This window comes from Gopherus evgoodei, chromosome 2 (genome assembly GCF_007399415.2).
Source record: "Gopherus evgoodei ecotype Sinaloan lineage chromosome 2, rGopEvg1_v1.p, whole genome shotgun sequence".
Classification (NCBI taxonomy): Eukaryota; Metazoa; Chordata; order Testudines; family Testudinidae; genus Gopherus; species Gopherus evgoodei.
The window spans coordinates 273,099,988-273,244,166 of NC_044323.1; the positions used below are offsets into that span (position 1 = coordinate 273,099,988).

Genomic DNA, 144,179 nt, shown 5'->3' on the forward strand with positions numbered 1-144,179 from the left:
TTTCTCTGTACCTGTTGGAATTTAGCACCCTTTTTTGACTGGGGATGGAAAGAACTGGGAGTGGGGAGCTGTTTCTGATAAATACCCTACTTAGAGTTTGCCTAACAGGTGACCAGGAATACAAAGTTCTAGAGATTTTAGACCGGAGTACTCAGAATTTGGACTCCGATGCCTCTTTGCAAATACCCAAGGACAGCTGCCAAGGTACATTCTGTGCAACCTGAGCAGCGCTGTACTTTCTGCCAGGCACCGGGTACTGCAGCACAGACTAGCACAATTCTGCACTCTTGGCTGGGTTTCTTCTTTCTCCATTTCCTTCTGACACTAAAGACCCCTGCACTGAACAAGGGAAAGAAAGACCAGCTGCGGGAGCCTCAGAAGGAAAAGTGTAGGGTGACTTCGGAGGAGGATCACACTGGGAGCTCTGCACTCACTACAAGGGGTCAAGGCAAAATTAGAGTAGGGCGGGGGAATTTGGTTCTAAAGGATCAGTCTATTTTTTCTGCCCACCCATCCCCCTTATTTTTAATTGCTTTAGAGAAAGAAATACAGGAAGGAAAAACTTGTGTGGAGAGCGAGGACAGGAACAGCTGGAGTTTTCCTTGCAAGAGGGTGGGGAGCAGGGGAGGCTGTTGTGTTAGCTGTATCCTGAGTCCTTAGAACACCTCTCCTCTTGCTCGGCAGCTTGGGCTGCACGCTGCCGTCTCAAAGGTCGCTTGTGATAAACATAGGACCTCCCCTCTCCGCCCCACAACCTTGGCTGCTACGGCTTTGGCTGTGACGTTCAGTCTTTTCCATGCTGGAGAAGTAGTGGCGAGCAATGTGATAGACAGAGGGGGACGCTGCTGCCTTGGCTGGACCTGCTGCTACTGCAACCATGTGTCTCTCTCTCTGGCTGTGAAACAGTAACAAGGAAATTGGTGGGATCTTTCTTTATCTCCACAAGGGAAAGGTGACCTGCACAAAGGTAAGCGAAAGTGAGACGTGGATCTTCTGTTAAGAACTGGCAGTGGCGCAGTGTGCCTTGAAATAAGCAGGCGGGGAAGTCAGGCTCCTCAGAAAGGCTTTTTGCAAAGGGAAGCTGAGCGAAAAGCGTGTTGCCTTTGAGCTGTCAGAAATAAATTGCATGCAGGAATTTAAAAGCTCAGCTCTCTAGTTTGAGAAGCCAGACAAGCAGGCATGCAGCGGTGTGCTGCAAAATAAAAATCAGCCACCCATGCAGCTGGGAAACGCAATCAAACTAAGTCCCATCGATCAGTTAATTAAAACGGGGCATATCCTGCAGGAGACTGGAACTGGACTGAAATGTTCCCTTTAAGATTTGTGCGGTGCAGATTACGGATATGTTTAGTTACTGAATTTGCAGAGAAGGAAGGGGATTTTAATAAGGGTGGGGGAGGGGTTGGGATGTATTCATGTTGTCATTTAATCTAACGTAGTTGTCATTTAACGAACATATTAACCCAGCCCAGTCATCCAGTGCTGAGAGCTGCAGCCTCCCTTAGCCCTGTTGTGTTGTCTGTCCCCGGCAGGCTGGCAGCGATGGAGGAGGACATGGGCAGCATGCAGCAGAAGGCTGCTGAGCTGGAGCACATGGCTGAGGTCTTGCTCACTGGGGAGCAGTTACGGTAGGAGATGGCTCCTTCCTCCCGCACAAACATTACTACAAACTCTAAAAGGGGAAACTCCTTTGCTCTTGTATTTAAGGAAATTGCTGTTAAATGGACAGTTTTTGGTTTTCTTTTACTTCACACCTGTGTACGTCTGGATTAACTCCATTTAAATCAATGGCTCAAATTTTGCTCTCGGTTGCACAGGTGCAATCCTGTAGGGTCTGATTCTGGTCTCCCACTGGTGTAAAGCAGAAGTAACTCCACTGATGTCAATGGTGTAAACCTGACGTAAGTGATAGAGGAATCAGAACTGCAACCTCTGTGAACTTGTGTGCCTCATCCTCTCTAAACCCACATTATCAGTGCACACACATACCTCTGTCAGACCTGCTAAACCACACACATTTGGGAAATGCACAGGTTTTGTGTGTGCTTCAATTAGATTCTTAAAAACTCCTGCTTTCAGCCTGTCACAGCTGCTCAGCTCTGCTGTTTCAGCTAGAAATTGGGCTATATGTAAATAGTATTGCAGGCCTGGAATAATGAGTTATCTAGCATTCCTTGCAATATTTACTGAGACTGCTACAGTCCAGGGGCAGCTTTCTATTCCATTCTGTTTGGGGTCTTCTAATTTGGTCATGGCTGTACTATCTGAGGACTCGGGGAAGGTGACAGCAAGTCAGCAAAGAGCTTTTAAAAGGCAAAACCAGAAGAGGAATAATAATTAAAATCAGAATTTATTGGATTTCTGGTCCAGTGTGTCAAATATGATTGGCACTATAAAAATGATTAAGTTAGAAGGATAGAATAAACCTCCATTAAGATCCAGGTTTTTTTTAGTCTTTTGTAATAATGCAGAAAGACTTGGGTTTTACACAGTCCTTTTTTTATAGTTTTTTTTTTTAAATTTTGGATCCATTGACCAAATTCCTGTGCATCACACACAGCAATAAAGAAGAAAATTTGAAAGCTTCCCAATTCTCACTGTTAACATAACTTGCGATTCAGGAAATGCAGACGATTGTATGATAGTGGTATAATCAGAAAGACGTAATAGCAGCAGGCCAGAAGTTTTCTTCAGATTTTCAGCAAATAATTTAAAATGCCGATTTAACATTTTTCATTCAAAATTTTGAAAACGTTGCTTGATCCAGGAGCCGTTAAGATGAGAACCAACATTCCTTGATTTCATCTCAATTGAAGTCAAGTATTCAGACGAACAGTTATTATTAAGATCAGTTTGTATTTTAAAGTTGTATATCGATGACAGTTAAACTAAGAAAATAATTAGTACTAAAGCAGAATGTTTAGGAATCATCTTCAGTTTTAAGATGCTAGTTCAGAGGACATTTTCATAGCTAGTACTGTAGTTGGTGTTTTAGGTTACTTATGCCGGCCAGACCCTCAGCTGGTTTAAATTGGTGCAGTTCCAGAGTAAGTGAAGCATTGCTGATTTGCATCAGATGAAGATCTGGCCCATGGGTTTTGGTTCTTATTTTAAACTGGTATGTATACATTTCCTTAGCAATTAGCTTAGGAATCTTAGCTTCAGCTTTTGGGGCCAAGTCTTTAAAGGTACTTAAGTGCTTAAAGAGGCAGATAGGCAATAGGAGTTAGGCCAGGGGTTCTCAAACTGGAGGTCGGGACCCCTCAGGGTCATGAGCTTATTATATGGGGGGTCGCAAGCTGTCAGCCTCCACCCCTGACCCCGCTTTGCCTCCAGCATTTATAATGGTGTTAACTATATAAAAAAGTGTTTTTAATTTATTGGGGGGGGTCACACTCAGAGGCTTACTATATGAAAGGGGTCACTGGTACAAAAGTTTGAGAACCACTGAGTTAGGATCTCTTGGAAATGCCATTAGGGACCCCTGTGTACCTTTATGCACCTAAAGATGTTTAAAAATCTGGCCCCTGGAGACTCGCCTCACCACTGCTGTAGAAGTTATAGTGGAGTCAGCCACCTCCCATGAACCCATTATGGCCAGGGATGCTGCTGTGGTGCCCTGCCAATAGGGTTGCCAACTTCCTACTCGCACAAAACCGACCATCCTTCCCCTGCCCCCTGCTCACTCCATTGCCAGCTCCCTCTGTCACTCACTGTCCCCACCCTCACTCACTTGCTCATTTTCACTGGGCTGACTCAGGGCTGGGGTGTGGGAGGGGGCTCCAGGCCGAGACAGTGACTTAGGATGCAAGAGGGGTGAGAGGTCCAGCTGGGGGTGTGAGCTCTGGGGTGGGGCCAGGGATGGGGGGGGGCTTAGGGTGCGGGAGTGGCTCTGGTCTGGGGGAGTGGAGTTGAAGGTACAGGGTGTGGTAAGGGGCTCTGGACTGGAGCAGGGGTTGGGTGCAGGTGGAGGGAGGGCTCCAGCTGGGGGTGCAGGCTCTGGGGTGGGACTGGGGATGAGGGGTTTGGGATGCAGGAGGGTGTTCCGGGCTGAGATTGATGGGTTTGAAGGGAGGGAGGGGGATCAGGTCTGGGGTGTAGGGGTGTGTCTGCAAAGTGGTCCTTCCAGGAGCTTACCCCAGGCAACTCCCAGAAGCAGCGGCAAGTTTCCCATCTGGCTGCTGCGCGGAGGCACAGCCAGGTGGTTCTGCAAGCTGCCCTGTCTGCAGGCGCTGCCTCCACCACAGCTCCCATTGGCCACAGTTCCTGGCCAATGGGAGCTGCAGGGATGGCTCTTGGGGCAGGGGCAGTGTGCAGAGTACCCTGGCTGCCCCTATGTGTATAAGCTGGAGGGGGGACATGCTGCTTTTCCCCGGGAGCTGTGCGGCACGGAGGCTAGCGGGGAGCCTGCCAGCCCCACTTTGCAGCGCCACCAACCAGACAGTCAATAGCCTGGTCAGCAGAGCCGCCACAATCCCTTTTTGACCAGGTGTTCCAGTCAGAAACCAGACATCTGGTCACCCTACCTGTCAATGATTTTCCCCTCAAAGGGCTTCTTAAATAAACACTGCACAGGCTTTTCTTGTCCATTCACCACCATTTCTCAGGAGTCCAAGTTTATTTACATAAATAATGCTCCAAAGTAAAACTCAGTCCCAAGACACAGTCCACCAGTTTTACGTTCTTGTCGTGTCATTCCTGGGCTTTTTCTGCCTTTTGAGTCTTTAGCGAAACCCCACAATACAGGTCTTTCTACAAAAGCCTGCTCATTCCCAGCATGCTCCAGTTCACGCCGCTACTCCCAGGACTTCCTGCCTGGGGCCTTTCCTGCTTTGGTAGGCCACTCTCAGGCCAAAGCCTTAGTTTTCTGGCTCTGGATTTCAAACCCCCAGATATCAGTGTCTTCCCTCCAGGAGCCTTTCTGACTTCCTGCAGATTCCTGAATTTCCCTCCTGCTGACTTGGGGTCCTGCAGGAGCCCTGTAGCATCTATATAGCTGGGGCTCATTCTGTAATCAGGGCTAGCTTACCCGCAGGTTCTCCACCCTAGGAGGTAAGCCATCCTGCTATAGTAGTAATATGTTACTTATTTTTACATGATGCTACCAGAGAAAATAAAGACTGTCCGTACCCCTGTAAATCAATGGGGATCCACATGGATGGAAGGATCCACTTTTGTGAATCTGATTGCAGGATTGGGGCCTAGGTTTATCTCTGAATTTGTACCACCCCCCCCCCCCGTCACAAATATTTGTGTCTTATTTTTTCACTATCTAGATCTTCTGGGCAACAGAATAAGTTTGTTAGCTGCACATTTTGTTTCAGAAAATAAGGGCCGCCAGTATATGGTAGCAAACAGGGTGGTAGACAAGTTTTGGCCAATGGTATATTTGTGGTTTCCTTTTCTTTTCCCTCTAAGAGAAGTATATAAATATTAATGCTAAATAAATAACTTGCCTGATTGCCTCAAAGAGGAAGATATTACAATAAAGGTATTATAGATGTGTATAGAACAGAAAAACTGGTGCTAGAAAATTACAATACACACATATTCTGAAGAAATATACTGTAGTCAGTTTTTAGCGATGCTTACAAACATTACATAAGACCTTAGAAGTGATGATTTAGTATCTGGTGATTATGTGGATAAAATGTGTATGAGTAAGTGCTACATACTTCAGGATCAGGAGGTAACGGTGTTAGTCTGTATCCACAAAAACAACAAGGAGTCCGGTGGCACCTTAAAGACTAACAGATTTATTTGGGTATAAGCTTTAGTGGGTAAAAAACCTCACTTCTTCAGATGCATGGGATACTTCAGGATGACTGCCAATGTTCCCTCTAATTTTTCCCATCCATGTGCACAATGAATTTTGCTATGTGCACCAATATGGAGATGATGTGTGGCGGGGTGGGGCTGAGAGGCTTGGAGTGTGGAAGGGGCCTCAGGGCTGGGGCAGAGGGTTGGACGGGTGAGGGCTCTGGATGGAGGTGCAGGCTTTGGGGTGGGGCTGGGGAAAGAGGACTCCTCCCAGCCCTCTTTCCTCACAGCAGCACCTGGGCTGGGGCTGCGGGAAGGGCACCTCTTCCTGCCACAGCAGCTCCAGGGCTGGAGGAGTTAAGTGCGTGGCTTTTCATGTCGTACTGTGTGGCAGCACAGGCATGCACTGTAGCAGGAACTTAGATGGCTGCATACCTCAGGCGTGACAGAATAAAAGGAAAACACAAGAAGTGTATAGGTTTATCCAAAAAAAACCCTATGAAAATTAGGTGTTTATAATTATACTCTCCATTTATTTGTAAACCAGAGCAGTGTTTGTGACTTAATTCACGTATTTGAAATAACTTATTAAAAATTCTTTGTGGATGTGTAAGGTGATGGTGAGTCATGCCAAGTACCTTTATTAGCTATAATAATAAATGTTTAGGACCCAATAGTCCCTTCTACTTTTAGAAGTAGCGGATATCTAAGCAAATATCTGACTAAATTACTGCTGCAAGAATGCATGACCAATGGGAGCATAGCTCCTGAAGAAACCATGATCTCAGTTGGAAGGAGGCGCAGAGGAGCAGTGCAGAGGGTCCAGCCTTCTACAGGACTGGGATTTGGAAGCTGCAAACCTGCCTCCTCACTAGGGTCCCAAAGCATCTCCGGGTAGGCACCTATGTGACGTGTATGTCACCAGATTTCCTAGCAAAATGGGTTTCTCTGGGGGAAGGTTTGATAGCCTTTACTAGTTATAGTTTGGACAGTATTGGATAGATTTAAAGAAATTTAATAATCAGAATACATAGTTGTATTAATATATAATACAATTGAAGTCAGTGGGGGTTTTGCCTGAATAAGAACTTCAGGATCTGGCCCTAAATCATTTATGTCACAGTAGATGGCAATGAATCATGTTAACTTCAACATTGTTTTGAGAAGGGATTAGGGTGTCACAGTTGCTGTGAGTTTTTTGTTTACAACAATATAGCTATCCTCATGGACTGTAGACTATTTTGTACCATAACTTAGTTTACAAATTACCTTTCCTCTGGCAACAAAAAGCTGCTTCAATAGGTGGGTCCTTTATGTTAGTAAACATGTTCTGGGGTCTTATACTTTTCCCTGGCTGCATACATGCTCTCTCTGACACGTCATACCGGTCTGCTGCCTTGCCCTTCTGCACCGGATGAGTTCGATAATGGTTTACCATGCCCAAATCCCTGATAGCTAGTCTTTTTCCAGTCCACAGGCCCCTTGTTTTCTCACGTTTTGTATCCTTAGTGTCCATGGGCCATAGCTGGCCCACGGAGTATTGAGAAACATTAGAATATCTGAACCCACACCTATCTGATTGCTTACTAAAATTTGCCTATAATCTAGAAAAGTAAACTTACTTTGACAACTTTCCTTCTATGATATTGTGGTGACCTAAGCTTTATATTCCTCTTATTTTATAAGCTCTTGAGCTGTCTTGAAGCCACTATCTCCAGAGCCAGGACAGTATTTCAGCTATTGAGCAAGCATGTATGCACCGCAGTAGAGAAAAGGGCAACATTTAGTTTGTGGCATAAATATTCATCACGAAGGAAGTATGTGTATGTCCACCCTTTTCAAGTTCTAAAATAGGGGGCCAGGAAAGCTGCTTTTCCCAACAGCACTGCAAAGCCTAGTAGCTGCATTAAAAGGTTTTTCCCCTTCCTTTAACACATTGAGATTTGGCCATTACTAGAGGCAGACTATGTTAGATTCATCTGTTGGTTCACCTGAGGTGTCTCTCCCCTGCAGACTTCCTAAGACAGTTGGGAGATGGGGGGAGATTTCCATCTTTTGAACCTTCTACAGTGTGTGGGACAGGGTGCTCCAGTGTTAGTTACCCAAATAAATAATATTATGGATTTTATGTTTTTTCTTTCCAAAAACCGAATGAAATTTCATCAAAGTGTTGCCTTGAAAGCATCAAAGTGGAGCACTCCAAGATCAGGGAATCTATTCCATTACACAGTCTTATTACATAATCAGCATACTATTTTGCAAGTATTACTATACTATTTTTTTTCATACAGCCTCTGAGGCATCTCACCCTGTTATGTTCTTCATTGCTGTACACTTAGTATTTTTAGTAACGTTATGGTTCCATATATCTTTATTGATGTATGGTTTGATTTTGAAAGGTGCTGAGGATCTGCAGCTCTCATTGACTGAAATGGAATTTATGAATATTCGGCACTTCTGTAGCTCAAGCTATTAGACCTTTAAGATGCTACACCATGTGTTTTAATAATTACAGCCACCATGTAGAAAACAATTTCCTTCAATCAGCATGGCTACAGGAAGCTACATGTGTGTAGCAAGACTGTTAAAATGCATGTATATTTATTTATGTTTTGTTTGAGAAATACCCTATGGTCAAGGAATTGAAGATCAAGTAATAATCATGCCCATGCACTGAGGACAAAATTAACACTGCTCAGGCAGCCTGACTTTGTCATTTCTTGTATGTTGGGCTCTTTACCCATTCTCCCACTGCAGTGTTCTTGGTGTGGGCAGTTTGAAGAGGTAGGCATATGACATGTTATCATTACCTTATTGTGGTGGTGCCCAGCAGCCCCAATCACAGACCAGGATCCCATTGTGCTCGGTGCTGCACAAACGCAGAACAAAAAATGGTCCATACACAGCTTGTCCGCAACACAGATCTCATCCCATATGTCAGCTAGCTGTCCTGCTGGACAATTGATGGCAGCTGCATGTGTCAGTATTAGGATCTCATTGAAAAGAGAGAGACTTTGAGTCTGCTGTTCCTAGGAAACTGAGGTCAGATTCTGCCTGGACTCCAACACCGATTTGTTCACTGATTGTAGACCCATCGTTACCCTGTAGAAACAGGCACACAAGGCCTAATTAGGTGGGAGTCTGAAACAGCAGAGAGTGGGTCTGCCAGGTGTAGCACTTCAGAGGTTGTCTCATAGGTATCAGGATGGGTGGGGAAACTCTGTGCACAAAGCTCTGACTGGAACTCCCTCTGTTGGGTCCCCCGTTCACATCACCGGAGCTGGAGACCAATGTAGAATTTTTTTTGAAAGGATGAGGTGAGGAGAACACCATGAAACTAGGAAGGAGGTAGATTGGCCTCCTCTCCCGGATTGGCTGGAAGTTGCTAGGGACTAGTCTGGGTATTTCCTTCTCTTGGGACAAATATCCTGGTCTCTATAGACCCCAGTCTGTTCTGGAGTACAGAGCCCAAGCATAAATGTATAATTATGCATTTGAATAAATACTATTGTGGGGGAGACTGAGTTGTTGGAGGGCTGGTACAGGGAGTGGGAAGGCCAAAGTTAAGAGGCATCAGCAAGGCAGGATTAGTTCATGTGGTGGTTTCAAGAAGTGTACCTGAGCTTCCAGGAATTGTATACTCTATAATAGCACCCTAGAAGATTGATTGCCAAAAAAGCCTACATAAACATAACATTAGCTTGCAAAGTTAATAATGTCAGGAAATGCAACAGTTAAGATCTCTACAGAAATACTAACTTCCATATGTGCACTACCTTTTATTCATATTTTTCTTTGTAAACAAGAATATACAATATTCAAACTATCCATTTAGGTTTTTACATAGTGTATGTACTACAAATTAAACATGATCTAAATTGCATTCCTAGTTATCGCTGTGTAACCACATTTACTTCAATATGTACTGGATAACGTAGCCAAGATTATTTTGCTGTAGGGAATTTAATTTTTGCATTATTTTAAAGCTCTCCCAAAATGGTAACTGTGTAATCCTACCATCGTTTTTATGTAATTTATTTCTTTTTGTATACATTACTCTTTAAATATTTAGCTTCTCTCTCAAGGTCTCTGCAATTTTCTTTAAATGTAAATATTAATCAAATTCATGAATATTTAAAATAAAGTCAAGTTTTGCTACTAAGTTGGGGGAGGAGGGGTTTGAACTGTGTATTGAAATCCCATATTTTCCCAAGCCCTTGAGGATAAATATCTGCAGCATGACTATGCTTATGTTCCTGCACAGTAGCAGTGGCCACAGCCAAGTGAAACTCAATTTAGATCTAAAGAAAAATAAAATATTTTAATCTAGACAGTCCTGCGCTGCCAAAAAAGTGCTATTGTGCGATATTATGGGTATAATAATATGCAGTCATGCTCCTTCTTTTCTGGAAATTCTGAAACAAGGAAGAGGAATTAAATGCATGGAACCAAAGGGGAAGGGGAAAGATGACACACAGACACTAAGGGTGTCAGCAGGGAGAAACACAGGAAATCCAAGGAGGTTTGAGAATTAAGAAAGATATGACTATCTAACTGTGGAAAGAGAGAGATTTATGTAAAATTAGAGAGATTTGGGATAGGAAAAGAGATGGCAACCCAGAGAGGAAGGAAGTGCTGCTTCTGTTTGGATTGGTAACTGACATAACACAGATACCTCTTACCCTCCAGTAGCTGGGAGCTCAGCACTGAGAGAGTGAGTGAAGGAAGGAGAGCAAGGATGGTTCCAACAGAGAGAAATGAAATTAGCCCTGTTCACTAAAGAGAGAAATCTCATCAGTTTAGAGCAGGGAGCAGGGTACAGTTAAAATTTGCCTCAGCAGAGACTCTACACCAGGAGAAGGCAACCTATGGCACGTGTGCTGAAGGCAGCACGCGAGCTGATTTTACTGCCCTGGTCCTGGCCACCAGTCCGGGGGGCTCTGCATTTTAATTTAATTTTAAATGAAGCTTCTTAAATATTTTTAAAATGTTATTTACTTTACATGAAACAATAGTTTAGTTATATATTAGAGACATAGAAAGAGACCTTCTAAAAACGTTAAAATGTATCGCTGGCACGCGAAACCTTAAATTAGAGTGAATAAATGAAGACTCGGCACACCACTTCTGAAAGGTTGCCAACCCCTGATCTACACAAATAACCAGTCGGAGAGTTGTGATCCAAAGTTTGGCTTTCTGTAACATGCAGCAAAGTTGTAATAGTTGAATGATTATATGAAAATAGCTGCACTAAAGGTGCAAGAGTCTTATTTACAAGACAAATCCTCTCTCCCCCACATCATACTGGACTGGCTGAGCTTGGTGAATCCACCATTTGGGGCTCAGAAAGGAAGGCAGGGTTAGAGTAATGACTGCAAAGCAGCTCTGAGGCTTCAGTCACCACTGCTGCTTTCACACCCTACTTCTCAGAGGGCAGTATCCTGTGGCTGTTTTGCCATTTGGACCCACTAGCCCTTGCCCCTCTGCCTTACTAAGGTTCTTCATTTCCACCACAACCTGGCAGGGACAAAGAAGGAGACCTCATAGAGCTGGGTTTAGGGACGTGCAAGCCATTTGCACCACTGGATGGGCTCCCCAAATCTTATTCCTGCTGCCTCAGATGGGTCCCTCCTTGTTTGGGAATAGGTAGGATTTGGTTCTGAGAATATGGCTACACTGCAAAAAAGACCTATAGAACCATGAGGATGTCCAGTCTTAAACATAAAGCATTTTCAGACTCCAGTCCAACAGTTTTTAAAAATAAGGTTGATCTTGAAACCTAACATGTGTTACAGCAAGATAAGTTGGCCCTAAGGTCACAATGAGCAAAGCTATTTACATACAACCAAGTCTGACATCTCTCTTAGTCAAAGTTTCTACTGTATCTTTCTACTCTACGCTTTACAGAATATAATACAAAAGGAGGGGCAAATATTGACTTTTCCATTTCATAGGTGCTGAAAACTATGTTGTACAAACTACGCAACTGATTCATCATAGGCTCCACCTATATAAAAACACAGTTCCAAAATGTAAAATTCTTTTCAGAACTTCAAACAATATGATTTTGCAGTGACTTCTGGCCTATTTTTAACAATGCCTCACCCAGCAGGTGCATTCAGATCCTTGGCCATCCCAGTGACATCAAATGTACTTTCAAGTAACTGAAAAAGTACCTGACTAGGCCTGAAAATTAAGTACAAATAGGAAGGCTGAGTTTTAAATATCAGAGGTCTGATTCTTTTTTGATTCTTCAATGCTGTGTACCAAATCAAAGTGATAACATTTCACGCTCACTTTGCACATGTGTAAATGGCTGTACAAAGTGCAAGGCAGGGGAGAATCAGGTCTTTAATATGAGACCCTTTCCTGGAATTTAAACTTCAAAAATTATGAAATTGATCACAGACTCAGGCTTTCAGGAGGTTTATGTCACATTGGTATACTTTGTACTTATATAGTGTCTTTCCCCTGAATACCTCAGTAGTGTTTTAGAAGCTTCAGTTAATCATCCCAATAACTCTGGTAGGTAAGTACCATTGTCCTTATTTCACAGTTGGGAAGACCGAGGCACAGATGCTAAACCCAAAATTAAACTGTAAATTTTGGCACTTTTTATTAATGCACAAATGTAAGGAATTTTAGCCTCCTCGGGACAACATGAGGTGCTAGAATCATTCACAGTGTGGTATCCAGTGTCTGTTATTGGTAGCACTGGTAGTGAAACTTTAGCCATTAAAACTCTTTCTTGTGCCTAACACAGCAATGCTGGGAATGAGGAGGTAGAAAGTCAGGGAGAAGAAATGGTATGAGAGAAGGAAACATGGATTATTTAGCAAAATATGTTTCCGCAAATTAGCTACTCTTAAAATTGTTTCTGTCTCTACTTGAAATTGGACTATTAATTTATTATTATTAATTTGTATTGTGGTAGCGTGTGGCTAGGTGCTACACAAACACACAACGAAAAGATTGTCTACGCCTCAGAGAGACTACAAGTAGAGAAGACAAGAGACAACTGTTGATACAGACAAACAAGAGAGCACAAGGAAACTCAGACAGGGCTGGTCAGCATGTTAGAGAGTGGTCTCAGCACACCTTTTGCCTGTTATCAAGTTTTTTGTAGGTATCACAGCAATGGAGAATTTTAAGAAGGGTTATGAAGGAGGCCAATGAGATATGTTTGCAAAGGTTTACCAGGAGATCCTCCTGTATGTGAGGGGCAGCATGAGAAAAAGCACAAAGATGCTTTGGCACCATTGAGCTCAGGTATGTATGTGAGTCACTATCTCCAGTGGTCAATGAGAGAGATAATAGACATGGTGGGGATAAGCTGTGAAGGGCCTTGAAAGTGAAGATGAATAGTTTATGTTTGATGGGAGGGAGAAGGGAGAGCCAGTGGAGGGATGCAAACAGAGGGGTGACATGGTCAAAATGACTAGCCAGGAAAATTATCTTTGTTTTTGAATGGTTGTGAGCTGGACAAATTTGCATTTCTCAAGAGTAGAGAAGAGGAGAAGCCTTGAGGCATCAAATGATGAGCCTCTGGATCAGAATTTTAGGGGGTGGATGGAGAGGAAAGGCTCTTTCTCAGAGATGTTTTGCAGGAAGAATCCATATGGCCCCTGGAATCCTTCACTTTATAAACAGTTTCAACATGATCAGCTTTGACATATTTACCCTTTCTGGCTATTATGTGGCTTTTACATGGTTTGTGTAAACCATTCTCTAGTTCCACATTTGTCTTGAGATCCAAGACAGTTGTTTGTTTATTTCATTTCACTGTCTCCTCTTGTTAAGGCCACTGGAGCTGATGAATACTGTCACGACATTTCTATTAGTGTTCATCTCAATTTTTAACCACATTTGCTTTGTATATGTTTACATCCGTTTTGCCTTTTTCCTCCTGCGTATAGTCTACAAAGGGAATGTATTGACAGGATTTTTTTAAAATAGCGTTTGCATATTATATTCCTTTCTTTCTCCCTGTGTAAGTATATTTTGTCTTTAAAGGATGCAAGCACATTGGAGCAGGGACTGTGTATTCCTGGTTTTACACAGAGCCTTACACATTGCCAGTGCGGCTGTACTAGAAAAACCTAACACATAATTATAATACACATCATGGAAACAGTTAATTTTAATTTAATTAATTTAATTTAAATGACTATTACAGAATATTCAGAGGAAGCAAATTTTTAATTTGAAATGGTGTTTGCCTCAGAAACCTGATTCTAGAATTTATGCTAACCCAGTCAGGGAAGAGAAACCAATAAAATTTGTTCAAATTTAGAATATCAAATAATGTCAGTTGCTTTTGAAGAGCTGTACGCCACTGATTATTCACAGCAAGTGATTCGGCAAGTATGTAGAACAATTTCAAGCAAGATCATAATAATTGTGTAAATTATCCATCCAACTGATTATTACCCAAATTTGTTACAGACTGTAGAATATAATTTTATGGCATAGGAAGCAGTTTGTTGCTTCTTGACTTCTAAGGATTCAACTGAATGAACTCAGCAGCTGGCTGTGAGTAATTTAGTTTAAAGGGAGAACCTGAGCTGATATATTTGCTGCATGGTCAGTGCAAAAAGAGAAACTTAGGTATAAAGAAACGAAAAGTAGCATTAAATCGTACACACACCAAATGCATTGTGTGGAAACATTATGAGTACAGAAGCCTGAAGAAGGAACTGACATGGAAATTAAAGGACTTTAAAAATTATCACCATTTGGGTAACATAAAAAGAGCATTATAAAGTCATTCAGGAAAAACAGATGAGGCTAAATTATTTAGTGGATGTTTGTGACCAGAAAAATCTTTTATTTTCTCCATAATGTGAGGTAACTGCCATTCTTCTTCATCACTGTTGCCTGTTGTAAGTTGTCAAGGTGCTGAAAATGTCAAGTTAAAATTCACAGTGAAGAAAAGAAAGGGCCCAATTTTGCCCATCTTTAAATTTGAGCAGTAAATGGGAGCCTTGGTATGAGATATGACTCTATCATATAGTTGCCAACTCTCTAGGATTGGCCTGGAGTTTCTCAGGATCACTATCAATCCTCCAGTGACTGTTGAAAGCAATCCAAGAGATTTTAATAGGATATTTTAAGAAAATGACAATGTTATGTTGGAGAAAAAAAAAACTTCTGGAATAGCTTCAGTAAGAGTTGGCAACCCTACTCTATCTGTGTAGAATGCAACTCTAGTATTGGCAACCCGTCATTTAAAAATAATGAGTCAGGCCCTAAAATCATGATCTTGGATTAAAAATCATGAGAATTTTAAAACTAAATTTTGGGGTTATTTTTATTTGCCTTCTGATTTCTCCGCCTTTAGGATTGAGAGGAAGGAAGGTTCTATGGTTAGGACACTAGCCACGGATTCGGGAGACAATTTTCTACTCTGCTGCAGACTTCTTGTGTGATCTAGGGCAAGTCATTTCATTTTAGTGCCTCAGTTCTCTAGCTGTAAAATGGGATAATAGTATTTCGGTATCTCACAGAAGGGTTATAATGATAATGATTAGTGTTCAGATATTATGGTGATAGGAGCCATGTAACTATTGTAGGAAGATAGGGTGCACTTGTTTCACATTTTCAGGCTTTTCTCTGTGACCATGAGAGTTAGAAACTTATTTATTTTAAATGAAAGCTGAGATGCTCATGCAATCACTTGATTCAAGAAGCTGGAGCTTTAAGAAAAACACCAAGGGTGAAATCCTGGTCCCATGGAAGTCAGTGGCAAAATTCTCATTAACATCCATGGGGCCAGGATTTCACCTCAGATAGTGTGAGATTCATGAAAAAAATCACGATTAAGAAATGGAGAGTCATGAGAGCTCAGAGAAAGGCCAGAGGCGGGCTGAGAGCTTTAAGGAGGAAGGAGTGGTGAAAATTCCCTTGTTGAGCCATGGAGCCAGATCAAAATGGTGAGAGAGGAAGGGAGTCACCTGCAGACTTTCCCAGGCCAAAGAGGCCTGAAGGCTGAAAGTAGCAGATGGAGATGCCTGGCTCTCTGCACTGGAGGGCTGAAGCCAGAGAGGCCTGAAGACTGAGGAATGGTGCAGGGATGAGCCCAGTGAGGTCTCCGCAAAAATTGTAACCATGCGTGGGGAGGCAACAGTGTAGAGAAACACCTCAGCTAAAGAGGAGCTGAGTTGAGGTGCGATGAGAGACACTGAAACTGTACTGGGAACTGGAGTGAGGTCTGATAAGAGAAGCTGGAGCCTACCTGGGAACTGGAGTGAGGTCTGCTGAGAGACACTGGGAACTGGGGTGAGTTGTGTTGAGAGAGGTTGGAGCCGAACTTGGTGTTGAGATACATGTAGTATTTGGACTGGGTTGGGGACAGCAGCTCTGGTTTATGGTAGTGCGACTTTTGGTAATTAATTCCCCTGCAAATAGGGCTATTTTTGTAATTTGAAGGCTGTACTGAGTTTATTTGAGGAATCAAGAGGGAAACTGAGGTGAGGCACCACCTGCAGGGTTGCCCTGAGGAGGTGCCCAGGAGGAGGCCACATGGTTGTAGCACGGAATAAAATCATAGGATTTTTCTGTTGATTTTAGGTTTTATAGAAAATCTTTGTAAATTGATCAAAGGGGCATTTGAAAGACAAACTGCTTGAATATACTTGATGTTTGGAAAATAAGTGACTTAAGGGGATGGAGTTCCATTAAATTAAAAAATTAACAGTTTTAGAGGATTTCTTTTCATTCTCGAAAAACAACTGAAGCAGCTTAAATTGTGTAGAATAAAATACATCCATGCTAATAATAGCCTTCTTGTTGATTCCGTTTCTGTTACTTTTTGGAACATCTGAGTTATATGTAAAAGGCCAGTAACTATTGTGCTCCTGGGAATTGAAGTACTAGGCAAAGAGGCAGGAAGAGGAGATTGCACAACACATTCAAGAGGAAGTAGAATAAGCACTAAGAGAGAAATTCACTCAAGCATGTAGGGGCCCTGGAAACGTCCCAAAGCTGAGGAATTCTAACAGTTCTGTGTGGGCAGTTGCTGAGTGGGTGCAAAGGAGACTGAGCATTCTTGTATTCAGAGGCTCTAGACCATCATTGCTTATGATGTGGTAGAAGTAGGGGTCATGCCTTCACCGACCACAAACGTTTGGCAGTGAATATGTAAAGTGAATTTTTTGCCCCTTCCTAGTGCAGGGACTGGAGTAGCAGCTGCAGAGGTGCCCCTTGACATGCCTACATGCTGGTGAGTAAATTCAGACCTCTCCATTGTTCCAGGCAGAAAATCCATTGTAATGATGTTCCCTTTAAGGTGATCTAAGGACCCCAACACTGTTGGATGGGACTCAGGTGCTGAGACTCAGAGTAAGGAGCAGGATGCTTGAGTTCTGCTAATAAAACAGCATTAAATCTGTGTAACTGATTATGCATTTACTTCCCAAAGATAGCACACCTACTCTCTTAGCTCTCCTGTGTGTGTCCATTTCACCCAGAATGATAAGTGGCAAGGACATAGGCTTAGGGCAGATCTAGACTTAAAATGCTGCATCAGCACAGCTACACTGATGCAGCAGTGCTACCATAGTGCTTAAGTGAACATACTTCTATGCTGATAGAAGAGCTTCTCCTATTGGTACAGTTAATCCACCTTCCCGAGAGGCAGTAGCTATATTGGGAAGCTATATATATAGCTATGTTGGGAAGCTCTCCCGTCTACACGGGGTGAGGGGTTAGGTCGGTATAACTATGTTCCTCAGGGGTGTGGATTATCCACATCCCTGAGCGATGTAGTTATACCGATGTAGGTCTGTAGTTTAGATCTGGCCTTACACAAAATCTCCATTGACATTCCTGGAGAAGGAGGGCAAGTTGTTCAATAGAACGGGCAAATTTTTCTGTGTGTGCTTTTGTAAAGGAACATTTCCATTTAATTACAAGGAGTGGTGGGGAAATGCTTCCTATCTTTTGAAAGTTAGTCCACTTGTGAACATTTAACAAGATCTAATCAAGCCACACAAAATCCTTGGTAGCTGGTTGGCAAAGGGAAGCATTCATGATTCATAAGTGGTTACTTGACAGTTGTATACACATTCATATCACTAATCTGGTGGAGGGAAAGTGCTGAGCTTGCACAAAACCCTGCCTCTTTGGGTATTTTTGTGTGTGATTTAAAATGAAAACCTTTAAGTAGGTTTGAAAACCTCAGAGTCTTACCTGGAATTTTTTATTAACACAATTTTTCTCAAAGATGAAGTTTTGTGTTAGTTCCTAAGACCCTGATTCTGTGAATCCCAAGCATGTGAGTAACTTTGTGTGCTTGAGTAGTCCCTCTCAAGTTCACATGCTTATGTGCTTGCAGGATCAAGGCTTGATGAAGGAAACCCATGTAAAGCAGATAGGATTGGTTTTGTCATTTGGAAGTATTTGTGGAGAGATAAAAAGTGACTCTACCAAAAAAGAAAAGAAAAGATTTGATGCTGCAGAATCTCCTGAGTCAAATCATTGTTGCCATTTAGCATAAATGCATTTGGAAGCAATGTAGTGTAGTCTGGTACAATCAATAGCTCTCCAAGGTATTTCTCAGTTTCTTTACAGAAAGTGATTAATTTTCTTCCTTGTTATTTGGCACTTATAATGAAACATTAAGGGACATTGGCTGATCTCTTCTCTTCAGTAGGTGCATAAGGCTTTCACAGAAAACCATTCTGACTTGTAACGTATCAAAACACTTCTTTCATAAGCAAACATAATAGCTAAGTGAAATTTAAAAGGGCCATAACATGACTACCTAGTTTGCTGTCCCATGTTGAAAAAGAATTATATAGAATTATAGAATCTTAGGACTGAAAGGGACCTCAAGAGGTCATCTGGTCCAGTCCCCTGCACTCATGGCAGGACTAAGTATTATCTCTAGATTATCCCTGACAGGTGTGTGTCTAACCTGCTCTTAAAAATCTCCAATGATGGAGATTCCACAACCTCCCTAGGCAATTTATTCCAGTTTATTAACTCTAACACCCTGACAGTTAGGAAGTTTTTCCTAATGTCCAACCTAAACCTCCCTTGCTGCAATTTAAGCCCATTGCTTCTTGTCCTGTCCTCAGAGGATAAGAACAATTTTTCTCCCTCCTCCTTGTAACAACCTGTTATGTACTTGAAAACTGTTATGTCCCCTCTCAGTCTTCTCTCTTCCAGACTAAACAAACCCAGTATTTTTAATCTTCTCTCATAGGTCATGTTTTCTAGACCTTTAATCATTTTTGTTGCTCTTCTCTGGACTTTCTCCAATTTGTCCACATTTTTCCTGAAATGTGGCGACCAGAACTAGACACAGTACTCCAGTTGAGGCCTAATCAGCATGGAGTAGAGCAGAAGAATTACTTCTCATGTCTTGCTTACAACATTCCTGCTAATACATCCCAGAATGATGTTCTCTTTTTTTGCAACAGTGTTACACTGTTGACTCATATTTAGCTTGTGGTCCACTATGACTTTCAGATCCCTTTCCACAGTAGTCCTTTCTAGGCAGTCATTTCCCATTTTATATGTGTGCAGCTGATTGTTCCTTCCTAAGTGGAGTACTTTGCATTTGTCCATATTGACGATTTCATCCTATTTACTTCAGGCCATTTTTCTAGTTTGTCCAGATCATTTTGAATTATAATGCTATCCAAAGCACTTGCAATACCTCCCAGTTTAGTATCATCCACAAACTTTATAGGTGTACTCTCTATGCCATTATCTAAATCATTGATGAAGATATTGAACAGGACCACACCTAGAGCTGATCTCTGTGGGTCCCCACTCGTTATGCCTTTCCAGCATGACTGTGAATCACTGATGACTACTCTCTGGGAATGATTTTCCAACCAGTTATGCACCCACCTTATAGTAGCTCAATCTGGGTTGCATTTCCCTAGATTGTTTATGAGAAGGTCATGAAACATGAAATAGAGTTCTGCCTGGGTATAGAGGTAAATCTGACATAAAATAATTTAGTCTTAACTACTGTTATAATATGAATATCTTTTGACTGTTGTTACAGTCCGTGAAACTGGGTGGGAGAAATACCATTTCACCAAATTAGAGAACATGCTTCTGAAGATCTGGCTACTTCTTCCATCATTCATTTTCTGCCCAGGAGCAAGTAGCAGCAGTGGTCTTTTACCTCTTGCTCAGACAGAAGTGTATTTAAAGAGGAAGGATGGTCTTGCAATTAAGACCTGATAGGGATTCTAATCCCAGTTCTACCCCAGTTTTCCTAGGGAATTTTGGGAAAATCACTTAGGGCTAGATTATGCCTGTTCAACACAGCCCTGCTTTATGGGTAGTGTGGAGCTGCACCTCTCCACGGAGAGGCAGTGGGAGGAGACACCTTCCGTCCACTCCCCTCTCCCGCTGCCTGAGGGAGTACATAGCCTGCTACACACCCTTCAGGAATGTAGCATATACACACTCACCCTCTTCCTAACTGGCTGATGTGGGAATGGACCCTGTGACAAAGAGGCCCATTAGCTGCTGACACAGAGTAGTGAACTGCTATCAGGCCTGACAAACTCACTACACCTATCACATTGCTGTCATAGTATTTACCTATGAAGAATGTTGTGTGAGGTATCAAAAGAAAGCTTATATTAAACTGGTTATTATAAGCTTTGCACATTGTATGTGTGGGCAACAGTTAAATTGTTGTATGAATATACTAAGAATGTTTAAACCGTGTAACCAGGCACAGCTGATTAACAAGTTCGTTCAAGACAAAGGAATGTTGATTTGCCAGTCTGCCTAGCTCTCTGATATATGCAGTATTGTTGCAGCCATGTCAGTCCCAAGATATTAGAGAGAGAAGATGAGTGAGGTAATATCTTTGATTGGACCAACTTCTGTTGGAGAGAGAGACAAGCTTTTGAGCTTACACAGAGTGTCACAGCTAAATGCGAGGTGGAACAGAATGTTTATCATAAGTAGTTACATATTTCAAGGGACCATTCAAGGTCCACTTGAAATATGTGTTAACTACTTATGCTAAACAATCTGTTTCACCTCTTGTATTTCTCTGTAGCACTCTGAGGCTACGTCTTCACTGCCCGCCGTATCGGCGGGTAGCAGTCGATTGCTCGGGGATCGATATATCGCGTCTCATCTAGACGCGATATATCGATCCCCGAACGTGCTTATATTGATTCTGGAACTCCACCAACCCCAACGGAGTTGCGGAGTTGACATGGGGAGCCGCGGACATCAATCCCGCGCCGTGAGGACGGTGAGTAATTCGATCTTAGATACTTCGACTTCAGCTACGTTATTCATGTAGCTGAAGTTGCTTATCTGAGATCGATTTTCCCCCGTAGTGTAGACCAGCCCACAGTATGTTTCCAGGTTCCAAAGAAGAGCTCTGTGTAAGCTCGAAAGCTTGTATCTTTCACCAACAGAAGTTGGTCCAATAGAAGATATTACCTCCCTCACCTATCTCTTTGATGTAAATCAAGTATTGGGAAAGCCAGAACAAAATGGGAGCTGCATTTGTATATGAGGCAACAGGAAAAGCCATATTGATAGGGGTGTGTGAAAGCAGGGGAAGGCACCGAAGACAAAACCACTCTCTTTGGTGCAGGGAATTCAATTGTACCTTTCCCTTTCATGGGCTTCCTAAGTCCGGGGGAGAGGTCTAGCCCCTAAATCCATCTCTGCCTCAGTTTCCCTATATCACAGCAGTGGTGTTACACTAAATCCATCTGTGTGTGTGACGTGCCCTGATACTGTGGTGAAGAATGTCACAGAAAAGTCTGTGAATAAGATTGCTCCCTATTTTTTTTAGGTGTGCATTTAAAAATTACAAGACTTTTCCTTTTATTGAACCAACTTTTATTGGTGAAAGAGACAGGGTAGTCCCATTGACTTCAACTGACCTACTTCTGTGCTTGAAGTTCAGCATGTGTGTAAATGCTTTGCTGGATCAGGGCCTAAATATCTTGTCTGTGTTTTTGTTAATAAGGGGCCAAATTCATTCCAAGTGTAACTTAGTTGAATTTGTTGGTTTTATACCAGGGCAGATTCTGCCCTGTGCTGGCTGAACTGAATTTGATTATCTACTCTGTTACATCAGTTTAATAAAATCAGTGAAGTTACACCAGAATAAAATTGGTGTAATGGAGTGACGAATCAGGCCCTTGTATTCTTCATCTGAATCTCTGCTTCTTTTCATATGCTGGACTAGAAAGACACACTTTCTGTGGTTTATCTTTTCTTTTTTCAACAGTAATTCTTAACAGACTTCTTAATTTATAACCAGCCAATGGCTTCAGCTCTTTGAGGCTAAGCGTGACTGAGTGACAAAGAATTTTTTTTTTCTCTTTGCACACCTGGCACAGAATAGCTGAAAAAATGCTCTGAAGAGTTGGCTGTGTATCTTGGCACCTTCATCCCACATTGCAGACACGGCTACCTACATAAATTAGAGACAGGCATGGTGTGCAGAACTGATTTCAGAAGATGCTTTAAAGACAACCTTTATTTCAGGGGACAGAATTTCCTCCCTTGCCACATATACTACCAGAAATATCTCCGTCCAGTTTCTAGTGTAGCTCACTGGTTTCAAGACTGTTCTAGCTGCTATGAATATTGGGTATCAGAACTACATAGTCTCATAGCTGAGGCATAAATAGAAAGAGGAACGCGTAGCTGGAAAGTGTCAGTGGTTAGTTGCTGAGAATTGGCAGGCCTGTGTGGAAATGCTTGTCCTAGGCGATAAGCATTGCATTTCCAGAATACCTTTACCTAGGACTCTGTGTGCAATGTTTATATTTTCACGGACTTAACATTTTTTTTGGCTGGGAAGAGAGAGAGAGTAAGGGTTTAAATCTAGAATAAAACTATAATATTTAGGTTTTGCTTCTATCTGGAGAGGGGCAGTTTTGTCTTTCATTGGGGCTCTTTAGGAGCAGTGGTGCAAGTGGAATCCATTTCTTACCAGTACGAGGGGGGCAGCAGCTAATGGGGGCATGTGACCTCCTCACATGACCCTCCACGTGACTCCTCCCAATCCCAGCCTGGGGCCCCCATGCTCTCCCCATCCCCTCCCCATGATCCAGCCCCCAGGGGGCTCTGTCCTCCTCCTGTTGCACTGGAGACTTCAGAACCGCAGCAGTGAAAGGAGCAGAACATGGGCCTGCTGGGCACCCCAGGCCAGCCGCTCCTCTGGAGCGGCTCTACTGCCCCAGCCCTTTTATGCAGGGTCTCCTCCGTTTGTACAGCAGCCCTGCCAGCGAACAGGGCTGGGGGTGGGGGCAAGGCTGGGGGCAGTACAGTGGCGCCGGAGGAGTTGCTGGCGTGGGGCTGCCTGGTGGCCCCATGTTCTGCTCCTCCTGTGTCTTTCTGTTACGTGGTACCAGCTATAAATACCTAGCTGGTAAGGCGTACTGTACCACCCTACTTGCACTGCTGTTTAGGAGTCACTGAGGGAGGGTGCTGACCCAGTGTCTCTGGCTGTCCTTGCTACAACCTCTCTTCTCTTCTTGTCCAGCACTTCCCACTATTTGGGCAGCTCTGTTCCCAAAACCCAGCCATCTCTGGCAGAAAAGAGGTTGTGGCCCTGCTTTACTCCAATGCAACCTCTTTGCTTGTTAGATGTTCTAGCAGTCTGAAACCTGCAGTGGGTTTTATGACAGGAGAAGCTGGTGCAATCTCACAGCAAACCTGATCCACCCAGTATTTATCTGTTAATTTCAAAGGAAGAGATTGTGGTGTTATGTGGTGCCAATTTTAAGTTTACAAAAACATATAAAGAGTTAAATGATGAATAATGAATAATCCCTTCCCCTCCGCAGTAAGTGTTTGCAGGGGTTTGCAGGTGTGGATTTTAAGCTCTTCTGGGGCAGGAACCTTTTCTGTGCCGTTTCTGTGAAGCTCCTAGCTAGCACATTGGTGAACACTAGGAGATAATTAATAATTATTAAGAGACTCAGCTGTAAACTGTTCATTCACTGGGGGTTTTGCTGTTTAAAAAGTTTGCAGTTCTATGGCCACACACAGGTCTTACACTATGTGATGACATATCTGCAAAAGAGGCCTGATCTGGTGAAAATGAAGTGGGGTCAGAATGATACAAAACTTTCTCATATGCTTTTGTCTGAAATAAGCATATCAGAACCAAACTGTATAATGCCAGAGCTTTGCTGGGATAGGTGTAGTGACTATGTAGAAAGTGCTACACTGACAACATAGGAAGTGCTGGAGGACCAGTTACCAGTCGTTTCAAAAAAGGTGGAAGAAACCTTTGCAACGGATATGGCAATGTTCCTGCAATATCCTTGAAAGACCTTATTATATTGTTTATGTATTATTGTGGTGTGGGATTAAATGTAACCTCTCTAGGGAGGAGATGTGACAGCCGTTGCTACCCTATTCGATATCTTTGGGGTCCACTGTTTTAAATGAATGGTTTATGTATGACTGTGTTCGACTCCATGGGGGAGGGCTATCACAGCTCCTCCAGGAACTAAAAACAGTGGGTGGGGATTAAGGCAAATCAGCAAAGTTGTGTGCCTCTCCCTCCCCCAAAATGTACTGCTTCCTGGGGATGCTCACATATGCTAGTTCAAACTAGATTCTCCAGAGACTGGCAGACAAAGAAAGAAGTTTTCACACAGAGCTGAGGGGAGAGGTAGATAAGCTGGACGATAGGAATAGGGTTCAGAGTGACCTAGACAAATTGGAGAATTGGGCCAAAATCTGATGAGGTTCAACAAGGACAAGTACAGAATCCTGCATTTAGGATGGAAGAATCCTATGCACTGCTACAGGCTGGGGACTGACTGGCTCAGGGCCACCCTTACCCATACGCAAAGTACGCACGCCCCAGCCTCCGCTCCGGCTCTTCCCATGGCCCCCACCCCTGCTCTGCCCCTTCCCAGCCCCAACCCCAACCCCACACCCACTCCCCTGAGCTCTGCAGCATGGCCAGGCCTGCACTCTTTGGTGCTAGGAAGTGCAAACCTGGCCCAAGCCATGCTGCCAGTGAGTGCTGGGGAGTGGTTTCCTCCTAGCCCCCAAGCCAGCCCTGCCCCCCCATGGGGGGGCTGCGTAGGTTCCCAGAATAGCTAGGGATTGTCCTGGACTGGCTAAGCAGTAGTTCTGCAAAAAAGGACCTGGGATTACAGTGGACGAGAAGCTGGATATGAGTCAACAGTGTGCCCTTGTTACCAAGAAGGCTAGCGGCATATTAGGCTGCATTAGTAGGAGCATTACCAGCAGATTGAGGGAATTGATTATTCCCCTCTATTCAGCACTGGTGAGGCCACATCTGGAGTACTGCATCCAGTTTTGGGCCCCCACTACAGAAAGGATGTGGACAAATTGGAGAGAGTCTAGCGGAGGGCAACAAAAGTGATTAGGGGGATGGGGCACATGACTTATGAAGAGAGGCTGAGGGAACTGGGCTTATTTAGTCTGCAGAAGAGAAGAGTGAGGGAGGATTAGATAGCAGCCTTCAACTCTCTGAAGAGGGCTTCCAAAGAGGATGGAGTGTAGCTGTTCTCAGTGGTGGCAGATGAAAGAAGAAGAAGCATAAGAACATAAGAACGGCCGTACTGAGTGAGACAAAAGGTCCATCTAGCCCAGTATCTGTCTGCCGACAGTGGCCAATGCCAGGTGCCTCAGAGGGAGTGAAGCTAACAGGCAATGATCAAGTGATCTCTCTCCTGCCATCCATCTCCATCCTCTGACAAAAAGAGGCTAGGGACACTATTCCTTACCCATCCTGGCTAATAGCCATTTATGGACTTAACCACGATGAATTTATCCAGTTCATTTTTAAACGCTGTTATAGTCCCAGCCTTCACAACCTCCTCAGGTAAGGAGTTCCACAAGTTCACTGTGCGCTGCGTGAAGAACAACTTCCTTTTATTTGTTTTAAACCTGCTGCCTATTAATTTCATTTGGTGACCCGTAGTTCTTGTATTTTGGGAATAAGTAAATAACTTTTCCTTATCCACTTTCTCCACATCACTCATGATTTTATATACCTCTGTCATATCCCCCTTTAGTCTCCTCTTTTCCAAGCTGAAGAGCCCTAGCCTCTTTAATCTTTCCTCATATGTGACCCTCTCCAATCCCCTAATCATTTTAGTTGCCCTTTTTTGAACCTTTTCTAGTGCCAGTATATCTTTTTTGAGGTGAGGAGACCTCATCTGTACACAGTATTCGAGATGTGGGCGTACCATGGATTTATATAAGGGCAATAACATATTCTCAGTCTTATTCTCTATCCCTTTTTTAATGATTCCTAACATCCTGTTTGCTTTTTTGACCACCTCTGCACGCTGCGTGGACATCTTCAGAGAACTGTCCACGATGACTCCAAGATCTTTTTCCTGATTAGTTGTAGCTAAATTCGCCCCCATCATATTGTATATATCATTGGGGTTATTTTTTCCAATGTGCATTACTTTACATTTATCCACATTAAATTTCATTTGCCATTTTGTTGCCCAATCACTTAGTTTTGTGAGATCTTTTTGAAGTTCTTCACAGTCTGCTTTGGTCTTAACTATCTTGAGCAGTTTAGTATCATCTGCAAACTTTGCCACCTCACTGTTCACTCCTTTCTCCAGATCATTTATGAATAATTTGAATAGGATTGGTCCTAGGACTGACCCTTGGGGAACACCACTAGTTACCCCTCTCCATTCTGAGAATTTACCATTAATTCCTACCCTTTGTTCCCAATGATCTCAAGTTGCAGTGGGGGAGGTCTAGGTTAGATATTAGGAAAAACTGTTTGATTAGGAGGGTGGTGAAATACTGGAATGGGTTAGCTAGAGAGGTGGTGGAATCTCCATCCTTAAAGGTTTTTAAGGCCTGGCTTGATAAAGCCCTGGCTGGGATGATTTAGTTGGTGTTGGTCCTGCTTTGAGCAGAGGGTTGGACTAGATGACCTCCTGAGGTCTCTTCCAGCTCTAATCTTCTATGTTTCTATGACTTTTGGATAAATAGCCTGAGTTTAAACTGACTCAGATCCTTCTTTCTGAAACAGCGTACAGACAGGACCTTCTGTTCAAGGGGGTGGGGGAGCGCTCCAGTCCTTGTGGAAGGGTTGGAAGGACTTAACCTATGGAGCCTCATAAGATTGATGAATGACTTCTGGTAGGCTTTTTGGCATGCATGTGGGTTCTTCTATTGTTTTTAATATGCTTTCTCTGTAATCTTTTCACTTTAAGAATAAATGTGCTTCCTTAGAAAGAGCTCTGTGATGAATTGTAATTCATAGTATCTGGAGAGAAGGCAAATTGCAAGTGCTGGCCTTTTAAGCAGTCTGGCTTACTGGGGATATCACTGTATAGGCAAAGAGATGTGCATCTGGAAAAGCCCTGGTCAGGAGGGAGAGAGACGCAGTTTTCTGCCCAAGAGAGCTGATAGCTGAAGAGTTGAGAGCCTAGAGTAGGTGCCTTTGGGGGGATCATGGAGGGTGGGAATACAGGCGCAGTTGCCCTGAACTGTGATAACCTCAGAAAGGATAATTTCCCTAATAGAAAACTTAATGAACAAATGCTACTAGGAATGGTTTCTTCCCAGGGAGATAGTGACTAGTTTTTGGTTTCTCAACCAAAAAGCTCAATTTTTCCTTTAAGTAATGCTTATTATGGTTGCTCTGCCAGTCCATGTTTTGCCTGGTAAGGAAATGACGGATTGTTCTGGATGAGCATAAAACAGACAAATGTGCAAGCAAAGACCTATACATGCAAATATGTAAATGTTAAATACAGTGTATATTTGCTGGAAGCTTGAATATGGTAAATGCATACAGATGTGAATTTCAAAGGGCTAAATATAGTATACACTTTTTACTTTCCTGTTAGTTTTAGAGACCTGTGGAAATGCTCTCACTTTTTTCTTCAAACAGGGCAGAATGTGTCCCCCAGTACAAAATGTCCTTGATGCCATCTTGAGTAATATGAAGAATTACATTTGTGTGATACTCTAATACCATGAGGAAGGCGGGTTTCTTGTGGTAGTTATAGTCGAGTTGCAAAGTATCAGTGGCTGGACGGTAGGTGACTCTTTGATCACTCTTCAAAGGCCTCTGGAATCAAGATTCCTCCACCTTCTTTAAGTTTGATGAGTGAGATTTGCTTTGTGAATCAAACTTGTCTCTAAGTAGCAATTCTTTTTATAGCTACTTAGCTAGAGAAACCATGCTTGTGTTCTTGATCCACAGGGCTGACCACTGAAACACTTTCAGAATGTCAGAGTCCAAACATCTGCTCTGTGGAATTAAAAATAGATGCAGTAAATGTATATGGGGCTTATACATCATGATTAACACTAGGTCTTTTTTAAAAATGTCTTTAAAGTAACTCTTCGCTTAAAGTCGTCCCGGTTAACTTTGTTTCATTGTTACATTGCTGATCAATTAGGGAACATGCTCCTTTAAAGTTGCGCAATGCTCCCTTATAACGTCCTTTGGCAGCCACCTGCTTTGTCCACTGCTTGCAGGAAGAGCAACCCATTGGAGCTAGCTGGTGGGGGCTTGTAATCAGGGTGGACTGGACCTCATCAGCTCCCCCATCAGCTCCCTGCTCCCCTAACTTCCCTGTGCTGCAGCTGCCCAGTGGGCTAGCAATTGCCGGCATTGAGCTGTCTCTCCCCCATTGCCATGTGCTGCTCCCTCCCTCTGCCTTGGAGCTGCTACCAGAGACTCCTGCTTGCTATGCATGGGAGGGGGAAAGCTGGGGGATAATGTCAGGGTGTACCCCTTCCCCCTGCTCCTGCACCCCGCTTTCCCCATTTCCATAGAGCAGGGGGTACATACGACAGGGTTCAGGACAGAGGGAGCTTCAAGGCAGCAGCTGCAGTCTCAGCAAGCTGATCTAATTAACAAAGCAGTGTACTTAAGATTGGGGTCAGCTACTTAAAGGGGAAATGTCCATCTCTTGCTTTCAGACACACAGTGTATGTCTCTGTCTCTGTCTGCTGTGCTCTCTCCCCTCCCTCCATGCCTGCTGCTTTGTCGAGTGAGGCTACATTAACAACCAGTTAACCCTTGAGGGCTCAGCCGAGTGCTAGATCATCGTCTAGCAGTAAGGCATTCCCTGGGAAATATCCCACCCTCTGACTTCACCACCTCCACCCAGCTTCACAATCATCATCGCTGTGTGCCAGTATTAAATCGTTTGTTTAAAACTTATTGTGTGTGTGTGTGTGTGTGTGTGTGTGTGTGTGTGTGTGTGTGTGTGTGTGTGTGTGTGTGTGTGTGTGTGTGTGTATTTTTCAGGAACGTAACTACAATGTTAAGTGAGGAGTTACTGTATTTTGTTCTGTTCAGTTAGGAGCATATAGCAGGTTCAGAGTAGTGGGCTAGCTACTCTGTGGCTTAATGGTAGTGCTATACGTTGCTATGCAGGAGGGTTGGGTTCCCTTTCTGGTGTCACACCTCAAGCCAGTTAGGCCCAGAAGTAGTACAAATAATTTCCTCATCCCCGCCTTGGGAAGGGAGAGGTTTGAGATACTTGTCACATAATGTGATGTCTGGAATAACAGTTATTTCCCATTCCCATTTGATACTTGTGGGTAAATGCTGATTCTTGCTTGGGGAACACAGTACCAACCTTGATACTGGTGCCCTTTTAACTCATATCAACGCCTTATGTAAGTGCAAATAATTGTGAGAGCCTGATTCTCCTTTTATGCCAGTGTAACTCCATTCATTTACTTTTATACAATAGAAGTGAAAGAGTGATCAAACCCACTCTGTGCATATAGATATATTGATACTGTATCAGTATTGTACTTTCAGATGACTATGTAGCTTACAAAATGGACATAGAACACTGATAATTCCAGGATCTTTAAATAAAAAGTGCAGACTTTTCCTTTAAAGCAAGATGACAGCTGTTACTTTGCAGCTGGAAAGTAAGCAAAGACATATTTTAGCTTACTGTATTTCACAGTGCACAGATGACCTATCGTTTGTTTTAAGTACACTAATTTGATTTGTCTGTGGTTTTTAACTTAAAAGTATTCATTTTGATAGTGTTTGTAAAATTGCCTCTTAATCCATACTACGTACTTGGGGGAGGGGGAGCAATCTAGTTTGAGGATAAATATTGCAAATCAGAAAAGTTGCTACATTACTATTTGTGGATGATTTTAGGTAAAAGCCTTATTTAAATCTTATCTCTGACTCAGTAATGGCATCAATAACATCCTCAGCTGACTTACGTCCCTTTGGTGGGTTTCAGAAGGAAATAGTGTGATGCTAGGGCCTACTAATACCACACTGAGAAGAAGGATGTACTAGCGGTTAGGGCCCTACTCTGGCGACCCAAGTTCAATTCCCTACTTGGCCACAGACTTCCTGCATAACCTTAGACAGGTCACCTAGTCTCTCCGTGCCTCAGTTTCCATCTGTAAATAGGGATAATAGCATTGCCCTAGCTCCCAGGGGCATTTTGAGGATAAATACATTAAAGGTTGTGAGGTGTTGCTATACTGAGGACCATATAAATATTTTAGACTAGATTAGTTAGTCAGGAATAACTGTTGTTCATCTAGCATTGATTTGTACATGTGGCAATACTTTAAACTGTTCTACCTTTTTAGGCTACTTGTTTCCTGAGGACAGCCCCTCTGTGGCTACACAGTGCCCCACTGAAGTCAATGGGACTTCACTAGGGTGAAATTTTGGCACCATTGAAGTAAATGGCAACACTTCCATTGATTTCAGTGGAACCAGAATTTCACTCAGAGCACATAAAGTAACATATGTGTGTAAGTCTTTGCAATAGGAGCTCAAGATTCCTCTCCACCCCGGTGATGTGCTCAATAGAGCGGTTCCTGTTTTCTCTTCATAGTTGTTATGGATAAATGGCACTATAAAAAATTCAGTAGTTATCAGTAAAATTATTCATTAAAAGTGAAACGTCATAAATAAGAATGCAGTTAACTTCTATAAAATCTCTGCTTGTTGTTCTGTAATAAATAAAAGAGATAACCAACAGATAAATACAAAATAAATTACCAGTTACGTTAATTTGGGAAAACGACTTATCATAAAGCTACTGATCTTAAAAATCTTTACTTTCTGTGATCAGTCCAGATACTCCCACATGAGCTTTTTGCCACCCATACCAAATGTATAAGAAGCATTTGCTGGGTTTGCTTTCAAAATGGTGGGTGGGATTTTGCAGCTGTCACAGCTCTGATAATGAAGCTCCTCCATTGCCAGTTGCTGAGATCCCATAGAAAAGAAAGTAGCTGCTGTGTGTTAGCCCACGTCCAGACTAACCCGCCGTATCGGCGGGTTAAAATCGATTGCTCGGGGATCGATATATCGATCCCCGAGCGCGCTTACATCGATTCAGGAACTCCATCAACCCGAACGGAGTTCCGGAATCGACACGGAGAGCCGCGGACATCGATCCCGCGCCATCTGGATGGGTGAGTAATTCGATCTTAGATATTCGACTTCAGCTACGACTTCAGCTACTTCAGCTGAAGTTGCGTATCTAAGATCGATTTTCCTCCCCTAGTCTGGACGAGGCCTCAGACAGTGTTGTGTGGAAACTGTCTAGATGCTGACTTCTAAATGGCAAGCCCTGAACCTAGTATGTAGCTTCGAGAAAATATAGTTCGATAACCAGCGGAAGTTAAAAGAACGGCACCACAAAGAAACTGCAGCCTAGTCCACCGAGTGGGGTTAACGAATCTTTGGCAGTGAGCTTTCCCAAAATAATACAGTAATTCAAGCATATTAAAGCTAATGTGCAAGAATTAGTCTCAGTTTATGCTGTAGTGTTAACATTTAATTTTATTGAAGCACTAGGGCATGCATTTGTGTTTAGCAGATTATACTGAGAATTACATCTGCTTCTCCTCTTGTTTGTTTTCCACAAGAACTGAAAATTCTCCATATGCTGGATTTAAAATTATCTTTGATATTGTTTCTTTTCTGCCTTTCTTTCTTTGCCCAGCTTAAAATGAAAATAGTCAGTTGCCAATTTGTGTTTGTATTCTCTGCCTTTCAGCAGTCTTGCCACTATAACTTTTTATAATTAGGCATAACATTTATTGGGGTGTATGTGAATTGTGTGACTGTCAGACTCTAGCATGTTACATATGAAGAAGTCCTTTCCTCCTCTGGTTATATTGATTCTCTTCAAAGCTTATTAATAATGTGATTTGACCCACAGGCTCAGACTGCATGAAGAAAAGGTAATTAAAGATCGAAGGCATCATCTCAAGACATATCCAAACTGTTTTGTTGCCAAAGAATTGATTGACTGGCTAATTGATCGCAAAGAGGCCTCAGACAGAGAAACAGCAATTAAACTTGTGCAGAAATTATTGGATCGCAGCATTATCCATCATGGTGAGTGAAACAGCAGCAGCCCCAATTATTTTCATTTTTTTCTTGATAACTGTGATGCAATTAAGGGTAACTCCTGACCCTGTTTCTGCAGTTGAAGAAGGCCTCTGATTATTCTGCTCTATGTGGGTGAGGCAGGGTTCGGGAATTCCCATGGAAAAGGGGGTCCTAATACCCCATGCCTTGCATATCTCTGCTCCATGGGGACTCCCATACATGCCAGTGTACGGGGTGACTAATAGAGATGTAAGGGTGAAGCCATGACTACTCAGGTCCATTGTTCATTTCCCTCTGTAAAGGGGGATGCAGTTGCTTCAGACAACGCTGTTGCCTTAGTGGCTAAAGAGCGGCTGCACCTGTACTTTCCTGCAGCAGAAGGGATTCTGTTGTCTGTAGAACTCCTCTGTATGCTAACATCTAACTACCTGGAGGTGGGGCTGCTGGAGGGGAGGATTTCTCCTTTAGTAAATGAAGTGACTGCAGTGAAACATGCTAGATGCAACATCCTTTCTTCATAAACTGAAGTTGTTCTGTACCTTTTCTCTTGTTCTGTATCATGGTGATCCTGTAGCTTCGTTTGTATTGAAAGTTACATGCATTATTTGTGAAATGTGGACACAAACCACTATCAAATCACAATAGTAATATTTATATACTCATTTTACACCTGTGTAGGCTACAATGTAAAAGTCAGTGGAGAATCAAGCCCTTTGTTTCAGTGCACAGTGTTGTCCAGTTAAAAAGTCAACATATGAAATTGCAATTTTCCCATCTCTTTATAACAGGGAATAGAGGAACTTTTGTAATTGACATGTTGTCTTTCTCCAGAGACATCTGTAAGTGCGCAAGCACTGCTGCAACTGTCAGCAATACATAAACAATACCTTAATTAAAGGGATAAGTATGCAGACGGAATGTGTGCCATTACTACCCTCTGCTTGATTCAGAAATTAAAATTCTGGGTCTTTATGGAACCTCAGAATTGAGGTAGATAATTAAAAAAACAGATACAAAATAATTATAGGGGCTCCAAATGCCGATTGCTTTATCCTCTGTTGAAGAAATGTCAGTGAATAGTTTACATGGAGGTCAGAGTAACTTAATTTAATTGAGCATATATATATCTGAAAGTTTGTTTAAATCTTTAATAAAACTTTAAAATGTTTTCCACCTCAGAACATAATCCCAGCCTGCTCCTTCCAGCTAGTGAGGAGCCCTTGACAAAAAAAGATGTTAAAAAAATTAAGTGCAAAATTGCTATTTTCAAGGATTTTCATTCAGTGACTTCAAAGTTAATGCAGCTGTTTCAAGCATACTCTAATGTAGGACAAGTTCAGATAGCCTAGTAATCCATGTTCCATAGGGGCCTCTTATGCCACCAGCAGTAAGTTAAAACGGTAATGTAATGTTTAATGCTCATGCACTAGTGCCATATGGGGTGGAGGATGAGTCTGTGCATGCTGACTGAAAGCTCTGTGGTGATAACAGCTTGGTTGGACTGTCCCCCACTTTACCTCTGTCTTAGTTGGAGCTCATTTCAGTCCACCCTCTCCGATTTAACAAGACTTTCATCAACTGTTTCCCTAAAAACGTTTTCTAGCTCGCAATACATTCCCCTTTGCCTCTCCCACTCCCCAGCTGGCATGGCAGAGCAATTTGAGAAGTGGAGAAGGAAGGTCATACAGTGAATCTTAGACCTTATTCTGTGTCTTTGCAACAAGTCTCAGGTTTGCTTGATCCAGCCCTGGATTAATGTAAGTGACAGTCATAGTTAGCCAGTCCTTAAATTACTGATTCATGGTTTTTAGGAAACACCTGATTTAATCATAGAAGATTAGGATTGGAAGAGACCTCAGGAGGTCATCTAGTCCAACCCCCTGCTCAAAGCAGGACCAACACCAACTAAATCGTCCCAGCCAGGGCTTTGTCAAGTTGGGCCTTAAAAACCTCTAAGGAGGAGATTCCACCACCTTTCTAGCTAAACCATTCCAGTGCTTCACCACCCTCCTAGTGAAATAGTGTTTCCTAATATCCAACCTCGACCTCCCCCACTGCAACTTAAGACCATTGCTCCATGTTCTGTCATCTGCCACCACTGAGAACAGCCAAGCTCCATCTTCTTTGGAACCCCACTTCAGGTAGTTGAAGGCTGCTATCAAATTGCCCCTCACTCTTCTCTTCTGCAGACTAAACAAGCCCAGTTCCTTCAGCCTCTCCTCGTAAGTCATGAGCCCCAGGCCCCTGATCATTTTTGTTGCCCTCTGCTGGATTCTCTCCTATTTGTCCACATCCTTTCTGTAGTGAGGGGCCCAAAACTGGATGCAATACTCCAGGTGTGGCCTCACCAGTGCCGAATAGAGGGGAATAATCACTTTCCTTGATCTGCTGGCAATGTTCCTACTAATGCAGCCCAATATGCTGTTAACCTTCTTGGCAATGAGAGCACACTGCTGACTCATATCCAGCTTTTCATCCACTGTAATTCCCAGGTCCTTTTCTGAAGAACTGCTGCTTAACCAGTTGCTCCCCAGCCTGTAGCAGTGCATGGGATTTTTCTGACCTAAGTGCAGGACTCTGGACTTTTCCTTGTTGAAGCTCATCAGATTTCTTTTAGCCCAATCCTCTAATTTGTCTAGGTCACTCTGAACCCTACCTCTTCCCGCAGCTTAGCATCATCTGCGAACTTGCGGAGGGTGCAAAATCACATGTTTTTGCCAGATAGGTGTCTTTTGCTATGCATTGCTATTGCAACATCCATTGAAATGAATGGCTGGCAGGCTCCAAAAGATTAAAGATTCTGTTCGGATAATTATCTAAAAGTTTGGATTCCAGAAGATAACAGTCTTTTATGTGTGGGGACATATTTGTACAATAAACAATTTTGGGGTGGAGGAGACAGGACTGTGCTATGTATATGCCTATTCTATTTTTGAGTTCACTAGTGATGATTGGTATCTTGTTGTGATTGTGTTAGGTCTTTAACATAAGCGTGATCATTTCTGATGTTACTTATTTTATGTTTCAGTTTGTGATGAGCATAAGGAATTCAAGGATGTCAAACTTTTCTACCGCTTTAGGAAAGATGATGGAACTTTGCCACTGGATAACGAGGTGAAGGTGTTCATGAGAGGACAGAGGCTATATGAAAAGTACGTTGCATGCAAAACGATAGCATGTTGACCGTATTAGCTTCCTTGTAGCACTTTGTTTCACATTAGATTGCAAGTCCTCCTGTCTTGAATTGTAAATGCTTGAATAGTCCCCAATATGAAGAGGTTCCGATTCTCACTGGAGCCTACACTATCACATAATAAATAATAGCTGATGTGGCATTTAAAAGTGTAAACCAGGGACTTAAAACTGTCAGATTGTGGCCTTAATAGTAGATCTAATTTTAGTTAACAAGAAAAACTAATCTTCACTGTCAGCCTTCACTATTTCCACAGAAGACAGATTATATTAAAACAAGCTCCAAAAGCAGTCCAGTGCGTTTAATTAAGAGTTGAAACAGATGGTTATGCTGAGATACTGTATATCCAACTGGATTACTCGGGTCAAATAACTGAGAAGTTTAACCAGATTGTCCACTGTAGAATTAATTTAATTCATTCAAGGCACAGGGAGTTGTAACATGGTAGTTTCAGGCAGAATGAATAAAATGTTAACATTGACTGTACAAAAGTGTGAACAGATGTATTATTTATTAAGATGCTTGAAGTATTATTCTAGACTGACTCCAGCTTTCAGGCAGTACACATGTGATTACCTAGGGCAGCAAGGCCCAGCTCCTCAGAAGTATTTAGGCAGTCAATTGCAATAAGCGTTAGGTGCCTAGATACCCTTAAGGAACAAGCGTACAGCAGCCATGTGAGCCACTGTGTTCACTTGGTGTTGCATCAGTACTGTTTCCCTGCTAGAATAAAGTCTTAAATGAAAAGTTCATACAGAGAAAGTTAGTAAAGGCAAGAATAAAACCTCCATTAACGTAAACCCCATTCCAGCAACTCCAGCTGTACTTACATGCCCAAGTCTCCAGATAGCTGTCCCTCCTTCTGCTTGGCCTAAGGAGGAAGAGGGCAGTGGAGGAGCAGTGGGAAGCACCCAAAGGGAGAGGCAAAGGATAAACAAGGTTAGCAGAACCTGCCAAATCCTCAGTGGGAGGTTAACTTTACTGCCATGCAGCAGGGAGAGTAGCTGGCAACTCCTCTAAAGCATTTACTTGGCCTACAGTTTGTATCAGAGCAGGCTTCCTCAGTGCATGCTGAGTAGCAGTTTGTGCCAGCAGCTAACATTGTAAATGGACAGTCTCCTGAAAGGTATGAGAGGGGAAGTGCGATTAGAAACTTGGTCAGGAGAGAGGCAAAGCCCCCAGGAAACTGGGGAGAGTGTGGCAGGTAAGGGCAGTACAGTCTCTGCATCAGCTGTGAGCCTGAGGTAAGGCAGGAGAAATGGAGACACTTCACAGCTGCATGTGCATTCAGGGTTGGATTGGAGGAACAATTTGGGGTGCCGCCTGTAAACAAGCCTTATACTTTGTCATCTGTGCACCGTGTGGTGCTGATATAAAGTGTTGTGAAGTTGTCCTGTTTTTCCTATTTAGCGAAGGACTTTTGACTATGAATGTCTTCCTTTTATTGCTTTTTGGCAACACTTTGACATACAGAAGCCAGAGCACAAATGTCTTTGATTTTTAATTGAAAAAAGAAGCAAATTACATGGCAAACTCTATTTTGAATACAGTAATTGACCACTTGAGATTGTTTTCTCAGATAGAGGAGAACTGGGAGATTTCACTGTTGTGGCCAGATTTAGAAGTTGCAACTTGGAACTTATCTTTGGAACTCAGGAAAACAGTGGAATACAGACACCTCAGACGCTCACATTTTTATTCTATTTCTTCAAAGCCTTGTAGAGAGCCGCAGAAACGGCTAATAAAAACATTTTTGTGAATTATTTTTAGGATCATAGTTGGTAGAGTTGGGAAAGGTCCAGAATCCATCCCCCTAGCAAAGTTTCTCTTCTACTCCCTTAAAAAACAAGTCATGCAGTGGCCTAGACACTTCAGATCCAAATTACGGTATCAGAATAAATAAAAAATAACTAACTTCCATGAAGCATGCACCAATGTAATCACATCATGCTTGTTACCCTTCACCTATTCACCAAATACCTCTCCCCTGCCCCATCTAGCATCACTTGTCTTTTTTTTTGCCTATTCCTTGATGGTGAGTTGTTCAAGGCAGAGACCGTAGGTTAGAGTCCCAGCTGATAGAAAATCAATGGAACAATGCTGATTTGTACCAGTTTAGGATCTGTCTTAAATCACTTAGTGCATTAATAATTAATAATCAAGGACAGCACACAGTCTCCTGACAGAAAAAAAAATCAGATACTAAGCCAACACAACTCTTAATCCTCACCAAAAGGCCTAACAATATGATGTGTCGTTCTGCACAGAAACTGCTGTGCTTTGTTGTTAGGTTCCAATTATATTCTGTGGACTCTTTAGATTTAGAAAATATACAGGAAAGCTCACTGGTTAGAAAAAAGGTTCACATTTTCAAACTTGAGTCTCTCATGTTAGGCACCATACATTTATTTAGGTTCTTTAAATACAGTTTGTGGTGCCTCCGTTTAATCAACAGAGTTTGAAAATTTTGGCTTAAGCTTCTTGGGCCGTTGTTCAACAACAAAGCAATGTGCTTTGTTTCTCCATTTCCTTTTTCTGATTATGGTGATCAAAAAGGAAAGATGTGAATTGTACTGTTTAAGGGAGAAATATGACTAAGCAGATTTTTTTCTGAAGTGATCCAAAAGTTTCTGACTTAGCAAAATGCCTTAGTGCCTCTATTCTGTATAGGGTTGGCAACTTTCTACTCACACAAAACCAAACAGCCCTGCCCTGCCCCACCCATCTCTGAGATCCCTCCCCTGCTCACTCCACAACCTCCCGTCACTTGCTCTCCCCACAGTCAGTCACTCACTTTTTTTTCCACCGGGCTGGGACAGGAGGTTGAGGTGTTGGGGGGATAAGGGCTCCAGCTGGGGGTGCAGGCTCCACAATGGGGCTGGGGATTAGGAGTTTGGGGTGCAGGAGGATACTCTGGGCTGGGACTGAGAGGTTCAGAGGGTGGGAGGGGGATCAAGGCTGGGGCAGGGGGTTGGGGCGTAGGAGGGTATGACGGGTGCAGGCTCTGGTCGATGCTTACCTCAAGCAGCTCCTGGAAGCAGCGGCATGTCCCCCCCACTGGCTCCTACACAGAGGCACAGCCAGATTGCTCTGTGTGCTGCCCCATCCTCAGGCATCGCCCCACAGCTCCCATTGGCTGCGGTTCCGAGCCAATGGGAGCTGCAGAGCCAGTGCTTGGGGTGGGAGCAGCCTGCGGATTCCTCTCTGCTGACCAGACTTTTAATGGCACCTAGCAACCTTAGGCCTGTATCACGGCTTGCCAAAGACTGTTTTACTGCAGGTATAGTGTTTAATGTCTAAGTTTTTTCTGTAGAATACTTCCTGGCAATGGCAACTATTTCTTACTTGTCGTAGGAAAAAACCCCAGGTGGTACCTTATTTCTGGAGGGAATGGCTTAGCAGTTGATATCAGTTTTGCAGTGACTGGAGTTGCTGGTCCCAGATTTGAATCTTGGTAGAACTAGCTCAGCCCTTTAGATAAGCAGATATACTTACACTTGTTTGTGTGGGCTGTTTCAGCTGAGAAATTAAAAACCAAGGGCCTAACTAGTCTGCATGAGCTGAGACCTAGGTCCTATTGCACTTTTTTAAATAGCCTTTGCTGCAATGTGCTTAGCTAAAATTTCTTTTTCTTCTTCCTCTACCCTCTGCTGTGTACTAGCTACCACTCTCCACCCCAAAGACAGATATGCTTCATTGGTGATAAGTTTATAAAGTGCTCTGTGCTGAGAGGTGCTGTAAAATAATATGTACCTATTGAATCCCTCCAGGAAGCAAAGTTCTAGAGTTGTAGAGGTATTATAAGTGCTTAGATATAGAATATGAATAGTTGTGTAGTGTAGGCATTTTCTTTCTGCAGCCTTATTATACAAATAAGGACATGCATGAGTTGAAAGGCTGATGATGAGTGTGTTGTCACATTTAAAAGACAGAATTGTCAAACTACTGGAAGAAGGGTAAACTGAAATATAGAATGGTCATTTGTAAATGCAGCTTCTCTCCTCACATATATCATATATAAGATTTCGAAGGTTGCTGAAACTCAGTGCCTGTGACAATTCAAAATAAACTGGACAACACACTAGAAAATATATTGTAAGGAACGGGGGGATGGACTGGATAACATCAGCTCATAGGGCTTCTCTACCATACCACTCCTTACCATGTGCATCATTTGCAGGCTAACACTACAGTTCAGATGTGAAAATGTGTGATCTGTGAAAAGCAGTAGATACAGCTGGTTACATTCAGTGCAAGAAACATTTTCTGCCTGGATCACTGGCACAATTTTATTTTGATGTTAACTGAAGAATGCGAGCTGAGATTTTGATTTTTAGAAGTTGCTTGCATATTTTTGTAAATCTATTATATTAAGCACTATAAAATGGGTTACAGAAATCCTTTGTTCTGGTCCACCCACCCCTAAGCACCTATAAGTCTCATTTGATACACTTTACATTCAAAAGCTACAGTATTGGTGCAATGTAAAAAGACCTAGTTCTGTAACTGAAGTAAATGTTTTTTATACAGCTCTACTTACACTGCTGGAGAAATAGTAATTCTGAGGTGGCTGAAGGAAGAATATTGTTTGACTCACTGATGAGAACTCTGCCATATAGCACTTATGTGGAGGATATAAGGTTTCTTACCATAGCCAGTATTTCATACCTTTTATCAAAATGCCTGCAATTCTTACTTCAGAGTGAAGCAATGCTAAATATTGACCCAAGAAAGTTAATCTGAATCCCGCACTGTCCTAGTGGGGGCCAGCTGTGGTCACTCAGTTAGGGTGAACTGCAAAGAATGAGGCAACCAAATTCCCAAAAGCTGGTGGATATTCCAATACTTAGATTCATCAAGATAGCATAAACCAGTTTCTTTATTACCTTACTGGTTACTCAGAAGCCAAACAACACGGTTCCCTTAAAGTGATCCAGCCTCGGGCCTCCATCCAGGTACCCACTTCAAATATGATGAACATTTTTGTAAATCTTATTTCATCATATAAGAGAAAAGGTTTTATCAGTCCCAAAGATCGGACACGTTACCTCCCAGATTAACAAATGTTTCAGATCTTACCCAAATACACGCTACAGCCAATTCTTATTAACTAAACTAAAATTTATTAAAAAACAAGACAGAGAGTGTGGTTAAAAGATCATTATACACACAGACATGAGTTCAATTCATTTAGGTGCAGATTCATAGCAGAGATGGTGAGCTTCATAGGTGAAAAGAGTTCTTTCAGAAATAGTTCATGGTTTATAGTCCAATGTCCAAATACCATATTCAGGCCTCACGAGCTTAACTGGGACCTCAGTCTTGCGACTCAAACTTCCCCTGATGAAGTTTAAAGAGATCTGAGATGACAGAATCAGGACCCAAGGATCTTTTATATAAGTTGAAGTTCCTCAGGGAGCAAAAGGTAATTAGGATGACTTTGAAGAAGTTCCATCACTAGCAGTTAGCTATGCGAATTAACATAAGGCCATTTGCTTGTTCCTCCACCATTCACTGTACATTTCAAAGAGAGATGAATAATGAGATATCCCGTGTTTAAAATTCATTTATATGATAGGATGGTCTTTTGACCTCTGAATTATCAGAATACAGCATAGACAGGGACTGTTGATTACATTGTCCACCCTACTCATACATATGTAAATATACAGAAACTCAAATATTATTTCCCCACATGTCTTCTGTGGGTTATTTATTTTGCAGGATGTTTAACTCTTTCTTACCATGCATCACACTCACATTTTATTATTACCATTTTTAAAAATCAGTGTCAAAGAGCTTTTGGTATTTGGTTAACCTTCATTTGGCTAGTTGGAGTTAGTGCATTGAAATATTATTCTCTCCTCCTCCCTCCCTCCCTCCCTCCCTCTGTTGAATGAAAGCATCATTAATATTCAGAATCTTGGACAGCTTGTGCTTGCCAAAAAATATCTACTGTCATCACATGCAGATTTGTCCCTTCAGTGGGTTATTTATGAGGAACATGAATTAAGACAATAAGCAAATTGCTTCATGAACAACAAAATTGATTCATTCAGCAGGAAGGTTTCAAGATGTTTCTTATTCTGTCAACCTTTTGATTTAAGGCTATCATAACCTAGTCCCAGATTTGGACCTTAGCATCCAAAACATGGGGGTTAGCATGAAAACCTCCAAGCTTAGTTACCAGCTTGGACCTGGTAAAGCTGCCACCACCCAAAAAATTAGAGTGTTTTGGGGCAGTCTGGTCCCCCCAAACCTTCCCTGGGGACCCCAAGACCCAAATCCCTTGAGTTTCACAACAAAGGGAAATAAACCTTTTCCCTTCCCCCCTCCAGGTGTTCCTGGAGAGAGACACAGAAGCAAGCTCCGTGAATCTAAACAGAGGGATTCCACCCTCCCCGTTTCCAGCCTTGGAAAACAGAAGTACCGAGAGCTAATCTTTCTTCCCCCCTCACCCAGAGGGAATGCAAAGTCAGGCTAGTAAATCTAACACACACAGATTTCCCCCTGACTTCTTCCTCCCACCAATTCCCTGGTGAGCACAGACTCAATTCCCTGGAGTTCCCCGCTAAAGAAAAAACTTCAACAGGTCTTAAAAAGAAAGCTTTATGTAAAAAGAAAGAAAAATACATAAAAAATGGTCTCTCTGTATTAAGGTGACAAATACAGGGTCATTTGCTTAAAAGAAATATGAATAAACAGCCTTATTCAAAAAGAATACAATTTAAAGCACTTCAGCAACTATACCCAGGTAAATACAAAAGAAAACAATAGAAACCTTACTGCCTTACTATATTTGTACTTACAACTTGGAAACAGAAGATTAGAAAGCAGGAAACAGAAAAATCCTTCCCAAAGCCGAGAGGGACAGATTCAAGACAAAGACTCAGACACAAACTTCCCTCCACCCAGACCTGAAAAAGTCTGGTTTCCTGATTGGTCCTCTGGTCAGGTGTTTCAGATTACTTTTTTCCAGGTGAAAGAGACGTTAACCCTTAGCTATCTGTTTATGACAAAGGCGAATACCTCCTATATCTGACACGAAAGCACTGAGAGCTGATCCCTCAATCCTTAGAAGGAGATGGAGTACAGTTCATCCTGTATGAGCACATATATCTGGATGAGAACAAAAGGGCTAATTATTCACTATTGGTTATTTGCTAGCCATTCATTTCTTTCTTGTTTACAAAGTTCCAGTCCTCCAATCAGGGAGCAGAAATAACTTAATGAGTCTGAAGTGACCAATCTTACACGACAAATAACAGAATATTGAAAGAAAATAATAGACAGTGCTGAAGTTTGTCTGCACAAACTCTTTGGACAATTATAGTGAATAGTAATGTATTGGAATTAAAGACCATTCATGAACAATTTACCAATAGAAGAAAAAGGACTAAATTCATCATAAAACATAATCACACTAAATTATTCTGCCAGCTCTACTGAAAAACCTCTCACTCTAGGTAGCATTCCTGTTATAAATGTGTATTGCTCTTCATTTGTTCTAAGGGGAAATAAAGCCTTGTTAAAACTCAGGACTGAGTCATAGTCATAGACTTGCAGAAGGAAACATTGTGATCATCTAGTCTAACCTCCTCCACATTGCAGACCACGGAACCTCACCCATTCCTGAAATAAACCCCTGACCTCTAGCTGAGTTACTTTAAAGACTTCAAGTTACAGAGAATTCACCATTTACACTTGTGTAAATGGTAAGTGATCCGTGCTCCATGCTGCAGAGGAAGTCAACCCCCCCAAGGTCTCAGCCAAGCTGACCTCAACTAATCTGACCTCAACCAATTAGCTGTTCAGCAGTGGGCAGGAAGTGCTGGGAGGAGGAGGCGGAGCAGGGGCAGCAAGAGGCAGAATCAGGTGGGGCTTTGGGGAAGGAAAAGAGTGGGGGCAGCACGAAGGGTGGGGGATGGAGCACCCACCCAGTAAAATGAAAGTTGGTACCTGTGAGTTAGACCCTGAGCATGTGGGCAGGGCCCACCAGGCAGATACATGGCAAAGAATTCTCTATAGTAAATCAGAGCCCTCCCCATCTAGTGTCCCATCTCCAACTGTTGGAGATATTTGCTACTGGCAGTCGCTGATGGGCCACCTGCTATAATAGGCAGCTCCATTATACCATCCCTCCATAATCTTATCAAACTCAGTCTTGAAGCCTGTTAGGTTTTTTGCCCCCACTGCTCTCTTTGGAATGCTGTTCCAGAACTTCACTCTTCTGATGATTAGAAATCTTCATCTAATTTCAAGCCTAAATGTGCTGATGGCAGGTTTATAGCCCTTTGTTCTTGTGTCCACATTGGTGCTTAGCTTTAATAACTCCTATCCCTCCCTGATATTTATCCCTTTGATGAATTTATTAAGGGCAACCATATCTCCCCTCAGCCTTCTTTTGGTTAGGCTAAACAAGCCAAGCTCTTTGAGCCTCCTCTCCTAAGGTAGGTTTTCCATTCCTTGGCTCATCCTAGTAGCCCTTCTCTGCACTTGTTCCAGTTTGAATTTATATTTTCTTCAATTTGGGAGACCATGATTGCACACAGTAATCCAGATGAGGTCTCACCAGGGCTTTGTGTAATGATACTAACACTTTCTTGTCTCTACTGGAAATACCTCACATGATGCATCCTAAGACTGCATTAGCTTTTTTCATGGCTGCATCACACTGAAAGCTCACAGTCATCCTGTGATCAACCAGTACACTCAGGTCTTTATCCTCGTCTGTCACTTCCAACTGATAAGTCCCCAGCTTAGAGCAAAAATTCTTCTTGTTAGTCCCTAAATGCATGACCTTGCACTTTGCACTATTAAATTTCATCCCATTTCTATTACTCCAGTTTACAAGGTCATCCAAATCTTCTTGTATGATATTCTGGTCTTCCTCTGTATTGGCTATACCTCTCAAATTTATGTCATCTACAAATTTTATTAGCACACTATCACTTTTTGTGACCAGGTCACTAATAAAAATGTTAAATAAGACTGATCCCTGAGGAACTCCACTAGTAACCTCTCTCCAGCCTGACAGTTCACCCTTCAGTATGACCTGTTGTAGTCTCCCCTCCGAATTTTCAGATTAATTAAAAATCCTTGCTATTGGTCTTGCAATTTCATGTGCCAGTTCCTTTAATATTCTTGGCTAGAGATCATCCAGGCCCCCCGATCTAGTCCCATTAAGCTGTTTGAGTTTGACTTCTACTGTGGATGTGGTAATTTCTACCTCCATATCCTCATTGCCATTAGCCTTCCTGCCACTACCCCTTAGATCTTAATTAGCCTCATTAAAAACTGAGTCAAAGTATTTGTTTAGGTGTTGGGCCATGCCTAGAAAACCTTTAATCTCCACCCCATCTTCAGTGCTTAGTGGTCCCACTTCTTCTTTCCTGTTTTCTTCTTATGGCTATAGAACCTTTTATGTTGGCTTTAATTCCTTTTGCAAGATCTAACTCTGCTTGGCTTTTGGCAGTTCTCACTTTATCCCTTTATCACTTTCTGACCACTAAGAGGTAGGGTTCTTTGCTAATCCCTCCCATCTTCCATTCCTTGTAGGCTTTCTGCTTTGAGATGCTTGCTTATCCAAGTTGGTCTGCAACCCTTCTCTACAATTTTTTTCCCCTTTCTGGGGATGCAGGCTTCAGATAGCTTCTGCAGCTTTGACTTAAAGTAATTCCAAGCCTCCTCCACATTCAAATTCTTGAGTTCTTCAGTCCAGTCCACTTCCCTAACTGATTTCCTTAATTTATTAAAGTTAGCTCTTTTGAAATTAAAGATCCTTGTTGCAGTTCTATTTTTGTTTTTCCTTCCATTTAGTTTCATAGAATCATAAAAGATTAGGGTTGGAAGAGACCTCAGGAGGTCATCTAGTCCAACCCCCTGCTCAAAGTAGTACCAGCCCCAATTAAATCATTCCAGCCAGGGCTTTGTCAAGCCAGGCCTTAAAAACCTCTAAGGCTGGATCCAGGAGTTTAAACTGGATTAATTCATGATCAGTCAAACAAAGGCTGTCCTTTACAACCAGTTCTTCTATAAGGTCCTCACTACTCACCAATACCAAATCTAAAATGGCATCACCTCTTGTTGGTTTAGCAACTGTTTGGTGAGGAAATCTCTCAGTTATCTGCATTCCGTAAGAACGGCCATACTGGGTCAGACTAATGGTCCATCTACCCCAGTATCTTGTCTTCTGACAGTGGCCAATGCTAAATGCTTCAGCGGGAATGAACAGAACAGAACAGTTAGTGAGTGATCTGTTCCCTGTTGTCCAGTCACAGCTTCTAGCAGTCAGAGGTTTAGGGATACCCAGAGCATGGGGTTGCATCCCTGACCATCTTGGCTAATAACCATTGATGGACCTATCCTCCATGAACTGATCTAATTCTTTTTTCAATCCAGTTATATTGTTTTTGTCCTTCACAACATCCCCTGGCAACCAGTTCCACAAGTTGACTGTGCATTATGTGAAGAAGTACTTCCTTATGTTTGGTTTAAAGGTGCTGCCTATTAATTTCATCAGGTGACCCTGGTTCATGTGTTATGTCAAGAGATAACACTTCCTTATTCACTTTCTCCAGATCAGTCATGATTTTATAGACCTCTATCATATTCCCCCTTAGTTGTCTCTTTTATACATAAGAACAGCCATACTGGGTCAGACCAGTAGTCCATCTGGTCCAATATCTTGTCTTCCGACAGTGGCCAATGCCAAGTGCTTCAGAGGGAATGAACAGAACAGGCAATCATTGAGTGAACTATCCCTTTTCATTCATTTCCAGCTTCTGGCAATCAGAGGCGAGGGACACCCAGAGCATAAAATTGCATCACTGACCATCTTGACTAATAACCGTTGATGGACCTATCCACTGTGAACTTATCAAATTCTTTTTTAAACCCCGTTATAGATTTGGCCTTCACAACCATCTCCTGGCAATGAGTTCCACAGATTGACTGTGCATTGTGTGAATAAGTACTTTCATTTGTTTTAAATCTGCTGCCTATTAAGACTCCTGGTTCTTGTGTTATGTGAAGGAGTAAATAACATTTCCTTATTAACTTGCTCCACATCATTCATGATTTTATAGACTGGTATCATGTTCCCTCTTAGTCGTCTCTTTTCCAAGATGAATAGTCCCAGTCTTTTCAATCTCTCCTCTTATGGAAGCTGTACCCTTAATCATTTTTATTGCCCTTCTCTGTATCTTTTCCAATTCTAATACCTTTTTTTGAGATGAGGTGACCCGAACTGCATGCAGTATTCAAGGTGTAGGTGTACCATTGATTTATGTAGTGGCATTTTGATATTTTCTTTCTTATTATCTATCCCTTTCCTAATGGTTCCTAATGTTCTGTTAGTTTTTTTTGCCTACACTGCACACTGAGCAGACGTTTTCAGAGAACTATCCACAATGACTCCAAGATCTCTTTCTTGAGGGGTAGCAGCTAAGTTAGATCCCATCATTTTATATGTATAGCTGGGATTACATTTTCCAGTGTGCATTACTTGGCATTTATCAACACTGAAATTCATCTGCCATTTTGTTACCAATTCACACAATTTTGTGAGATTCCTTTGTAATGCTTCACAATCTGCTATTTTTCCCCCAGATCGTTTATGAATATGTTGAAAAGCACAGGTCCCAAGCAGGGCCGGCCTTAGGATTTATGGTGCCCTAGGCGAGATTATTAAACTGGTGCCCCTGTGCCTGATCTGTTCTTAGCAACACAAACATAAGCTTACAGTATTGGAAAACTTGCCACATTCACGTTATTAAAACCAGTTTAACTTAATTAAGCACACTGTAATGCTGATGGACTAGCACTAAAGAAGCAGCACTATAGAAAAAATTCTGATGACAGAATGATGCAATTTTTTTTTTTAATTTATCAAAATTTTATTGGAAATTTATATGAAGAGGTATTGAAACAAAGATTTGTTTTTAATTAAAAGCAATCTTTCTGGCTTTTTTGGCTGCAAAATCAGTAATAATGTCATCGTATGACAAAGACAAAGTCGTGTCTTGTTCGATTGCAAGAATAGCAAGACCAGTTAAGCGTTCCTGACTCATTGTAGAGCAGAGATAGTTTTTAATGAGCTTTAGTTTTGAGAAACTCCGTTCTCCTGACGCTACTGTTAAAGGAATTGTCAGTAGAATACGAGTGGCAATGTACACATTAGGATATATGTCAACAAGTTTGAGGGTATGAATAAACTGTACAGTGTCCATCACCAGTTTTGCATGTGGCAACATTGATGACAGTGTACTCAATTCTTCGTACAGTTCAAGTCCATTTAAATCAAAGCTATCACCGTGCTTCAGGAGGCTCTCTAGGTTCTTGCACTTTGTCATTAGTTGCTCTTGTTTTCCTATTTCGTTGAATTTAGATATGTCATACAAAAATCCAAACTGTTCATGGTGTACTTGCAAGGTATTAAATCTTTCATCAACAGCAGATACTGCTTTATCCATCACAACATTAAAAAATTCAACCTCAGATTTCTTTTCTGGATCGTCTATGGGCATGATCTGCTGTACAGATTCTTCACAAAGAAGTGTCCCTGGCCTTTTTAACTCATATTAACTATGTATTTACTTTATGAAAGTTGGAGAAAACATTGTGAAAATGTAAAACATTGGCTGCCCAATTTCTGGGCTGGCAAAAGTTATACTGACTCACAGGGAAAAAAAAAAGCAGGAAAATCTTAGTACAACATATGGTCACTCTCTACCAGGGGTCAGGTCGGCAACCTTTCAGAAATGGTGTGCCAAGTTCACTGTAATTTAAGGTTTCTCGTGCCAGTAATACATTTTAATGTTTGTAGAAGGTTTCTCTCTATGTCTATATTATATAAATAAACTATTGTTATTATCTGAGGTGTTGGCCACCGGTCCTGCTCAGGCCACTGCCAGCTGAGTAAATGAAACCCCAAACCGGCAGCGGGCTGGTGGCTGGAACCCTAGACAAGGATCCCAGGCCCTGCTCAGCCCGCTGTTGGTCTGGGGTTCTGACCACCAACTCCTGCCAGCCAGGATCCCGGCTGCCAATCCCCCCTCAGCCCGCTACCAGCCTGGGATTCTGCTCACCAAGGCTGGCAGGAGGCAGAGTGGGGCTGGCGGCTGAGCTCCTGACTGGCAAGGGGCCGGGAGCCGGAACCCTGGAGTAGCAGTAGGCTGAGTGCTGCTGGCACCCCAGACTGGCAGCAGACTGAGCCACTCACCCCCCCATCGGCCCTGCTCAGCCCGCCACCAGCCCACTCAGCCCGCTGCCGGCTGAGTGAATGGAACCCCAGGCTGACAGCAGGTTGAGTGGTTCAGCTGGCCTGCTCAGCCCACTGCCAGCCTGGGGTTCCTTGGGGGTCCCCAGGCCAGCAGCAGGTGCTGAGTGGGGCCGATGGCTGGTATCCCAGCTGGCAATAGGGCAGCAGCCGGAACCCCAGAGCAGTGATGGGCTGAGCTGCTCAGCCTGCTGCTGCATACCATCAAAAATCAGCTCACCTGCCACCTTTGACACGTGTGCCGTAGGTTGCCGACCCCTGCTTTATACACTAGTAAGGAGATGAACATATTACAGTTGTTGGAGGGCTCTTATCAAGAGTGACAGGCTATAGGAAAGTCAGTCAATATTTATTGTTTCTCTGATGAAAACTGGCCCACTCCCTGCCTCAAACCAAACCTGTCACTAATAATTGTCAACAACTTAATTTTCTGTTTTTGGCTAAGATATTGATTTTTTTTAAAATAATGTTGAAATTGGATTCAGGATTGTTAGCAAGAATTTTTGGCAAACAAAGTTGTTAAATGACAATCTAAATGGCAACACAGTACTGCTTTCATGCTTGGCTCACCCCCCAGCCCGCTGGTCAAAAAGCTGCAGTAGAGGAGGAGATAGGTGGAAAACTGCAGGACCCCAAAATCCACCTCTTGGGGTGCAGAGTGGCAACAGCAGCAGCAAACCCTCAGGTCCAATCACACGCCAATGGGCACCACCACCAGCCTTATGGACCATGGTGAAGTTAGCACAGCATCTGATCTCAGGGACAGGGCACCCATGGAGCCACAGCAGGTCATCCTGCCCTATGCAGCTCCCCCCGGGTGAGATGGATAGCTGGCAGCTGCCAGCCCGGGGAGAGGCGCTCCCCAGCTAGGGTGGCCAGATCCAGATGTCCTGATTTTATAGGGCCAGTCCCGATATTTGGGGCTTTGTCTTATATAGGCACCAATTACCCCCACCTAGAGTGACCAGACAGAAAGTGTGTAAAATCAGGACAGGGATGGGGGGTGGGAAGTGGGGGAGTAAAAGGAGCCTATATAAGAAAAAGACCCCAAAATTGGGACTGTCCCAATAAAATAGGGATATCTGCTCACCCTACCCCAATCCCGATTTGTCACACATCTGGCTAACCACATCCACATTCCAATTCTGGCTGCCTGCCGAGGAAGTGAGTTACTTTCACTTTCATTCCTCAGCAAGCAGCCAGCCTCCCCTCCCCCCACCTACCCCCAGCACCTCCCCCAACCCAGCCCTGACAGAGGGGAGGGAGGAGAGAGAGATGGGTGCTCCTGGGGAGGAGGGAGAAAGGAGGGGGTGCTTCGTGGGGCAGGAGGGAGAAGAATGGATGTTATGGGAGACAACAAAGGATACTGGTTCCAGAGCCACAGCCTCACCTGACCTCAGCCAGGGGGAAAGAGTCACACGCACAGGTGAGCTCCTTTCCCAACCCCCACCCCCTCCCCTTCCCAGAGACCCCAGCAGCCAATCCCATTCCTCAGACTGTGCTGCATTCGGCTCTCTTTAGGACCCAGCAGCCCTGCTTCTACACTGTCTGGGCTGCCTGGAGAGTGGTGCCCCCAGGCAGTGTGAGGCCCTACGCCATTGCCTATTCTGCCTATGCCTAAGGACGGCCCTGGTCCCAAGTACCGATCCCAAGGGGAACCCTCTATTTATCTCTCTGCACTATGAAAACTGTCCATTTATTTTTACCCTTTGTTTCCTGTCTTTTAACCAGTTACTGCACCATGAGAGGACCTCCCCTTTTAGCCCATGACTTCTTTGCTTAAGAGCCTTTGGAGAAGGACCTTGTAAAAAGCTTCCTGAAAGTCCAAGTATATTATATCATCTATATCATCCTTTTCCACATGCTTGTTGACACTATCTAATAATTCTAATAGATTGGTGAGGTATGATTTTGCTTTACAAAAATGTTGACTTATCCCTAACATATTCTGTTCATCTATTGCTCTGATAATTCTGTTCTTTGCTATAGTTTCAGTCAGTTTGTCTGGTACTGGATTTAGGCTTACTGACTGGTAATTGCCAGGATTACCTTTGGAGCCATTTTAGCTATCTGCTAGTCATCTGGTGAAGAACATGATTTAAGTGGTAGGTTATGTACCACACTTAGTAGTTCTACAATTTCATATATTATCAGGGTGGGAAGGGACCTTAGGAGATCATCTAGCCCAGCCCCTTGCTCAAAGCAGGGGTAATCCCCACTTTCTTAAATGGCCCCCTCAAGGATTGAACCCACAACCCTAGGTTTAGCAGGCTAATGCTCAAACCACTTGAGCTATCCCTCCCCCACTTCAGAACTCTTGGGTGAATACTATCTGGTCCTGGTGGCTTATTACTGTTTAATTTATCAGTTTGTTCCAAAACCTTCTCTATTGACACCTCAATCTGGGACAATTCAACAGATTTGTCATCTAAAAAGCATGGCTCAGGTGTGGGAATTTACCTCACATCCTCTGCAGTGAAGATGGATGTAAAGAATTCGTTTAGTGTCTCTGCAATGGCCTTGTCTTCCTCAAGTGCTCCTTTAGTACCTCGATCATCCCATGGCTCCACTACTTGTTTGGCAAGCTTCCTGCTTCTGATGTATTAAAAAAAATTGCCGATAGTGCTTGTGTCTTTTGCTAGCTGCTCTTCAAATACTCTTTTGGGCCTGCCAATTTATACTTTTACACTTGAGCTGCCAGAATTTATGCTCCTTTCTATTTTTCTCAGTAGGATTTGACTTCCAATTTTTAAAAGATGTCTTTTTGTCTCTAAACACCTTTAAATTTGGCTGATAAGGTTCTATGTCCTCAGCTGCTGTAAACTGGTTTAGTTCTGTTGAAGTCAGAGGAGTTTCAGTGACTTACACCAGCTGACAATCTTATTTCTGAATTTGTGAAACTCAATTTGTCGTGTCTGCTTGTTCACAAATTCAAATCCTTAGTAGTTCTAGTCTGGGCTCAGGGAGAACGATGTGAAATATCAAGCTGAATGTTTTTCACTTGATTTTTTTCCAGATTCTTTTGTGTCCCTGTAAATTCAGTCATTAGCATCTCTTTCGCAGGGATGTTTCTGTCTGCCTCTTTAATCATCCAGACACAATAATTACATATACATGTAAGAATAATTAACAAAGACTTTGTAAAGAATTTCTATTTGGTTCCTGCAGAGGGTGGGCAACCAATTGTTATGCAACAGCTGGTTTGAAAAGGCTCGGTTGTTGGGGTGTGTGTGTGTGTGTGTGTGTGTGGGTGGGTGGGTGGGTGGTGTTTTGATATATATAGGTTGAGCAAGGCATGGTTGAAGATGCTCCTTCAGAGCTCCTTCTGTACTGGATGTAGCCAAACTATGCGTTCAAGAGCTAAAACTTGCTTAACTGTATTTGAAAAAAAAAAACCCTGAAAGGAAGAATGACTATGCAAATGTACAAGTGGTCTGCATGCTCTGCATCTTATTCCTTGTGTTGTTATGTTACTGCTGTGACAGAATGCACCCCTGTACACTATTGTCATAATCTTTGTACAAAATATATCTTGTAACATATCATTTGAAAACTAATAACTCATTTGTCAATAATATGATGGTAAAACATGTAACAACATTACATGTGAACTTATAAGCATAAGATGAATCATGTCTGAAGTGCATTTACCAGACAAGTCTGGGGAGTGAGTAAACCTGTTTCTCAAAATCAAAGGACAAGTTGACATCTTGCCAGGTGTCATCAAAGCTGATGGGCCATCAGCTATCAAGTGACTTACTTTGGCAAAGAAAGAAGGCAGGAACAAACAGATCTGCATCTTAATAAACAACTTAGCACCCCCACCCCCACCAGACACCATGTCTCCTTATTTTCAACTGAAAAAAATCTTTATGAGGGGGTCTGAGCTATCAAAGTGAGGGGCAATCAAGTTACCTCTCTCTGTCCAGCTCCTTCCTTGCATCTCAGAAGATAAAAGAAATAGCCATTGTACTTTGGGGGAGGAGACTGGACCTGAAGATTTTGATCAGTAAGGCTGTTAGACAGATGTGATAAGGACTTTAATTTGAATCAAGTATAGTTTGTTAAGTTAGGCACTAGGAAGCATTTTATCTTCATTTTTCTTGTAACCATTTCTCACTTGTATGCTTCGTTACTTGTACTTATTTCAGACCTATCTCTTTGTAGTTAAATAAACTTGGTTTATGCTTTAATTGAAACAGATCTTGTGCATTTAAATTCAATTGTCTGGGTAACTCCATTTAAGGTGGCAAGTTTTTATGTATTGCTCCCTTAAAGGGACAATGGACCTAATATGTCTGGCTATCCAAGACAGGGCTGGACAGTACAGAACATACATTGCTTGGGGAAAATCCAGGACTGGGAGCATATTGAGGTCACCTTTCAGAAGTAACCAAGGCTGGTAAAAGCCAGAGGATAAGCCAAGTGTGACTGGCAGGCTGCAGTTACACATAGTCACTGAGTAGCACCTGCATGCTGGTAGCTGTTTGTGAGCCATCCAGGTTGGGAGCTCCAGCAGCAAGGCATTGCAGGGCATGCCAGCTTACAGGGCCAGTGATGACACCGCCCCTCACTGGTATGGCTTGCACCCCGGAATGTCACACCTGCTTTTGGGTTTGTCCCTGAATTCAGCTAAGTTTTCTTGTGTCAATTCTTACTCAGCTCAAAAGGTTTGGAAGGGGCACAAGAAAATGTATAACAGTTCACTTTGTCTGCCATTGGTTAACAACTGTGACCATGTAGTTTGACACTGGTCTTAACCTATAGCTTTGCTGACAGGTTGTCTGGACAATAGATTAAGTGTTCCAGCTAACTCCCATTCAAGACAGTAGGATAAATTCTTTAGACTTGAAATAGTATCATCAGGGTCTATCTGACCAACTGCTTAAACCATTGTTGTTTTTAAATGAGCCTTCTCCTTATCTTCCTATGCCATCTCTTTCTGATGCCCCCATTAATTAATTCTAAACATCTCCCCAGATGAGGTGATGTAATATATTTAGTGTCCTTCCAACACAAGTGTTATCAGGGATGCCGGAATGAAGGGGGGCCGAGAGCCCTGGCCCCATCACTTTTACTGGCCATAAGGGTGAGCGATGGGTGGGACAGGGTGGAGAGGAGTGAGTGGGGAGCGGAGGCTTGGGGAGAAGGAGCAGCGAGGGGGGGGGGGCGGGGGCAGGGTCACTACTCAGGCACTGGTGCCTGCTTCACACTTTTAGGAAGCTTTCACCGCTCCTGAGTGTTATTGTACGCCATACTGGTATCTTCCATATGATATCAGAGCTAAGCTTGTTTACCAATCTAGACCTAGTTATTTGAAGGGAATATAAAATCAGTAACATCAATATATATATCTAATGTATAGTTGTGCCCCTTCAGATTAGCTAGGAATGAAATTAATTCTGATTTGTGACCAGAAGGGCAAAAAGTGTAAGAGTTTCCAGGATATTTGTGTTGTAACATCTCCATTTGACTGGTTGTAGAATGATTTGGGAGGATTGTTATGCTGATCCTGAGCAATTTTGCACACGCTTAGCTTGGCCCTCGAAAATCAGGACACAAGTCCCCTTAAAGATCATGTAGTTATCAGGCAGACTATCCTGCAATGCAGACCTCATAAATAGAGCTAAGGACGAATGAAGTGCTATTATCCTCTTGTTACGTAAGGGAACCTGAGGCACAGAGAGACGATGGGACCTCAAAGGGGTGCTTAACTCCCATTCATTTCAATGGAAGTTAGGTGCTTACCTTTGAGAATCTGGGCCTAAGTGACTTGCCCAAATTCACAGGAAGTCTGTGGGAGAGCAGGGAACTGAATCCAATACCAAGGTTACACCCTAACCACTGGGCTATCCTTCCTTCCCAACTTACTATACAGTTGTACCAAAAGGTATAGGGTTTGTTTTTAAAGGGTGCCTAGGGTCTACACTGCAGTAAAATAACCCGCAGTACCAAGTCATGTAGACATTTTTGCCATGTAGACATTTGGGTTCGGTTTCTGAGATCTTCTATTGCGGTGTTTCAGACCTGGGCTCCAGCCCAAGCCTGAGTGCTGCAGTTTTTAACCCCATAGCCTGAGCTCCGAGAGTCAAAATCAGCTGACCCAAGCCCTCTGCAGCTATGCTGGTCTTTATTGCAGTGTGGACATCCCTTAAAAGACCAAGTGCTGAATAGTCCAGTACTTTCAGGTGAACCATTGAGGCACCGTGATGAAATGATGAAGTTAACCTTTGATCAGCCACTTTTTTCATTTCACTTTAGTTAATAAACAAAGTTGTTGATGTTTCCAGTGCACTCTGTATGGCATTTTACACAGTGCTGAAATTCATTCTTACCTGTCACAAGTTCATTTACAAATAGGTCTGGACTGTAACTTTTTAGTAATATAAAATAGAAAACATTTCCTGTAGGGTGAGGCAATCACGAAAATGGAATTAACTTGATTGTGTTCAAGTTAGGTTAAACACCGCATCGGAGATGCTTTCCTCTGAATCTTTGGGTACACCTTTTGATATCAAAATAAATTGGCCTCTATTTAAAATGATCCTCCTTGTGTGGGGAACATTTTCTGGATTCTGATTACCATCCTTTTGTTTTGTTACAAAATCCTCACCACTTTGTAACCAATACTGTTTAGACTGTAAGCTTTTCAGTGTGTATTTGTATAGCGTCCAGCACAGTCATGGTCTGGGGCCTCATGGCACTACTGTGCTATAAATAATAACAAATAGCAAGTAATTTAAAAATAGAGGAACAACAAAGTTTGATATCTTTCAAGCAAAGTAGCTGGCTCACAGAGAGAACACAAGGTGACTAATATACCCTAGTACACCAGTGCCTTGAATGTTCTCAGTGATGCCAATAAACAATGGAGAACCTAACAGAAAGACAGCTGTGCTTGGTTCAACTTCATAAGATGACAGGTTACTCAAATAGCAAAGGCAAGTATTGCTAAGGAAAAGCGTTTTCAGTTTTATAAATGTGTATCCAAAACACTGGGACAGTTATTTTTTTGTAAGTTTATTTTACAATATCTGTTTCAAGACTCCTTAGACATCTGTTAATAGCCCCTGTGGCTTTCTGACTTGCAATGCCTAGTTTTACATGATTAGCATGACCATGTTTTTGTTGGTTTTTAGCTTTCCACATGCCAATTTATAATTAAGAACTGTTTATAATTAAGAACTGTGTCGGATAATAAAAAGTTGCATCTGTTTGCTTAGTGTTAATGACTACTAAAAATGGATCAGGAATTGCTTTCTGAAGAACTGCTTTCCCCATATATATATTTTTTTCCTTCCATGGCAGGCTGATGAATTCTGAGAACACACTTTTACAAGCCAGGGAAGAGGAGGGAGTCAAGTATGAACGGACCGTCATGGCATCTGAGTTGATTGACTGGCTGATCCAGGAAGGAGAAGTCACAACAAGGACTGAGGCAGAACAACTTGGCCGTAGACTGTTAGAGCATGGAATTATACAGCATGGTGAGGAATTTAATGCCTGGTAACAAAAGCTACACTTTTTACAACACTTTTTCCATGCAGGATCATGTAAAAAGGTTGCAGATCATGCTGTTTGGTCCTAAAACATTTCCAATTCTAACTCCGATCTAAATGATGGCTGTATAATTATTTTTAAGAAAGGGTGGAATTTTCAAAAGCACTCAAAACCACTAGAATTTGGGTTTGAGTTGCTAGTGACAAATAAGCAATGAATAAAAGGCAACCTTTTTTTGGGGGGGTGGATAATTAAACAGTGGAAGTCATTGCCCTAGGATATAATTGAGGTAAATAGCTTAGTAAAAGTCAAAGGATTAGAGCCATAAATAAGGAGAGTTACACTAAATTACACTAGCTAGAATAAAAATTACAAGCTTTATAAATCCTCATGCTTCAGGACATGAGCAGATCATAATCTGATATCAGAAAAGAATGTCCCCATCCCTATCGTATTGCACATTTGGCTAGATATGTTTGGAAAAGGATGGGGAAATCACTTTCACCTGAAACATTATTACAGTTAGTCCTGCATTGTAAGGTCTTTGAAAGAGGGTTTTAGTATCTGTTCAGTGCTCAGCACAATGGGGACTCTTGGTGCTACTGGCACAACATAACTTGCTACAATAAGGGTAAAGCTCACTTGTGCACGTGACAGAGCTTTCTTGGGGGCAGCCCAAGACTGTGGAATGAACTCCCCCAGGAACTAAGGACCCTCACAAACCTCACCACCTTTTGCTCTAACTGCAAGGTGAATCTCTTTGACCTTACTTTCTCTAACATAAACATATACCTGTGTGTGTGTGTGTGTGTGTGTGTGTGTGTGTGTGTGTGTGTGTGTGTGTGTGTGTGTGTGTGTGTGTGTAAATATTAAAAAAATAAATCTAGACCACTTCACGGTATGTACTTCTCCCCCTGGAGAGGGGATGAGAGAACAGACACGTGACATGTGTTAGTCATATTGCTTAATGCGCTACTGGAAGGTGCTCAGATGCTACAATGATGAGCATGGCATAAGACCTATATAGATTAGAATACAGTACAGATTTAACAATAACAGGTAACTGCATGAAGCAGGGTACCAGATTAGATGGATTGTCTTTCTGTTGTTCTATGACAATACCTGTATCCTCAAGGAAGGAAACTGCAAAAAAGGCTAGGTGTTATAAAGTACTCCTACGGTTTCTCTGTGACTTTAGTCAAATGTGAAATTTGTCTTTACCTTGTAATAACAGCAGCTACTTCTGAATGTTTACAAGAAGCAGCTTCACATTCTATAATTACTCTTGTTGCTAATGTATGCTTTATAGAGTGCCAACTGCTGAGGACTTAGTGCAAAGTGAAAATGTTCACCCCCTCCACCCCCCTCCATAGCAGCAATTATTTCATTTGTATTTTTACCCCAAGCTTTTTCTATATGTAGATACAGGGCCAACTGGTTTAAAAAAAGTCTGATTCACTGTTGAAATGTGTTCAGAGGAAAGAAAATCAGGATGTGATAGATTTATTGCAAAGCAAGCATTGTTCTCATTAACAGAATCAGAAGAATAACCAAGGGTTGCCCTCATCAGCTCTGGGTGGATGCACAAAGATCCTCTCTTGCACCCTTGCAAGGGATTGCTCAACATATGGCTGGAAGGAAGGTGCAGGTCCTGCTTCCACTGAGTGTCCCTGAGGCACTGGTTAGTTGTAAAGGGGGAGAGGTGATGTGAAGGTGTTTCCTTTTCCCACACCAGCCAGTATGGAAAAGGGGTAGTTTGCTGGGCCTGCTGGTGTACACTGCCTGGGTAAGCCTAGTCAACCAGGATTTCTCCTAGTTGATTCTGGATACAGTGAGTTCCTCCACATCCATCTAATCTACTCTGTTCTGTTCCTATTCTTACACTTTAGCTCCAATAAGCTAAAGGGTGCCAAGAGCACAATCTAACCTGGAATTAGGGTAGTTGATTCAGTTTTGAAACCCATGAACCTTTAAGTGATAACTCAAGGGCAATGAAAATCAATGGCTGAACATGAGTGGTCGTCTCATAAACTAGAACAGAATTGTACCCAATGTAACTGAAACACTGAGATCCTTATTCACCTTTATTTGACAAAGGTAAATTCCATTAGCATCGTAGAGATTTTGCTTGCATAAAGATGGAATAAAAACTGAACCAGGGCCTTGGGACTTAGCACTATATTTGGGAATACTTTGGGCAGACTTTTAAAACATAAGTTTGTTTTATAAGGGTATTCTGACCTACAGGTTTCACTAAATCTGTTTGTTTGGATAGGGTTAGAAATTATTTGGAGAAAGATTAACATGAAAGATTAGAGATTGAGCTGTAGCAAATGGATATATCTATAGACTTACTAAGTCATTGCAGTTTAGTTTTCCTTAAATAGCTGAGCTAGGCTTGAGAGGTTTTCTTTACACAATTTTAGACTCGAACTATAACAGTGGGTATGTGTATTCTGTTTGTCCCCCCTTACTGAATTCTAGGTCAGATGCATTCCATTTACCAATAAAAACAGTATTTTCCCGCACTGCCAGCATAGTGAGTTCATTACCAAACTATGTTCCTCGTGCTTTCTTTGTCATGATCTATAAAGTTTCACTTGACACTAATTGACATCCTTGTTGGCAGTACAAGCAGCAAGGACATGGACTGAATAGGAATGGAGAATGAAATTCCTTCTTTCTCTAAAGGTGATCTCTAGCGAACAATATTGTTGAATATGCGTGAAGCAGAATAAAATACACTTTTTTTATTATATTACCTCTGCAATCATAAGTATGATAGAACTAGTCTGTATAAAGATAATTTTCCATCTGTAACTAAATAGTGCCAATTTAGTTATTGATACCTGTTCTCATTTCACTGACTTCAGAAAAATATTTTGCAGCTGAGGCAGTATTTGTCTCTTCTTATGTGCTGAGCACAATGTCCTGTCATATTTGTCTTCATTTTATTCAGTCATCCTCAACCCAGATTTCACACAAGAAGCTATTACCTGTGCTTAATTTAAAAAAGGAAAACTAGATGTTTAAAAGGAATTATGCAAATGCTGTAGAAAGGTGAAATGTTTTGACTTCAGAAGTGTTGTACTATAGCCAGTTGATAGACAACTTGGGGTATATTTTCAAAAGGACCTCGGTCTGACCTCCCTTTGTGCATACACAACTTTACACACGCTATGAATGAATTTGTAAATGGCCTTGTTGACGTCTACAGGATTTGTACAAGCAAATGTGGTTTTGTATGAGTATTCTACTACTTTGTGTATGCAAGTCATGATTCACAAAAATTGCATGCCCTAACAGAGGTCATAGCCTGAAAATTTGTCTCTTTGTGTACTAGGGCAGCATATCCTGTACATCTCTTAAAGCTTGAGTTGCCACTGACAATGACCTGTATTTAGTCTGCCTTTGCAACCACTGATTAAATTCATCAGATGATTGGAGCAAAGATTTTATAAAGGAATGAGAAGCATGTCTGTGCATACATAAAACTAAAAGAGCACAGGACAAATTTTGCAGCTGTATAAAATTCCGCTTCTTAAGACATGTAGAAACATTGAATGCTGTAACGTTCAGACAAAGGAGTTTTTTTTTTACACACATGGGATCTGTCATATTTTATCTAGAGTTTGGAAGCACTGGGACACAGTATCTGCTGTAACTAAAATTCACACAATGCAGTGGGGGGCAGAGGGGAGAGAGGAGGAGTGAGGGAGCTAGTTGCAGTTCTCCATTTGCCAAATTCTGCAGTTGGTTAGAGTAGTCCCCAGGCTGCTCTAATCCAGGGGTTTACAAACCTTTTTCCCCATGCAGCTGCAATAGCCACTGCAGCCCACTATTAACACTTCTCTAGGAAAATTATTAATTTTAATTATTACATTCATATAAACTATAACACTGTAAATAAACAGTGTACATTTCCTTTTCATTTTAATGTCAACAATTATAATGAAATAAATTCCTAGCAGTGGGCTCAAAGAAATGCTTCATGATCTTTGTAACCAAACAGTTGTAGTAAAACTACACTTTAAAAAAATGTTGAGAGCAAAATGAGGTGTTCAAAGAGGCAAAACACAATTATGTATAAAACCGAACAGTAAGCAACATATTGTTAACAAAATTGTTTAAAAAACACACTGTGTTATTATGTGATTTTAAAACAAAATAGTTTTCCAACTTTGAACATTATATTGTGTCTTCAATTTTTTTTTAGTGTAAAATTTGAATTTCTCTGCTAAGTAAACCCAACCCTAGTCTCTACTAATTAGAAAAAAAATCAAATATTGTAAATAAAATATAAACTAAGGGTTAATGTCTCTTTCATCTATAAAGGGTTAACAAACAGTGACCTGCAAACACCTGACCAGAGGACCAATCAGGAGACAAGATACTTTCAAATCTTGTGGAGGGAAGCCTTTGTTTGTGGGTTTTGGGTTTGGCTTTGTTCTCTCTGGGTCCGGGACGGGACTAGAGCTGCAGCCAGGTTTCTGCCAATCTCCCTGCTACAGTCTCTTATCTATTCAGAATTGTGAGTAAGAAAAAAGGCGGTTATAGTCTTTTAATTTGTTTTCTTATTTGCATATGTGTACTTGCTGGAAGTAGCTTAAATTGTGTTTCTGCTGGAGAAAGTTTCTTTCTATTGTTTATAAGCTGAAAGACCCTGTAACTGTTTACCATCTAAAGTGCAGAGATAAACCTTTTACTTTTTTTCTTTCTTTTTTATTAAAAGTTTTGCTTTTAAGACCTGTTGATTTTTCTCTCCTAATTAAGGTTCAAAGAAATTGAGTCTGTATATACCAGGGAATTGGTGGGAAGCAAGGAGGGAAAGGTAAATTTGTATTGCCTCTGGGTGAGGGGGAGAGAGAAACTTGATCTCTCTGTGTTGTGTTTCAAGGAATTGATTCACGGTATCTCCTAGTGTACCCAGCCAGGAAAGATCTGGGAGGAGGTAAAGAGGTGGGAGGGAATGGTTTATTTCGTTTGTTGTGAGACTTAAGGAATCTGGGTCTTGGGGTCCCCTGGGAAGGTTTTGGGGGGACTAGAGGGTATCAGGCCCTAAAAATTCCTGATTGGTGGCAGCGCTACAGAATCTAAGCTGGTAATTAAGCTTAGAGGACTTTATGCTAGTACCCATATCATGGACACTAAGGTCCAGATTTGGGAATTATACTATGACAATTGTGTCTTCAATTTTTTTTTAGTGTAAAATTTGAATTTCTCTGCTAAGTAAACCCAACCCTAGTCTCTACTAATTAGAAAAAAAATCAAATATTGTAAATAAAATATAAAATAACTTCTAGACCAGGAGTCTTTTAATGGGATGGATGTGCCTGCTTCTCCTTGTTCAGTTTTTCGAGCTGGGGATATATGTTAGTGAGGCTCAGCCTGATCTCTTCTACAATTTTCAGCCTTTCAGCCAGCTCAGGGTGCAGGCAGCAGTATCTAGGGGCTCTGTGCAAAGAGGAGGGTAGCTCAGGGTGCAGGCAGGGCGTAGTTAGGGGCTGTGTGCTGAGTGGGGTAGCTCAGGGTGCAGCCAGCGGTGAAACTCAGGGTGTCGGGAGGGGCTGTGTCCGAGGGGGTGCTGCTGCTGCTGCAGGGCCAGGCTGTGTGCTCAGTCCCTAGTTGACACAGTGGGACAGCTCCACTCCTTGTGGCTGTGTGTGCGCCAGGCTGGGCCATGCCATCCTACCCAGTCACTGTGACCACCAGCACCCAGTGATTCCCAGCACCGAGGACTACACCTACCTGAGGCTGGAGGGTGCGGCGGCCATTACCCAGCTCTGCCAAAACTCCACCCATGATGGCAGACCACCTGGAACTGGGTCATGGCCCACCCTTGGACCATGGCCTACAGTTTGGGAACCCCTGCTCAAGAGATCTCTAAGGAGGGGGAGGGGCTACAACATCAGTTGGCACATCATGGCATGGTTTTTCTGCTGAGGGATGTGGCCAGTCCCCCAAAAGACTGCTTGTAGCACACACTAGCTTGACACGTGACCTATTCCATTACAAAGGTACAGCAGTGTGAGCCTCATGGCTCATTCCTCCTGCAATCCTGTCAGGATCCCTGGACCACAGGACCAATGTACTAGGCAGCATTCCTGCTTCCTGTACAAGACTTGCTGGAGCAGTATTTGGCCCTTAATTTGCTAATTTCAAGGTCAGCATATTAGCAGTTTGTCTGACCCTTGTAATATAAATTAATGCTGCATGGTTAGGTGAAGAGAATAAATGTGGTTGATTCTGCAAAGATTGGCATATGAGTGTTCCTTCTCTTTCACCCAGAGCCCCATGGATATGGAGTTGCGGGACTGTATGTATACTTGCAGGCTTGCAGTCAGTCAAGTTGAAGGTTTGGGATCAGATCAAGATCAAGGGATCTCAAGCTGTTAAGCACTTTCCCTTTTAGATCTGGTTCATATTGGGAGAGGGAAGTCCTTTCCTATGACACCACTTGTGTTTGCCAGGCAGTACTTGCATATGCTCTGTGGCAGTGTCTTAAAATAGTATATTTTTAAATGCTTTAAAAATTCTCACCAAATTAAGACACACATTGATTTTACGTCAATGTATATGCAGTACAGCTTGTGCTTGTATCCAGTTCCAACTTACGAGAAATGCAGCACCTAGGAAGCAACATTCAATCTCTTGTTTCTATGCCAGATTACTCATCTCTTTCAGTATTCCTGCTTCCCAGGCTGCTGCTTACATTTGCATGCATGTATTTTGGATTATTTTCTCCTAGATTCACTGGGTCTGATTGTCTGGTGCCCTGCACCTTGTGTAGTCACGGACTGAAGTGCAAAGTAGATATAAAATGCTACCAAATCAGGTGTCAACCATTACAGGCAGTGCAGAACAGGGCCCAGAATACCCTTTCATGTTACTATATTATATTTATGATGTTATTTCACTGCCTTTTTCCAGATTAAATCTCATTTGTTGTTTTCTTCCCATGCTTTTTGTCTCCCCATTTCCCTTTGTATTAGTCCTTTGTCATGACTGGTGTTAACTCCTCTAAAATTAGTATCTTCTGTGTGTTTCATTAATATGATGTTTGCAGTCTCTTCCAAATCAATAAAGAAGCTAACCCAGGGGGAGAGAGGAAGGAAGGGATAGCTCAGTGGCTTGAGCATTGGCCTGCTAAACCCAGGGTTATGAGCTCAATCTTTGAGGGGGCCCTTTAGGGATCTGAGGCAAAAATCTGTCTGGGGATTGGTCCTGCTTTGAGCAGGGGGTTGGATTAGGTGACCTTCTGAGGTCCCTTCCAACCCTGCTATTCTATGATATGAAGTTAGAAGTCTTCTCCCAACTCTTTTGTAAAACTAAGACATAGTTTAGAAACAGGAGTAAGGAAATGGATGGCTTAGATTCTGTCTTCCATTACTAGTCCCTTTTCTCATTTAGATTATCAGTTTGACTTTGGACCTGGTCAGTAGTAGCCATACATTAGCATCTGAAGGATGATTGGGGGCCATGATGAAACAGTCAATGACTTTAGCCCAGTTCCTGCTGGGAAAATGTTCACATCACAATTGACACTAATTGGTATCTCTGTTCTGAGTCTCATTTGTCATTGAACTATCCCCTATGGCAGTGGTAGTCAGTGGCAGAGGTAGACAGTGTAGAACGGAGATGATGCTTGGAGGTGGTGTGTTTTGAAGAAGCTTGCATTCTTGCTGACTGTGCTGTACCTGTTGTGGTGATAAACAAGTCTTAGAATCCAGAGTTCTCCACCTGATACTTTCCATCAGCACCAATACATCTGTTTGATAGGGTTTTTGGAGAGGACTTAGCATTTGCTTCCCTGAAAGATGCAGGAATGGAAAGAAGCTCTTTTGAAGGTAGCTGGCTAGCAGAGTTCCTGTTTGAATAAGGGTTTTGTTGTAGTATTATAAAATTATTATTAAAATCTGAATACATTTTAAAAAATGTATTCTGGTTGATTGCACTGGGCCCAATCTTGAGAGGCGCTGAGCACATGCAGATCCTACTAACTTATAGCAGATGGGAGAGCTCGATGGGGGAGCTCAGCACCTCTCAAGATTTTGTCTATTGTCAACTAATCATCCACTGTTCTCGTGGATGAAGACAACGTTCACAGTGACTTGTACAATAAGTATTGACTTCTGCATCAGCTTTTACATCACCACCTTCTGCAAGCAGAAATATAGTACACCTTTATCCCGATATAACAGTAACACAGATTTGGATATAACACGGTAAAACACGGTAAAACAGCGCTCTGGGGGCCTGTGTGCTCCGGCGGATCAAAGCAAGTTCAATATAACATGGTAAGGTTTTTTGGCTCCTGAGGACTGCGTTATATTGGGGTAGAGGTGTAGCACTGTGTAACAAGAAACTTTCCATAAGCAAAGGAATGCAATATTAAGCAGCAAGATCTGATGCTTTTTTATGTATTCACCAATAAACCTGATCTGATTAAAGTTGTGTACAGACCTGAAAGTAGAAGAAAATTTTTAAAAAACCCTCATGGTCTGATTGTCTTTTGCTGCTTGCAAAAGGGGCTAAGCTGTCCAGAAGCATCTTTCATTTATTATAGTGTATGTGTTGCATTAATATATTTCTCCAATTGCCTGTTTTTAACTATTGTTTCTTATTTTTTGAGTGAAACATGGCATTGACATGTACAGCTTCCTTAATTGCCATTCTTTCTTTTGGACTATGATTTGTGGATACTGGAGATAAGTTCATTCTTCAATTTATAATCTCTGTTAGTAATTCACTGTGTGCTTTCCTTGATTGGAATGGCTCCTAACCAGAGACTTTCTCCCTTGAAGAGTGACACAAGAATGTGCTTTATCGTCTCTTCTGTTTGTTTTAATCCTTGAATCTCTTGCAATAGCTATCAGAAATTGTCCAGGTACTCAGGCCATCAGCGTCTATGCTAAAGATCATAAAATCACTCTTTATAGGTGATGGCCTGCTTTATCTCAGTGACGCAAACCTCCATTCAGCACCCCAAAGAAGCCTTAGAGACCCCCACACACACTATATCTGATTTTAGTATAAATATGACCAAATTAAAGGTGATGTCCATAGGAGACTATTCTCCATAAGTTTTTTGGTTGGTTGTTTTACAAAATTCCATGCTAGCTGTGTCCCTAGAGGAATTCAAATACAGATTTCACCCAATTTAACTTCTTAGGCTAAATCCACAGCCCATTTTATTTACTTTACATCAGGTTTTAAAAACAACCTTTCTGCTATCAGTTCAAGTTTTCTCAAGTTTTTACTCTTAAGGAGGTTAAGGAGTGAGAGCCTCCCATGTGATCATGTAATCTTATTGTCCTCAGTTTCATCCTTCCGCTTTACCATTCCCTCCCTGTGTTATCTCACTCCTTCCAGTGTTGTTCTTGTGGGCAGTGAATTTGTCTGTATTTGTTTCATGATGCACTGTGCACATCTGTGGGGCTGTGTAAGTAAAGCAGGAAGACTTGTTTCCAAATTATCTTCATCATTCTATTTTTCTGACAAAAGTTTCAATTTTTAACAGCTGCAACATAAAACGCCTTTTTCATCTTCTCCTATTTCCTACCCACAAACTCCATAGTTTGCATACTTTATTTAGAAACAAAGAAAAGGAGATAACTGTGTTCTATAAATTTGCTTTATTAAAGACTAAACCTGCACATAGGCAAACTGTAATGATTCACTGAACAGACTACTGAACTGAATGCATGGTAATGCTGGTGTTGTGTAATATTCTAGATAAAATCCACTGCCTTTGAAAACATTCTTACACTTTCAGAAAAAGATCATAGATTCATAGGACTAGAAGGGACCTCGAGAAGTCGTCTACTCCAGTCCCGTGGTAGGACTATATTATCTAGACGATTCCTGACAGGTGTTTGTCTAACCTCTTTAAAAATCTCCAGTGATGGAGATTCCACAGCCTCCCTAGGCAATTTATTCCAGTGCTTAACCACCCTGATGGTTAGGAAGTTTTTCCTAATGTCCAGCCTAAACTGCCCTTGCTGCAATTTAAGCCATTGCTTCTTGTCCTATCCTCAGAGGTTAAGACGAAATTTTTTCTTCCATCTCCTTGTAACAGCCTTTTATGTACTTGAAAACGGTTATGATGTCCCCTCTCAGTCTTCTCTTTTCCAGACTAAACAAACCCAATTTTTTCAGCCTTCCCTCATAGGTCTTGTTTTCTAGACATTTAATCATTTTATTGCTCTTCTCTGGACTTTCTCCAGTTTGTCCACATCTTTCCTGAAATGTGGCACCCAGAACTTGACACAATACTCCAGTTGAGGCCTAATTAGCACAAAGTAGAGCAGAAGAATTACTTCTTGAGTATTACTTACAACACTCCTGCTAATACATCCCAGAATGATGTTTGTTTGTTTTTTGCAACAGTGTCCCACTGTTGACTCATATTTAGCCTATGGTCCACTGTGACCCTGATCCCTTTCAGCAGTACTCTCCTAGACAGTCATTTCCCATTTTGTATGTGTGCAATCCCTCCCACCTTAGTATCGTCCACAAACTTTATGAGTGTACTCTCTATGCCATTCTCTGAATCATTGATGAAGATATTGAACAGAACCAGTCCCAGAACTGATCCCTGTGGGACCCCACTCGTATGCCCTTCCAGCATGACCGTGAACCACTGATAATTACTCATTGGGAATGGTTTTCCAGCTAGTTTTGCACCCACCTTATAATAGCTCCATCTAGGTTGCATTTGCCTAATTTGTTTATGAGAAGATCATGTGAGACAGTATCAAAAGCTTTACCAAAGTCAAGATATACCATGTCTACCACTTCACCCCTATCCACAAGGCTTGTTACCCTGTTAAGAAGGCAATAAAGTTGGTTTGACATGATTTGTTCCTGACAAATCCATGCTGACTGTTACTCATCACCTTATTATCTTCTAAATGTTTGCAAATTGATTGTTTAGTTATTTGCTCCATTATTGCTCCATTATCTTTCCAGGTACAGAAGTTAAACTGACTGGTCTGTAAAGCCCCAGGTTGTCCTTATTTCCCCTTTTATAGATGGGCACTATATTTGCCCTTTTCCAATGGTCTGGAATCTCTCCCGTCTTCCATGACTTTTCAGAGATAATTGTTAATGGCTCACCTATCTCCTCAGTAAGCTCCTTGAGTATTCTAGGATGAATTTCATTAGGCCCTGGTGACTTGAAGACATCTAACTTGTCTAAAAGCAGCAAAGAATCCTGTGGCACCTTATAGACTAACAGACGTTTTGGAGCATGAGCTTTCGTGGGTGAATACCCACTTCCTCAGATGCATATCACATGCATCTGAGGAAGTGGGTATTCACCCACGAAAGCTCATGCTCCAAAACGTCTGTTAGTCTATAAGGTGCCACAGGATTCTTTGCTGCTTTTACAGATCCAGACTAACACGGCTACCATCTGATACTTAACTTGTCTAAGAAATTTTTAACTTGTTCTTTCTCTATTTTAGCCTCTAATCTTATCTCATTTTCGCTGACATTCACTATGTTAGACATCCAGTCTCCACCAACCTTCTTGGTGAAAACTAGAACAAAGAAGTCATTAAGCACCTCCACCATTTCCACATTTTCTGTTGTTATTTCCCTCCCATCATTGAGGCCTACTCTGTCCTTGGTCTTCCTCTTTCTTCTAATGCAGTGGTCCCCAACTTTTTTGGCTGGCAGGCGCCAGCTGAAGGACCACTGCGGCAGTGGAGCACCCGCCAAAATGCCACAGAATTTTGGCGGCATTTCAGCGGCGATGCCTCTCGATGATGCCGCTTGCCATCGACAAGCGGCATCATTGAGAGGTGTTGCTGCCGAAATTTGGGAATGATGCCTCTCGATGACGTCACTTGTCAATGGCAAGCGGCATCAGCGAGAGGCATCCCTGCCGAAATTCGAGGGCGACGCCTCAGGATGACGTCATTTGTCGGTGACAAGTGTCGTCATCGAGAGGCGCCCCTGCCGAAATGACACTGAAATTCGGCGGCATTTCGGCTGGTGCTCTCCTGGGGGCCAGGACGTGGGCGCATTAAGATGCGTCTGTGGGCGCCATGGCGCCCACGGGCACTGCGTTGGGGACCACTGTTCTAATGTATTTGTAGAATGTTTTCTTGTTACCCTTTATGTGTCTAGATGCTACATTTACAAACTTTAACCTGCTTTCATGCTTTAAACTACCTGAAGTATAGTGTTGAAGCAGTGAACAATCAGTACAAGATACAGTCAGAAGTATTGGAGCATAAACTTTCGTGGGTGAATACCCACTTCTTCAAATGCATGTGTCTGACGAAGTGTGTATTCACCCATGAAAGCTTATGCTCCAATACTTCTGTTAGTCTATAAGGTGTCACAGGACTCTTTGTCGCTTTTTGCAGATCCAGACTAACACAGCTACCCCTCTGATACAGTACAAGATACATTACTTAATAGGAATAAGCTACCATTGGACTTCAGAGACCTGTAATTTGGAATCCTATTGCTTAAGTTTTTCTTATACTGCTTAAAAATGTCATATTTCATAGCTGTGATGCATGAAATGTGGTTCTCTCATTACATTACAACTTTTTTCCTGACCTACAACTGGAGTGTTTCTCTGTGTGTGTGTATATATATGTATACAGGAGCGGCTCCAGGCCCCAATACGCCAAGCGCGTGCTTGGAGCGGCAAGCCACAGGGGGCGCTCTGCCGGCGCCGCAAGAGTAGCAGGCAGGCTACCTTCGGCAGCTTGCCTGCGGAGGGTCCGCTGGTCCCGCGGCTTCGGTGGACCCTCTGCATGCAAACCGCCGGAGGCAGCCTGCCTGTCGTGCTTCGGGCGGCAAAATCCCTAGAGCCGCCCCTATATGTATATATACACACACACAGGGACATATCCTCAGCTAGTGTAATTTGGAACAGCTCTGAAGATTTACACTGAGAAGATATCTCCTTGTTTATATGAGACAGTCTGAAACGGAAACAGTTCAACACTACATGTTCTGCACGTGGAAAGTGAAATCTTTGCAGTACAAATGTGGAAACAATACCATATTGGTTTGTCATAGCAAGAACTTAAACGTCTGTTGGAGTATGTACACAGATGGTTTTATCTGTAGTTCAAATAATATATACACATTCATAAGGCTAGAGATACATGTACAATGTTTATATAGAAGGGAGAATCAAGGACCAATAATTGGCTCTCTGCTTATTGAACATATGGGCAAACATTCTGACTCTTCCTTAGGTTGAGAGAGCTCCAAACAGATGTGATTCAGCAATATGTAGTAAGAAACTAATCTGAATAGGTACCATTATTAAAACACATTTGCAGATGCTAGATTAGCTGTAGAAAAACAAATTTATTTGGGCATAAGCTTTTGTGGGCTAAAACCCACTTCATTGGATGCATGCAGTGGAAAATACAGTAGGAAGAGAGAGAGATATATATTCATAGAGAGCATGAAAAAATGGGTGTTGCCATACCAACTCTTACAAAAGTTTTTTTTCTCCTGCTGATAATAGTCCACCTTAATTGACTAGTCTTGTTAGAGTTGGTATGGCAACACCCATTTTTTCATGTTTTCTGTGTATATATATCTTCCTACTGTATTTTCGACTGCATGCATCCAATGAAGCTGGGTGACAACAGAGCAAGGCCCTAATTTTGTTTTTAAAGTATGCAGGCTTACCCTGCCAGAGCCTCATGCAAAAGTATTGGCCCTCATTCTGTCTTCTATCTCCAAGACATGGACACTGAGCTGGCAAAAGGCCAGAGGAATAAGAGGCAGCCTCAGAAAGCTATGTATTCTCCTCCAAGAAGGGCACCATTATTTTATAACTATGACATTAACCAGGGCACAGTCTGTACTGATGGACAGCTGTGTTCCCTCAGTTCACCAGCCTGAGGTGCCTCTTACATTGCTTTGCTGTGAGAACAACCATTCCTGGTCTGCTCACACACAGACTTCAGCATGTAAATCACTCCCCACTATTCTGTATGAGTGCTGTAGCCAGCCACTCATGAATTGCATTGCAGGGTAACACCAGCAGACTCCCAGTTCCAGATTTTCCCCCAGAAATGTGCATCTTGTACTGCCCAGTGCCCTCCTGGACAACACAAGCTCATATAAAGTCCATCATTTCATTAATAGAAAATGATATGCACAAATCTTGTTATACCAAATGAAGTTTCTCAAAAATTTCAATGCAAACCCATACTGGGTTAGAGAAAACAAGTTTATTAACTATAGAAAGATAGATTTTTAAGTGATTGCAAGTAATGAGGCATAAAAGTCATAATTTGTTAAAAGTAAATAAAAGTTAAAATATATCTAATATGTAACTTAACAAACTAAATGAATTCAAAGCAAAGGTTTCTCTCACCACATGCTTTAGCAGTCTTACCGGCTGGAATCCTTTCAGCCAGAACCCCCTACCCTAGCTCAGTGTTGATCGCTTTGTCTTTCAGGTGTTGTTGATGCTGTGAGTAGAGAGGAAGGGAGAGATGAATTGGGGAAACTGTTCCCCATTTTTATATCTTTTTCCTCCTCTTGAGAATCATCTCTAGCTGGGGTTCAGGAGACAGAAAGTCTGTGTGACAGGAACTTCCAGCAGTTTCTTTGCCAAGATGTAAATTTCTCACTCACCCCCTTTTTCCTGCCAGAGAATGGCCACTTAATCAGGTGATAGTCCATTTGGTTTTGTTGACACCTGGCTGAGACATCAGTTTGCCTTTTGTCTTTGAGGAACTGGTTTCTACCCGCTCTTTTAACTTGGTATATGTCTCAGTAATGTTATAGAGTAGAATTTTATAACTTTACATACAACGTTGCCGCACATATTTTACCAGCACAATAATGATCAGCACATTATGTTTTTAAATGATACCTCACAAGCCATACATTGTACAAAATCCCACTATAGTTTTGTAAAAAGAATGAGCATAGGGACACAAACTGTCACAATAATGTTGCTTTATTGTCTGCTTTTAAAAACATTAGTTCTTCTTGGGATAGTGTGCAAAAGTGAAGAATCAAAAAGAAATCAGAGTTGATCCAAAACATTTCATAGGAGGGTGTGGAAAAGCCAGGTTAGAAAGCCGTTCAGTCACAAAAGGATGGTACATCCCATTCATGTACACCAAGCTCCTGCCCTTCCTTCCTTCAGATAATTTCCAACGACCACCTGTTCTGCGAGGCATTCCAGTTAGGATCTGCCCCTCATCATGTATTTGTATTTTATTTTACTTGCTGTTTCTTTAGAATGTAAACTTCAGGGCAATGTCCTGTTCTTTCAAAGATGAAGACATTACATTGAGGTCTGGGACTTGCTATATTACGTCTTGGATTATTGCCAAAAATATTATTTCTTGGAGGGACTAATGACAGTTGAGGATCTGTGGCCTTTACTCCAGTTTTATGCCAGCAGGTCTCTATCATAACCAGTGGAGTTACTCCTGTTTTACATCAGTGTAACATGATGTAGAACCAGGGCCTCTGTCTCAATCAGGAAAAGGGTTAGAATTGCATTCTGTGTGCTTCTGGAAAGCGGCGTTTCTCATCTTCAGAGTGGAGTGAAGCATTTGTTTCCAGCTGTGAAAAGACATGAGACATCAGGTCTTAAAATCCCATACAGTTTGCTAACATTTGCTACTTCCTGTCTGGCTGTTGACTTGAAAGCAAGCAGATTCACCTGCACATTCCGTTTCCTTTGCTCTGCACCGGTGACATAAAATAGCCATAACCCTGTTTTAACTGGTAGTTAAGCTGAGTTTATGGCTGCTTCTCGTGGCTGCAGGGTGCAAAGCAGCTGGAGTGTACCAGTGAATCTGTCTCAGTGGGGATCACAGCTTTCAAATGACAGAAAGTATTAATCACCGCATTTTGGTGGTGACTGAGATATCAGCATAAAAAATCGTGTGGGACTGAAATTGTGGGTGAAATTGCAGGAAAAAGATGGTTGTGAAAATTACCTGGGTTTTAAAGCATGAGTCACCTAATTTATTAAAATAACTTTTCACATTTTGTTAATCCTCTCCAGTTTTGTGAAATTTGAATAAAGATAATATTTGTTCTCCTGCTGTACTTCCCTCTCACTGTAAATCTGAGAGTTGTTTGTGGCCTTTGCTGGTCACAAGAGTGTATGTAAGTGTTAGCAAGTGTATGTAAAATTATATGGGAAGTTACAGTTTGTATTGCATTTTATCTGTTGTACTGTTTGGCAAATAATGTCTAGATAGAGCCATTCAAAAACTGCTAAAGCTCTAGTATTAAGAACTCAAAGTGTGGGATATGTCAGGTTTAAGGGACCTAAATTTCCTGATGTAAATCAGGAGTAATGCCATTGAATTCACTGCAGTTACACCCATGCAAAACAGGTGTAGATGAGAAGGGAAGCACAGCATGCAGCCTTATCTCTAGTCCTGGGTATATTGTCCAGACTTAGGATTTGTATGATAAATTCTTATGTATTTTAATAACTTTGTAAACACCAATTTACTGTATCTTTCCTTCTCAGTCATTGGTAAGGCTTTCCTTAGTTTCATAGCTTACCCATCTAAGTTAGTTTTAAGGTTATTAACAACCTCATCCACTGAATTACACCTAAGAAAGTCCATGCTAGGCAAGTCTGTGCATCTCTCTATGACTGTGAAAATTGTTTAGGATTCTTTCCTTCCTTCTCTGCTGACTTAAGCAAAATATGTGATGGGTAAGCTGACTGCTGAGATGAGCTCTCATGGTCCACATTTAAGAGGCTTAGCAAAAGACAAACTACTATACATCCCCAATATGTAATTTTCAAATGCTTGTAACTTGTTCAAACTAGGTTCCTCAGGAACAAAGTTATGCACTGCTCCTTTTAGAAGGCTGTTTCCATGCTAAGCTTCAAAAATGCAACCTTTTCATCTGTGTGGTAGTTCAAAAAATAGAATTCCATGATCCCCCATTCTCTTTGTGCTCAAAACTGGTGGAGCCATTTTTGCTCAGACACTCCAGATAAAGTCACCTTTGGGCAGAGATCAGATATGGAGAATTTCAGCCCTAAAGGTGAAGTCTTAAAGTAGAGTGACTCAGATGGAAACCATTATGCAACTTTAGAGCAGAAAATAGTCAGTGCCCCATAGGAATAACTTTTTAAAAATACCTAAAATTGAGCGCTCATTGTTAACTTTTGAAATTTCCTTCCTTTCTAAGAGCTTGGTTTTTCAATCTCCTTAATTATGCATTAACGCTGATATTTAGTGAGGAGTACCTATAAAGTAACACAATAGCCGAGAGTCAGGTATTTACTCTTCCTGAGGCTGAGAGCTGGCACCCCAATATTCATATTTTTAACATAGGTATAACTCAGAATTTGGGAAACATTTTGTAACAGTTGAATGAGCACTCAGAATTCTGTACTTACACTTTTTGTGTGAGAGGGGAGAATATTCTGATGACAAAGCATATGTTTTTGTGTTTCTACAACAGATGATGATAGCATCATTCTGACTATGTTCTTTCCAGTTATATTCACATACTAGATCAAACTCATCCCTGGCATAACTCCATGGTCTAAAATGATTTAACCAAGGGGTGGGCGAGGCCCATTCTGTCTGTAACCTCTATCTCACGGTTACTTAGTATATTAGTCAAAACAAGCTTTTTTATTGTAGGATACACAGGGATATCTTATCATAAGCAAATTAAGCTATGGAATGTCATGGGCAAGAAGAACAGGAGTAGTTGTGGGACCTTAGAGACTAACAAATTTATTTCAGCATGAGCTTTCGTGAGCTATAGCTCACTTCTTGCATCCAAATAAGTGAGCTGTAGCTCAGGAAAGCTCATGCTGAAATAAATTTGTTAGTCTCCAAGGTGCCACAAGTACTCCTGTTCTTTTTGCAGATCCAGACTAACACGGCTGCTACTCTGAAACCTGTCATGGGCAAGAGTCACTCCACAATTTTAGACTGCTTTGTGACATCTGTAGTGAAAATGTGTGTTGATTTTCCAATGATCCGGGAGTCATGATTTCTTAAGAATGTCGAAACAATTGGACTAATAAAGGAAAGAGGGTGACAAGATAGAGAGGATATATTTACTTAAGAAGAATTGTATACAGTGCAGAAAATATTAAAATTGAACCAGAAATCATTTATTATATTTATATTAATACTTATAGATACGTGGTAATTGAAATATATATTTCCCTGTAAATATTCATGATGGCCCAGTCTCGTAAAAGTTGGAATAAAAATTCCATTGGAATGTTGTATAAATTATAGCATGTCTTCTTCAGGGTTAGTAGATTGTCTATGAGATTATCACAAAGAGAAGTTTCATGAGTTTGTTTTACATTATTCTGCTATGATAATACAATACTGCGGGGAGTCCTCTATGAAATATTTTAATGGTCTGATAATAGGGCGGGGAAATAGGTACTCCTGAATTTTAGCCTTGGCTCTCACAGCGGATCCTTCTTGTGATTATGGACAAGACTCCAAACCTCTCTGTCTCTGTTCTTCATTTTAAAAATGGGGATAATTCCTAAACTCTATTTTGTTATTATGAAATGACAAAGTATTCAAAATGATGAGCTCAGCAGAATGGGACACTATCATCAGTGGTGTACTTAGAATCTCACAACCAGGAATTGAATTGCCTACAAAATGTAAACTCCTAATTTTAACAAAGACCTTGGGGTGTTGGCTTGGAGAGCCAACAAATTCAGCACTGACATGAAGCACAATAAAGCTGAGTACCACTGGCTTTCCTAAAGCAATGTAACAATGCTGTGTCCTTCTGGCAGTTCAAAAAACAAACAGCAAGGAGCAAAGCAGGCTGGTTCATTACTCAGTACTTGGAACATCACAGTTTTGGCTGATTGGCACGACCTTTCTGTTTATTCATGAGAAACTATATTAGTTTGCTCTAAGACTGTTTTCAGTGCTAAAAAAGCATTTTCGTCTTGGGGTAACAAACACAGATGAGCTATCCTGAGGTAAAAACACCATGAAGACACAGTAAACAGCTGGCTACCCCTTCCAGGGATTGCCCATAACAGGTTTACTTTGTGTTAAATTTCACAGATTCATAGATTCTAGGACTGGAAGGGACTTATCCTCACTGTGTTTTCACAGTGCCCTATCCTCAAGTGCCTTATCCTCGCTGTGTTTTCATCTTGGGATAGCTCATGTGTGTTAGGCTTTGTCTACACTGGCAAGTGAAAGACAAAACTTTTGTCATTCAGAGGTGTTAAAAAACACTCCCTTCCCCCCCCCAAAAAGACAAAAGTTTTGCTGAGGACAAGCACTGATGTGAACAGCACTTTGTCGGCAGGCACGCTCCCCTGCCGACAACGCTAACACCGCTCATTGGGGGTGGAATTTTTTTGTCCACAGGAGAGCTCTCTCCTGCCGACAAAGGCCATGTCTACATCTAAAATTTTGCAGCGCTGGTTGTTACAGCTGTATTAGTACAGCTGTATAGGGCCAGCGCTGCAGAGTGGCCACACTTACAGCAACCAGCGCTGCAAGTGGTGTTAGATGTGGCCACACTGCAGCGCTGTTGGGCGGCTTCAAGGGGGGTTCCGGGAACGCGAGAGCAAACCGGGAAAGGAGACCAGCTTCGCCGCGGTTTGCTCTCGCGTTCCCGGAGCCACCCAGCAAACCGCAGGGAAGGAGACCTGCTTGCTCGGGGTTCCGGGAACGAGAGAGCAAACCGGGAAAGGAGACCAGCTTCGCCGCGGTTTGCTCTCGCGTTCCCGGAGCCACCCAGCAAACCGCAGGGAAGGAGACCTGCTGGCTCGGGGTTCCGGGAACGAGAGAGCAAACCGGGAAAGGAGACCAGCTTCGCCGCGGTTTGCTCTCGCGTTCCCGGAGCCACCCAGCAAACCGCAGGGAAGGAGACCTGCTTGCTCGGGGTTCCGGGAACGAGAGAGCAAACCGGGAAAGGAGACGAGCTTCGCCGCGGTTTGCTCTCGCGTTCCCGGAGCCACCCTGCAAACCGCAGGGAAGGAGACCTGCTTGCTCGGGGTTCCGGGAACGAGAGAGCAAGCCGGGGAAGGAGACCAGCTTCGCTGCGGTTTGCTCTCGCGTTCCCGGAGCCACCCAGCAAACCGCAGGGAAGGAGACCTGCTTGCTCGGGGTTCCGGGAACGAGAGAGCAAACCGGGAAAGGAGACCAGCTTCGCCGCGGTTTGCTCTCGCGTTCCCGGAGCCACCCAGCAAACCGCAGGGAAGGAGACCTGCTTGCTCGGGGTTCCGGGAACGAGAGAGCAAACCGGGAAAGGAGACCAGCTTCGCCGCGGTTTGCTCTCGCGTTCCCGGAGCCACCCAGCAAACCGCAGGGAAGGAGACCTGCTTGCTCGGGGTTCCGGGAACGAGAGAGCAAACCGGGAAAGGAGACCAGCTTCGCCGCGGTTTGCTCTCGCGTTCCCGGAGCCACCCAGCAAACCGCAGGGAAGGAGACCTGCTTGCTCGGGGTTCCGGGAACGAGAGAGCAAACCGGGAAAGGAGACCAGCTTCGCCGCGGTTTGCTCTCGCGTTCCCGGAGCCACCCTGCAAACCGCAGGGAAGGAGACCTGCTTGCTCGGGGTTCCGGGAACGAGAGAGCAAACCGGGAAAGGAGACCAGCTTCGCCGCGGTTTGCTCTCGCGTTCCCGGAGCCACCCTGCAAACCGCAGGGAAGGAGACCTGCTTGCTCGGGGTTCCGGGAACGAGAGAGCAAACCGGGAAAGGAGACCAGCTTGATTACCAGAGGCTTCCTCCTTCCACGGAGGTCAAGAAAAGCGCTGGTAAGTGTCTACATTGGATTACCAGCGCTGGATCACCAGCGCTGGATCCTCTACACCTGAGACAAAACGGGAGTACGGCCAGCGCTGCAAACAGGGAGTTGCAGCGCTGGTGGTGCCCTGCAGATGTGTACACCTTCAAAGTTGCAGCGCTGTAACTTCCTCACCAGCGCTGCAACTTTCTGATGTAGACAAGCCCAAAGAGTGGCTACACTTCGCACCTTTTAGTGGCCTGTCTGTTGTGGCTGCATAAAAGCTGAGTAGTGTAGATGTAGCCTCAGGGCTTGTCTACATCACAAAGTTGCAGCACTGGTGAGGGGGTTACAGCGCTGCAACTTAGGAGGTGTACACATCTGCAGGGCATCACCAGCGCTGCAACTCCCTGTTTGCAGCGCTGGCCGTACTTCCGTTTTGTCTCGGGTGTAGAGGATCCAGCGCTGGTGATCCAGCGCTGGTAATCAAGTGTAGACACTTACCAGCGCTTTTCTTGACCTCCGTGGAATAAGCAGGTATCCCAGCATACCTGAGGAAGCCTCTGGTAATCAAGCTGGTCTCCTTCCCCGGTTTGCTCTCGCGTTCCCCGAACCCCGAGCAAGCAGGTCTCCTTCCCTGCGGTTTGCAGGGTGGTTCGGGGAACGCGAGAGCAAACCGCGGCGAAGCTGGTCTCCTTCCCTGGTTTGCTCTCGCGTTCCCCGAACAAGCAGGTCTCCTTCCCTGCGGTTTGCAGAGTGGTTCGGGGAACGCGAGAGCAAACCGCGGCGAAGCTGGTCTCCTTCCCTGGTTTGCTCTCGCGTTCCCCAAACAAGCAGGTCTCCTTCCCTGCGGTTTGCAGAGTGGTTCGGGGAACGTGAGAGCAAACCGCGGCGAAGCTGGTCTCCTTCCCTGGTTTGCTCTCGCGTTCCCCGAACAAGCAGGTCTCCTTCCCTGCGGTTTGCAGAGTGGTTCGGGGAACGCGAGAGCAAACCGCGGCGAAGCTGGTCTCCTTCCCCGGTTTGCTCTCGCGTTCCCCGAACCTCCGTGCAAGCAGGTCTCCTTCCCTGCGGTTTGCAGGGTGGTTCGGGGAACGCAAGAGCAAACCGCGGCGAAGCTGGTCTCCTTCCCCGGTTTGCTCTCGCGTTCCCCAACCTCCGTGCAAGCAGGTCTCCTTCCCTGCGGTTTGCAGGGGGGTTCGGGGAACGCGAGAGCAAACTGCGGCGAAGCTGGTCTCCTTCCCCGGTTTGCTCTCGCGTTCCCTAACCCCCCTTGAAGCCGCCCAACAGCGCTGCAGTATGGCCACATCTAACACCACTTGCAGCGCTGGTTGCTGTAAGTGTGGCCACTCTGCAGCGCTGGCCCTATACAGCTGTACTAATACAGCTGTAACAACCAGCGCTGCAAAATTTTAGATGTAGACATACCCTCAGTTACCCTGAAGCAAAAAACACCATTTTTATCAGTGAAGTCAAATTGCAGTGTTGCAAAGCACCATCGAACTAGGGTGAGGCACTTCAGCAAAATGCCCTTAACTCTGAGATGCCCTGCAGGAGGTTGGAGGAGTGGTATGCATGATATGCACAATACAGTTCCAAAGGCTCCTGCAGCTTGTTTGTTCCTTGTTCCCACTTGGATATGTGACTTAGTTCCTACTGATTTGTTCAACTGTTACTCATTGTGCGTTGCTGATCGCTTCCATTACAACACTTTCCTGCTTATGGCTGTTAGAAAACAGAAACGGTATAAGTGTGACCACCATCAGCCTGATTCCTCAGGAGGAAGCAAGTCTATGAGGATTCCCCTCCCTTAATGTATTGGAGAGCTCCGACTGAATCATGCTGTCACTGATTCCTTTGCTTCTGTGACATTCTCCCTCCCCCTCCCTGACTCAAATGAGAGGTTTTTCCAACATAGCATGGTCGTGGCTATTGCGGCCCCTGGCTGTTTTCTTCCCCCAGTTGCCACTCTACCTTCCTGATACTGATTGTATAACTTCCTGTCGGCATCTCATCTTAGTAGAAATGTGTCTCAAGGAGAGATTTGAATGAGGAGAAGGCAGTGGCCTTGCACACTAGCATAGGCTGGGCCTCCCATGCTTAGAGGTGGAGTGGAAGAGACCACAGGCTTTTGTGAGAGAGGCATACAAACAAGGAGTCAGGGCTGGCATCATTCATTCTCATATACACCAGTGATGAGGTCCATGTAAGTACCTATGTAGATAGAAACAGAGTGGGATATGGGTAGTAAGAAGAGCATCCGGTTGAGGGACAGAGCAGGGAATTAGGTATTGGATGGTTGAGCTGCATGGATCACAGGACTAAGGTCAAGCCTTTCTGTTTATGGTCTGATAGTGCTAAATAATTTTTCTTACCTATTGTCACAGTTCAGGGCAACTGAACCTTTGTTCCCCTTCTGTGATCCAGCAAGGGCAGGCTCCCCAGCTATTGGCTCACTTGAGTAAAGACATGTGTCTCTCTCCTTTCTGACCTGGTACCTCCAGGCTGCACAGCACTCTGACTATATTGTGAATTCACCCAGCAGGACAGACTGCCTCTGCACTTTGCTTTCTCTTCAGAGTCTAATAACAGAAAAATTACCAACAGTTATAAGTTACCACACAGCTCTTTCTAAGCAAGTACATTGTATTCATAAGTTAAAAGCATTACATGGAAAACATTAAAAACAATAAAAGAACCTACACACGGACTGATAAGGTTACCAGAGATCACCTCACCCTAACAATGGCTCTGGCATGTGAGCAGTCCTTAAAAATCCCACACAAGAGTTTTCTGGTGGTTTCAAGTTCATAACCCACTTTTGCCTAGAACAAGAACACTTGTGAAAAGTTTAGTGCCTCCTGTATTCAGTTTGGAGTTCTTTGATCTGGAGTTTCCAGCAGCAGACAATCACTAGACAATCAGGTTCTCTCCCCAGGGCATAGCTTCAAAAGATTGGCTTTGGAGGTGAGAATGTATTGTCCTTTTGAATTTTATGATGTTTTCCAGAGATTGCATTGATTCTTTCCTAGAAAAGCTATGTACAGTTCCACAATAACACATAAACAATTGTTTTTCAATATGATGGATCCCAAAGGTATTCAACTTAAGGTCATAAGTAGGGCCCTACCATATTCACAGTCCATTTTTGGTCAATTGCACAGTCAAAGGATTTTAAAAATTGTAAATTTAATGATTTCAGATATTTAAATCTGAAATTTCATTCTGCAGTAACTGTAGGGGTCCTGGCCCAAAAAGAGACTTTGAGGGGGTCACAAGGTTATTGTAGAGGCTTATGGTATTGCTACCCTTACTTATGCACTGCTGCTGGAGGTGGCGCTGTATTTGGACCGGGGCAGCCGGAGAGCAGCGGCTGCTGGTCAGGAGCCCAGCTCTGAAGGCAGCAGCAACACCAGCAGCAGCGCAGAAGTAAAGATGGCATGATATGGTTTTGCCACACTTACTTCTGCACTGTTGCCTTCAGAGCTGGGCCCTCAGTCACAGCCGCCACTCTCTGGCCACCCAGCTCTGACGGCAGTGCAGAAGTAAGGATAGCAATACTGTGACACCCTACAATGACTTTGTGAGAGCCCCTCTCCCTACAGCCCCCTTTTGGGTTGGAACCTCCGGTTTGAGAAATGCTGGTCTCTCCTTTGAAATCTGTATAGTCAGTGGCAAATTAGTCACTGGGCCAATGGGGTCCATGCCCAGGGACCCCTGCCAGTTGGGGGGCCCCAGAAAAATGAGCACTCCTGCTCTCCTGCCAGAGAATGGGGTCTGGGCGTGGGGGCGTGACCTGCTCCACCAGCCCAGCACTCCGGGGAGCAGAGTCACCGTGCGGGGGCTTGCCCCACTTCACCCAACCAGTGCTCCTGTTGGGGAGTGGAGTCAGGGCATGGGAGATTGTCCTGCTCCATCTGTCTGGTGCTCCTGTCAGGGACTGGGGTCCCTGGCAGGAGTGCTGGTGGTTGGGCAGGGTGGGGCAAGCCCTTGTTCCCCGACCCCATTTCCCCTGCAGAAGCACTGAGGCAAATGGGGGGACTGCAAGTGGATGGCATGGGAGTGGCCCCCACTTGCTCTGGCCTCTAGGACCTCAGAAAACTAATCCACATCTGTGTGTAGTATAGGATAAAAGTACACAAAAGACCAGATTTTACGGCGGAAATCAGATTTCAGGGTCCATGATGCATTTTTCCTGGCCGTGAATTGGTAGGACTCTAGTCATAAGGTTTAATTTAATTCAGCAAGGTTTATCCAGGATATTACAGGTGATTGCCCCCCTTTGTCACACCTGTAATGAATATTCTCTCTGGAGGAGCAAATGATAAATGGAATTCTGGAATGTAGACATACCTTTAGAGTGCTGCTATCACCAAGAAGGATGCGTGCACATAAACGGCAACCTCATGTATACTATTCACTCCCTACTTTGTGTTCTGCCAGACAGGGAGTTTTCACTCCTTTTTCTCTCCCCAGTGTCCAGCAAGCACCATTTTATGGATAGCAATCTGCTGTACCAGTTCAGAATGAATTTCCGCCGGCGACGGAGGCTGATGGAGTTGCTCCCTGAGAAATCCCGTTTGATGCCAGAAAGTCACGACAGTCCCTTTTGCCTGCGCAAGCAGAACCATGACAACCGAAAACACACCAGTTTTCAGTCAGGTGACTCCTTGGTTCTGTGCCTTTAACTTCTCCATTGTTAAGACGTGCTTGAAAACATATGTCATTCTTAAAGCTTGGCCCCCTTCCCTTTGGCATGAGGCAGATTTAGCTGAAGAGATGTGCTCACTGCATCATCTATGAATAAATATCATATCCAGTAAACAGGTTCTTCGACCTGGTTGGCTTTTCAAATAATTAGCTGCCTGTGTTGTTTTGTTGCTCTCATATAAATAAAGGATTTCAGGCTTACATTTTTCCACAGGCAGAAATCAGCCAGCTTGGACGTTTTTCTTTGTTTTTAAAAAACTTGCTAAAAAGATTTTAAAAAGCAAAAGTGTTTTTGCATAAACTGTATGTTGTAGTTTGGGGTGGGGGGGGAGGGAAATGCCTGAACAAGTAATACATGACAGTACACATTAGGAAGCAGGATGAAAATAGGAAGGAAGCAGGGGATAACTGTGGAAAATATTCAGCTTATTAAAATGCCTATTTCACTCTATTGCACTGGCACCTAGAAATCTCAGTGATGGAGCATTACAGAGAATAAAATTAGCTAAAATAGATCATGTAGTAATCCGACATATCAGAGTAAAAATATAATTTTCATGTGTAATTAAGTATTCCTGCTGGGGTGACCAGACAGCAAATGTGAAAAATCGGGACGGGGGGTGTAATAGGAGCCTATATAAGAAAAAGACCCAAAAATCAGGACTCTTTCTATAAAATTGGGACATCTGGCCACCCTAATTCCTGCAGCACATAGGTGAGTGTTCTGACTCGGCGGAGTATGATAGTACAATTACTCTATTATAAATGAAAGCATGTTCTGATGTTATTTGAAACAAAGCAGGGGAAATGTGCCAAAAGAATCAGGACAATTTCCCTTTTTGTCTGTATTTTCTGTCTCCTCTGTACAGTGAGTCCCACCAAAGAGATAAAGATCGTATCAGCAGTCAGAAGGAGTAGCATGAGCAGTTGCGGCAGTAGTGGTTACTTCAGCAGCAGCCCTACCCTCAGCAGCAGTCCCCCAGTATTATGCAACCCAAAATCTGGTAAGCAGATGGAATGGATGCAGATTAGACAGCATGCAGCTCTCTCTAAAGAGAGCGAGGGTAAATGAGTGACTGTTTCTATTTCTTCTTCGAAGTTTGTCTTTTGAGGCATATTTTAAAGATCGATAGATTCACAGATTTTGCAGCTAGTCAAATTTTTATGATTATTTAGTTTGGCCGCCTGCATAACATGGGCCAGAGAAACTCACCCAATAATTTCTGCATCAAATCCATAACTTGGTTTGAGCTAGAGCATATTTTTTTAGAAGGCCGCCCAGCCTTATATCCACTCCTACCTTCAGATTACCATATCAATTGCCAAACATAAAGTCTTCTCAGTTACACAGGTGTGACTTCGCTGACATTGCGTGGGTGAGAGGAAAACTTAGGCTTTGGTAACCACCTGAGTTATTGTGTAAATAACACAGCCCAGGGCAAGCATAGCAAATGTAGCTTTGAGGATGTCAGAGACAATTTAAACTCTGAAATTAGTTTAGATTTTACACCATTCTGTGCAAGAATTTAAAGGCAGTCAGGGTTCAAGCTGACATTCTTTTTAAAATGATTTCCTCAGTCCTTTAACAGGGAGAATAGAGCATGGGGCTGCATCCTCAGTGTGGTACAGAAAGGGATTCTGAACTGATGGAGAGTAGGGTGTTGGAGCAGGCTGGGGAAGGGGCCAGTGGCTATATGTAAGCATGGACTTCAGTAGGGCTATTCAGACTTGACGTTTCTGATAGATCTGAAATCATTAAATTTACAATTTTTAAAATCCTTATACTCGATATAAGTAGTAGAGATACAAAGAGTGATAAATTTTTGTTTGTTTTTTTTTCTGGCCTTTAAAGCAGAGATTCTCAAACTGTGGTCTGCGGACCAGGAGTGGTCTGTGAGGTCCATTCAGGTGGTCCGCAGATAGTTCCCTCTAACGTGTGCGCCTGGACAGCCACACACTAGAGAATGAAGGGTGACCCACCTGATTAGTGGAGCCATGCAGGCAACCCACTAATTAGGTGCCTGGACCCTGGAGAAGATGCACATATAAGGTGAGGTGGTCGCCTTGGGGGGAATAGGGAAAGATCATTAAGTGGTCTCAGCAATTTTCAAGTGGTCTATGAAAAAAAAAGTTTGAGAACCACTGTGTTAGAACATTGCACAGCTTGTCTTTGGCCTTGGCTTGGAGTTTTCAGTAAAGTCTTACATTAAAAGAACTTGGTGGGTTCAGTTTGGTCACATGACTAGAGCCATAATTCAGTAGTGCTCGTGTTCTCTGTGGAGGATATCTTCTTTGTGAATCACATTCATTCATTGCACACTCAAAGTCAACTGCTGTCTACCACTCATCTCCATCATGCCATCTATATGTTCCAATTTGTAGATGCCACAGTGTAAGCTTTTTTAGGTGCACCTGTTGGGTATTCTCTCCAGAGATTCTTCTATGACGTATTCTAAATGGTGAACTTTTGCTCCTGTTAAACCATTCATTATACCCTGGAAATATTACTGTGACAAGCAGGCTGGCATTTTTGTTGTTGATAAATGTATGCATTATCTTAAGTATACCCACTATTTCCATTCATTTATTGCTCTGGTTATATATGTCACGTCAGTAGTGAGAAGAAGCATATCTTAAGATAGCTGATTATAAAATTTTGGTGGAAAAGAATATATCAACACCTTCCTTACACAGTCTTTCTATTTAAAATGAATAATCACTTAGGCATAAATTCTACCTTCAGAACAGTTTAACAGACTTATTTTTGAGTCTGAAACAAGGATCAGTGAGCAGGGATTTCCCATACTCCAAGTAATCGTCTGCTGAACTGGAATGAGTTTTTTATAAAGTTTCTCAATAGTAGAACCAGAATGATCAAGTGAGAAGAACATTAATAAACTGGACCTTGACCAGTTGTTGGATGAGTTCTGCTGTATTTCATGAGAAATGAAAACTTAAAGGAAGTCTGGGGGATGGCTTGGCCAATCACAAGCGAAAAAGAAACTATTCCTGAAGGCATAATTTAGGGAAACACTGTGAAGGCGCCAGTACAGATGATTTATCTAATTGTGACCAGTTGATCTGAATTACAGAGCAGTGACATATTAGTCAACAGAACATGTTGAATTTTCTTGAAAAACATCTTGCAGTACAAACGTAAGAGTTGATAACTAAAAAGGAGAAACTTGACCTGGCTTTGACTTCAAAAAGATAGAATGATAGTACTGGCAGAATCTGCAAAGTTTAACTCTTTAAGATAATTTTGTCAATATACTAGTGAAAGAAATTTGATTAGTGTGTCTTCCTGAATTCTTTTTCTTTCCATATATGGGATTTTAGGACAGTTAACAGATATGTTAGGATGTTATCCCTGAAAAATTCCAGCTTGCTTCCATGATATAAGAAAATCAGATGTCATCAAAAATAGTATATCACTGAAAACAAAAAGCAAACATAGTCATAATTAAAAAAACAGAGGAAGCCAAACGTAATTAATAGAGGTCCTGTGTATCCATTGTCTTGCACTTGGGGCAGTCATTTACACCTGTACAATTACACTTGTTCTGATTTTGTAGCATTTTACACACACCTTACCCAGGAGTAAATGACTGCACAGATACTAATAATATTGTTTGCCGTAGTGTAGATTATCTAATCTGTCTCTCTGTCTGAGGAAGAGTTTGTATGCTTGTCAGCATAGTATCTCAATCCCTCCATGATCCCTTCAGGTAATGAGGGTTATACTATATTTGACTTTTTAATGACTTTTACAATTTTGCATTAGTCTGGGAATGCACTACGGTCACAACACATTAAGCCCTATAAATAAAGTAAGACAGAGAAGACATTGTATCCTAGAATAATTCTTTATGAAAGTTTCCTCAGAAAGGTTTGTATTTAATACTCCTTTGTATGTTTTTGCAGTATTAAAGAGACCAGTGACTTCTGATGAACTCTTGATGCCTGGAGCACCATATGCAAGAAAAACATTCACAGTACATATCTTTCTTCTATACATTGTGTAAATTGGTTCAAACAATATTTTCTGATGGTATAATTAGATCCTATTTACATTTCCTGATATTTGTGCTCTAAAAATCTCAGCCATAAGATCCCATTAATGTTACTTTTATACATGTGGTGTCTGATTCTCCACTCTATTATACCCATCAGTATGCCAGCCTAACACCATTGACTTTGACAGAGTTACACTGACAAAAATCTAGTGATGTTAATTGCACTAATGGTCCTGAACTGTTTTTTGATTAATGCTTGAGATTATAAAGAGATTAGAAATATGTACTGCATTTACCTATCCAGAATTAAAGTTTTAAATGTGAGTTGCATAGGGCCACTAGACTAATATAAGACTGAAATGTTGATTTATATTCAGTAAGAGAGAAAAGAAAAGCCTTTCAAAAAGTAACCCTTTTGAACCTGTTAATTGGAAGCACAGCTTCTCACAGCCTTTTATCAACATCTCTAATGTAACTTAAAGAAGAAGAGTACAGTAGAAGCAAATGCAGTCATTCATTTGGTAGATTTCTCTATAAACAAAGATTTAATAGCCCATGAAGAGGGCACTGTGAAATATTTCTAGCCACAGAGCAGCATTTACTGTATGCTGGTGAATACAAGATGCTGAAATCATCTTTAATCACTTGGACTTTACCCCATGAGTTACATGGACACTGTTTTGTCTTTTTTTCCTTTTTAAGGTTGTTGGTGATGCTGTCGGGTGGGGTTTTGTTGTGCGAGGGAGCAAGCCATGCCATATTCAAGCTGTGGATCCCAGTGGCCCTGCAGCTGCTGCAGGGATGAAGGTAATTTTTCATCAGCTGTTTATCTAGTGGTTTTCTGTATCCCTCAGTGATGCTCTCTGGCCAGTCACTGTGAGACACTAGCCTTTTGCGTTCTGGGGGCAAATATTGTTGTTCTCCTCCTCCAAAATGTCACCCTTCATCTTTTCTTCTCTTTGTCTTTGAGGTTCTTTGACTCTCATTTTTTTTAAATAAAAGCACTTTAGTGTTTTCTTTCCAGATGTCACTTTAGCTATATTTGATTGTGCCAATATGTGTAAGAACTGGAAGGGAAAACTGACCACTATCTTGCTCCAATGTCCAACCTGAGTCAAGTGCAAAGGATAGAGAAAAAGCATACATGGTGAAAATTGTTTTTTCTAAATACTATCACTTTTAATAATCTTCAGCTATAAATAACACAGGTAAAGACTTAAAATATCTTGACACTATCACTTCAAATGGGTCATCTTAGAACATTAATCCTGCCTAAGTATAAAGGTGTGATACTTCCAGGACTTCAAACTTATTCCTATTCCTGTTGATGTTTAGAACCCTGAACGTAACAGTTTACTCAAGTGGTTTGTTGCAGTCTTTATTCTCTCTGCATTTTACCAATTTACGATAATGTGGTTCTCCTCTGAGATGTGACTTTGTAAAAATAGCATTGTGGGGTTTCATATTTATTGTCTAAATGACTTCAGCTCTAATTTGCTCATTTCACCAGAAAACATAGTGGGGTTTTGTTTTAAAATGTCATCTCTTCACTCTGGGATGATAAACTTAAGCTAGGTTCTGTCCATTTCATGCTTCATCAACTGCAATAGAGGTTTTACAGGCCAAATTATGCCTTCAGGTACACTCATGTAACTTCATTGTCTTCCACTTACGTCATCAATGATGCATGTGCAACGCAGTTGCTTTCAGTGGGAACTTAATAAACAGTTTGATATACAAGAAGGAATTGAATGCAGCACACTCTTGACTCATAGAGGCAAACAGTAAAAACTCATTTTAGTCACTAAAATCAGCAAAAATTGCTCTGAACATACACACAGAGCAGATCTGATAAGTTCAATGGTGCTATTTTATAGTGTCTCTTTTCAGAGTAGAGCTGCACTTTAAACATTATGATCAAACTTTTCAAAAAGAAGGCACCTAAGTCTGTCTAGGCACCTGTATAGCTGGCTTGATTTTCAGAAGTACTGAGCACTTGCCACTGCTAATGAAATCTGGATGCTCGACTCCCCTGGAATTAGGTATTTAATTTGAGGCACCACTTTTGAAAAGCTTGATCTGTTTACTTAATCTGTCTGTTTTCAAAACTCTTCTGTCTGGACTATTTAAAGAAAGTATGTGACAATACATTATAATGTACGTATGCTCCCCAAAGTAAATCTTTCCCTTTTTTAGAAGCACAGAGGCAGGCATATTTCCAATAGAACATTAGGCATAATAACTGCTGGCAGTGAAGATGTGTTTTGATGTAAGAAGCTTTGTCTGCCAGTATTGCTCTGAGCACTGTACCATAACAAGGAAAACTGGCTATGATAAAAACGGCAAAATTTTGAAGAAAAGCCCAGACTCAGCATGTCACTTTGTAGACGAGTTCATTTTTGGAACTATGCCTTATGCAGTTTTGGCTGATAAAACCACTTGATTTATTCAGTAGGCAGCATTCTTTAATGGTGAAATAGACGTAGCCACCAGAGTGCACGGTGGAACAATACACCTAGTAGAATCTGGTGTTCAGTGCACGGCTGCTCTTTAGGAGCTGCAAATTAGATTTTAAAAAAGGTACATTTTTTATTACTAATTTGCTGATTGCTTCTCTATCCTGTTTGGGGAATTTAGCACATAGTATTAAGTCTGGGAGGGGGACAAAGATCATTGTTAAAATATGGAGTATATATCTGAGGCCCCAGAATAATAACCAGCAAACAAATATTTATAGTTTTATACCTAAGGGTTTAATATTACACAATTTGCTGGCAATGCCACCCAATCCTTTCCATCCCATAAAACATGATTGCATACCCCTGTTCCCCCTTCCCTGACTTTCAGCTGGTAGCGGTGAGATTTGGGATATTGTATAATCACTTATACCCCTGCTGCTCTGAGTGCTGCTTTGGGATTATGGTACAGGGCTCTCTCAGTACCATCAGGTCTGTCTACATGGTTCTGCTTTCCATATGATCTTTAATGGCAGAGCTTGGGAGTCAGCCCCATAAGTCTCTTCCTGCAGCAAGTTGTTTTGCATTCACAGATGAATGCTTTAGATCTGTGTTCTGAAATGATTCGAAGGCCACGTCCTTAGAGCGACTGAGAAACCAGGGCTTCCATTGATTTCAGTGGCCTTTGAGGGTACAAAGCAACTCTTAGTATTTGGCCTTCAGACGCTAATCCTGCAAGGTATTAAATCGCTCTTGTGAGATGACTGCAAAGGAAACTGAGCATATCAAAAGGATGCTCTCACCATCTTACAGGATTGAGCCCCAAGTGACTGAGTGAAAGAGACCATGGATAAATATTTACATAGTATAATAGCATGTCGTGCTGTTGAGGCAGATGCAGTTCACTCTTAGAATTCCCATTTTATACAAAATTGTTACTGATTATATAAAAACACCAAATGACATGGGCTGTCGTCTGGTTCCAATTACTACGTGAAAACACTGAAGCCTACTGATATTTCAGTAGGGTTGTGTGATCGAATGACTGCTGAATTTGATAATTACATTAGACAGAGATTCAATTCAGAAATGCCTTTATTTAGGAAGGGTGAACAATCAAAAAGTTGGTGACAAATGTGTTACATGGCACGTGGGTAGCTATGTTATTAAACGCAGGCTATATGGAGGGAGGCAGACATAAATATACGTAATAACAGACTGTGGTTAGTGTTACTAATGTCATGCTTGGAATATATATGTGCCCACAATTTTTAAACATGACACCTATGTATAATGGGCCCAGTTTTCAGTTGCTCAGCACCTGCTGGTCTCATCTACTTCACTGGGTTTGTGAGTGCTTAGCTCTTCTGAAAGATCAGGCCTTTTTATACGTAGGTGTCTGAATATGGCCTTAGGAGGCTAAATTCAGTGAGCCAGGCTTGAAAGTTTTTACCATAAAACCTGTTCTACAGTAAACCAGTTTGGTTTTGATTTAAATTGACAAAAGGAAGAAAACTTCAAATTGAAACTGCAACTCTATTCTTCACTTATCCAACTAGGCCCTGGTCTACACTATGAGTTTAGGTCGAATTTAGCAGCATTAGATCGATTTAACCCTGCACTCGTCCACATGGCGAAGCTGTTTTTTTTTTACTTAAAGAGTTCTTAAAATTGATTTCTGTACCCCTCCCCTGGTGAGGGGATTAGCACTGAAATCGACCTTTCTGGGTTGAATTTGGGGTAGTGTGAGGTGGTATGGTTGCAATTCAACGGTATTGGTCTCCAGGAGCTGTTCCAGAGTGCTCCATTGTGACCACTCTGGACAGTGCTCTCAACTGAGATGCACTGGCCAGGTAGACAGGAAAAGGCCTGCGAGCTTTTGAATCTCATTTCCTGTTTGGCCAGCATGGCAATCTGCAGGTGAGTGCAGATCTCATCAGCAAAGGTGACCATGATGGAGTCCCGGAATCGCAAAAGAGCTCCAGGGTGGACCGAACAGGAAGTATGGAAACTAATCGCCATATGGGGAGATGAATCCGTGCTATCAGAATTCTGTTCCAAAAGACAAAATGCCCAAATATTTGAAAAAAATCTCCAAGGGCGTGAAGGACAGAGGCTATAACAGGGACCCACAGCAGTGCCACATGAAACGTAATGAGTTGAGGCAAGCCTACCAAAAAACCAGAGAGGCAAACGGCTGCTCCAGGTCAGAGACCCAGACATGCCGCTTCTATGATGAGCTGCATGCCATGCTAGGAGGTGCAGCCACCACTACCCCAACCCTGTGCTTTGACTCTGTCAAAGGAGTAGCACGCAACAGGGATGCAGGTTTTGGAGATGAGGAAGATGAGAAGGAGGAGGTTGAAGACAGCTCACAGCAAGCAAGCAGAGAAACCGTTTTCCCTGACAGCCAGGAACTGTTTCTCACACTGGACCTGGAGTCAGTACCCCCCTAAACCCACTGAAGGCTGCCTCCTGGACCCCCCAGGCGGAGAAAGGACCTCTGGTGAGTGTACCTTTGTAAATATTATACGTGGTTTAAAAGCAAGCATATTTAATGATTAATTTGCCCTGGCATTCGCAGCCAGTACAGCTACTGGAAAAGTCTGTTAACATGTCTGGGGATGGAGTGGAAATCCTCCGGGGACATCTCCATAAAGCTCTCCTGGATGTACTCCCAAAGCCTTTGCAAAAGGTTTCTGGGGAGAGCAGCCTTATTCCGTCCTCCATGGTAGGACATTTTACCACACCAGGCCAGTAGCACGTAGTCTGGAATCACTGCACAACACAGCGTATGGTCCCGGTGTTTGCTGGTATTCAAACAACATCCGTTCTTTCTCTATCTGTGTTATTCTCAAGAGAGTGATATCATTCATGGTCACCTGGTTGAAATAGGGTGATTTTATTAAGGGGCCATTCAGAGGTGCCCGTTTCCGCTGGGCTGTTTGCCTGTGGCTGAACAGAAATGTTCCCCGCTATTAGCCACACGGTGGAGGGAGGGGTGAAGCGATCATCCCAGAGAATTGGGTGTGTGGGAAGGTGTTGCCAACACACCCAATTCTCTGCCAATTGCCAACCCATTTTAAATGGCCAACCCAACGGATGCTTGGTATGGGAAATGAGGGCGCTGCTGTTCAAAATCATTCCCACATGTTATGAAGGTTAAAGAACCAAAAGACTGTGTCTTACTATGGCTGCCTGCAAGCCGAATTCTGTTGCCTGGCCCTGCATGAGTGATCTCTCACACCAAACCAGCAAATCCCCATTAAGAGGCAAAATGCAACCTTGTACCGAAAGCACATGTGCTATGTAATGTTAACAGCAAGGTTTACTGTGAGAGAGTCTACCCATTGTTCTCTAAAATGTGTCTTTTTAACGACCACTCTCCCTTTTTTTTCCTCCACCAGCTGCAAATGTTTCAACACTCACACTATCTTCTCCTTCTCAGAGGCTGGTGAAGATAAGAAGGCACTCACGATGAAATGTTCTCTGAGCTCGTGCAGTCCTCCCACACTGAAAGAGCCCAGCAGAATGCGTGGAGGCGGACAATGTCAGAGTCCAGGAAAGCACAATATGAATGCGAGGACAGGTGGCAGGCTGAAGATAATAAGTGGCAAGCTGAAGATGATAGATGGCGTCTCCTTGGTGACAGAAGACAAGAGGCAATGCTGAGGCTACTGGAGGAACAAACTGATATGCTCTGGTGTATGGTTGAGGTTCAGGAAAGGCAGCATGAACACAGACCACCGCTACAGCCCCTGTATAACCAACCGTCCTCCTCCCCAAGTTCCATAACCTCCTCACCCAGACGCCCAAGAACATGGGGCTGGGGCGCCTCTGGGCACCCAACCACTCCACCTCAGAGGGACTCCCCCACTCCACCCAGTGCTTCCCTCCGCCCCCACCCCTCCCAGGCTACCTTAGCAGTTATCCCCTATTTGTGTAGTGAATTAATAAAGAATGAATGAATGTGAAGCAACAATGACTTTATTGCCTCTGCAAGCGATGGGAGGGTGGTTAGCTTACAGGGAAGTAGAGTGAACCAAGGGATGGGGGAGGTTCATCAAGGAGAAACAAACAGAACTTTCACGTCATAGACTGGCCAGTCATGAAACTGGTTTTCAAAGCTTCTCTGATGCGCACTGCACCCTCCTGTACTCTGCTAACTGCCCTGGTGTCTGGCTGTGCATAATCAGCGACCAGGCGATTTGCCTCAGCCTCCCACCCCACCATAAACGTCTCCCTGTTACTCTCACAGATATTGTGGAGTGCACAGCAAGCAGTAATAATAATGGAATAATGGTTTTGCTGAGGTCTAGCTGAGTCAGTAAACTGCGCCAGTGTGCTTTTAAACATCCAAATGCACATTCTACCACCATTCTGCACTTGCTCAGCCTATAGTTGAACAGCTCCTGACTACTGTCCAGGCTGCCTGTGTACGGCTTCATAAGCCATGGCATTAAGGGGTAGGCTGGGTCCCCAAGGATAACTATAGGCATTTCAACATCCCCAATGGTTATTTTCTGATCTGGGAAGAAAGTCCCTTGCTGCAGCTTTTGAAACAGACCAGAGTTCCTGAAGATGCGAGCATCATGTACCTGTCTCGGCCATCCCACACTGATGTTGGAGAAAAATCCCTTGTGATCCACCAGTGCTTGCAGCACCATTGAAAAGTACCCTTGGTGGTTTATATACTCGCTGCCCTGGTGCTCCAGTGCCAAGATAGGGATATGGGTTCCGTCTATCGCCCCACCACAGTTATGGACTCCCATTGCAGCAAAACCATCCACGATGATCTGCACATTTCCCAGAGTCACTATCCTTGATATCAACAGCTCTTTGATTGCGTTGTCTACTTGGATCACAGCAGCCCCCCCAGTAGATTTGCCCACTCCAAATTGATGCCCAACTGACCAGTAGCTGTCTGGCGTTGCAAGCTTCCACAGGGCTATCGCCACTCGCTTCTCAGCTGTGAGAGCTGTTCTCATCTTGGTATTCTTGTGCTTCAGGGCAGGGGAAAGCAAGTCACAAAGTTCCATGAAAGTGCCCTTACGCATGCGAAAGTTTTGCAGCCACTGGGAATTGTCCCAGACCTGCAACACTATGCAGTCCCACCAGCCTGTGCTTCTTTCCTGGGCCCAGAATCAGCGTTCCACGGCATGAACCTGCCCCATTAACATCATGACGTTCACATTGCCAGGGCCTGTACCTTGAGAGAAGTCTGTGTCCATGTCCTCATCACTCTTGTCACCACGCTGCCGTCGCCTCCTCACCTGGTCTTGCTTTTGCAGGTTCTGGTTCTGCATATACTGCAGGATAATGCTCATGGTGTTTACAGTGCTCATAATTGCCGCGGTGATCTGAGCAGGCTCCATTTTGCTGTGTTATGGTGTCTGTGCTGGAAAAAGGGATGAAACGATTACTGTTGCTCTGACGGAGGGAGGGGCGACTGATGACATGGCTTACAGGGAATTAAAATCAACAAAGGGGGTGGGTTTGCATCAAGGAGAAACACATAACTATCACATAGAATGGCCCCCTCAAGGATTGAACTCAGAACCCTGGGTTTAGCAGGCCAGTGCTCCAGCCACTGAGCTAGCCCTCCACTGTTCATGGAGGGAGGGAGGGAGGGAGGGAGCAGATGAATACAAATGAATACACTCCATCTCTCTTATATATCTTAGGCTGGCAGCAGAGGGTGCAGTACAGCTGTTAGCCATCCTCGTCTTCTGGCTGCTTGCCAGAAGACGGTGCAGTACGACTGCAGGCAGGAATGAATCTCCATGAGACAAAACTTAAAAAGAGAATGACCTGGACTCACTCCCTTTTATGTGCAGGCGCCCCTGACAGACCTCACCGAGGTTTGGCAGGAGCACCCATGTCTTCCCAGGCACCCCTGGCTGACCTCAGGAGCACCCAGGAGACGACAGCAGTGGCTACTGGTCGTAATGCACCGTCTGCTGCCAAAAGGCCAAAGATCTGCTGCTGTGTAGCAATGCAGTACCACATATGCCAGCACCCAGCAGACGTGGCTCCTTTCTGCAGCCACCGCTCCCACAGCTTCCACTGGCCACAGCTCCCCATTCCCGGCCAATGAGAGCTGCGGGGGCAGTGCTTGCAGGCAGGAGCAGCGCACAGAGACCCCTGTCTTCCTCCGCCTGCCCCTGCCCTGGGAGCCACGTTGGCCGCTTCCGGGAGTGACGTGGTGCCGTTACAGCTGGAGATCATGATCAAGTGGGAGAGTCTCCAGGATCAAATGGTTGATCACGATTGACAGGTTGGTGACCACTGATTTAGAACCAAAAAAAAGCTTTTTTGAAAAAATAAAAAAATTCCTGCATTTATAGTGTTTGAAGAAGCAAAAAGGGCTCATTAAAACCCTCTACTAATGGCCATATAGTTACTTCTGAGTTAATATTTGGATTTTAAAGTAATTCCTATGCCCAGTTTTTGACGCAGAAATACTTCTGATGCTAATTTATGGAAGTAATGTGGTTCCTCTGCTCAAGCAGGGAATTAAGCAGTGGATTGTATACCATTTAAATTATGAGCATTTTGCTATTGACTAAAACAGGAGCTGAATCAGGCACTAGATGTCTAATTTTGCTGCTATTCATTTAGGAGTCCAATCCTGCAGTGTTTCAGTAATTGCAGGAAATGTTTCTGTTGTTTGTGACGTTCGTGAACACAATTGACTCATTAAGAAGATCACTTTTTTTATCTTCAAACAAACAAGCAAAGAAAAATCATAGTGAAAAACAAGATTCTCTTAATAAGGGAGTCTGTGATGGAAAATCTGAGCTTGGGAGTTGGGTCTACATACTAAGTCACTTCCAAAACTTAGTCTGCCTGCTAAATGCAGATCAGCTTTGCCAAAGCTTTCTTTTGCCATCCTTCCAGAGTACAATGAGTATAACCAGCGAGTCCCTAGGGCGGTGACCATCTATAACAGCAAATGATCTCTAGGTTTATTTAAATCATGCAATATTTCTCAGCCACCTTTTTCCTCCTAGTTATTAGCTATTCCCCTTTGGGATTCAACGCCCTTGCTAATCTCCTTACCTTGCAGCTACAATTTCTCTTTCATTCTTCTTCTGTGGCAGAATCTTGGGGCATGGGGTGTGGTTTGAAAATGTCATATCTTTCTGAGTGGCAGGGAACTGTCTGTTTTAGGAGCATGGTAACAAGATGCAAGGTTTCATTGCTATGGGGCTGGTTGAATCTGACTCAAGATGGCATTGATTGGAGGAGACAACAATGTGGCTGGGTTGATAGGACATGGGATGTGGCCTTAGGAAACTGGGATTCTATTCCTGCCTCTGCCATTGATTCCCTGAGTGATTATGAGCCAGTTACTCTCCCCATAATGATACTTTGCTCTCTGTGATCTCAAAGCTCTGTACATACAGATGATACATGTGTATAAATCTGAACCATTAGAACAAATTGACTCGGCCTTGTGAGATGATTAGTGGTCTCTAGTTCCCTGTGGGTGGGTAACTACATCATAGATGATACAGATTTTCATGCAAATGGGGGCAATAGAGACTGAAATAGCTGCTTGTGCTTGAGAAATGGGCTCTCCAGAACAGGGAGAAAGGATTGGCGTCCATTGTGTGGAACTTCGTATAGTACAAACTCTGATAAATGTAAACTTATGGTTTACCAAAGTTTGCTTATGTCCCCCTGAGCTGTGCGACATTCTTCAGTGCACTCTGGATTTCCTAACCCCAGAGCTCAGTAAAGAGTTTTGCAGGGACTGGCTTTAAAAGGGACACATGCTTTGCAAAGCAGCAGTTTCACAGCTGCTGAGTATTCACTGGGGTTAGGTAACATGGGTTATACTTTGGAAGCCAACTGGCCCTTTGATTAGGAGATGCAGGTGATCGAGGACACAATCTTCTCCCCCTCCTGCACCCCTGTGAGGGAAACAGAGGGTAACAAAGCTGGACCTCAGTCTGTTAAGACGCCAGATCTCCCCTTTTCCTCATAGGCCCAGCATCCTCCAGTAAAAGTCCCATGTCTCTCTACTTCTGGGAGCTGGCCCTTTTGGCCTTTTATCTGCAGTGGACATTGGCTGCAAGTTGTGACAAACTAAACATTCATACAAATCACTAAAGCTAATCTCCAAGTCTTGTTCCTATTTAATCTGATTGCACTTGCACGCTGCTGTGAGGAAGGTGAAAAAACCCACCAGGCCTCTGCTGATTTGGCCCCAACAATAAACAGTTGACCTACAAAACTGGCAATCTGTCAGACCCACATATTCCAGACAACACAGCTCCTGTATTACAACTACATGAAGAAAGGGTGAGGTAATGACAGTGGAGCAAGAGGCTCCAGAAGACTAGGGCAAGGGTTTAAATTGAGGTGGGGCAAGCAAGGAGCCAATCCACTTCCACCTCCCTCAGGCTGACCCATAGGAGGCAGAGAGCTGATGGGGTAGAGGGCCCATCCTTACGTCCCTCTGGCGTGCATTCCCTGCATCCTTTCCCTTTAGGGTGACCAGATGTTCCAATTTTATAGGGACAGTCCTGATTTTTCAGTCCTTTTCTTACACAGGCTCCTATTACCCCCCAACCCCATCCCGATTTTTCATAGTTGTTGTCTGGTCACCCTATTTCCCTATGAGGCTGTCCACCACCCTGCAGTGCAGTCAAGTTGTTTCTTTAGTTGTGTTTTTGCCTATAAGGTTGTTTAAGGGTTGGTCTGTTTCAAAGATATCTTATCAGAGACTCTGCTCTTTATGTTAGTTGTGTTTTCGATGATTACAAAATCTTCCCCCAACTGCAAGCAGATGTCTTTGAGTGCATAGTCATCATGAAGAAGTCAGGGGTCGCTGGGGAGACACTGCATCTGTTTTGGTGGACTTTGGACTTCTGTCTGAATTATTGGATGTAAAATTAGTTTTAAAAAATTTAGCCAGCTTTATGCATGGTACTTTCTATTTGGTCTGTGGGCCTTGCTAATGCTAGCATGGGGGCCAGGCTAAATGACAAAGGAGTACTATTCTCAGTATTCAGGATCTGAAATGTTAGCCCATAAAGTTATAAGGGTAAAATTTACCCCTATTCAGAGGACTAAGACAAGACCCATGGAACCACAAAATATGGCTCAAGTGGCACTTAAGTGGGACATAGTTTTTGTCTGTTTAAGATCTCCGACCCCTAGTCCCTGTTTCTTGCTTGCATATATATATATATACCTGCCTCTGGAAATTTCCACTACATGCATCTGACAAAGTGAGTATTCACCCACGAAAGCTCGTGCTCCAAAACGTCTGTTAGTCTATAAGGTGCCACAGGACTCTTTGCTGCTTTTACAGGAGCGATGTTAGTCATGTTGCTAAATTCACAGTTGGAAGATACTCAGATACTATGATAATGAGGGTGGTATAAGAACCTACAGAATAGAATGAGTTTGCTTTGTGCATAAGTCTGAATTTCACCATAATATGTTTGCAATTGTACTTAAACATATGGGACCTGAATTCAATGGAGTTGTACCTGCCTACACTAGATCTGAACCTGACCCATAAAGACAATGTAAAAGAGTACTATGTTGTTGATAACAGAGTGCTTTTTTTTAAAAGACAGTATTATAACAGAGAGCTTTATAGGTCCACAAAAGAAATCAGCCTTCTTTCCTTATAAGAATTGAAATATTCCAAAAATATGAATTCTTCATGATGTGTCAGATTTTGTGTCTGAGTTTACGACTCTGTAAAATGACATCAGAATTTAACCCAGTGTTTGTGTGTCTGCTTTCTAAAACGTCACTTGGAATCAATGAACATACTATACTTGTGTCTATACGTTACCATCTTTTGATATCAGCTGCAAACACGTTTCAGAAAGTTAGTTCTTAGCTAGGGTTGTTGTTTTATTTTAAACCAACTCACACTTTTAAAATAAAATGTAGGTTTAAAAAATATTTCTGAACAAGGAGGGAATTTTATGACATTATAGCTCAGATATCCACACACCCAGGATTTGTGTATTTGCTTTTCTTAATTGTTTCTGAGCCATTACAGCTATATCCAGTCAGACAGAGATAAAGCAGTCTTGGTTTCAGCTGCCATGTAAAACAGTGCTGTGCTTGTGTTTTGATACAACTTCTAAATTCCAGAATGGTCTACAACCCATTAAATGGTGAGATTTAGTGCCAGACAGAGCAGCTGTGACCTTACACACACGAGTTTTTTCTAGCTACTGCAGATCACTCCTAGACAACAGAGACTGCTTAAATAATGGGGCCGCATTTTAAAAATTGTCCCATGACTGGATTTCAACAGTCTCAGAAAGGTTGAACATTAAATTAGAATATTAAGGGTGGGCGTTGTTTAATAAATAGTGAATTGGGGCCCAGTCCTTCAAGACGCTGAATATTTTTAACTCTCACTGCAGTCAGCACTTTGGTACCAATTAGGATTAGCACCTTATAGAACAGTTTAGTTAATGTCCTGAACTCTTTAGATTTATTTTCCTCCATAGTTGTGTCATTGTTAGCATTGTGTTTATTGTAGTTACTTGGCTTAAATGTTTACAAAGCATATAGGGGTTCTGATCAGCTTGACCTACTTAATAGAACCCTTCATCACAATTCTTATTGTGTTTTGTTATTGTCCAAGACCCACGCTGTCATCCTTGAACAATATTGATGAATAATTCGGAAAATATGTTGGGTTAAAGTTATGGCTCCATTTAGCTAGTCATACCCAATCAGAAATAATTGCACTTTTGTTTGTGAAGACAAGGCGAGCAGCTGTTTGGCTTAGAAATGCTGAATGCCACTGATGCGCATTACAGGCTCGATTCTGCTCCTGACTGCCTTTAAATCCCATCAATTTTGGAGACTTCTCTACACTTCAAAGGAGGGGCCCCCTGAGGAATCAACCCCTATGTTCAGAATTAGAGTTTGAGCTAGGCACTGAGTCCCCTCTACTCGCAGAGAGTTTAGTGGAAGTTCAGGGAACGCAGCACCTTGTAATGTCAGATCTTTTTTATACACTCGGCAACCTGCAGTGTCAAATTTAGTCCCCATTGATTTTTTTAAACAAATGATTGTAGTGTTATTAACGCCAGGTTCATGATGCATAGTTTTGCTTTTAGTAACTAGTTTACATGTAGACATACAGGGGAAAAGCACAAAAATGCCAAAACAAGCATAAAAAGGAGGCGTTCCCAACCTAAAGCATGTTCTTCTTCTGTTATTGATGCAGTACTTCACCCATTTCTTTTCATTTCTCTTTTCATTTAACACATTTATAGAGTGTCTATCATAGGCCTCAAAGTGTGATATATAATAAATAATAATAGTCCTTAAAGCCAAGTATACAATTAGTGAGTTGTTGAGGAAGCTTTCCCAATGCACCTGAATCTAGAGCTACTTCACCTCCTGGTGTTTCATGCTGGGACTTTTGCTGATCATGCTGTTTCAATCATTCTAAGCTGCAAAGTGGGTTTTCATCTGTACACTGATTCTGCATTAGTCTTCCAAGGCAGTAGTGCCCTATCTTCCCTTATTCCACATATCTGTTTTTGGAAGACTCCCATTCTAGACTCTTACACTCTGATTCTCCAAGTACTCACACATGCTTAACTTTATGCATGTGAGTAACCCTGTTGACTTCTGTGTGATTACTTAGATGTATAATATTAAACATGCGCAAAAGTATTGTAGGTTCCCGGGCTTAGTGAATATTATTACTACTTTCTAACAATGTGCTTTGAGGATTGAAGCTGGTTGTCCTCTTCTTGGTGTGCAACTTTCTAAATTGCACTCCTGTTACAAAACACTTGACAAACACCAACAAATTAATTGGCACAACACCCCCTATCGGGTAGGTCAGTCCCTTTTATAGCTGGTAAGAATTGGACACACAGGAGCTCAGTGACTTTCACAGGGTCACAGAAGCTATCCATTGCAAAGTGGAAAACAGAATTCAGATCACCTAACCCCAGGCCTTTCTTTGTTTCATTTGTCTATTTTGCCCATTCTAATTATTTGATTTAAGTGACTTTATTCATGGGATTTACAAAAGTGTTGGCTTAACTCCACTCCAGTGAAATCAATGGTCAAAGTCCCATTGCCTCCACTTGGAGTCTAGGTAAGCAGATGCTCAGTGCTGTTGAATTGTGACCTTATTTTAGTTACTTTATTATGTTGCTGCTTCAGTTACTAATTTTGTCCCTCAGTCATAGAGACTTCTGGGTTTGGAGCACCATAAAAATTAAATTGTTAGCTTTTACAGTGCAATCACTTGCTTTATTCTAAACAATCCTGTGGGAAAATGTCAACTTTCACATTTATATAGCTTGAACCCACAGCCCTTATTACAAAAACAACCCGCCCCCCGTTATTCCAAACTCCAGTGAGAATTTTGCCTGAGTAAAGACTGAAGAACAGGGTGCATAGGAATTGTAATGTGGACACATCTGTTATTCCATAAATGAAGTTATTTTTCTTTACTGGAAATTGCCCCGCATTTTCTAATAAGCATTTTCTGGGAACACAGTTATGACATTAAGCAAGCTTAACGCTTCGATAGAGAATGAAAGAGAACTGCAGTTCTCTGGAGAGCTAATCCTGTGTTTTATGCAAGGACTGGATCCTTGCCTACTCCCACACCACCCACTCTACAGCCAATTACACATTTGCTAGGGATATTTACAGAGCAGAACACACAGCTGTAGCTGATTCTGTTTTATTGCAGTAAACTCAGATACGTTGAAAAGGATGTTGCTCATATTTAAACCTTTGGATCATGTACAGTAGTAGTCAAAATGCGATGTTCCAGCCCTCATTGTACTAATACAACAGGGATTTCATGAAGCACGTTTGAGGGATCCAAAATGCTAAGTTGCCAGGTGGCTTTTAGGACCTCTGATTTTACCTCCTTCCCTCTTCCAATAAGACAATGTAAAGATTAAGAGGGTGGAAGCAGGCCACCACAGAACTGTTTGTGTTTCCCTTTATTTGGAGGGGGCAAACATACATCTTTCCTTGGATCTTCTCTGACAGTATCTCAATCCAGAGTACTTGTGAATACTTGTTAGTCTATAAGGTGCCACAGGACTCTTTGCTGCTTTTACAGATCCAGACTAACACGGCTACCCCTCTGATACTTGTGAATACAGTTATTTGTTCAACAGAGGATGAATTATTTCAGGAACTTCGTTATGAGTTGGACAGCTGAGGGTATGAACATTTTCACTTACAAGATCATACATTAGATTCTGTACATTATGCTTCTTACAAGGCAAAATAGTAAACAAACAAAAAGGGTACCCTTTACTGCTCCTCTATGACATTTAATGATTACCCTAAATTGGATGGGGAGTATTTTTAAAAAATCTTCTTAAAAATTTTGGATTAAAACTTGATTTCCATCCTTTCCTTGGAGGACCCTGACAAGTTCTTTGAAGGGTCTGGATCTCACAGCAGGAAGCTGGAATGAGCTGAGATTCTCTCTGGCCTCAAATAAGCAGCAAGTGGATATGAAGTTTTACAGTAGAGTTACAAACTCAGAGTTACAAACACCAGAGTTATAAACTGACCAGTCAACCATGCACCTCACTTGGAACCAGAACTACACGATCAGACAGCAGCAGAGACAGACAAACAAACAAAAAAGCAAATACAGCACAGTACTGTTAAACTACTAAAAAAAAAAAAATAGAAAAGTTAAGTCAATGTTCAATTGTCAACTTTTGAAAGAACAAAAGAACAGCCATAATGTTTTGTTCAGAGTTGCAAACATTTCAGAGTTGTGAACAATCTTCATTCCGGAGGTGTTCGTAACTCTGACGTTCTACTGTACAAATGCTTCTTTAAATTTTTACCGGCTGAACATCCCTTGCCTAAATCCTGCAGCAAAAAGTGAGAAGTCAGGACCTGATATTTTTAACATAAAAGTAAACAAAAAAATTATAGCACTGTTATACATAACAAGGGACAATACATGATGATAACTTTTTTCATGCGCGTTGCAGTTCATCTTCAAGATTTTAACACCTACAAATAACAAGCTGTACTCTTGTTTAAAGTGTCTAGGATCTGTGTATAGCCTGGGGATGAAATCCTTGCCCTATTCAAGTCAATAGGAGTTTTGCTACTGACATCAGTGGAGCCAGAATTTCACCCCTGGTATTTGCATTTTTTTAAAGTGGTGAGATATGACAGCAGAATAAGACCTAATTCTGAACTGGTTAGTGGTTTTTTTCACTTTGCTAACATGTAAATCGGAAAAGGTTTGACACCCATCACTGCCACATCTACTTTATTTTTTAAATGATATGTGCAGTTGTGGTACCAATCCATCCACAGCAAGATTCTAGTTCATGAATTAAACATAAGCTATTATTATTTGTTATTTGTATTATCATAGTGCCTACAAGTCCAGCATTGGACCGGGAGTCCTAGGTTTGCCAGCCCTCTAGGACTGTCCTGTAGTCTCCAGGAATTAAAGGATTACTCTTTAATTAAAGATTATGTCATGTGATGAAACCTCCAGGAATATGCCCATCCAAAATTGGCAACCCTAACCAGGATCCCACTGTGCTAGGTGCTGTAGAAACCTAAAACAAAAAGGAAGTCTCTGTCCCAAAGAACTTACAAAAGCATAGTTCCATTTTCTCCCTCAGCAGAAACAAGTTCAGATGGCGTGGGTGGTTTCAGGGGATACTTCTGTCTCTAGCATTGGGTGCTAACATATTTGGTAGGAGTTTGGATAATTGAAAATACCTGGATTCTATCCAGCACTATATCCAGCTATTTTCAGAAATTATCAATTGATGAAGTATCCCCTGAAACCCAATAATCCGTTTGAACTTGGTTTTGCTCTTGAAGAAAACTGAATCATACTTGTGGCAACTTCATGAACTAGAAATTTGCTGTTAATTGGGTGGTACCACAACTGCACAGATAATAAGTATGGGTGAAATCCTGGCACTGTTAAAGTCAGTAATGACTTCACTGGGCCCAGGATTAGTACTATATCATTGCATAAAAAAGGGAAGAAGGAGAATCTGGGGAACTACAGACCAGTCAGCCTCACTCATTCCCTGGAAAAATCATGGAGCAGATCCTCAAGGAATCCATTTTGAAGCACTTGGAGGAGGAAGGTGATTAGGAACAGTCAACATAGATTCACCAAGGGCAAGTCATGCCTGACCAACCTGATTGCCTTCTATGATGAGACACCTGGCTCTGTGGATATGGGTAAAGCAAAGCTTTTGATACGGTCTCCCACAGTATTCTTTCCAGGAAGTTAAAAAGATATGGATTGGATGAATGGACTAGAAGGTGGATAGAAAGCTGTCTAGATCGTCAGGCTCAACGGGTAGTGATCAACAGCTCATTGTCTAGTTGACAGCCAGTATCAAGCGGAGTTCCTGAGGGTTCAGTTCTGTGGCTGGTTTTGTTCAGCAAGTTCATGGATGACACTAAGCTGAGGGGAGAGGTAGATACACTGGATGGTAGGGATAAGGTCCAGAGTGACCTAGACAAATTGGAGGATTGGGCTAAAAGAAATCTGATGAGGTTCAACAAGAACAAGTGCAGAGTCCTGCACTTGAGACGGAAGAATCCCATTCATTGTTACAGGCTAGAGACCAACTGGCTAAGTGCCAGTTCTTCAGAAAAGGACCTGGGGATTACAATGGATGAGAAGCTGGATATGAGTCAACAGTGTGTCATTGTTGCCAAGAAGGCTAACGGTATATTGGGCTGCATTAGTAGGAGAATTGCCAGCAGATCAAGGGAGGTGATTATTCCATTCTATTCGGCACTGGCAAGGATACTTCTGGAGTATTGCATCCAGTTTTCGGCCCCCCACTGCAGAAAGAATGTGGACAAATTGGAGAGTCCAGTGGAGAGCAACGGAAATGATAGTCGGCTGGGGCACATGTCTTACGAGGAGAGGCTGAGGAAACTGGGCTTATTTAGTCTGCAGAAGAGAAGAGTGAGGAGGGATTTGATAGCAGCCTTCAACTATCTGAAGGGGGCTTCCAAAGAGGATGGAGCTCGGCTGTTCTCAGTGGTGGCAGATGACAGAACAAGAAGCAATGGTCTCAAGTTGCAGGGGGAGGAGGTCTAGGTTGGATATTAGGAAAAACTATTCCACTAGGAGGGTGGTGAAGCATTGGAATGGGTTACCTAGGAAGGTGTTGGAATCTCCATCCTTAGAGGTTTTTAAGGCCTGGCTTAACAAAACCCTGGCTGGGATGATTTAGTTGGTGTTGGTCCTGCTTTGACCAGGGGGTTGGACTAGATGACCTCCTGAGGTCTCTTTCAACCCTAATCTTCTATGATTCTGTGATAAATATGTTTTTTAAAATAAAAAGTGATCTGCTATTTTGTATCTGTTAAAACTGCACTTTTGGTACGGTATGGAGTATTGCATCCAGTTTTCATCCCTGATTTAACGCTCTTTACTTCAGTGACTTCACTAATATTTGCATTCGGCCATCTATAAAATTAAGTGCTTCTTTGGGACTGTTCCACTGAAATTTTGCAATATTCATTTATGCCAAGTGTTGCTGCAGGAATTCCTGGTATTTTATTATCTTTCAGGACTTTCTCTCAAACTTAAAACATTGTGCATACTAAAATCAAAGAAACACTGTTACAAACAGTCTTGTAAAAGGAAGGAAGGCTAATGTTAATTGTAAAATCAATACGAGAATGTTATTTTAAGAACTAAATATTTATTCGTAAATGATATTCATGTAATATTAGTGAATACTCAGATTATCAGTAGGCAGATGGCCAGTAAGAATGACTATTATTTATTTAATAGTTTTTTAAAATTCTGGGTGAAATCCTGTCCCCCAAGCAGTGTCTGATCCAAACTAAAATTTCAGCCTCTCCTTCTGAGATCTCTGTGTGGATGTCTAGCCATCAGTTCAAGCTAAACTCATGGCTAAAACAGAGCTCTTAGTCTTCCCCCCCCAAGCCCTCCCCACTACCTCCCTTGCTGCCCCTCACACTTAGGAGGAACTCCCCATAAAAACCTTCCAAGCTACCTCATTAACCTTCTTCAGAACCTTCCTTAAAACTCTCCTTTGCCATCATGTCTACAAAGCACTTGATAATGATTAGGTTTGCTGAGACCACAGCCTGTCATACTGACCAATGTTGTCTCATTGTTTCTCTGTGCTCTTCCATCTGTCTGTCTGTATCCCTCTGGTGTGTCTTGCATTATATGTGTAAACTCTCTGGGGCAGGGTCTTTTTGTTCTACGTACAGTGACTAGCACAATGGGGGCCTGTTATATAACTAGCATCCCAGGCGCTGTGGTAATACTGTAATTAATAGTAACAATAGAACTCAGTGGCAAAACTCACATTGACTACGATGAGGTCAGGATTTCACAGTAACATTTTTGACTCAGCCTGCTCATTGTGCACACAGCTATTCTGTGGAACCATGTGTTCCTGTCACAATTACTCTCATCTCATCCTTGCCTGAACTGTTTCCTCTCTTATGCTGTTATACTAGGGTTGCCAACCCCTCCAGGATTGGCCTGGAGTCTCCAGGAATTAAAGATTAATTTTTAATTAAAGATTATTAGGGCTGTCGATTAATCACAGTTAACTCATGCGATTAAATCAAAAAAATTAATCACAATTAATTTTTTTATTGTGATTAATCGCACTGTTAAACAATAGAATACCAACTGAAATTTATTAAATATTTTAGATATTTTTCTACATTTTCAAACATATCGATTTCACTTACAACACAGAATACAAAGTGTACAGTGCTCACTTTATATTATTTTTATTACAAATAAATGATAAACAAAAGAAATAGTATTTTTCAATTCACCTCATACAAATACTGTAGTGCAATCTCTTTATCATGAAAGTGCAACTTAAATATATAGGGTTTTTGTTACATGACTGCACTCAAAAACAAAACAATGTAAAACTTTAGAGCCTACAAGTCCAATTCAGCCTCAACTAGCTTGCCATGCACTAACTGTCCTGTGAACTCTGTTAACACACAGTAGCAGTTAGTTAGTGCATTTTGATCTACTCTGATTTGAAATGGGACTAGAGTAAAGCACACTAACAAACTGTTAGTGCATGTCATCAGGGTCCACAGGGACAGGCAGTACTCGGCAGGCTAGTGCAAAGTAGATTGCCATAAACTAAATGTTTGTGTAGACCACTTTAACTATGTGGTTCTGTGCTGTACTATGCTGGTATAGTTAAAGTAGCACAACTCCCCAATATGGATGCAGTTATACCAGTATAAATGTACTTATACAAGTTATAGCTTATTCCCATATGGGAAAAGAAATAAACTATACTGGCATAAGGCACCTTTATACTGGTATAACTGCATGCACATTAGCAGTTGTACTGTTATTATTTTGGTTAAAATCGCATTCCTAACTGCCATAGTTATACTCATGCAAGATCTTTATGTCCACCAGGCCTAATATGGCAAGTGAGAAATCTAGCAAACAAGGTGCTAGCCCGTTCTTTAAGCCCCTTGTCAGCAATTGTCATGCAATATTTCAGCCAACAGTTCAGAAATTGAACAACAATACTTTTTAGAAACTGGATGACAGCAGAATAATAGCTCCCTTGTTGCAAAATGTTTCAGTTCCCCCCAGGAACTTTCCTCCCTCCCCTTTGTTTCTTTAATAAAAAATGAAGGCAGTGGTCTTGTCTATGGTGCGACTTCTTGACAAAGCACATACCCTCTAGGCATTTTATCATCAAAACTCTAATAGAGTCATCATCCCACTTTGCTGACTGTCCAGGCTACCAGCAAGGCTAAATCCCAGGAGTCCCCACCCTGGAATGCACTGAAGAGATTGGGGGGGGTGAGATAGGGGGAGAAACCTAGCTGGCCGTTAGAGACATCTGCTGCCGTTCTTGTAATGGGAAGTTTTGAGAGCTTTTTAACAAATGGCCTTGACTCATCCATAATTTTTCTTAAACCTGACATGACAAAACAACCGCCCCAATAATACTTCTGTTTTTTATAGAACCTTTCAGTGAATAATATAAAAATACTGTACAAACATGAGTGAAGCTTCACAACAGCCCCATGAGTTGCCCATTTTGCTGAAAGGGATACTGAGGCACGGAAGTTAAGACCCTTGGCTAAAGTCACAAAGAATCAGTGGCAGAAACAGTAATATAAACTAGGTACTTTATTTCCCAGTTCTCTGCTCTAACCATTATATCATATTGCTTCCCTAAACAACAACAGATTAGAATATAAACATCTTTCACAGTTAAAATGGGTTTAATGTGCACTCATTATCAGTTATGAATAAAGTAAATTCACGACAAAAGTATCCTTTTCATTAAACATTTCTGTGACAATTATTTTATTTGCAGTAAAAAAACAAAAAGTAATGCCATACCTTTAAAAAACATTGATACAAAAACTACAAACATTGTAACTTTATAGAGTACTTTGATTAGACTCAGAGGGGGCTGCATTTCACTGGGGAATGAATAACATTGTCTTTTTCTTCCAATCCACAGTTCTGGCCTTTTTAGCATGAATGGCACGGGCTCCTCCTTTCTGAGTGATTCTAACTTTTTAAAGTGCTAAATACATCAGGTCAAGTATTTTGCATCCAAACACTGTTTGTCAGAAAGTGGCCATTTTTCATTGAAAATTTTCATTTCATTTGATTAAAAAATAAATTTGAAACTGACAGTGTTTCACTTACTAAAATTGGTCAGTTTTTTGATGAAAATCTGAAAAATATTTTCAGGAAAATGAGAAAAAAATGAGTTTTTCTAAAAAATGTCCTGCAAAAAAAATTTTAAAAAAAACTGGCACTTTCTGACTAAGTCTAGTGCTAAGTGACTTTAACTCCCATTCATTATAGGCACTTAGCATCTCACAGATTTGGACTCTTAGGGTAAAATCCTTGCCATTGACTTCAGTGGAATCAGGATTTCACTTTTAGGCCCTGATTCTATGCCGTTAGGCAAACATGTATACATGTGTTTTATTTGACTAGTATTAGTGCTACTGATTTCAACAGCACTAATCAGGACTTTAGACTGTAGACTGTTTGGGTTCAGAGTCTTATTGTCCTATAGATTGGTAAAGCACCATGTGAATCATGGTATTATATGAAAAATTGAATGATACAGTGGGAGTAGTTAAAAATTCCAAAGTTTTGAAAGATCCTCCTGTTTCCAGTGATATTCCTGACAACTGTAATTGGAAATTAACCTTTAAGTGGTGGAATCCTTCAAAACTCTAGAACTCTTATGTGTGCCAAATGTAGCTGTTGTCTTCTTTCATACAAAAAAATTATTCCTACAGACAAAAAGGCCCAGGGAGGGAGAAGCATTAAGCATTGTGTCTTATCATTCTGGTTTGCCTTGGCTGGTTCTGGTCAGGTTCAGTATCCAACACCATAGCGTCTGAATGCCCGAGTCGCCATAATTATCAGAATTGAGCTGATTCCTGCTATCCTTTGTTATTTCTTCATTAACTCTCTAGTGTAGGGCCTGATCTAATGCCCACAGAAGTCAATGGAAAGACTCAATGAGCTTTGGATCAGGTTCTTAGGTACTCAGCATCTGGTTGAACAGTCAATCAGGAGCCTGCCTCATTACCTATCCCTTTTCATCATTTCAGACATAAGAAGCAAGTGGGTTAAACAGGGAATTAACCCCTTGCATATTGGTGTATTTGAACTCTCTCAGTGAAGTATTGTTATTATTTTATTTTTCATTTATTTATTTATTTGTTATTTATTGGCAGGGTATCAGCAGATGTGAAAAAATGTATGAATTTTAGTTCCACTGGAAAAATGAACTGATTGAGTAGAATACGGTGTCAGTATTACAGCATCTGCTACCATAAAGAGAAGCCTAAGTCCACCGCAGTTGTAATACATCCCTTCTCTTTTCTCTGTAGGTCTGTCAGTTCGTGGTTTCTGTGAATGGACTCAATGTTCTCCATGTGGACTACAGGACCGTGAGCAATCTCATTCTGACTGGCCCTCGAACTATTGTCATGGAAGTGATGGAGGAATTAGACTCCTGAGAAGGAAATTTCCTCACTGGAAGCTGTGAATAGAAATAGAACCAATGCAACGCCAAACAACACAAGGAGACGAACCTTACCTTGTCTAACTAGATTATTCTGCCTGTCAGGTGCTTTCCCCTTCAGTCTAACAATAGTAGCTGTGATTCATATGCTAAGAAGTGAACAGTATATATCAGCATGTTATCATTTAAGACCCGATCCTGCAAACTGTTCTGCTGAAGACAAGGACCAGGTCTTTAGTTGTCAATCCAGCTGTCACTGTTGGGATGGTATCCTACTTAAAAGGCTGCACATAACTTCCCTTGCCGTTCAACCCTGTGATCACAATACTTGAAAAGAGGAATGTTTGGTAAGGACTTTCCATATGGTTGGCATGGCATATGAATGTTAGCGTACTCCCCTCCATGTAATTTAGGTGTGTCCAAAGTACATCCCCAGGAGAGCGGCTGCCTGCTACTGCTCCCTCTCTGTAATCATAGAGCAAAGAGAAAGGTGAGCAACTTCACGTTTATTGTCAGTGAATTCAAACAAGTAGCAGACAATATTGCAGTTCGTAGAGATGAAAAAATGTGCGCCTTTCTGTGGAATCCACTGAATTACCAGAGATGGGTAGTCCTATAAAAACCTGCAGCAATTGTTCTATGAAGGAAAATACAAGAGCACACAAATGTTATGCATGTGTGCATTAATTTTCCATTTTGAACATATGGCCTTTGAAAACCAGACCTCTTATCTAGGTGTCTAAGTACAGATTTAGGAGCCCAAGTTTGAAAATTTAGGTCTATGTAACTTCTGTCTAAACTACATGTGGCTCTTATCTCCTGGAAACTAGTTGATGTGGTTCTTTTCACAAAGTTTGGCTATCCCTGATATCAGAAGAATGATAATATTTTAAAGAGCTGAAGTCAGAGAATCACAATGTTAGCATTAGCATTGCAATATTTAGTAGCTCTGATATGGTACAGTACACTTCAAATTGAAGCAATGTACTTGAATGTCTCTTTGATTATCAGCATTTTCAAACCATTAAATGCTTGAAAACTACAGATGTGTCACATAATTTACATCTGATGCAATTATTAATAACACATTATATTTAACTGACTTTTCCTCATTTTAAATCCGAGCAGGAATTTTTGTTGATGAACTTGTGAAAAAATATTTTTAAAATGTATATTTGAATGATATACTTTACTGAATCTAAATTGCTTCTCAACTCTGTGATATCTGGAGTGCCATAGGTCTCTCAAACTGAGATTAATTGAATGTATACAGTCTTGTTCACAAAACATAAATATGTATATCTTTAGATTGTAGACTTTCTGGTACTGTTCAGTTTATATACAGTAATACTTTTTAAATTTAAAAAAAAATGCTTGACCTTCAGTGCAAGAATACCCAAAAGCATTAACTACCTATTTTTGGTATTTTTCCCTACTAAGAGTGTTGACTATGTTTATATTAAGGAATTGGCCTCATCGCACATTCTTCTTGCAATATGATTTTCACTCACTCAGATATTTGCACAGGCTTGATCAAAGGAATAATAAGACTTTGAGATTATATGAGTTTGCAACATCATAAGTGAAATTGTATGTTTGCATATTTTCTAAGCACATCAAAAAGACTGACTCACAATCAAAATTCCTCATAATTCCTTCATGTTTACCAGTGGAGGAAGATCTTAAATGCAGCGGAGAATACTATCCCTATACTAACCCTGTATAAAAGCCTTGTGTTTGAGGGATTCTTTTAACATGTCACTTTGTATCACAGTTACTTATACCTTATACTAACATAGCTGAAGAATGCTTGTACACATCTAGAGCCTTCATCAGACGTCACTAATGTACTGCTAGTTCTTCTTTGAGTGCTTACTCATGTGTATTCCACAGTAGGTGTGTGTACTCGCCATGTGAACAGGTGCTGGAAGTTTTTCCCTTAGCAGTACCCGTAGAGGGAGCGCTGCTGTGACCCCTGGAGTGGCGCCTCTATAGCACACTGTAAGGGGAGCCGTGTGCTCTCCTCCACCCAGTTTCTTCTTGCCGCCAGTGACGGTGCATCGGAACTACCTGCTCCAGCTTTGCTGCAGCTCGTCCCAGAACTTGTTTCATCATTAGTCGTACCTGTGTTAGTCCAAGAAAAGTTTCAGTTTAGTCAGTTAGTTAGTGTTCGGGCTGGGGCATGCCCTGGACCCCAGCGTTTAAATCGTGCGAGTCTTGCAGGCATTCGTTGCCCAGAAGTGACCCGCACACCAACTGTCTCCGCTGCCTGGACAAATCTCACATCAGTGACTGCTGTAAGATCTGCAGGTCCTTTAAACCCAGGACAAAAAAAGAGAGTGACATTAGACTTCGGGTCCTTCTCATGGAGTCGGCACTGGCTCCAATCCCGGTACGCTGAGCAGAATCGGCACCAGGCACTTCGTCTTCGGTGTGCGGCGCTCTCCTGGTGGTCAGCACCGCTCCCCATCGAAGAAGCAGAGAAAGGCTCCATCTTCTCAGAAGCGTTGAGAGAAAGCAGGGGATGAGGCTAGACCCGCGTCAGACAGCCCGAGTTCCCCCCGGGCTCTAGAGCTCTGACTCAGATCGAGTGGAGCAGCCCAGTTGCATCGACTCAGGCCTCTCCAGATGTCCAGATGCCCTCGACACCGGAGGCCCTACAGGTGGCCAAGGATATTATGACTCTGCAGGTGCCTGGGGCACCACTGGCTCCTGGACCCCGCTCTGGAGGCAAGCCACTGCTGGGCTCTCAACAGTCGACGCTGACCCAACACAAATCCCGGTCAGGGGACCACTCTCAGACCCGCTCGCCGCTCAGTGTCCTGTCAGGATACAGTTTCCAGCCTCTGCTTTTGTCACCCACCAGGTTGTCTGGTCAGGTGCCATCGGAGTGGAGCTCCAGGCACTGCTCCACACCAACTAGGGAGTATCAGTGGGACAGGCACAGACGCCATAGATGCTCCTCCCATTCTCGGCGGAGCTACCAAAGCCACTCCTGACACAGGCACCGGCGCTGGTCACACTCCAGCTCTTTCACCTCGAGGCACTGTGCCCAAGACTCCCAGTGGGGATCGCCAGCTCCGCATCACCGCAGATCCAGGCATTGCAGCGTCTAAAGGAGCAGCAGCTCGAGGTAGCACCGTTCTTGACATCGAAGTCCTGGTCCCATGGCAGACATCGTTCTCAGTACCACTGCTCATACCGCTCCCACGGTACCGATAGGTCATTAGTAACCCGAGCCTCGACACACACGTGGTCCCCTACGATCCAGCTGGCCAACCTGACCAGCTGGTGCTGCCAGTACCGCAGCAGAGTCAATGGCAAGGGCCCCAGTGACAAGACCAGTGGTGCCATTGAATCCCCAGTGCACGCCCAGCCAGGCCTTCGGTTGATAGTGGGGGCATCGGAGGCTCCCTCAGCCACATTATCTAGACCTCTGAGGAATAGATCAGTGGGTCATGGATCCTCAACACCGCACGAGGAGTCTGACCAAGGGGTGGATCCCGTGGCACAGGTCGACGTGCAGAGCCCTGTACCGGCCCCTTCCCCCGCACCGGATGATAAGATTGCAGCCCCACCCCCCTCCAAACTGCAAGAGGACTTCAGGGCTCATCAAGAGCTACTGAAGCAAGTAGTGTCCAGTCTCCAACTCCAAGCTGAGGAGGTGGAGGGACCCTTGGACTCCCTGTTCAACGTGCTCTCGTCCTCGGTACCAGGCAGAGTGGCCCTCCCGCTGCACGAAGGGGTAGCTAACATCTCCAATGCCCTCTGGCGAATGCAGGCTTCCCTTGTGCCGATATAGAAAAAGGCAGAGCACAAATATTTTGTGCCCATGAAAGGGCACAAATACCTTTATACCCACCCGGCCCCCAACTCCCTAGTGGTGGACTCCGTAAATCATAGAGAAAGACTGGGTCAACCAGGACCCATACCCAAAAATAAAGACTCTAAAAGACTGGACTGGCAGGAAGCTTTCTTTGTCCGCCAGCTTCCAGCTCCAGGTGGCCAACCACAATGCCCTCCTCAGTCACTATGAGTTCAACTTGTTGGGGTTGCTGCTGAAATTTGAGCTCTTCTTTCTGGAGCACGAAAAGAAGGATTTTAAGGCACTGGTGGAGGAGGGCACTGCCACTGCAAAAGCTGCCCTGCAGGTGGCGTCGGATGCAGCTGACATGACTGCTTGGTCCATGGCCTCAGCCATGTCTGTGTACAGGGCATCGTGGCTTCTGCTGTCAGGGCTCTCCATGGAGGCACAATCTATGATGCAGGATCTTCCCTTTGATGGTAAGGACCTGTTCGCAGAACAAACAGACGTGAGGCTCCATGGCATGAAGGACTCACATACTACCCTTCAAACCCTCGGGATCTATGTTCTGCCCAAGGAAAAGCCTAAGCCGCAGGCCCCCGTCCCAGCACCCCAGCCAAGATACGAACCCGCCTACAAGCAGGGCCAGCTTTAGGAAGTGTGGGGCCCAATTCAAACAGTTTTGACGGGGCCCCAGCAGGGATGACTAAAAAAAAAACCACACGTAAAAAAACATGTGGGGCTTGTACTCACCGGGCGGTGCTCCGAGTCTTCAGCAGCACTTCGGTGGTGGGTCCTTCACTCGCTCCAGGTCTTCCAGGACCCGCCACTAAAGACCCAGCGCGAGCGAAGGACCCGCCGCCAAAGTGCCGCTGAAGACCCGGAGCGCCACCAGGTGAGTAAAAATTAAAAAGGCCCTTCTAGCCAGGGAAGGGATTCTCACTGGGCGTGGGGCCCGATTCGGGAGAATTGGCGGAATAGGCCTAAGCCGGCCCTGCCTACAAGAGGTCCAAAACCCAAAAGAGGCAACCTCAGAGGCAGTATCGTTCTGCCCCACAGCCTGGGCTCTCCAGGGGCAAGCAGCAAGGCAAGAGGCATTTTTGACTGGTTGCAGGAGGGTGCCTGGGTAGCCCCCAAGTGGACTCTCCTACCAATATAGTTTGCCTTCAGCAACCACTTGTCTGTGTTCCTTGCGGAATGGTCCCAAATAACATCAGACCAATGGGTCCTCAACACCATTTCCCAGGGTTACATGCTACAATTTGTCTTATCCCCACCCTGCCACCTCCCTCCCTCAGATGGCAGGGGGGACCCATCACATTTACCCCTGCTACAGCAGGAAGTGGGTTGGCTCCTCAGCTTGGGAGCTGTGGAGAAGGTTCCATGGGAATTCCAGTGAAAAGGGTTTTACTCCCGTTACTTCCTGATCCCCAAAATGAAAGAGAGGGTCAGGCCCATCCTGGATTTGCAAGACCTCAGTCGGTTCATGGTAAAATGCCGGTTCCGCATGGTCTCTCTGGCATGTATCATATCCGCTCTGGACCCTGGCAATTGGTATGCGGCCCTGGACCTTCAGGACACATACTTCAATTTCCACATATTCGAGGGACACAGATGCTTCCTCCATTTCCTAGTGGAACAGGACCACTACCAATTTATGGTCATCTTATTTGGCCTGTCCACTGCACCCAGGGTATTCACAAAGTGTATGGTGGTATTAGTGGCCTACCTCAGACACCAAGGGGTACAGATATTTCCCTACCTCAACAACTGGCTACTCCAGGGCAGCTCGCAGTCCCAGGTACAGAACCAGGTGGATCTGCTCTTGGCTACATGTGCCAACCTAGGCCTCTTACTGAACAAGAACAAGTCAACATTGGTTTCGGTGCAGCGCATAGAATTCATAGGTGCTCTCCTGGATGTCTTCAAGGCCACAGCCTCCCTTCCCCTGGTCAGGTTCCAGATCCTGAAGGGGCTTATAGCCTCAGTCATGGAGTTTCCCGTCATCACGGCCAGGGCATGCCTGCAGCTCCTGGGCCACATGGTGGCATGCACATACGTGGTCCGCCACGCCAGACTTCAGATGAGTCCCCTCCAACTCTGGCTGGTCTCAGAGTTCTCCCAGGCCCAGGACAAACTGGATAAGATCCTCTCGGTTCCGGCGCTGGTGATAGCCACGCTACAATGGTGAGCCTGCCCGGCCAATGTGCTCCAGGGAATTCCCTTCTAGGGCCTGACCCTGTCATTAGACCTAATGTCCGACACCACATAGAGAACGCACAGACCCAAGGAATGAGGTCGTCCGCGGAATTGTCCCTTCACATAAATGTCAGAGAACTCAGGGTGATCCTCTTAGCCTGTGTGGCGTTCAGCTCACAGCTACGCAGCAAGGTGGTCAGAGTTCTCACGGACAACGCTGCCGCAATGTTTTACATGAACAGGCAAGGCTGGACAATGTCCTCGGCCAGGAAGCCCTCAAATTCTGGGAGTTCTGTATAGCCAACAACATCTCCCTGAAGGCTTACCACCTGCCAGGCATCAACAACACACAGGCCGATCACTTGAGCAGGGTTTTCTCCTTCCAACGCGAGTGGTCCCTCCACTTGGAGGTCACTCACCAGCTCTTCCTAGTGTGGGGCACTCCCCAAGTAGACCTGTTTGCGATCCGACAGAACCGCCATTGCCCCAGGTTCTGTTCCAGAGGCGGGGTGGAGAGGAACGCGATCTCAGATGCCTTCCTCCTGTCATGGTCAGGTCAACTCCTTTCCCCCATTGGCAAGGTCCTGGAGAAAGTAAAAACAGACAAGGCACGCATCCTAGTGATTGCCCCAGCCTGGTCCCGGCAACATTGGTATGAGATCTTCCTGGGCTTGCTGGTGACTCCTCCACAGCCATTGCCACTCCGCCCGGACCTACTCCCAGGATCAGAGCCACCTCCTCCACCCCAGCGTGGCCATCTTCCATTTGACAGCATGGCTGCTCAATGGCTAGATGCGAAGCAGGCAAGGTGTTCTGAGGGGGTCAGGCATGTTCTCCTAGAAAGTAGGAAGCCATCCACGCACTGAGCCTGCCCAGCGAAGTGGTCCCGGTTCTCCAGGTGGGCGGGCGAATGGGGTACTTGCCCAATGGCTGCCCCTATCCAACTTATCCTTGAATACCTCCTTCATCTTAGAACTCAGGGCCTGGCACCTTCCTCTGTCAGGGTGCACCTGGCAGCTATTTCGGCATTCCATCCGCCAGTCCAGGGCTGCTTGGTTTTCTCCCACACCATGACTGGACATCTCCTCAAGGGGCTAGACTGGTCCTTCCCTTATGCTAGAACCCCGGTTCCTCAGTGGTATCTAAATTTGGTGTTATCCCATCTCATGGGGCCCCCGTTCAAACCTCTGGCCACATGCTCGTGGTCTCACCTTTCATGGAAGGGAGCCTTCCTTGTGGCTATCACGTCAGCCTGGCGGGTCTTGGAGCTCTGGGCCCTGACCTGCGGCCCCTCCCCTTACACAGTCTTTCACAATGGCAAGGTGCAGCTCTGCCCACACCCTGCATTCTTCCCTAAGGTGGTCTCCGCTTTTCACATGGGCCAGGACTTCTTCCTACCTGTCCTCTGCCCCAAACCTCATGCCTCATGCCATATGCTCAATGTGTGCAGGGCGCTCACGTTTTATCTGGATTGGACTAAGCCGTTCCACAGGTCCTTGCAACTCTTTGTTGCTTCAGCTGACCGCATGAGGGGCAGGTCTGGCTCCAGGCACCAGCCTATCAAGCAGGTGCTTGGGGCAGCAACTCTGGAGAGGGGTGGCACTTTCACGTATTTGGCGGCAATTTGGCAGAGGGTCCCTCACTCCCGCTTGGAGCGAAGGACCTCTCGCTGAATTGCCGCAGATCGCGATCGCGGCTTTTTTTTTTCTGGGCTGCTTGGGGCGGCCAAACCCCTGGAGCCGACCCTGATGAGGAGTCAACCGACCTCCACCCAGAGGCTTTCCAGGTGGATTACATCGTGCATCCACACATGCTACGACCTAGCAGGGGTTCCCGCACCACCTATCGTGAGGGGCACTCGACAAGGGCTCAGGTCTCATCGACTGCCTTTGTGGCCCATGTCCCTATCCAGGACATCTGTAGAGCCGCTACCTGGTCCTCAGTACACACGTTCACGTCGCACTATGCGATTGTCTCCCACGCCAGGGATGACGATGGCTTTGGTAGAGCTGTGCTTCAGCCAAGGAATCTGTGAACTCCTACCCACCTCCATCAGACGTAGCTTGCAATCACCTACTGTGGAATACACATGAGCAAGCACTCGAAGAAGAAAGGAAAATTACCTGTTCTGTAACTGGCGTTCTTCAAGATGTGTTGCTCATGTCTATTCCACATCCCGTCCTCCTTCCCCTCTGTCAGAGTTGGTCCAGCAAGAAGGAACTGAGGGTGGGGGGAGCACGAGGCTCCCCTTACTGCACGCTATAGAGGCGCCACTCCAGGCATTGCAGCAGCACCCCCCCTACACGGGTACTGCTAAGGGAAAAACTTTGGGCACCGGTGCATGTGGCGAACATGCACACCTACTGTGGAATAGACATGAGCAACACATATCTAAGGTAACTGTCCTTTCCATAATGCTAAGTGCAACTAAAATAAATAGATTGTCGCAAAAGAGTTTGAATATACTAAAATTTCCATACTGCATAATGTTATGTGATATGGCATTAGTGTAGAGCATTTAGGGCTTTGGTCAACTTCAAATGAACTTGATTAAAAGGAGTAGGATGAAGTCCCAGACAAGTTACTAATATGATATAATAGTTGCAACTCAGTGAATATAGGAAGGGTAATGCTTCCCCAAATACTTCTAATTTGTTATATTCTTTACCTCTCTTTAAATGTAACTGCTAAATATTAGGATGGGTTAACTATTAAAATACCAAGGGTTGTTTTACAGACAATGACTAGCATTTTGCTAATATCAGCATGGCATTTGTATTTTATGTCCCTTCATGTAGTTAATATGCTGCTACCTCTTCCCTGTATCCTCCAGGCAATTATGAAACTGGGTCAGAATTTAGATTCATAATGAAATGCAGAGAGCTCTTGAGACCTCAGTAAGAAGTGATTACAGTGGAGAGGAAAGGGAGCTTTGTGCATTTCATTATAGAAAACAGCATTTTGATTCATGAGATACATTTGTTTCTGTTGCAATTTGAATGCCATTACTTGCCTGCCATTTCATGGCAATTTCCATATTGTTTTCTAAGCTTGATTTGTGATCCGAATTTGAATAACTTCTTTCCCTCTTCTTTATTGCTGAGATTTTTTAAATTATCTACATATTTGAGCTGTGAAATTTGTAAGATTTTTGTGAGATTTTTAAAATTATAATTATGATATGTATTATCTCAGATTAGAATGTTATCTAGCTACACGCTGTGATGTGTTTCAAATCACACCCCCTGTCAGTACCTAGCCCATGCTGGGGAAGCTAATAATCCAACCACTGGACCAAATTCGGTGATGAATCCTGGTCACGTGCTACCTGAGGCATGTTGTGCAATTGCGCATACGCTAAGAGAAAGACTCACACGGAGTGACATCCTGGCCCCATTGAAGTCAATGGCAAACTCACATTGATTTCAGTGAGGCCAGGATTTCACCTTTTATGTAAAACCTTACTCCATGTGAATTACCATTGAAGTCAATGGAATTATGGAACTGGCAAACATGAGTGAGAGTATCACAGTCTGGCCCGTGGGAACTAACATGGAATGACAGAGGGGCAGATTGTCACTTGGTGTAAACTGCTGTAGCTCAATTGAAGTCTATGGAAGGGAATGGAGCAGAGAAAATTTATGCCAGTGAGCTGAGGATCAGCCCCATTGTATCCAGCAGTGATGCTCAATATCGTCAGTTGCTAGGGAAACCTCCTAAGCCTTACTGTGAAATACTGAGATATCTCATGCAAACACAAATTTGCTAAAATGAGGGTCTTATAAATCTTGTGCGATTTAGTGTAGTAAACCTCAAAGATCTTGTGGTATAAACAGAAGTGTAAAATTAGTATGTACATATACATTCAGCAGGTCCTTTACAGAAGTTCTCGATGGAATGTTGATATCTGTATAGTGTACTAGACAAATTATTAAAACAGTTGTTGAGCTAATTGGAGCACCAGTTCAATATGCTGCAATATGTACAATAGGTGTAATTTGCAGGCACTATGTAAAGGGTCAGATTCTGATATGCTTGCTTGTATTGAATAACCCTTTATTGGGATCACTCATGGAGTAAAGCACTGTTCAGCGTAAGTGTATCTGAGTCTGACCTTAACTGTTTTAGGACCCCATAGAAGTTGAAGGTCCAGTGCTCAGAACTGAAAAGAGACAGCACTTGTGTACGGCTATATGACAGACAACTGAGATATCAATGGGTTCATCCTATCACCTCTATTTCCATGGAAACATACCTACAGAATGAGGTCAGGAAGAATTGCCTTCAGGGTTTCACTAGTAGAGATTCTTCCCATTCGCTGGTGCAGATTCCTGGACCCAAAGAAAGCAATTTGACCTTTAAGGGGAGAGTGGAATGATGGCTGACCTCCTTCTCTATCCACATAGGAATCTGTGTATGGAGGTTCCTTTTGCCATAGATCAAGTAGGAATGAGAAGCCCTGTTCTAACTATAGGAAATGCAGTAGTAATCTTAGATAAAACGATGTGGCTGAATATTGACATTTTAAAGGCATCCTTGCTAAGTAAGAATTATCTTAATTGTGGAGAAACTGAGGCAGAGAAGTTAAATGGTTTGCCCACGGCCATAGAGGGAGAAAGCTTGGGAATTCCTTCCTCCCAGTCAAATACTTAAGACTGGAACACACCTCTGCCTCAATATGGTGGTATCCTGTCTTTTTATAATAAACAGAGCCATCAAAATATCATGAATATTACAATAAATGTTTAAAAATGGAACAATCTTTCTTCATCTAGTGTGTGACATACTTTATATTTTGTTGGGTGCTTTAAGAACAGTGAAATTGCAAACGCGATCCTTTTTTCTCCTGTACATGGACAATGTTCAAATAAAATGTATAATACATATGAAAAAACTAGAATGTATTACAGAGAAATGTATTTAAATATAAAATGACTTTTATAAAAATGTAGTAAATGAAAAGAAAGCTTTAAAGATTATTTTATACACTGTTTTAGGCTGAACAACTAATGCAAGGGAATATTTAAGAATTTCATAGCACTTAATTTACCTCAAAATCAGATTATAACACATGACTTTTTTGTGTTAGATTTAAATATGTAACGATTATATTTGTAATTCTTTAATAAGCTAAATATGAGTCAACAGTGTGATGCTATTGAAAAAAAAGCAAACGTGATTCTGGGATGCATTAACAGGTGTATTGTGAGCAGGACACAGGAAGTCATTCTTCCGCTCTACTCTGCACTGGTCAGGCCTCAGCTGGAGTATTGTGTCCAGTTCTGGGCACCGCTTTTCAAAAAAGATGTGGAGAAATTGGAGAGGGTCCAGAGAAGATCAACAAGAATGATTAAAGGTCTAGAGAACATAACCTATGAAGGAAGGCAGAAAGAATTGGGTTTGTTTAGTTTGAAAAAGAGAAGACTGAGAGGGGACATGATAGCAGTTTTCAGGTATCTAAAAGGGTGTCATAAGGAGGTGGGAGAAAACTTGTTCATCTTAGTCTCTAAGGTTAGAACAAGAAGCAATGGGCTTAAACTGCCTCAAGGGAGGTTTAGGTTGGACATTAGGAAAAAGTTCCTAACTGTCAGGGTGGTTAAACATTGGAATAAACTGCCTAGGGAGGTTGTGGAATCTCCATCTCTGGAGATATTTAAGAGTAAGTTAGATAAATGTCTATCAGGGATGGTCTAGACAGTATTTGGTCCTGCCATGAGGGCAGGGGACTGGATTCAATGACCTCTCAAAGTCCCTTCCAGTCCTAGAGTCTATGAATAATATTTTAAAGAACATTTTTAGGTTAGAAAAAAATATCCACCCCAAAATGAGTGTCCTGTAAAGCACAGGTGAAGTTATCCAAGTTATATACCTAAATCCATATTGTCAATGCGAGCAGAGAGGGCTCAGCATCTCTGAAAACCAGACTAATTTGTTATGTGCCTCAATATCAATGTAGATGACTAACTTTTGGGCAGGTACATTGGAAAATGATCACCACACACACTGTATTATAAGCGGTAGTGTAGCATTCTTATAATATCATACTTACCATAACTTCTTTATCCCCATGTCACTGTAGTTCTTGCTAATATACTGTGCAATAGCTCTCCTCTGATTTGTCTTTGTATTGTGAAATGATCATGGTTGTATACACAATTTATATTTGATTGGACCCTTGTCTCTTTGCTGAAGAACTTTCATCTCAGAAGGGTTCATGCAGAGGGGCTTTCCATCATGTTGGGGACAGGGAAAGTATGCAAGGAAGCCTGTGCTCTTCTCCTTCCAAAGCTTTATGGACACATTTAACAGGCTTTTCTCACTCTTCGCTCCTCTCTTTGCCCAACAGTAGAAAAGTTATTTAGTCCGGAATTCCTACTTTCTAGTTCCAGCACTAAAATGAGTGTTTGAAGCAGTTAGTATTGTCTGGCTTCTCTGACATTAGTGTTCTGGTTTTTGACTGACTCTTCACTGTGAGTGAAATTAAAGAATGGCTGTTAGCTTATGATTGCTGCTGAAATGTGACGTAAACAGCTATCGAATGATGTGTGATATGCATAATGTGAAACCCAAAACCTAGATAGGAAAATACAATTGAACCTGTGTATTATAATATAGCAGCAAATCCATCCCTGCTGTAAGAGAGTGGTGCACCCACTTAACACTAGATCTCAATTTGACTCATAAAATGTAATATGAGCTGTAGGTCACACGTACATTTTGTGTGGTCATCTGTAAAGCGAGAGCTCAAAAAAATGTGTTCCTCTTTTCCAGTCCATTAGGTGCATTGGAAAAGAGCCCCAAAAAACCTAGGCAACAGAAATGCACATAAACGCTTTGGCCTGTTATCTCACGTTTTGTTGTACAATATTGTTAAACAAACAGTTAAAGGTCTTTCTCTCTCTCATCCTGGCTGGAGCACAGCCTCAGCACCTCAGTTCTAACTGCAGTAAATTATGAGCCATAGGGATGCTCCAAAGCACTACAATGCAGCATTGCTGAAGTGAGTGGGGCTGCAGAAGAGTGATTGCAGAAGTTAGTCTTTAGAGTTAATTTTTTCCTCTCCCTCTTTGCTTTTGTAATACTCGCTTATAAACAAAGTACTTTTCTCCCCCATTTCATTCTTTTCCATTTAGGAACCATGAGCTTTTCCATCCTGTTTCTAATGGAGGTTAAGATTAACAGAATGCTTGTTTACTTTCCTGTTTATCCCAGCATGACTTTGAGAATAACGGATCTCACCCTGCAGTCTTTTCTTGGGCAAAACTCCCAATGAGTCTTCCCAGGGGAGTTTTATCCAAGTAAAAACGGCATTATTATGCCCAGTACTAGTTCACTGCTGCTGAAAATAAACAGCAAATACAAGCCACTCCTTCTGTATAAGCTTACTGCTATTTAGCAAACTTGTTTTAAAAATTCTATTGGTTGTTGTAAATATCAATCAACAAGAATGTAGAATCCAGAGGGAAAGTTTTATGGTACAGTAGGCCAAATTTTTATCCTATAATGTTTACTTGATAGTGTCTAGATGAGAGTGTAGTAGAAGTTAGACTTTGGTTCTGTGAAGCAGGGTTGTTGTTTTTTAAAATCATAGAGCTACCCCCATACTATTCGCTTTACAAAATCTCTTTTATTTATGTTATAGTATAACAGTGTTTTAGCATATTAGAATAATGGCAAATCCTCACACAAATAGAGGGACTAATTCAACTCCCATTACAGTCAGCGGAGTCTTGCTGTTGATTTCAATGGACGCTGAAAGCCCCTTCGTTATTGTTAGCCAGAACATAGCTCGGCATGATGCAGAGCAGACCCTGTGAAGAGCTGAATGGCCTCAGCTCACAAAGGATGCTTAGCAGCTTGCAGGATCATCCTCCAAGCTAGCTGTGTTTTGTTAAATGTACCAGTATCCCTGCTGTTTTACATCCAAAATATTTCTCTACATGGGATAAGATTGTCTCAAAACTATTTTAAACATTGCAGAATGAAACTGGCTAGTAGGCAAATATGCAGAATAGGTTTATGGAAGAATACAATAGCACTTATAACATTTTTAATGTTTTCTTCTTTGACTGGTTTGTGTCTCTAGAATTATCAGCTCACTGGCTCACCCGAATTTAAGGGTAAAGTGATTAGGCTTTTTTTTTTCCTGCTCATCTACCAGATATTGTAGAAAAATTAAAAAACAAACCAAAAACAAAGGATTTTTTTTTACTTTTCTTCCATTTAAATACCAAAGCTGCAAATCTCTAATGTGACTGAAGTGCCATTTATAAAATGATGCTATTTAGTTATAATGTGTAATACCAGTTTGCTAGTAAAATCTGCATTAAAAAGCTTTCACTCTGTTTTATTCAGCATTACTCTATGTGCTTCTGTGATTGTTGTATTTCATTCTTATAGAGCCTCTTATCAAAGAGTTGTTTTGCCTACCTTGTGGCGGCAGTCTATGGTCAATCCCAGACTCCATGTGAATATAAAATCCAGTTGATTTCATCACCTTATTGGCTGGAGATACTATTTTTCTCTTCTGGTTTAGCTGGGTTTTTTTGTTTTTTGTTTTTTGTTTTTTTTGAAGGTGAAGGCACAGAAAATATTTCCCTTAACTCTCACTGGAAGACTTTTATGAAAAATGTGAGTGGCCCAAGGTTCTTAAGCAATCTTACTAAACATTACTACACAGCAATGACAATAATATATTGTCATAAGGAAAGGCAAATTGCCTACATTGTTTGAGGCTGGCTGATACATAATTTCTACTGGTTATCAGTGTTCTGAATCACTCTCTAGGTTTTGTAAATTGTAAAGATGTCCTGCTGAGTATTACCCAATGTAGTGCCAGCTTCTTCAGTCTGCAGACAGCCTGAAACAAACATCACAGAAGTGCCAACTTCCTCCATGCATCTAATTTTAATATTAACTCAGAGACCTAATTATCACAATTTAATTCCGGCATGGTTAAATTGTTTTGCTGCTGATAGTTTTACTGGAAACATTCAGCTAATTTGTTTATCCAATAGTATAGATGGAAAAAAAGACCTGTCTGGCCATCTAGTCTATTCTCCATTGCAGAATTATGCTGTACTGCTCTGACCATACCTATGTGCAGTCCATTTTTAAAAATGCCAAGAAATAGGGCTCTCGTCCCTTCTTTCATGAGTTCTGTCAGGCTGTGGAATGGTCTCCTGTCAGCAGATTTTTCCTAATTTGTTTTTCTTTTTTTAAAAAAGTTGGTGCATTACTACTAGTTTTGCCCCCGGGCTCACAGGGATGCAGACAGCTGCTCCCAAGGGAGCAATAAGAGGAGCAGAGGAAAGAGAAGCAGCAGCAGCCATCACTCTCAGAGGTAGAAAGGGACAGAATGGGAGCTACTTGCAGAAGCAGGGCTGGATTAACTTTTTGTGGACCCAGCACGAAACATAATTGTGAGCCCCCATGGGGAACAATTGTAACAGACAGGAGATCAACATGGGAGTTGTCTTTGACACAGCACACAGCTGCACAGGTTTTATTTGTAATATTTACAAGTTTAAGTTGCAGAGGGAGGTGGCTAAGGCAAAGAGAATACACATGATTATACAAAAAATAAATTATAAAAGAAAACATACAAAATAAAATGGGGGGTAAAAACAGCTAACAAAAACCTAAGCTGGCCAAAACAGCAGGCATGTGCTGCTCTCACTAAAAGGGAACCTTCACACTATCTCACCCTTCATATTTCTCATTTCAGGGTTTGAATTATACTTTTGTATGAAATTGGGGCAGATTTAAAACATTTTAAAAATAAAAAATATGAAAAACTTTAATACATTTTATTTACAGCGTCATTATTCACACTAGACTTGCTAGTCAGGCAGAGACTAGGATCAGGACAAGCTGTGACCCCAAAAGACCGAGTCAACCCTCCAAATTGAACCAGACCCACATCCCTACCCAGAACAACTTCTCCCACCCCCAACTGAATCAGGCCCACATCTGTCCCCACAACAACCCCTCAGAACTGGACCAGACCCACATTCCTCACCAGACCAAAACCCTCGAACTGAACCTCTATTCCTAAAGTAGACTCGCCCAAATTCCCAACCAGATCGCTCTCGGCTACTTGCTCTAGAGCTACCCCCTGCTGTCAATCCCCTGTTCTCTTCCAAACTGAATCGAACTGGGCCAGGCCTCACCTGGCTGCAGTTTGGCCATGTACAGCTCCCCATCAGGCCTGGAGCACAGGTGGGCCAGGGGATCTCAGGGGACAGGGGGCTCGAGTCTCCCCTGGGGATGCTAGTGCGGGGATGGGTCATTGGGGCTCCAGCTGCCTAGCAGGACACAGGCCGAGGGGCAGTATCTGGTGCAAGGAGCACCTGCTGGTCAGGGTGTGTCTCCTCCAAGTGCCACCTCTATGCCCAGCTTGATCCAGGACCCCTGCACATCCCGCTGCCCGGCTCAGCCTCTGCATTGGAATAACACATGAGGGTAGGAGAGCCTAGGGTTGCCAACTTTCTAATTGCACAAAAGCGAACATCCTAGCCCTGCCCCTTCCCTGAGGCCATGCCCCCTGCTCACTATATTCCCCCTCCCTCAGTGGCTTGCTCTCTCCCACCATCACTCACTTTCATTGGGCTGGGGCAGGGGGTTGGGGTGTGAGAGGGGGTGAGGGCTCTAACGGGGGGTGTGGATCCAGGGTGGAACCGTAGATGAGGGGTTGGGGTGCAGGAGGGGGCTTCAGGCTGGAGGGTGGGACAGAGTGGTTCAGGGTGCGTGAGGGGGCTCTGGGCTGGGGGTTGGGTTTCCTGTCTGTCCTGACTCTGCACTGCATCCTAGAAGCAGCCAGCAGGTCCAACTCCTGAGTGCTAGGTGGAGGCGCAGCAGGTGGGTCACCTGCCTGCTGGCTGCTTCCGGGGCACAGCACATAGGACAGGTAGGGACTAGCCTGCCTTAGCTCTGCAGCACTGCCAACTGGACTTTTAATGGACTGCTCAGCAGTGCTAACCGGAGCCACCAGGATCCCTCTCAACCCCAGGCCGAGCAGGTGCCACATGCTCTGTATACAGGCACTACAAGGGAGCTCAGCTGTCCACATGGCAGCCAGAAAATTTTGACTGCAGCCTGCCAAGCCACACGCCCATGCACTCCGCCGATCGGTATGAGCTGTTCGGGGGGAGGCAGGGCCAGATACACTGCACGGCCTCCTGCTTGCTGCTAGGCCCAGGGAAGGGGGGGCGGGCTGGAGTGGCAGGTTGCTGAGCTCCCTGAGCCCTGCAGCTGGCATGAGGCACTGACATCCTCTGCCTTCAGCTGAGGGACAGCCAGATATCCCCTAGCTTCCCACAGTCTCTCCCCTGCTGCCCTCACCACACACCTCACCCAGCCTTCCTCTCCTACCTCCCAGCCCCAGGGAAAGCTGCGAGTAGTAAGGGCAGGGATTCTGGGCCTCTTCTCAAGTGTGAGCCTGGGCCACAGCACCACTGGTACCATTATAAACCCGGTACTGTGCAGAAGTGACATGTCAAGCTGGTCGTCGGTATCATTCCACAGCTTTAACCCCTGATAGATAGTGTGGCTCTTAGCTGTACTGAAGTATCAGTATGCATCTTAGGTATTTATATGGGCCCCCATCACCACAGTAAGAGAGCACATCACAAGCTGTAACACATTGATTCTCAATACAAGAGAAGTGTCTATTGCCCCCATTTTGCAGATGGGACCCTGAGGCACAGAGACAAAGCAAGTTGCACAAGTTCACATAGGAAGTCTGTGGTAGAGCAGAGCATTGAAACCAGGTCTCCCAAGACCGTGCCCTAACCGCTGGACTACCCTTCCTATCTCGTTCCGCTTTCTGTTATAGACTTCCTCTTCCTACATATTACAAATGAGGCCACCTCAGCTACCTCTTCCCCACTTTCTGACTTCGCTGCAGAGAGCCAGTACTCATTTGCATGGTGCTGGAACACAACCATGAAGGAGTCTTGAACCATGTCTTGACCCTATATGTACAGTTTTGGTAAAGATATCTGCTCCGTTTTTGCAGCTCCCTAACACCACCATCTTGCGTCTCAGGCTGATTACTATGTGAATGTTCTTCTCTCTCTTTCCTTTGTAGCAGCTGTTTGTAAAGTCTTGCTTTCAGCTGCAAGAGGCTTTCTCTAGAGCCCACGCTAGTGCCAAATTTAATAGGACAAAGCCCAGTGTAAATACTCCAGTTCACTGCCATGAACTTTGGATCAGGCCTGGAATCTCCAGAACAGTGTACAACTGTTACATACAGAATGTGGGAGGATGCTGAGGCACAACAGCATGCCAGGTTACGCAAGCAGTTACATGTTGTACAGAGAACATCATGTTTACTTAAGCAAGTACTGAAACCACAGAAACAGGCTGCAATTCACAGAAAATTGTACCTTCTAAATAATACATTCAGTTGAGGACTTGATGATACCTGATACATCTCTTCCTAGTGCAGTAGCAAACATTAGGAAGCCAACAGGCGTTTCAAAATAAAATTGCGACTAGCTGATGACTTTGGTAAGAGTTTACACTCTCTTTAGTTAAATAGGCAGAACTCACAAAAGGGACAAGCCATCATAGATTAAGGTCATATATTCTACTTGGCTGTGAGAAAATAGAAGGGGAGGTTTTCGCCATTTGAAAGGAAGTGAATTGTGAATTGCATCCACATCCAGCAAAGACTTCTGCATGTGTGTAATTTTATGCAAGTGAGTCGCTCTGCTGACATCAGTAGGGCCACTCACATGCAGAAAGCTATGGACATGCTTAAAGCCCTACAGGACCAAGGCCTCAGATTTGTCTTCATCGATTACATAATATTGGTTTATTGTTTGACATACTCAAGAGAATAGATATATGACAACATCAGAATAAAAAAACATTTAGGGCCATCTTCTGATCATATTACACTGGTGAAAATCAGGCATAATTCCATTAGCTTCTCTGGAATTATTAGCTTCACTAATGTAAATGAGTTCAGAATCTGGGTCTGTATCTAACAGGTTGATTGTATCAGGGACAGAAGGAGAAAATGCATATTTAGAGGGAGATTATGTAAGCCTGAGCTGGTATCATACACAGGATGCAGCCTCATGAGTTTCTTGCCTTGTATTCACAGTGAACAGTGCAGGTACTATAATTTATTCGCATATCATGGCAGTATAATTTACTCCTGGGAAGAAGGAAAAAAAAAAAGAAGAAGAAGGGTGACAAAAATGGCAGTGGTTGCTTGTTGTAGCTACAGTGTGAATAGATTCTTACATTAGGGCAGTTGATATATAATATCACTGCTTGGCATAATCCGAAGACATGACTAGTTTAGGAATTTGATTTAACAAAATCTGGGATATTGCAGAGATGCCACAGACCCTGAGCCAGCACTAACAACCAACAGGTGACCCTCGGCATCAAACGAAACTAGTCTCTACACAGGCACAGGGGTTTGCCTTTTTGTGTCTCAGTTCAGGACCAGTGCTTAAAAATGACACACAGAGTTTCATAATATGGCCTCCATATGGAACCTAATAAAGATGCCATAAAGCTTAATGGTCTGAACTTATTTGCTCTTCCCTGGCATAGATTTCCTTTTCCTGTTCAACCACTGGCCAAGATTTGTTGCACAAGTGTTGCAGCATATGTGTGGGGCCCACCTCTTGTCCTGATCTCCAATTTTGCAGCCAAAAGAAAGGTGATAGGCTTTCTTAACCATAGTGGTTATACTCCGCTATTGTGATGCAAAAGTCACTTCACCACAAACATAGCAGAAGTTATCTGCAGTGTTCACACAAGTACGAGGCATCTCTGCTCACTTTGGCTAAACAGAAATGTGTCCCTTTGCAAAATCAGACACTGACAAATAAGAGAGCACCACACTGTATGATTTCTAGAGCTGATATAGGGCAATTTGTTCAGCAGAGTGATGTAAGCTTCATTATGATTGCATCATCCATGACTTCTAGGAACAACATGATGCAATTCATATCATGTATGATGCAATACCAGCTTCAGATTGCATCATTCATTGTTTTGCCTAAAAAGCAAGTACTGTCCAAACCCAGTCATAGATTTATTCATAGAGCCAGTCAAAGATGTATTTTAGTCATTTCTGGTTTAAATTGAGATCCCTTCCCTTTATAACTCACTTATCCTCCGCCATTCCCAAGTCAAGGGTCGTATATACTGACCCAATAGCATATCTTGAAAACTAGAGCCAATCAACAATTTTAAGCATCATTTTCATTCTCAGTGACCCAGAATTAGTAAAGTTGGACTACATTTATTTCAGAAGCATTTTGGCTGTAGAGCAGTGTTATAGGTGAGTCACAGTGTAAACCACAGTGTCCCAGAACAAAATTTACAAAGGTGTCAGTTAACTCAAGTAAAGTATTAATCAATTAACTCAGAGTTAAAATAGGTCCACCAACTAGTCCAGACAAACTTAAAAAATGAGAGCACTCTCTTATTACAGTGCTTTATCTAGTGAAGCCTCACAGGGGTCAGTCCTGGGTCCAGCACTATTCAGTATTTTAATTAATGACTTGGGTAATGGAGTGAAGATTATGCTTATAAATTTTACAGATGACATCAAACTGGGAGGATGTCACAGGGTCACTGGGCCCAGTGCCTCTGTGTCAGAGATGATGAACCTAATCAAGCCAATTAAATCAGGCTAGGCTACATCTGGGCTGATAAAGGGCTGCCAAAAGGGAGGTGGGAGTGATTAGGACAGGCTGTGCCTGGGGAAGAGAAGCCATAGCACAGCAAACTCTGGAGAAAAGATGTTCAGGGAAGCAGCCCCTGGGCGTTGTTGCTCCAGGAAGGGAGCAGGGTTGGTGAGAACTGGGAAGCTGCCAGGAGCAGGAGTGCCAAAGACCCTGCGGGGGGGCCCTGAAACCTAAGAAAAAGGAGTGAGTTCAAAGACTCTTCTCTGGGAATTTTTACCTGCCTGTCTTAAGAGAATAAACTGTCTTAAAGGAGACTGGGGATCGCAGAGACTACTTGGAAGCTGGGGCAAAGTTCTGCCCCTTGTGATATATGGGGGAAAATGTGGGCACCTTGATTGGCCCTGAGAGAAGAGTGAGAGGAATCTTTGGTACCTCATGAAGAGGAAAACTGAACTGACCCTATCTAGTTTTGGGGCTCAGGAGAAGATGCAGGAGGTCATCTGCCTATTAGTGACAGGGCAGCAGAAGCAGATGGCTGAGATATAGGCAGCAACAAGAGAAGCAGCGGACTCCGGCCCTGCTCATGCAATTAATGAAGAAGCATCAGGAGGCTCAGTTTGCAGCATAACAGAAGTGGCAAGAGGTCCTCTTCCAACAATAGAAGTGGCTGCAGAAATGTCTAGTGCTTCTTAGCCCACTTGATGCAGTTGGTGATGGGACCCTGGGCTGGCTAGTGCTGGGCCTAGTGAATCTCAGACTGAAAGCTGACCCTGGGGTCTTCTTCTGAATGTTTCAGGGGGTGGCAAAGACAGTGAACTGAGAGGACTCCACATAGGCAGCCCATGTAGCACCATTCATGGCAGGTGAGGCACAAATGGCTTACTGCAGAGGTAGTCAATATTTTTTGGTCAAGGTATAATCAAGGTCCAAACTCCAGAGGGAAAAAATGAGTAAATTTCTTGGTCTGTTCAAAAGTGTCTGGATTTGGCCCGCAGTCTCCCATTGACTATCACTGCCTTACTGGGAGGTAAGTGATGACCAGGTGAACTCTTATCTGGTAGTGCTGGAAACTGTTTTGGACTAATTAGGGCTGACTCTTGAGGCACATAGACACTAGATTCAGGTAGAACCATTTCCATCAGGGGCATGACCTTACGTAGTGGCTTAGAAACAGCTCAGTAGAGAACCTCCTGGGTCAGATTGTCTTGGAGCAGTTCCTGAAGGCTCTGCTGGTGGGAGCACAGAGCGGGTAAGATGCTCTCACTGAACCCAACTGGGAAAGTGGTGGAACAAGTTGAAGCCTTCTGTCAGGTGGATGCAGCCAGGGAGGTATGGTAAACCAAGCGGAGCTTAACACAGGGGATCTCTCAAGGAGGAGAGACCTTCAGCAGCCAAAACTTGGGGGACACACGCAACCTAGAAGGGTCCTGGTTAGCCCTGCAGTCTTGCTGAAACAGTCTAGGGGGTGTACTGCAGGCCCTGTGGCATGCTTCAAGGTGTGGCCAGCCTGGGCACATTAAGTAGAATGCCCAGTCATAGAATATCAGGATTGGAAGAGATCTCAAGAGGTCAACTAGTCCAACCCCCTGTTCAAAGCAGGACCAACACCAATTAAATCATTCCCAGCCAGGGCTTTGTCAAGTCGAGCCTTAAAAACCTCTAAGGATGGAGATTCCACCACCTCACTAGGTAACCTATTCTAGTGCTTCACCACCCTCCTAGTGAAATAGTGCTTCCTAATATCCAACCTAGACCTCCCCCACTGCAACTTGAGACCATTGCTCCTTATTCTGTTATCTGGTACCACTGAGAACAGCCGAGTTCCATCCTCTTTGGAATCCCCCCTTCAGGTAGTTGAAGGCTGCTATCAAGTCCCCCCTCATCTTCTCTTCTGCAGACTAAATAACCTCAGTTCCCATGAGGTTATCATGGAATATGATTGCCTAGTTTGTTACTATAGTGGGATTAGGCAGTGGGGTCCACTCCAAAACTGCAGTGGGGAGGCCTGACCACGGGTAGTACCAGTTGGATTGAGAGGAACAGTGGTTAAGGGACTTGTAGGCTCAGGTTGTGGGCGCACTCTTGTCTGGGAAGATTGGCTGAGGGTAAATCTAGACCAACATCTGGAAGGTTTCCGCCTCCCTTCCTCAGCATCTGGCTTGTGTGGCGGGGGTACCTTTTTGCAGTTAGGAGTATCGCCCACGCCCATGCACTGAGCTGTTCCCTCCATCTCAGTTGCCTGCGGTGGGATGAGCTGTTTTGCAGTCAGTTGTTGGATGACTCTCCTCCCAAGGGCACTACCTGTCCCCTTCCCCTCTCCCATCTCTGCTTTCTGTGTTAGAAGTCAACCCTCTACCCTCTTTGCAGGCTGTGTACGATGTCCTCCCCAGCCATCCATCCTTCACCAGGTGAAGCATGAAACTGCCAACGGGAGCATCCTCAGCCTGTCACTGGCAGCTGGGCTCATTCAACCATCTTGTCAACTGGGGGTTCCCCTGCCAAACCCAGGGTTCTGCTGCTCCATATCCCCAAACTTGGGGTTCATCCACCCCACACACTTCAAATCTCCCCAAAATGGATGTCCCACCCCTTCCAAAATGCTCTTAACTCTTTATACACCACCGTCCACCCCACCCCCTCAACCTTCCATGATCCATCTGTCATCAGTGTCCTCCATCTTGGACCAAACTAGTCTCAGTGTTGGCCTCCTCACTCCAGGGGTAGGCTGGGGTTCTCTGGGGCTGAACTTCTGCTCTGACTGGGCCAGGTAACAGGTTCTGTCTGCTTTCTCTGCCCCCATCTCATCCCAGCTGGAGTAGGTGCTCTCCCGTCTGCTGCAAGAGAACCAGGCCCAGCTGGGACCATGATAGTCCCAGGGCTGAGCAGAATGTGCACCTACCACTGGTGATGGGCAACACTAAGCGACCTCAGTCACCCCCCCTCATCAGCAGAGGCTGAAGGACCTTGCTTATGGTAAGGGTGACTCTTTGTGGGGGGTGAGATCAGGGTGTTTTCCCCTGACTGTCAGGAAGGGATGCTGAGCATCAATTGGGTGCACTGCCTTTGGAGAGGAGGGTTAGCACCTGCCCCCAGGCCATAGCACTGAAGTTCCAGGGTATACCAGCAGGGAGCAGTACTCATGGGGTGCATGTAGTTTATATGTATGCAATTAGTGATTTTCCTCAAGAAGTGTTAACAATGGGTCGCAGTGCCTATTGCAGTTTCAGGGGAAAAAGTTTGGGAACCCCTGTACTGAAAGACTAAGGGAAACATACTGGTTGGTCTGGCAAAATTTTCAGGTCCAGGAGTGTTATCAAAAATATATTTTTGTTTTTTTCCCTTTGTTCTTTTTACAAACTTTTTTTTCCTCCAGAAAAAGTAAGGGGGAGGGGGAAGGTGTCACACTCTAGCTGAGCCCAGTCTCAGAGTCCCAGAACAGGTGAACCTGGTCCAGCCAATTAAAACAGGGCTGGGCTACCTCTGGGCCTATAAAGGGTTGCCAGAGGGCAAGAAATATGCCTGGGGAAGAGAAGCTGTGTTGGAGTGGAGCCAACTGCTGGGGTGGGTACCTGGAGCAAGAGGACAGGTGCTCAAGGAAGCAGCCCTGGGGCTACTGTTCTAGGAAGGGAGTAGAGCTGACTAGAACTGGGAAGCTGCCAGGACCAGCAGTGCCAGAGACCCCAGGAAGGGGCAGCCCTGAAGTCTGAGAGAAAAGGAGAGAGTTCAAAAGACTGTTCTCTCTTTACTTGCCTGTTTTAAGAGAACTGGTGTGTCTGTGAGTGTCTGGAAGCTGGGGAGAAGCCCTGTCCTGTGACAGAGAGGCTGCAGGATTTGGAAGACAGAGTTAGAATCCAAAGAAACCATGATATGTTGATTTCAGACCAATTCTCCAATTTAACTAAATAGACAAGTGCACAGTACTACACTTAAGATGGGGTGCTGTGGAGTGGAGGGGGGAAAATCATATACCCAATTACAAAATGGGGAACAACTGGCTAGGTAGAATTAGTTGATCACAAATTGAATATGAGTGGACAATGTGATGCGGTGAAAAAATGCTTATCATTCTGGAGTGTATTAACTATGTCATGTGTAAAACATTGGAGACAATGGTTCTACTCTGCTCAGCATAGGTGAGGCCTCATCTGGAGAACTGTGTCCAGTTTTGGGTGCTAGACTTTAGGAAAAACTGTAGACCAACTGGACTCACTCCAGAGGAGAGCAACAAAAATCACAGGGGGTTTAGAAAACGTGACCTATGAGGAAAAGTTTAAAAAGGGCATGTTTAGTGTTAACAGAAGACTGAAGGGGTGAGTTGTGTGATAAGTCTTCAAATATGTTAAGGGCTGTTACAAAGAGGGGATGATCAATTGTTTTCCATGTCAGCTGTAGATTGGACAAGAAATAATCTGCTTAATCTGCGTTGGGGAGATTTAAATTAATATTAAGAAAAAACAGCCTGATAGTTAGAAAGTGTAAGTACTGGAACAGGTTACCATGGGAAGTTGTAGAATCCCTGTCACTAAAGGTTTTTAAGAACAGGTTAAAAAAAAGGCCTGTCATGCATGATGTAGGTATACTTGATCTGGCATCAGTGGGGGGTAGAGGGGATGACTGAATGGGCCTCACCTCATTTGTATTTCTGTTAAGTGACAGTTTGGGGCAAAATTCAGTTGTTTTAAATTTGGACATATTTATCATCCCTGTTGGGTAACAAGAGGGTAAAAGAACTCAGTGGGTGAGTGCTAACCTCTTAATCAAAACCTCAGTCTGGCATAGTTGGCTAGAGGAATCTGGATAAAGTTCATAACACTCCTTCTCTCTCTGTCTTTCTGCTGGGAGTGCTTTGTTCATGGGACAAAGTATCTGGTAAGGGTCTGATATTGATTCCTATCTGAAAATTCAGCACAGAGCTGAGGTGGCTTAGGCTGAAGCTGCAGAGAGCTGTAGCCCTAGCTGAGGGACTCTGAGGGTCTCCCTACCCAATTACAAAGCTGTAATCCCTTCAGCTGGGGGAGGCAGTAAAGTCCTTGAAGCAGCCCAGGCAACGCTTCACTTACAGGTTGGAGACAGGCCTGTGTGAATTTTTGAATGCTGCCAACCCTGGACAAAAAACAGAGTGAAGATCACGAGAGGTGGGAAGTGGCTAATGCTAGAATGCACTGTCTTGTTAGCCACTCAGAGCCTGGAGAGGAAGACTGAAGACTTGCCAAGACTCCCTTGGGAGTGGGAGTCTTACCTAATAGGTATTGGTTGTTAATTGCTAGCTTTCCCAAGCTTGTTCTGCTGCCCCTGCTGTAAGGAGTTCTTTGTTTTAAACCCCTGGACTCAGTGCTTGTGAGTGAGGAAGTACTGCCTCTTAAGGGCACCTAGTGTAGATCATTTTCCTAAGCCTCTGGATGGATGCGGGCTTGAACTGGTGGTGCTCAAGTTTTCCGAAGAATCCCTGGATAAGTGAACATAGCCCTCTTTGCTGCTGCCTGGCAAAAAGGTTGTAGGGGCTACAAAGGGAAAGGAGAAAAGAGTGCCTCAATTCCTTAAGCACCTGCACAGGGGCTAGCTACTCTGTCTCTTGGTATTACCTATAAACAACAAACCCCCTGCTATTTTAAGATTTTTAACTAGAGTTGGCCCTATGCCATGTACTTCAGAGCTGAGCTTCCCCTATTTCCTTTCCATTTGTGATTTGTTTTGGTGCTGTCTGTTAGGTAGATATGGGTTAGGATAGAAGTTCAAAAACTGGAGCCAGGGGTCTCCAGGGCTCAGGGTGCTTGTTCCAAGCCAAAAATCCCAGAGTCAATCTCTTAACAGAAGCCTCTTTCCTTTTCTTTTAACAGAAACTTTGTGGTGAATTGGCTTTGATGGCCAGAGCTGTCTTTACAGCCATGGCCAGGGCAGCATTCCCTGTATTCGTTCCTTGACACCCGCAATGCACAGCAAAGCACCAAGAGTATTTTAAATATTCAAAGCTTTTAAAAATCAAGGGCCTGTAGAAAATGTCATCAGTGACAGTGCTGAACTTCGACCCTGAGATTCTGTAGAGATGGAAGTCTGTTTTGGTTCGTCTGGACCATGAAAGTGAATGTGGTGTGATGCTGCCCCCTGTTGTTACAACCTTGTGGGTTTTTTATTTTTAAGCTGAATATGTTGTAAGTCTCCCCCTACCCCCCCCTTTTCCAAAACTGCTGGTCTGGTTGGTAGTCAAAACATTTGAAGAAATAATGAGATACATGGGTGTGTTTTGCACAGACAGGAAATTTTTAATAAAGTAATTCTATTGCATATAAAAATGCAAAAGAAGTCAACATTCATATGTCATGGCTGTTTCTGTATGAGTGTATCATAGATGCCACATAGGGTGCCCAGACAGTAAGTGTGAAAAATCAGGACGCAGGTGTGGGGTAATTGGAGCCTACATAAGAAAAAGACCCCAAAATCAGGACTGTCCCTATAAAATCAGGACATCTGGTCACCCTCATGCCACAACAACTCTAGCTGGTTTCCAGACAAGCAAATCTAATGTCTGGATAAGTGAGGATATATGGAACTGTGTGAAGCAAAGGAAACAAGCCAAAATGCAAACACAACTCCTCACAAACACCTCCAGAAAAAGTGGCAGCAAAAATCTGTATAAAACAAAAGACAGAGTAGTAAAAAGTGGTGGGGAAAGACAAGATGTACATGGGTAACATTGCCAAAGAATCTGGAACATCTGATGAAAGAGGAGATAGGACTTTGCTGAGCTTCTGAAGTGTTTTACTAACTGGTAAGTTCCAGAGGCTTTGCCAAAGCTAAACAATAGAAAAAAGAACAAATCACAATGGGCAGAGGACTTTCAAGAGATGCTGAACAGACCTCAGTAACAACACAAACATGGGAGCAGGAAAAGTCTCTTTGGAACAATGGGAGCTTAGCATTATAGTCAAAATACTGCAGTTTCTTAGGTCACTTTTATTTGGTAACTGGCAAAGCAGTGCACTTTTAATGTGGGGACAAAATTTTCTGCAGTATCATCTTAAACATTTATATAGGAAGTGATTGAGGTGAAGCCAAGGGAAAAGCAGGCTGGCTTTTGACTTACAAGATCTTGTTAACTAGCTTTTCATCCTAAGAATAATCAGGAGAGAGAGCATTGATCAGCAAAACCCACACATCTGCATTCGCTCACCTACAGCAGTGCTAAACGGTAGAAGCAGGGTCTAAATGAACTCACCTCTGACAGCTAGTTGGAGATGGGGAGAGACTTCAGGAGCAAACTGTATTTACATAAACACACCTACTCTGCATAGGTATCCAGCAGACAGGAACTGTGTAGCTTCAAGTGATCAGCTTTGGCTGGTGTTGGGTTACAAATCATTTTAGTACTGAATGCAGGAGTAATGAAATGTTGTCTTTATTCTATGAATAATAGGGAACAGAACTGTGCTGAGCCTGTCCCACTTGAGGGGGTCACCCTCAGTTGAAAGGACTTTGCTAAGTAAGAGGGATGGGGACAGGTGGCCTAACCAGGAGGTATGGACTCTCCCTAAGGGTCGCCAATCTGGTTTAACCAGTTCCTCCTCACTGTTCAAAGACAGAGCTAAATAGGCTCCATTAGGAATCTTTTGTTATTTAAAGTGCTCAGTAGATCTGAAAATACTTGTGGTGGGACAGTGCTGGGCAGAAATGCTAAGAGTTGGGTAAACTTTTGAGCCTGACTTGCAGCAGTCACAGTAGAGAGGCAGGTGGCAGAAGGTGACCAGTGAGCGGAATGGTGACTGGCAAGGCAGCAAGCCAGAGTAAGTGCTTAGATGGTAGAGCAAGCAAGGTGCCTTCTTCCCCAGGTGGGATGTGAACTCGCTAGGGTGACCAGACAGCAAGTGTGAAAAATCAGGACAGGGGGTGGGGGGTAATAGGATCCTATATATATATAAAAAAAGACCTAAAAATCAGGACTGTCCCTATAAAATCGGGACATCTGGTCACTTTCACAGATGAACCTCTGCACTCTGTGTCCTCACTGACCAAGGACAGACACTGTGAGTGGGGTATGGTGAGGGAGCAGAGAGGGGCACAGAAAAGGAACTCTTGATTGTAGAACTCAAGAACATGAGGCAGAAGACTCTGCTCCACACACTCTGGGGTGGGTGTCCTGCTCACAGTTTTATGAATCCTGCTTGTGGCATTTTCCCTAATTAACGTTGGGTGACTTCCCTCCTTTCATTAAGTTTCTTTTCTACACTCAGACTGTGTTTGCGAGTGGGGAAGTATTGCCTTTCAGAGGTGTCTAGGGGTGGTGTGTAATTATCCCAGGTTACTGGGTAGGGGCTAGAGCTGGTTCTGTGTTGTGCTGTTGAAAAAGAACCCCTAGCTATTGAACCTGGCCTGCTGCTGCCAGCTCCACGTGGCAGAAGGGTTACATTGCCATTGCCTTCATTATACAAAAGTGTAGATGGATATGACAAAGGCAGTGCCTGGCTCAACAACAGTACACTCAAAGATCTAGAGCTATGCTGTTAGCAAAATCTATGTGACTGCTCAACCAAAGTGCAATAAAGACTGAAATACTGTCCAGTATTGTAAACAAAGATGGAGCTAAGAATTTTATGAGAAAACTTGTTTTCAATTTTAAAAAATACACAAACAAGTTCCAGGATGAACATCACTGCCAATTAACACTGATTATGTTTTTATCTGCCTCTCTTGAGAGGTAATGCCAGAGCCTAGTTTATTCAGGGAGTTGATCCACAGTGGGAACAGACAAGACTCTCATGCTTCAAACTGGTGATAGTGAGGATTCCTCACCACTCTGTATGCCCCTGGAAAGCATCACAAGGGGCCTGTGTAGGTGGCAGGAAATACACCAAGGTTATTGTTTAGCTAATATGCCAGATAATCTAGATATAGAGGAATTTACAAGTGAGACAGTTGGGAACAAGAAAAGTAAAGCTCATGGTTTGTTTTCCGTTTGATCAATTTTCCTTACCCAAAATAAACAAAGGAAGCCAACCCATGAATAGACTAGAACCATACTCCAAATTGAACAAGGAGCAGTGTGTAGCTTGAGAATTAGACCCTGGAGGGAAAACCATTGAGGAACTGAGATTTTTTTCACTCATGGTGCAAGAGAAACATGCAGACACAGCCCGGTGTAGAGAGCTGACCAGACTAAAGATGGCTAAGTCAGAGAAGTAACAAGAATACCAGCTGTGGGTGGCCGCAGAAAAACAAGCAGAAGATGCAAGAGACCACGCAGCCCACTAAAGAGCACTGGAGCTAGAAAACAAAAAAGTGCAAAGTCTGAGAAGCAGAGAAAAAGAGGTAGCAAGTTCTGAGCATACTGGACTTACAGAACTGATCCCTCAGCATGTGGGTAATCCTCACTGGGGATCATACAGCTGGGACAAGCTGTACCTGCCTTACAGGAAGACTGAGTGCACTGAAGAATATCTAATCATCTTTGAAAGAATATGCATGGTACATTAATCCTTGATGAACAGAGAATGACTGTCCTACTTTCCATACTGACTGGTAAAACTCTGGAAGTATTTAATGATATGGATGTAGGTGAGGCTATGAAATATGTTCAGTTCAAGGAATGTGTGTTGAATAATGTTTCAAATTACTACAGAGCCCTCTCACCTCAAATTCTTAAATAAATTCTTAATCCTGCCATGAGTGCAGGGGACGGGACTGGATGACCTCTCCAGGTCCTCTCCAGTCCTATGATTCTATGAAATTCAGAAATCTCACAATGGTTGATTAATGAAGTCACAGGGAATATATGCATAAAATGAGAGATTATCTTAAGAAAATGGATAAAGAGTGAAGGGCCAGAAATTCATGATGTGTCAGCCCAGTTAATTGCTAGGAGCAGCTCTTTGAGGTCTGCTCTGAGGAAGTGAAACCTGTGGTGTGAGAGAACTCTAGCATCAGTGGAAGCATCTGCCTTGTTGTATACAAGCAAAACTTCAGACAATGCAAAGTCCCAAAGGAGAGGGCAGAAAAGTGCCTAAAAGAGAATTCACAGTTATTTCTCTCCTCTTCCCCATCCTCTTTCTCCCCAGGAACAAAGTACCTGTGACCCCAACACTGGTCTCCTCTTAGTAACCAGCCCCCAGCCCAAGAGGAAGGCCCAAGAAAGTATTATGTAACCTGTCTGCCATGTGGAGGCGGCAGCAATGAGAACTAGGTTCACTATCTAGGGTTCCTTCCTCAACACAAAATAGACCAGACTCAAGTCCCTACCCAGTAATCTGGCACCTTTAAGAGGCAATACTTCTCCACCCAAGCACTGAGTCTGCATATAACAAAACAATTACTGAAAGGAAACCCAGCATTAATTGGGAGAAAACACCACAACCAAGGTTCGAAAGCATGTGGCCATGAGTAAACACCTACCCTTACAGTGCATTGGCCAGTGTCCTTTGCCTCAGTTACCCACCCTGCAGTGTGAAAGTTCAAGAAGCAAACATTCCTTTAACAAGACACTCTCCTTTCTCTCTGCTGCACCCCACTCCATTGGCTGTTCTTAGCCAGCAAAGACCCAGAGTTCAGAGGTGCATTCACATGCGTCCACCTCTCACACCTGGAGGGGGCAAGTGTTGAGTACTGGGGCTGCTTTTTCTGCCCCCTCTGCAACTGACTCGCGGCTGGTGGTTGCTTGATGCTACTTCTTCAATGCCATGACCTGAGGTTACCCCATGTAGCCCACCCCTTAGTGATTTTCCTGGGTAATAGGGAACCTCTGTGCCTCTCTTTCACTGCAACACTATCTCCACACAAGATTTAAGGCTAGGTCCCTAGATCTGCTCATCAGTGATTTCTGCTCTGGTAATCGCTGAAGGGAAACACGGACTCTCAATTGAGTCCAATCAGCTCTGTCTTTAAACACCAGAGATGGGAGGGTCAAATGGTGTCTAGGATGTGTTAGGCAGCATTCACACCAGCAGTAATAACACCTGATCCCACCCCCTCATCTCCAGTGGGGTGTGGCATCTTTACCACTGCTTGGCAAGTGAGGCTCAGCTGAGGGTGACTCCCTCAATCAGGGCATGCTAAGTAAGTGTTTCTGCTCTTTACTCATACCACAAGGATAAAAACATTTCATTAATCTTGCCTTCCATACTAAAGTGAATTATAACCAGGGGTGAAAGTGAGCTGGTAAGGGCTGGTACTCTGTACCAGTAAGAACCCGCACCGGCCCACACCCAGCCCACATTAAAGCACTGCCACAGCAGCACTTTAATGTCCCTGCCCCTTTTGCCTCCGCTGTCAGGGGCCCTGCTGGTAGGGTCCATACTGGCAGGGCTGCCAATAGGGATAACCCCCAGCCCCACCCCTTCTGCCCAAGGCCCTGCCTCTTCCAGGGGCCAGCCCCGCCCCCCACTGGTAAGTGTCCTCAGTTACTTTCACCCCTGATTATAACCCAACACCAGCCAGAATTGGTCACTTTGGCAAAGCAGGTCTTTGTAAAGTCCTGCAGGTATAAAATTTGGCCCTGCAGAGCTGCCAGGTAGCTAGCCTCTTGATGCTGCCCCCTAGCAGCAGCTGTAACTAGCTGGCACGCCACTTCCCGTGACCCGTTGTGGACTATAGACCATGGGAAGTCCTGCCTCAAGGAGTCTGACAGGCAGCAGCCTCAGGGTTCCTGATTGGTTCCCCACCTATATAAATCAGAGGGGCATTCCAGAAAGGGTCCAGGCAACAATATGGATTCCTGTAGCTGTCATGACCATTTTTATTCCTAGCTTTGAATTCAACTTGCTTTGGACTTTGCCTCCCAACCTGGAGCCTAGAACTGGACTTGGGGCAATCAAGCTTGAAAAGTCTATTCACAATGTACTGGCTAGACTGGATGTAAACTGCCAAGTGGGTGTTACCCCAGGAGCAATCACAACAGTGATACAGGTATATAACCAATATTCATAACTTCAAATACAAAAATAATACATGCATGTAAACAGGATAATCATACCTCATAAATCATAATGTTCCCATTGATGCCTTACATGACCTGTTTTGTACAAGATTTGTTGCAATTGTCTAACTGTGGTAATATCATTGATATAAATGGTCATAGTTCAATCATACGGCATCACACCTGCCAATCCAGAGGGGAAAGAAATATATGTTAGTCATGATGGACTTTGCTACCAGATACCCAGAGACCGTTGCTCTAATATAAAGTCTGAAACAGTAGCTAAGGTACTGTATTCTCTATATTTAGCAGAGTAGGTTTCCCAAAGGAGATCTTGTCAAATCATGGGTCAAATTTTCATGTCTTAGTAATTTAGTGAGTTATGGAAGATGTGTGGGATAAAGCAATTAAAATCTACCCCATATCATTCAGAGACAAACAGTTTAGCTGAAAGGTTCAATGGGACTTTAAAATGTTTGTAAATAGAAGGGAGAGGGACTTGGATGCAGTGTTACCCTGTCTGTTATTTGCTTACCGAGAAGTGCCCTAAGAGTCCACGGGGTTCACCCTGTTTGATCTCTGGTATGGAAGAAAAGTCAGAGGGTCCTGGATCTCATCAGACTCCTAGGAGGGTGGCACTGGGCCAGAGGTGGAACTGGTGACTGAATATGTGCAAAAGTTTAGGGAATACTTAAAAGCTATGATGGAAATGTGTCAGCAGAGCCTCACAAAATGCCAAGCGGCTCAGAAAAAGTGGTATGACTTCAGTACCTGTGAGTGATCACTTGATGTGGGAGATTTGGTGCTGGTGTTACTTACAAAATGCACAACTCCTGGGAGAGGCCTTTTTGAAGTTGTGGAAAGGATTAATGTTACCTACAATATGTTGAGATCCTGCAGTAAGGTTACTCCATAGGCGATGGATGTAAACAGGTTAAAGGAGTATCACAGTTGAGAAGCACTCGTGAACATGATACACTGTGCAGAGGAGGAGTGTTAGGCTACACTCTGCCATGGTGACGCCTCATGAGCATTATGGTATGTGAAGAGTTTATAGCTGAAAAGGCAGAGATTGGGAGTGTGGCGCAGAGTCACCAGCGGGTATTTTCCAGCAGACCAAGTCTGACTCCATAAGATTAATACTGGGTGGCTACAGCTTGCTGTTAACAGAGCATATCAGACCACTGGAAAAAATGCAGGAGCAAATTTGTAAGGAGATAAAAGGCATTCTGGACATAGGGATAATTACAAAATCAAATACTCCCAGGGTTTCTCCAGTTGTTATGGCTTCCCAAAAGAATGGACTTATAAGATTTCGTGTTAATTACAGAAAGTTTAATGCTGTCACATTAATGCATACTTTAGGTTCAGAACTGATGGTGCATTAAACACTGTAGGCAAAGCAAAATACCTGAACACCCTAGATTCAACAAAATATGTTAGGAAATTGCATTAGACAGTAAAGTGCAGAAAACAATCCTCCTTTTAGATTAATAAATGCAGGAGCCACATTTCCGAGGCTCGTTAATCAAGAGTGAGCTGTTTGGAAGGACTTTGCATGGGCCTACATTGATGATGATGTAATTTTCAGCAATTTCTGGTCAGATCATAAAAACCACTTGGGTAATTGTATTGAAGAGACTCGAAGATGCAGGGCTCACAGTAAAAGCATCCAAGTGTAGAATAGGGGTGGCCACAGTCCATTTTCTAGGTCATTGGTTAGGCCAGATTTCCCCAGATCCCTTAAAGGTGGAATTCATTGTTTGGCCTGTGCCTCAGACAAAAAAACAAGTCCAGTCTTTTATAGGCTTGGCTAAGTATTACGCCAGGTGTGTGCTTTCAGCAGCGTTGTGGCTGTTATCACAGACTTGTGCACAAGACAAAACTGAATAAAGGTAGTGTGGATGGCAGCTTGTCCGACAGGGTTTGATGAGGTGAAGAAAATTCTGTCAGAAAAGCCTGTTGTGGCCAGTCCAGCTTTTGACAAAATGTTTGAACTGACACTGATGCATTGGACACCGGTCTAGGAGGGGTATTAATGCAAACGGGAAGAAACCAAGACTCCTCCCACTGCTTTCTTAAGTAAAAAAACTGACACCCGGTGACCAGAACTACTCTGTCACAGAAGAATGTTATGGGCTTGTGTGGGCAGTCCAGCAGTTATGGCCTGTCTTACTTAACAGGAAATTTAGAGACCAATGCAGAATGGTCCATTAGGAATGGCTACAGTGGACAAAAGGTACCACCTCCAAACTGCTATGTTGGAGCATTGCCCTCTGAGAATATGATATGGAAATTGTACATATTAAAGGTAGAGGAAATGTAGTGGGAGATGCACAGTTCAGGCAAGAGAGGTTTTGAACTGACACCTATGGATCAGACAGTGTCTGACCCTACTGCATCAATGTAAGAGAGGAGGTGTGACTCAGGAACATCTTGATGTCAGCTAGAAGAGGGTGTAGAGGTACAGGGATTCCCTGGGTTCACCAAAGGGGGTCATGTAAAGACTCTACTGAAAGCATGTGTCACAGTGGTCATCACAACCCTTGTGAGATGTATATTCAGAAAAATATGTGGGGAGTTATATACTAAAAATT

At 43.2% G+C, this 144,179-nt stretch overlaps 1 protein-coding gene across 3 annotated transcripts; it reads left to right on the forward strand.

Annotated features, from left to right (window-relative positions):
* The first annotated feature begins 332 nt into the window (after window positions 1-332).
* Window positions 333-110,942, forward strand: DEPTOR (DEP domain containing MTOR interacting protein). 3 transcript variants are annotated; one of them, XM_030553753.1, is made up of 10 exons: window positions 333-967; window positions 1,533-1,628; window positions 31,923-32,101; window positions 35,124-35,247; window positions 55,876-56,054; window positions 81,267-81,452; window positions 82,370-82,504; window positions 85,425-85,495; window positions 86,219-86,323; window positions 89,878-90,060. In XM_030553753.1, the coding sequence occupies exons 2-10, from the start codon at window positions 1,543-1,545 to the stop codon at window positions 90,004-90,006; spliced, it is 1,194 nt and encodes a 397-aa protein (XP_030409613.1). In that variant the 5' UTR covers window positions 333-967; window positions 1,533-1,542; the 3' UTR covers window positions 90,007-90,060. The 3 variants fall into 3 exon arrangements, with proteins under 3 accessions (XP_030409613.1, XP_030409612.1, XP_030409614.1); XM_030553752.1 differs by lacking the exon at window positions 89,878-90,060 and adding an exon at window positions 108,886-110,942 and having other exon boundaries at window positions 336-967; XM_030553754.1 differs by lacking the exon at window positions 89,878-90,060 and adding an exon at window positions 86,487-89,577 and having other exon boundaries at window positions 337-967.
* Window positions 110,943-144,179: the final 33,237 nt, after the last annotated feature.

Coding starts and splice junctions, on each gene's coding strand:
- DEPTOR (XM_030553753.1), top strand. CDS start 1,543: ATGGAGGAGGACATGGGCAGCATGCAGCAGAAGGCTGCTGAGCTGGAG. Junction 85,496..86,218: donor ATGCAAGAAAAACATTCACA/GTACATATCTTT, acceptor TTCCTTTTTAAG/GTTGTTGGTGATGCTGTCGG. Junction 86,324..89,877: donor CAGCTGCTGCAGGGATGAAG/GTAATTTTTCAT, acceptor CTGTTTGGCCAG/CATGGCAATCTGCAGGTGAG.